Genomic DNA, 141,538 nt, shown 5'->3' with positions numbered 1-141,538 from the left:
GGTCCCAGAGGGTGGGGCTGACGGGGAAGGGGCATCCCAGGCTGTGCTTCCTTTGGGTTCTCCCAGCCCATCGTGCCTGGTTTGAGGCACCGCCTGTGCCAACCGAGAATGGAGCTCACTGCTCTATCCTGCTCATTGGGGTGCTATGTGGGACCCAGGGCAGATCCCAAGGGCTGTGCTGAGTCAGGACACCCAGGTCCCAAGTATGCCGCACACTGAGCTCTGCTTGGCTTCCCTGAGCGGGAGGGCCTTTGAGTCCAAAAGAATTCCAGCGCCACCAACAGCAGGCCCAGGTGGTACTTCAGGGATGGCGAATCCCCAGACACCAGTCCCAAGAACCTGCCGACAGCGTGGGCAGCAGACAGCCACGACGTGCAGCGTGGACAGACGGGGCCCTGCAGCCCGCCTGCCTATTCATCACGGGGGTTGCCAGGCTCCAGCTGCAGGAGGAACCCGTGTCTAAGCATGGGAGCATTGTCTCCAAGGAGCTTTCAGACCGGCTAGGGGCTTTCGGCTGCAGAGGAGGGAAGAGAAGAGCTACATACGCAGAGCGGAGCAGGAAACACAAAACAGGGCTTGGTTATTCCAGGCAGAGCTCCACCGGCCCTCTCCCTTCACTTGGCTCCTGCCTCAGGTCCTGCCTAGGCCCTGGGTTCCAGAATTAGTTGCTACAAGACCTTGATTTCTCTAAGATGTACACAGGACTCAGCCTCTGCTGGGAGGGGGAGTGGGTAGGCACCGTCATGACAGGCAAGCACAGGGGTGGGGAGGTGATGTGATGAAGTGAGGGTGGTAGACAGTAAGAGGCACACACAGAGGCACAGAGAGAGACAGGGGCAGAGACGGAAAGACAGAGAGAGAGAAAATGGATGCAGGTGGCAAAGATGGAGAAGCAGGGACTCAGAGCCAGGGGTGGAGAGAGGCAAGAAAAGGAGAGGTAAGAGAAGAGGGAGAGAGATGAAGGGAAGAAGGATGCAGGGGAGAGGGATGGATGGGAGAGAGATTGACAGGAAGGAAGGGGGAGCAGGAGGGAGGGGAAGGACAGACAGAGAGAGAGAGAGAGAGAGAGAGAATGAGATAGAGAGACCCACACAGATACAGAGACAGGAATGAAACAGACAGGGAGAGACAGACCATACAGGGAATTGCAGAGAAAGACAGAGACTGGGCCAAGGAAAGCCTGCAGGATGGGACCAAAGCCTATGGTCCTGGCTGCATGAAGGAAAGCAGCTATGTAGCAGGAAGACCCTCCAGAGAGCAAAAGACACAGAAGTCTTTAAACTAGCTGGTGATGGGGCAGGAGATGAAGTTCTGAGTGGGGAATCAGAAATCTGAGGCTTTGTCCCAACTTCACTGTTTACTTGGCCTGAGACCTTGAATCTCTCTGGGCTTCAGTCTTCCACATGGAAAGAAGCATCCGGACAAGACCGACTTGGAGGCGGCTCTGGCAATGCTTGAGGACAGTGACTTAGTTCTAGGCTTGCTCTCGCCTGGGAGCTTTCCAGGATCAATTACTACGAGACTTCGTGTGCTTGCGCCATTCCGTTAGGCTGGATGAGGACTGGGGCTGGGCTGGGGGAAAGTGGCCAAGATCCCGGAGGAGGAGGAGGGAGAGGAGGTAGGGGGCCAGGCACCTGCACACACTTACAGCTCATCGTCATACTCCTTGGGGGGACAGACGGCAACGACAAGGTCGATCCAGTCCTGTGGGGAGAAGCCATGTGACTCTGAGGCATGCCCAGCGGTCAGTGGCATGTCCGCCCCTGACACTCCATTCCCATGCCTGGGCACCATGGCCCAGGATCAGCCGGCTGGGGCCTTCTTCCCATTGGGGGTGGGGGGTGGGCCCATGTGGGGCTGGAGGTCCTCCTGGTGGGGAAGGACCTCACTGTGCAATCCCATGGTCTGGGGAAGCTTCCAGACTCTGAGGTTTCAGAACCATAGAAGCCAGGGTTGCCAGGTCCTTGAATGACACCAAGTTCCCAAATGCTGATCTGCAGAGCCTGGCCAGGCATCAACCTCAGAATCACTTGGGGAATTCCTTAAAATTCTAGATTCATGGACTTGGTGCCTGGAAATCAGAGGTTAGGTCCTGGGAAACGGCATTTTTAACGAAGTCCCTAGGTCATTCTGATGCACAGCCAATTGGGGAACTTCAGGCCTAGCTTTCTGCTCCTAACATTTGAATCCCCTCAATGGCATCACTGCCAGCCTTAGCTTATCCATCATTGTGCATCCTTGGCTTGGGTGTATCCAATAAAAATTTTGTGAAATATCACTAGGCCCCTCTACCATGCAATAGCTCCTAATATTGAACGGAAATCTCTCCTCAGGACCTCCCTCCATCCAATCCAATTCTGCCCTCAAGATCACAGAAAACTTTCGCTCCCTCTACCCTAATGTAGCACTTGAGATAGTTAAAGACAGTCATCATGTTACCCGTGAGTCTTCTCTTCTCCACATCCCTTCATGTGGGTCCCAGGCCCATCCGGTCAGCGTCCTCGGCACTGAACTTAATACCTCAGACTCGGCTGCCTGCATACAGTTGCACAGGTTGTGCATTGCACAACATGGGCAAGCACCATTCACACTGTAGTCTGTAGGAGGGCACCCCCTCGGATTGTGCAGTGCACAGCCAGGGAGACCTTATGTGGTGGCCCTGACCCAGGTGGGTGTCTAATGAGCCAGAGCAAACTACCACCAGCCCCTCCTCCATTTTGGGCCCTCTATTTCTATTAATGCTTTCAAGCACTCTCTTGATTCCTGTTTGGTGTGTACTTAGAGAAGACCTTAAGAGTTTTTCTTGGGTGGGTTGCCACATCTGGTCTTCTGGAGTCTATCTGTGCCACTTGTTTTTTGGATTCAAGGTTGGAAACTGACTTTCTGAATTCTATCTTGTCAGATTAAGACCACTGGCTGGACAGGGTATGTGAGTGTCACCCAAGAGTTACCTGGACCTTGGATATCGGCCCTGGGATGGGGCACCCTGACTGTAAGGCCTGGTTGCAGAGGCCAGGGTTTGAGGCAGGCAGGCGAGGGAGGGATAAAGGGAGGGGGATTGTTCTTACCCCCTGATTCCAGGCCTTCTGCAGGGCAGCCTCAGCCTCAGCCAGGGTGTAGTCCGTCACGATCTTGCCATTGATGGCCATGACCTCATCCCCTTTCACAATGCCACCTGCAGGAAGATAAGGCTGACTGACCAACTGGGCTGTACACGGAAAACGGGGAGTGACTGTAGGGCTGCAGAAGGGGCCTGACTTGGATTCTGAAAGCTCATATGGGCTCAGAAAGCACAAGAGGAAACAATCGACCAGGTTGCTCAAAGGGCACTTCCTTCCCACCCCATCCACACACCCTCACCCCAGCTCAGTAGAATCGGGACACCAGTGATGAATTATTGCCACCCCAGCTTTTGTATGGGCCTCTGATTGCAGAGGGAAGCAGACCTGCATTTCCAGGGAGGTTACCAGAAACACAAGCTAGTTCTATGAGCCGTCGTCCCTCTCTGTGCTCTAGCCGTGCTGGTCGGCTTTAGGTCCCTGAGCAGACTGAGCTCTTTCCTGCCTCAGCGCTTTCACATGCTGTCCCATCTGGTGCACCTGCCCTCGCTCTTTCCCTCTTCTTCCAAGTCTGAGATAAAACTCTGAGAGGTCTTCTCTGACTGCCCACTCCATCTCAAGAACTTTCCTATTATTCTATTAAAGTATCCTGTTTTTTTTCTGCACAGCATTTTTCACAATTTGTAACCATATATCTATTTATTGACTGGTGGTCCCTCCTACCAGACTGTCAGCTCCATAAGGGCAGGGATTGTCTTTTTAGTTCACCACTACATCTCCAGCACTTAACAAAATACCTAGCACAAAATAGGAATTCAATAGATATTTCTTGAATAAATGAGTGATGAGTGATGTTGAAGGTGCTCCTGGATAAGCGGACCTGTGATCTAATAAGTAGTTTGAGAAAAGCTGACGTTATAAGCTTAAACAGAGCTACTCACTGCAGGACTTGTCAGAACCTTGAATATGCTAATATGCCTTGTGGCTCTCCGAGAAGTAGATCTAACACACATCTTCAACTTCAGAACCCTTTCTTCTTCTTTTTTTTTTTTTTTGGAGCAATTTCTCCCAGTTCTGGTGTCCACAGAACGTTCTGTGCTATGCTGAAATAGTTTACTCAGGAGCCTTGCAGGCATGAAGGTCCACAGGATTATGATGTGTGTTGCTGAAGATGGTGGCTAGGGTGGCTTAAAACACATGTGCTCCTGGAGAACTTTCACCAGCTGCTTGTATGTCCAAAGTAGTGTGGAACCGAACTGTAGACAGCAGTTTCCTCTGGACAGTGGGCCTGGGGAGAGGTAGCTTCCGCATTTTCACTTTGTACAAACCCAAGATGCAGCCTCAGGGCCAATAAGGCAGTGTTGGGCTGGGGCTTTGTAAGGTGGGGAGGGCCCGGGAAGCCACCCGTCCATCCTGGTCCTCTTTCCCTGCTAGACATGGCAGACAGGTGGGGCCAGCATCAGCCCTTCCCTCAGCTGGCACAGGAAATGAGGACAGAGGTGGAGCACATTGGCCATGTGGGCAGCGGTGGGCCATGGCAGCTGCCTAGCTGAGCAGGCCCCCTTCTACGGCGGAAATGAAGGCTCAGGTGTGGCTGTGAGGGGCCGAGGTCACCAAGGCCCGGGGTGGCAGAGCTGGACTCGCCCTAGCAACCCACAGAAGCCTGGCTGCCAGTGTGCCCAGGTGACTGGCATCACTCCACCTCCTGCCTCAGGCCCACACCCACCCTCCATTCTACCGCCTTGGCTTGTGGGAGAGACTCCGGCCTAGCGCTGCAGAGAAGGGATCTGACTCTGGGATTCCCTGCTCTGGCCTGCAAAGGTGAGGGGCTCCTCCTTCAAGGGCACCTATTCCTCCACAAAGGACTCAGGAGTACTGAAAAGCTACCCAGACTTGGAAGAAGAAATCACTAGCGGTGGCGTTTCAGACAGTGTCAGGTGAATGGGTTGATCGTTTGAGGCACAAGTCTGTGCTGGGTCCACAAAGGCTTCACTCATCAGCAGGGGTGTTTTTGTTGGTAAGGGGATCAAGGCCAAGCAAGAAGATCATGCCACAGGAGACACAGGGTGGGAGGGGGCAGGGCTGCAGAAGGTCCCAAGCAGGGGTGGCACTTGTGCTGGGCAGTAAAGCGAATGACCAAACTGCTTGGGTTCAAGGCCTGCCTCCATCCCTTACTGGCTGTGGGCCCTGAACAAGTATTATACTTAACGTTTCTGTGCCTCAGTTTCCTAAGATGTGAAATGAGAGTGGTAACGGTATCTATTGTAAGAATTAAATGAGTTAATACACATGATTACTCAGACACAGGTTATGTGCAGGTACTTAGAATAACATCTGGCACGAGGTTAGTTCTTGACAGATGTTGCCTCTTATCATTATGAAAAGGACGGGTAACGTTTTGATGGTTTCTCTCTTGCCTTTACTTGTGCTGTCCTCTCTGCCTGGAAAGCCCTTTCCCTCCTTTGCAAGGCTAGCATCAACTTATCTTTAAAGGCTCAGCTCAGTATCACCCTTGTAGGGAGCCCTCCCAGCAGCCCTCTTTCCCTTGATAGGTTAGGGGCCTCAGAGTTCCCACAGCATCCCTCCACCCTCTCAGTCCTCTGCCAGCCCACAGCAGACCACACTGTTATCGTCAGCACCTGGCAATTCTGAGGATGTTTTCACCACTAGATGGGGAGCCCCCGAGGGCAAAGTGGTGTCTGGTTTGCCGTGTGCCTGCAGATCCTGGCACTGTCATATGCCTGCAGGTAACATGTGGGACTGATGCATGAGTGGGCGGATCCAGGTGGGAGGGCATTCCTGAGAATGGTCAGCCCACTCCCAGAAGGCTGCTGTTTGCCTTCTTGGAGGATCCTGTATAACCACAGCACCATCCCCAAACTGGGGCATGGCTGGTCCCCACTCACCGTGCCGCTCAGCGGCTCCGCCCTCGTAAACAGCTGAGACGACCACCTTCCCGATCGGGGAGTCCACACCGCCTTCCAGGGCCAGGTCTAAGGCTCCCTCCTGGTGAGAAGAAAACAGGCCTTTGGAGCCAAGCAGACAACAGGCTGTGGGCACCTGGGCGCCCAGGAGCCTCTTGTTGGGGCCACAGACAGGGCGGGAGAAGCCATGGGGCAATGGCAGTGCCGTCAGGGAGGAAATGGGGCATGGATGCCAAGCGGGGCCTGGGGGTGTGGTCTTACAATAGCAAGGGGTGTTCCCAAGGGGAAAGAGGAGAGTGGGAATCTGAGGGGTCCTCCAGGAGTCACCTTGAAAGTAGGAGAAACAAGGGACCAAGATGGGAGGGGCAGGGACAAAGAAGCGTGGTCCCCGCCTGACCTCCATGTGCCCGGGTACCTTCTTAATGCGCAGGAGCCGGACATCCTTTCCTACGATCTGCTCCGGGGTGAACTAGAGGGAAAAGACAGTGGGGATGAAGGATGCCTGCCTGAAGGATACAGGTGGGGGCAGGGGTGGGAGGGAAAGCCAGGCACCTGTGGGACATTGGGCCCCACAGAACACACGGTCAAGGGGACCTTGCACAGCCTCATCCCCATCAGTCTTCAGCTGGAGGTCCCAGGCCCCATGGGGCCCATGGACACGCACACACAGAGATCGTTTTTCCCTGGGATTACTGTGAGGACTGGGCGAGAGCATGCCTTGTAAGTACACAGCACAGTGTCTGGTATGTAGTTAGTGCTCAGCAAGTGTAACTGTTGCTGTAAACCACACACACACACACACACACACACACACACACACTCGAGTTCACAATGGAATGCTGTTTGAAAGGAGCCTACACAGGGAAGAGCAGCTGGGGCCTCCTTGGGGCTGTTCACACGCCCTGCCTCATCCCCAGGGCCCTCAGAACCCACAGTGCACCAGCACCAAACACACCGTAATCCCCCACCCCCCACTCCTGGGGTTACTCCCCAGGGGAGGAGAGCTATCTCTCACCATGGAGTAGGGGTCAAAGCCTTCCTCGTATTTCCGGAAATCCTGGAAGCAAAGGGAGGGTGTTAGGGCTTCAGAGCAGAGGCCCTTGAGTCACTGCAGGAAAGAAGCTTACGGCGGAGGAAGACGGTGAATGGCTAGGAGGTAGGGGAGAGAGTGGCGGGGTGAGGGGGCAGTTGTGGACTGCATGGGGGATTCGGGGGGGAGGCTGGCAGCCCTGACACCCAGAGCACCCCTGCTCGGGAGAAGCAGGAAGCTACGGGAAGCATTCGAAGGACCCTGGCCCTGGATCCTGCACTGTTCCAGAGGGGTGGGCATCTGTGGCTGGCAGGGGCACCTGCTGACATCTAGGTGGTCTGGGCAGCCTTGCTGAAGGTCTCATTGCCCACAGCTTCAGGTCTTTTAGGCCCTTTCTCAGCTCCTCCAAGTGCCCACCTGAGGCCAGGTCCAGGCTCTGGGGGTGAAGCCCAGCTTTTCTCCACCCAGTGCTCTGACCCCAAAGAAGGAAAATACTGCTCAAGAGCCTCCCTGGGGAAACCAGTCACAACATAATGGGCATGGGGAAGGGACATCAGGCACCCAGAGGCAAAGGACGGCTGTCTGTGCTTGCCCAGCACCTGCACTGTTCTTAATGTAATGCTTATCTAGAAGATAAGGGCTCCCCCCAGAACCTAGCCAGGGGAGGAGGAGGGGGATGCTCAGCTCTGGGTTCCTGGCTTGGTGGGAGCTGTGGGAACAATATCCCTAATAATATGCCCTTCTCACCAAAGCGAGGTGCTGAGAAGGGAGAAGGGGGAGCAGAGTCGGAAAAGCACTGTCTTCCCAGGAGTCACACACAGAGAGCAGGAGCCCGGGGTCCATGGATTGAGGGGCCAGGCATGCTAAGCCTGAGGGCAGCAAAGCCTCAGTTAGTCCCCACGGGAAGGTGGGAGCAAAGGGGAAGCCCTGTGACAGGTGCCCATGCAGCCTCGCTGGACTGAGTGGAGTCACCCGCCAGCATACAGTCACCTGGGCCACACCAAGTGTCCCCTGGAGCCTGTGGTTGGCATCACGGGGAGGTCACAGCCTCCTCTGTGCCCAGCATGCAGCAACCAAGCTCTGGGCTCAAGACGGGGGCCAGATATCTGCAGATGGATCCCTGGGCATCTGCCTGCCCTGCCTCCTCACTCGCCTTCATCTCCTGGGCTCAACCCCGAAAAGCCTGGGGGTCTCTAGCCTGGCCCAGCTCTGAGGCCACCCCAGGTTGGTGTGTGGGTGTCAGGGCAGCAGACAGAGGAAGGGTTGCAGCAAATCCACGGGCAAGGGGAGTCACTAGGCAGGATGTGGAGTCAATTCTCTTTCACGGAGAGAACCCTGCCTACCCCTGGCTGTGTCTTCTGGAAAAGTGAGCAGGGCTGGCTATGGGCCTCCCTCTCTCCTTCCCTCTGAGAATCTGCTCTCAGCGACAGGCCGGATGGCAAGGACTTGTGTCTTATGTGAATTTAGATTAGAGGCCTATAAGCCGCTATCGTGGGTCGGCCCTTGAAGAGGGAGTCCAGCCCTTCGTCCAACAGATGGACCCAGAGAGGTGACATTCATGCTCAAGTCACCCCGTCAGTGGGCAGTGAGGTGAAGGTCTGACTCCCAGTCTGGGCCCTTGGATTCCTCACCTTCCTGCCTCTCTCTCCTCGAGACCTATTTGTGCCTTGAATAACAAAACCCTTAAATGTCTATTTCATCCTGAGAGGCAGGATGGCATAGGACTTAGGAGCCCAACTATGGAGGCTGACCTCCTGGGTCAAATTCAAAGCCAGGGTCTGACACTAGCTGTGCCATCAAGGGCATGATTCCTAATCTCTCTGCATTGGTTTCTCATCTATAAAATGCGGGTGGTAAAGGACTTCCCTCCTAGGTTCTGGTAAAGATGAAAAGAATTAAAGCACATAAAGTATTTAGAAACAGTGCTTGTCCAGAAGGGAGTGTCATGATATACTTAAAGTGATGAAACGGAAGAACCTACAACCAAGATTACTCTACCCAGCGAGGATGTCATTCAGATTCGATGGAGAAATCAAAAGTTTTACAGACAAGCAAAAGCTAAGAGAATTTACCACCACAAACCAGCTCTACAACAAATGCTAAAGGAACTTCTCTAAGTGGGAAACACAAGAGAAGAAAAGGACCTACAAAAACAAACCCAAAACAATTAAGAAAATGGTCATAGGAACATACATATAGATAATTACCTTAAACGTGAATGGATTAAATGCTCCAACCAAAAGACATAGACTGGCTGAATGGATACAAAGACAAGACCTGTATATATGCTGTCTACAAGAGACCCACTTCAGACCTAGGGACACATACAGACTGAAAGTGAGGGGATGGAAAAAGATATTCCATGCAATTGGAAATCAAAAGAAAGCTGGAGTAGCAATACTCATATCAGATAAAATAGACTTTAAAATAAAGAATGTTATAAGAGACAAGGAAGGACACTATATAATGATCAAGGGACCAATCCAAGAAGAAGATATAACAATTATAAATATATATGCACCCAACATAGGAGCACCTCAATACATAAGGCAACTGCTAACAGCTCTAAAAGAGGAAATTGACAGTAACACAATAATAGTGGGGGACTTTAACACCTCACTTACACCAATGGACAGATCATCCAAAATGAAAATAAATAAGGAAACAGAAGCTTTAAATGACACAACAGACCAGATAGATTTAATTGATATTTATAGGACATTCCATCCAAAAACAGCAGATTACACTTTCTTCTCAAGTCCGCACGGAACATTCTCCAGGACTGATCACATCTTGAGTCACAAATCAAGCCTCAGTAAATTTAAGAAAATTGAAATCATATCAAGCATCTTTTCTGGCCACACGCTCTGGGATTAGAAATGAATTACAGGGGAAAAAAAGGTAAAAAACACAAATACATGGAGGCTAAACAGTACGTTACTAAATAACCAAGAGATCACTGAAGAAATAAAAGAGGAAATCAAAAAATATCTAGAGACAAATGACAATGAAAACACGATGATCCAACACCTATGGGATGCAGCAAAAGCAGTTCTAAGAGGGAAGTTTTTAGCTATACAAGCCTACCTCAAGAAACAAGAAAAATCTCAAATAAACAATCTAACCTTACACCTAAAGAACTAGAGAAAGAAGAACAAACAAAACCCAAAGTTAGCAGAAGGAAAGAAATAAAGATCAGAGCAGAAATAAATGAAATAGAAACAAAGAAAACAATAGCAAAGATCAATAAAACTAAAAGCTGGTTCTTTGAGAAGATAAACAAAATTGATAAACCATTAGCCAGACTCATCAAGAAAAAGAGGGAGAGGACTCAAATCAATAAAATTAGAAATGAAAAAGGAGAAGTTACAACAGACACCGCAGAAATACAAAGCATCCTAAGAGACTACTACAAGCAACTCTATGCCAACAAAATGGACAACCTGGAAGAAATGGACAAATTCTTAGAAAGGTATAACCTTCCAAGACTGAGCCAGGAAGAAATTGAAAACATGAACAGACCAATCACAAGTAATGAAATTGAAACTGTGATTAAAAATATTCCAACAAACAAAAGTCCAGGACAAGATGGCTTCACAGGTGAATTCTATCAAACATTTAGAGAAGAGCTAACACCCATCCTTCTCAAACTTCCAAAAAACTGCAGAGGAAGGAACACTCCCAAACTCATTCTATGAGGCCACCATCACCCTGACAACCACAACCAGACAAAGATATTATAAAAAAAGAAAATTACAGACCACTATCACTGATGAATATAGATGCAAAAATCCTCAACAAAAAACTAGCAAACAGAATCCAACAAAACATTAAAAGGATCATACACCGTGATCAAGTGGAGTTTATCCCAGGGATGCAAGGATTCTTCAATATACACAAATCAATCAATATGATAAAACATATTAACAAATTGAAGAATAAAAACCATATGATCATCTCAATAGATGCAGAAAAAGCTTTTGACGAAATTCAACACCCATTTATGATAAAAACTCTCCAGAAAGTGGGCATACAGGGAAACTACCTCAACATAATAAAGGCCATATATGACAAACCCACAGCAAACATCATTCTCAATGGTGAAAAACTGAAAGCATGTCCTCTAAGATCAGGAACAAGAGAAGGACGTCCACTCTCACCACTATTATTCAACATAGTTTTGGAAGTCCTAGCCATGGCAATCAGAGAAGAAAAAGAAATACAAATTGGAAAAGAAGAAGTAAAACTATCACTGTTTGCAGATGACATGATACTATACATAGAGAATCCTAAAAATGCCACCAGAAAACTACTAGAGCTAATCAATGAATTTGGTAAATTTGCAGGATACAAAATGAATGCACAGAAATCTCTTGCATTCCTATATACTAATGATGAAAAATCTGAAAGAGAAATTAAGGAAACACTCCCATTTACCATTGCAACAAAAAGAATAAAATACCTAGGAAGAAACCTACCTAGGGAGACAAAAGACCTGCATGCAGAAAACTATAAGACACTGATGAAAGTAAAGATGATACCAGCAGATGGAGAGATATACCATGTTCTTGGATTAGAAGAATCAATATTGTGAAAATGACTATACGATCCAAAGCAGTCTACAGATTCAATGCAATCCCTATCAAATTACCAATGGCATTTTTTATGGAACTAGAACAAAAAATCTTAAAATTTGTATGAAGACACAGAAGACCCAGAATAGCCAAAGCAATCTTGAGGGAAAAAAACGGAGCTGTAGGAATCAGACTCCCTGACTTCAGACTATACTACAAAGCTACAGTAATCAAGACAATATGGTACTGGCGCAAAAACAGAAACATAGATCAATGGAAAAAGATAGAAAGCCCAGAGATAAACCCACACACCTATGGTCAACTAATCTATGACACAGGAGGCAAGGATATACAATGGAGAAAAGACAGTCTCTTAATAAGTGGTGCTGGGAAAACTGGATAGCTACATGTAAAAGAATGAAATTAGAACATTCCCTAACACCATACACAAAAATAAACTCAAAATGGATTAAGGACCTAAATGTAAGACCAGACACTATAAAACTCTTAGAGGAAAACACTGGAAGAACACCCTTTGACATAAATCACAGCAAGATCTTTTTTGATCCACCTCCTAGAGTAATGGAAATAAAACCAAAAATAAACAAATGGGACCTAATGAAACTTAAAAGCTTTTGCACAGCAAAGGAAACCATAAACAAGATGAAAAGACAACCCTCAGAATGGGAGAAAATATTTGCAAGCGAATCAACAGACAAAGGATTAATCTCCAAAATATATAAACAGCTCATGCAGCTCAATATTAAAGAAACAGACAACCCAATCCAAAAATGGGCAGAACACCTAAATAGACATTTCTCCAAAGAAGATATACAGACTGCCAACAAACACATGAAAGAATGCTCAACATCACTAATTATTAGAGAAATGCAAATCAAAACGACAATGAGGTATCACCTCACACCAGTTAGAATGGGCATCATCAGAAAATCTATAAACAACAAATGCTGGAGAGGATATGGCGAAAAGGGAACCCTTTTGCACTGTTGGTGGGAATGTAAATTAATACAGCCCCTATGGAGAACAGTATGGAGGTTCCTTAAAAAACTAAAAATAGAATTACCATATGATCCAGCAATCCCACTACTGGTCATATACCCGGAGAAAACCATAATTCAAAAAGACACATGCAACCCAATGTTCACTGCAGCACTATTTACAATAGCCAGGTCATGGAAGCAATCTAAATGCCCATCGACAGAGGAATGGATAAAGAAGTTGTGGTACGTATATACAATGGAATATTACTCAGCCATAAAAAGAAACGAAATTGAGTCATTTGTTGAGATGTGGATGGATCTAGAGCCTGTCATACAGAGTGAAGTAAGTCAGAAAGAGAAAAACAAATATCGTATACTAATGCATGTATGTGGAAAAATGGTACAGATGAAGCGGTTTGCAGGGCAGAAGTTGAGACACAGATGTAGAGAACAAATGTATGGACACCACGGGGGGAAAGCCACAGGGGGGTGGGGATGGTGGTGTGCTGAATTGGGTGATTGGTATTGACATGTATACACTGATGTGTATAAAATTGATGACTAATAGGAACCTGCTGTATAAAAAAATCAATTAAATAAAATTCAAAAATTAAAAAAAAATAAGTAAATAAAATTTAAAAATTAGTTTGAAATTTTAGATTCAAAAATAAAAGAAACACTTAAAAAAAAAAAAGAAACAGTGCTTGGCATACCACAGCTAAGTGTCAGCTGTCAGCTGTCACTGCTCAGTCCTTGTTGGGGGCAGCTTCCTTTGCAGACCCTCCTATCTCACTGTACAGCTGACACCTCCCCTTTGTTCCCTGACTGCAGTCAAATCAGCCTGTAGTCAGATATTCGGTTATTGGTGAGGATGTTGGCTGCAAGATCTCCATCTTGGGGTCTCTTTCATCAGCAATGAGACAGCCAATCCAATGGCTGGCTCTGAGGATGTAAGCCCCAGGAGGTGGGAGGATAAGTGGCTGCCTGCCTGAATCCACTCATGGACCTGCAAGGACTTCTGTGGGGCCCTGTGCACCTGGGCCACCACTTCCTCCCTGATGGTGGTTTGGGGCCAAGTGGGGTTTGGTGAAGCTATGATCTGCCTTGAGGAGGCAAGACATGGGAAGGGGCAGGGAAACACCTCAGGCAGCCCCTTTTTCTCTCCTAGAGCTGCAGCAACCACCTATCTTGGCCTCTGTGACCCTCTGAGGGGTCCCTCTGCTGCTCCTCTATGAACAAACAGCAGCAAAAGAGGCCAGCCCCCAGGGACCCTGCTGCTTTCTCAGCTTGGCCATGGGGTCTCACAAGCCCAGGATCCCCACCTGATATGAGACAGACAGACACACACACACCCCAAATCCCTGGCCACAGGTAACAGGACACAGTTTTGGCCTGAGGCTCCTGGAAGATGGCGCTTGGGGCCACCCCCAAGCTGACAGGCACTCCCAGAGAGGTCAGAGTGGGAGGGGCAGAGGGTGGTGGGGAGGACCACAGACACACGACGGGTATCATTTTACTTGTCGGAACGCTGTCTGATAAACCACCATCCTCTTCAACATCTCCTGTGGCTGCCAGAAAAAAAAAAAGTTCCACGCTGGATGTTACCAATAGGTCTCTTCTGCCCCCTGGTGCCAAACCCTGGGCCTGCCAGCCTGGGGTTGCTTGGCCAACATCCCTCCCCAGACAGACACAGCCTGATTTATGTGAGGGGCCCCTCAACGCCCCCAGATGCATCAGCTACCTAGTCCTAGTCAAGAAGACACCACCCCTTGTCATCAGCCTGAAAACACATTGCGGAGGCATCAGCAGGCTGTCCCAGGAGCGTGAACTGTGCTTTTTGGAGAGCTAAAGCTCAAAAGGAGTATCTGAGCTACTCCACCCTAACATTTGGATACGGCTTCCTTGAAAGGGGAATATAAACTCTGGCATGACTCCTCCCTCTGTGGGTGGGAGGCCTGTCAGGGGCCGGTACCCTTGCAAGGGGTGCACCTGAGTCCCAGCTTGCTCAGCTGTGGGTGACTGGGGGTGGGCAGACCCTCCCCCCGCTCAGGGCCACACCCCACATTCCCAGCCTTAGTGAGGAGTGAGACAGGAAGTGGAGAAGGGAAGTGGATCTGCTTTGGCCAGTTCCCCATCTGAGGGTGACACACGACAGGCCTTAGGGGCGCAGGCCAGGGCAACTGGAATCCCTGTGGGTTTTGGCAAAATGGCAAGTACGTAGGAGTTTGGGATTTGGAGTCTGAAAGACTAGAGTAAATTGTCAGTCCTGGCTCTGCCTTGGACAACCTACTTAACCCCTCTAAGCTCTGTTTCCTCAAGTGTTAAACAGGGCTAACGATAGGAACCATATTATTACTTCTAGATGGCGCTCTAAGCTGTTTGGTCAAGTGAGAAACAGGCATTTCTCTGGCTGTGGCAACATCCGCTTATACCTATGTGAATTCACCTCTTGGCTAATGAGGAGGTGACAAGATGGCATCTGATGTGAGTTTGTATCCCACCTCGCTCTAGAGGCAGTAGCAGCTAGGGGAGACAGTCCATGTCTGCTCCTCTGGAGATGCCCTGGAGGGGACCCAAGGGGCTTACCAGGACCTCGGATTTCACAGTTGGCCTGTAGACGAAGTTGGGCTCCTGGTGGACCATGACAGGTTTGGAGATGGTGGACACGCCAGGGCCTCGTGGAGGCTGTGGGCTTGGGCAAAATGTCTATGGGGTTAGTTTAAAGAGAGACCCATGTGAGGTCATGGCCCGGGTGGCCCAGGCCAACCACAGCACTTTGACACACAGGCAAATTCACACCATGCACTGAGCTGGCCTGGTCCGTTCACCCTGCCGGATGTCCTAGGGACAGGGACAAGAAGTCCATTGGCCACAGTGTGTCCTGAGGCCACAGAAACTATTGGGTGGTTCTGAGGAATCAGGGACTTGAGCCAGAGCTTGCTATGGGGGCGCCAGCGGGCACTGTCAGTCAGAGGATACTTTCAAGGCTCTCTCTCAGTGGCCACGGCTGCCATCCAGCTTCCTCTCTCCCAAGGGAGACAGTTGCAGTTCCCGGACTGCGCATGCAGCGTCTGCTGTTCCTGGTGGGTGGGCACAGAGGTGGGGGTTTGGGAGGGAGGACCAGTAAGTGCGGCATCCAGGAGAGCTAATGCAACACGTCTGCTTTGCTCTAACCCACTTGATCATCTTGGGCAAGACAAATCGGGTCACAGCCCTGCCCCAAACCCTTCACGGGTCCCCACTGACCACTAAACTCCTTGGCTCGACCCCCATGGGCTTCTCTACTCTCCTTGGCAGCCTCATCCCCCACTCCTCGCCCTTCTCACACTGCCTAACTTGAGCCTCCAAAATGCCCGGTTTTCTTGCCTTCAGGGTTTTTTACCTGCCCAGGTGTTAGCTTGGGTATCACCACCTTTGGGGACCATTCCCTGAGCTTTTCCTCTCCACCCCCTCCCCTCAACATAGCACCTGTGCTTCCCTCATCTGCCCTGGTAGTGTGGGAGTTTCCTGCTTACTTGTCTGTCCTTCCACCAGACAGTCTCAGACAGGGACTGGGCTGCCTATTTTGTGGCGGTTCTCTGGTGCCCAGCACGGTGTCTGGCATATAGTAGGTGCTCATTAAACATGATACCTGAGTAAACGAATGACTCAGTATTATGGTGGATGTATGGGGCAGTGCCTGGGAGTACACGTGGCTCTGAAAACCTTCCCCTGGCAGGTGCCTGTGTGGCAGGCACAGGTGCCGACCTGATACACGTGTTTGTTTCCACCACCTGAGGCCTGCTGGCGGCGGGGCTGACTGTGCAGATGTGTGATGGTCCACACGTCCTACTGCAGCACTGATGACCACTCGCCAGTAGCATGCAGGGAGGAGAAGGTTGGGCAGGGTCAGCGGTGCATGGGCCAAAGTGCTGACGCGAGCAGGATGAAGCTGACCAAAACAGCTGACCCCTGGCCTCCGCATCAGGGACAACACTGGCTTTGATGTCACTTAAGAGATTTAGGGTCCAGTTCTTCAGAGGCTCCTTGTGTGGGGAGAGTCTCTTTTAACCTTCTCTCTGCTCTGATCAGGAACTAACAGTGGGAACTTTGTGATGCCTGGAGAAATCCAAGAAAGTTGGACCCTGTTTTTGAATCTTGACCCTGACTCAAAAGGTTGCAGTTTTCCTCCGATTTCACGCTTGCAGCTTCACCCAAATTGTCTTGTACCCTGATCTGTCACTGAGCGTAGGTAATGTCTATTGAGCACCTCCTACGTGCCTGCCACTCTCCCGAGTATTAACTTAGAATGAATTCATGTATTAACTCATTTGATCCATGTCATAAGTAGGTGCCGTCAGCATTCCCATTTTATGGACAAGGGTACCTAGGTTCGGATAGATGAAATAACGCATGCCCAAAGCCATCTAGCCAGTGACTAAGCCAGGATTCAAACCTGGGTAGTTCCTTCCTGTCATCGTTATGTCCCCTGCACCTGCAATGCCCTTCTCCCATCCTCCATGTATCACCATCCCTCAAGGCTCAGCTCTACAGAGGCGCCTTCAACTTCCCATTAGAATGAATCTCTCCCACAGCACCTAGCCTGTGACAATTTTATAGCTGAATGCTGCCTGGTCAGCTGCTAATCCTTCAGATAGCAAAGTCCTGGAGAGCACAGGTGGGCCAACTGCCTCTGTGTCCGCTTCAGCACAGCTCCCCAGTCCCACACACGGAAGCACAAGGAAGGTGCTCAACTGATTACTGAGTTGAATTTGTTGAGGGAAAGCTGCTGCCCCTCTGGGTGGGGGCCACTCACAAGAAGGATGTGGGCCTCTTTGCCAGGCTAACTCAGCCCCTGCAAACTGCGCTGCCTGGGCTCTGGGGCAAGACATCCTTGGAACAGACAGACTTCTCTCTGCCAGAGCTCAGGGCTCAGGATCCCACCGGGAGTCCCTCTGAGAGTGCCCTGCTGGCAGCTGCAGCCTCGTCAGCGTCCGGCACTTCCTTCATTCCCACATTCCTTCCCCCAAGCGCCCCTGAATGCCCTGAGATGCTTATTCTGCACTTCATGCAGGAACTCAAATCCATGCAGGAAAGGTTAATAAAAACAACTGATCGGGAACCACTGACTAGCCTCCCCGCAAACCCCCACTCTTAGCTGACATGCGCTGCTGTAGTTCTGACTAGAGTCTTAGCCTCACAGCTACTGGAGCAGAGAAATATTTTGTTTTTCCCTCCAAAGGATCAAAGCTCCATCTCTTCCTTGGGGATCGCCTCTTAGGCTTTGGGTTAAGAACAATTAATGAGAAACACGTCTTTTTGAGAATGATCACTGTTCTCCCTGCTGACATCCAGGAAAAAGATCCCTAATCTTTTAGTAGTAAATTTGGAGCTTTCTAGGAACTATCCATTTTCATTTTTTCTGTAGCTGGAAGCTGGCCAGAAATTTATGGGCATTGTGCTTCAAGCTAACGCAGTTGGCTAGTGCCATAGAAAATGGCACAGTGATGCCCTAATTACTGGCCAGTGTTATCACCTCATTTACAGAGCCTAATACTGCTCCCCTGCTTCCCATCCCCCCTTTCCCCTGTTAAACAGAGAATTCATTTCCCATGTTCAAGGCTTTCTGAGCTGATATCAAGAAACAACTGCCTGTCATATAAGCAGAGCTCTGGCTCTTCATTAACACAGCCTTGCAAATACTACATTGAACGTTACCAGCCCATACTAGCCAAGTGGAGCAAAGAGAGAGCAATCAACACTGATACAATGTTGCTCATCCCCACTATCACAGGCAATTCACCGCACAATACAGCACTTCAAAATCAGCAGAAACCACACACATGCAGGACATCCACGACATGCAGGCTGGGGCGCTTGTTCTTGGAAAATGGGGTGGGGGGATGCTTCTTCCCGTCTCCACTCACAGGAACAGAGGAGGACGTGGGAAACAGAAGCCCGGCCCACTCTTCCTGCTTCCCAGCATAGCATGCAGAACAGAGGTAGTACCTTTGGGGTGGGTGGGAAGCTCCGTTCAGGGACGGGAGAGCTGGCCGGCTTCCCACTGTGGTTCTTTGCCTCCCAGTCCTCTGCTGGATTGCCTGTCTCCCCAGCGCGGAAGGGGTGGTTGCCTAGTGCCTCTTCCAGTGCCGAGGGCAGTGGGCGGGTAGGAGTGAGGTCTTGCGTAGGAATGGATGGTGGGGGAGGGATGGGAATGGGGGGTGGAGTGCGTTGCACCCAGGGTGAGGATGAGGCACTCACGTGGCCTGATGAGGGAAGGACAGGGGGCGCGGGGACCTTGGGGGGTGGGTTGCAGGGTGGAGGGTGGGGCATCACAGGCAAGGCAGAAGCAGTCTTGGGGGGATAGTGGAACATATCCAAGGGGATGTCATCCAGGTCAGTGGTGTGGAGGTGCAGCCCACCTGCGAAGCGTCTCAGGGGTGGGGCCAGGGGAGACACAGAAGGCAGGGAAGGCGGGAGCCCTGTGGTCATCTGGGGGGTTGCAAGGAAGTTCTGTAACTGTTTAGTGCCCCACTTCACAATACATCGAGTATAATGCTCATCTATTTATTTCTCTTGCTGCTGAAGACCCACCACCCTCAAGCCAGAACCATGGGGGTGTCACTTCTCTGCCACCTGGGTGCCCAGCTGATCCCATACGAGGTGGCCAGTAGGGAGCGCCCAACTGCAGGGGAGCCCCAAGTTATGTGGGTGGTAAGAAGGCAACCATATAATCCATTAGATGACCAATTAGAAGACAAATAGTCATCTAAACTGGAACACACTTGACAGTGAAAAGGACATCTGAGTAGTTATGCCAGGACAACAGGCCTAACCGGGATCATCTCAGATGAGCTGGGACTTAGTGGTCACTCTGGAGATAATCCCAGAAATACAGATATGCCCCCCTCCTCAAGAGAGGAAGGGGGAGTGGGCTGGTTGGCGGCCCTGGACAGTGAAGCTTGCCAGTGGCCATCTTGCCTCCCGCTGTCCCCAGGGTGGGTCTAATGTGGAAAGAAGGGCTCTGTTACCTCTGAAATCTCAGTATCGGCAGAGGAAATCTGCTCAAGGCGCGTCTGACAGAGCCTTTCCACCCAATATTGAATCTTTTCCGATTCCTCAAGGTCTTCCCGCTCTGTCTCCGATACCTGGGACCCAAGGCCGGCGCAAAATGGAGAGGACAGAGGGCACACTTGAGTCACATGTGGGCGGCACACTCAAATCAGTAGAACAGAAGCACTTCTTAAAAAAACCCAGAGAATTGTTGGGTGTGTCAATTACCTAGAAAAAGCCCCAGGCTTGTTCCACCTGGCCCCAGAGGAGGTGGAGATAAGGGGGAGGGGGTGTTAGGGTGTTGGGCTAGCTAACGGCAGGTGTAGGCAAAATCGGAGAAGGAGCTCGTGCATTGCGTGGGATTAGCTGGCCCCTAGGATCCCCACCAACCCTGAGGCTCTTATGATTCTCCAAGTACGGTCCTTTTATAGGCTCTCAGCACCTCCCAAGAGTTCAACTGTACTCTTTTTCATCTCCCCTCCAGGCCGCCTTGTCCTCAGGAGCACAAGCTCAATTTTATCTTTAATCTTTTAGCTAATTTGCTCCTAATGAGAGATCTAACGCACTTCACATTTTTCAGGACTTCTCTGGATTTGTAATCTAATCAGTTTGGCATTCTGATTCATGGAAGCATTAAAGAGAAGCGAAACCAGTTAATATCTCCAACAGCTAGGGAGTTACCTAGGAAACAGGAATATGCTGGAAGACTACTTTTGACATGTCTTGAAGGGGACAGCCTTAGATATATTCCTGGGTTGAAGAGGTCTAGAGGTTTCAGACACATCTCATGTTGATGGGAGCAGCCTCAAACTCACAGCCTGATTAATTGGGGGATGACCTCAGACCCCCCACCTGCCTAAAGGGGTTAGCTTCAGACCCATACCCTCAGACACAAGGCAGACTGGGGAAAACGGGTCTTGGATTCATAACCTGGGTTGGGGAGGGGGTTGTCAAACTGTCAAACTGACACAGATCTAATGACAGGTGGGTAGAAGGCTAACTTCAGATCTACAGCTGAACAGAGGGTTAGCCTCCGACTCAAACCCTGAGCAGGGAGGGCAGCCTCACAGCCACACGGAGGGTGGAGCGGCCTAGCCTTGGGCTCATACTCTGGTTGGGGGTGATGGGAGTAGAGGACAGACTCAAATCTCTAACCACATGTATAGAGGCTAACCCGAGACCTACAATCTGGGCAGAGAGGCCCCTGAGCAAGCGGGCCCGTCTCGATCCCAAACGTACACTAAGCCAGAGGCTAGTCTCAGATGACTCTGGGTAGGTAGGAAGATGTCACTCTCCAGCCTGGGGAGGAGGCCAGGCTCACTCCATCCTTGGACTGCATTTGGGAAGAGCAACTCCATCTGGTTCCCTGAGAGCGTGGTGGGGACCAACCAAACTGCCCCAGGAAAGCTCACCAGGCCTGGGAGCAGGACACATACCTCCTGGGCCAGCCGGTTGATCTTCAGTTGCTTTTCCTTCTCTAGCATTTCCTCTTTCTCTTTGTAAAGCTTTTGCTCAAATTCCAGTTCCTTCTTATTCTTTCTCAACTCCTGAAGGCTATCATACTTGGCTTTCTTCTTATCCTTTCCTTTCTGAGCAGATGTGGCATTGTTTATAAGACAAGGGTTACAAGGTAGTGTTGACACTGGCACAGCACAGCAAACAGGGCATTCAGTCTTCAGACAACAGCAGGCAACCACCCCACGGTGAGCCCCTCCCCTAGCTCTGCGCCACCACACTGGGCATTGGACTTAAGGTTAAGGACAGGCAGGACGCTGCTACCCATCACAGAGTGAGACACATTTCCCTGTGCCAGCCAGAACTGGCTTACTAGTTCACTAACAAGCTGTGTGACCTTGGTTAAGTTCCTTAACCTCTCTGGGCCTGGTTTATCTCATCTCCAAAATGCGGGAAATACCTACCCCACAGGTTTGCCATTCAGAGCCAATGAAATAACATCTATGAAAGAGCTTCGTGAGCTTCAAAGCGCGGTATTTTAAAAAGCATTGTATTTATTTCTTAGTATCTGGGCATATGCCTTCTCCAACAACTGGATGTTCAGACATCACAGGTGCATCTTGGTAGATTCTAGAGAAAATCTGGGACAGATCCCCGGTCCTGAGCTAGAGGAGAAGGGTGTCAGCCTCCGACCTGGGAGCCCAGAGCCAGGGACATCAGATTTTGTCCTGATGCTTAAACTCCAGACCATTTCATCCTGGAGGGTCCAAATCCACTGTTCCCTCTGAACTAGTCTCCTGAACTGAGGCCTAGACAGAAACTACAGGACTGGGAGATGGTGGGCAGGAGAAGGTAGGGAGGATGGCCTAACTGCTCTTCACTGGCCATCAGGGTTGAAGAGGACTGGGGGAAGGAGATGCAGGGCAAACAGACTTCTTTTTCCTGTTTGAATTAGACCACAACGTCTGCCTTCCTGGTTGCTTCTCCCATGGGCTTGCAGGGAAGCCAGGCAGTAAGGAATGAAGAAAATTAAGATTTATGGACTACCTATGTGCTAAGGGATTAAAAGTTGATTATCTCATAAATACATATTACCCCCCTTCTGATGAAAGAGCCAAGGTTCAGAAAGGTGAAGTCCCTTGCTGGACGTCAAACATCTAGTAAGTGATGGCGCCAGAGTTTGGACCTGAGCTTCCCCACGGTGCTCTGATGAGCTGGGGGCAATGGAGCATGGTAGGAGGGAGCGTCAGACCCCATCACACAGCATGGAGCACAGGGGCCAGCAGAGAGAGTCAACACTCTGGGGAAGGAGGAAGCCTGCACGTTCATTGAGCTCACCCCCAAACCCACAAGGCTTCCTAGGGCCTGCTCTCAGAATTCCTGAATCATCCCAGCATCCAAGGCCAGGAAGGAGGAATTGACTTTCCCAGCAATGGACACACAACTTTGTCCACAGCTGGAGGGGCATGATGGGTCATTATGGACGTGTGACCGAGTCATTCTGCCTCCCCTCCTAAAGACTACCCCCACCTCTGTGCACAGGTTCCCCATCTAGGATATGGGGACTCACCCCCAGAGCAGTCTGTGAGCCACTTGAGAAAATGGTTTTCACTACTTCAGAGTTCTGCTTGATTCCTTCCTACCCCATTCACTAGACTCTCAGCTCAGTTGATAGATGAATCCCTACTATCATATTATCAATTCAGACAATTCCCCAAGAGGAGCCAGAAACATTCTACCCAATGGCAGCTTGCTAGACTAAGGGCATGGCCTCTCACAGGGACCATCATAATAGGCATGGCCATTCTACTAGTTTAAAAAAAAACACCAGTGTTAAGATTTTAGAGCTAGGGCTCCTGGGTGGGGCAGGCAGAGATGACAGTTTCTGTCCCATTCCCAAGAAAAAAGTACCTGCTTACTGATGCAGAAAGGCAAGCTGCCCCACAGCATTGCCTACTGATCACACACTAGCCTTCTCCGTACGTGTTACTTAGCTGTGTGTGAATCTGCCTGCCTGCCAGATGGCGGGCTCCTACAAGTAGGGCTGGTCTCCGTGATTTACTCAAGCCGTCCTGGGAAAAGGATTCAGTCAGAAACATGAATCCTTCAGGCGCTGGAATAGACTTTGTGAGGTCACAGGCCTGGGCGCCTTGAGACCCAGAGGGCTCAAGAAGACACTGAATAGTTATCTTTTCAAATAAGGGGAACTTTTTGCATTGCTGATCAAGGCCATAGAGGGCCACTTGTATTACCTGGGGGCTTCGCTCCAGCTGCTGGGAGACAAAGCATCTCACATGACTCTAGAAAAAATGTCAATGGATTTTCAGAGCCAGCATGAGGGACATGATTCTGTTGTCCTTTAGCTGTCAGTTAAATTCATGGCAGATATTCCTTCTGGTCCAGACTGAGAGGAGAGGCAGATGGGGTGGATGCGCTCTTGCTTCTACCTAGATGCAATTTTTCTCTCTTTTGGAAATGAAATGAAAAGCAAAACACCAGCTATTTCTGGAATGACTGGACTAATGAATAGAGGAAAATAAGCTTTCCTATTCACCAAGAGTGATTTTCGAGTGACATGATTTCTGATGGGAGGTGTGTGTGGAGGAGAGGCTAGTTCTTTTACATTTATCTAGTTATTAGTGCCTGGAAAAGATTTTACCTGTACATCTCCTTTTATTATTTTTTCAAATAAAATCCTCTGTGTGCGTGTCTCATAACCTGCACCCAACTTGATTTTTCACTGTCTGACCTTGGCTTCTGGTCTTGGCCTCTGGTTCTACTTGACAGAGAAACAAAGCAGAAGTTTCCTGCCATGGCTCTGTCCTGTCCCGTGCCCAGTGGGGCTGGTGCCGACCCAGCAGTGCCTGATGGTACCTGGGAAGGTCTCAGCCCATGAATACCTCCCCCACGATGCCACTGTGACAGCGCCCTGCCATCTGACATCAGTCTGACAGAGAGGCACAGACAGGGTTAGCCCCCCACCAGTGAACAGGCGGTCACACTGTTGAGAGACGACAGGAGAAGAAACAATGTTTGGAAAAGGTCAAAACCAACAGCAAACTCAGCAGCAAACAGCACCCAGTCCTGGCCTACCTTCCGGATGGTTGGGAATTTGCCATCGTAGCGATAAAACCATCCAAAGGCTATAAGAACACAGAGAACAAAGCAATGAGATGCAGTTCAGCTCAGCCAGAGCATCCGTGGGCAGCAGCCAGGAGGAGTTGGGTTCCCAAGGAACTCGCGGCTTTGTGAGATGAAGAGCAGCCTCGGCAAATTCAACAGCAGAACCGCACCCTCTATCTGACTCTCCACTTACCTGGCCTCACCTGGGTTGTAAAGCAGGCCCAAGACCACCTGAGAAAGGGCCCGATTCCCAGGCCCCGGGCCACTGTCAGCTGCCTCCCCCAGGACACTGGCTTCAGCAGTCAGTGCCAGAAAGTCAAAGAGAAAGCCCCTTGTAGAAGGATGCGCTTTTCCCCATCACAGCCACAGTCTGCAAACACAAAGCCCCATTGAACGAGGCCTCTCCTGACTGGCGTCAGGTTCCTCCATCCAAGAAACAACCCGAAACAAAAGGGAGCCTGGGTCTCTGCCTAGAACGACTGTCAGACAGAACAAAACTGTCTTGTCTCACAGAGCAGGCCACGTCCTCTGCTTTCAACCGCGAAAGAGAAGGCTCTGGCAGGGTCAGCTCAGGGAAGGACGCTCAAGCAGCAGTGGGCAGGAGATCTGCCCCCAGAAAAGCATATCCCCACCCAGGCCAGATCACCAGCCCCCTGCCTTCCCCAGGCAACAGCATGACGGATGGGCTAATACCTCAAGGCTGAAGCTCCCTGGCCAGAAGTGATGGCTTAATTACCCACCCTTGACCAGCCTGAGCTCTGGAACGGGATCTAGAAAGCCCCCGCTAGACCCAGCACTATCCTCTTAGTTGCTGGATGTTGGGGAGGTCTAGGGAGTCTTGGGGGAGAGGCCAGAGCAGCAGAGAAAGAATTTAGGCTTGGGTAGTATTAAATACTTGAACCAGCAGTTCCAGCTGACATTTCAGCCTGGCCGTGAGTCTTGTCCTTAAGGTATTGTATGCAGTGCTTGGACCAAGCCGGGGCTTGGAGGAGCTTCCCGGACTCCAGGAGTCCCTACCACATATTGGACCCTCAGAGCTGGGTGTCTGCAGGGCTGGCAGGAGGAGGCGGGCAGGGCAAACAGAGCAGCAAGGCCAGGGAGCGAAGCGGGGGCCGCAAACCTGCTCTCCCTGCTTTTCCGTGCCTCCGTCCAGGTCATCTGCTGGGTCAAACTCGGGGTCCACTCCCAGATCATCTACCCAGGAAAAGAGGAGGAAGCTGGTGAACCAAGAAGGACTTGGGAGATCAAGAGGCCAGAGGTGCTTGGGTGTGCCTGGGGGCCTGTGACCAGCTTACTCCATGGGAGAGCTGGGAGGTCAGGGGCGAGAACAGGGCTCAGGAATCCAGAGCAAAGGTTTCTTGCTCTGGGATGGTGCGTGCAGTGCTTTCAACCTCGGTAGTTCTCATTTCTCCATCTGTAAAATGGGCTCACAACAGGGGCCTCTGATCTGACAGCAGCATGAGATCCATTTTGCAGGGGGTTTGGTTGAAACAGGAGGTGCAGTACTGATGACAGGAATATCTGAGTACTATACACGTTTGATGCCAAGGGCTTGCAATGGGAAACAGATCCTCCCAGCTTCTTCTCATCACCCTTGGAGCTCTGGGTCCCCAGGGAATGTCAGAACTGTGTGTGGGGGCAGCAGACAGAAGTTTGGGATCCTGAGGAGGTGAGGAGGTCCCAAGGGGTAAAAGGGGCGCGTGTGCTTAGAAAGACATGAATTCTGACCTAATGTGGAGAATAGCAAACTGTCCTTTCCAGTGATTGCTAACCTGGACTCTGGCCTCCCTGGTGCCCTGGAAAGTAGTGTTTGAGTCTGCTATGAGCTGCTTATTAATATTTCAAACTATTAATTAGAAGAGCTGGCCTATTAACCTATGAAAAGGCTATACGTAAGTTCCTTTGCTTTTGGCTCGGTTTATATTTACTCAACAATGCAACACTGATGCTTTCTTGCTAACAAGAGGGACTGCTTAATAAAACAGTGAATACAAATGATTACTTAATAGTGTAGTAGGAAAAAACTCAACTTCCAAACCATGGGGTCTAATGGGATTGGGGGCTAATAGATGGGGTTCTTGATGAGAAGGCTGGAAAGCTCTTATTTAAACTTCTTATCTTTCAAGCCTCCTTCCAGCTCTGGGAACCTTAATTACCCCTCTGCCCCCTTTTGCTTTTGCTAAGGAAAGCTATTCTGGGGCCTCTGTGACTGTACGTCCTGGCTTTGAGGGCTCAGTGCAATGTTGAGGTTCTGCTCAACATTGAGGTCGGTCGTGGGTAGGCAGGCAGAGCCCCTGGGAAGCAGGCGGGGAGGGGAGCAGTCGGTCCCCCCTGATCATTAGGATGAGTGGCTTCGTTTTCCAGGCAAGAGATGCTTCACACTCTTTCCTGTCTGTTCAAAAATGCTGGCTCCACACAGGCACAAGACACCTGAGTCAGGTAGAACCTGTCAGCTGACTGGACCCCCAGATTGAAGAGTGGTCAGGGAGGGGCTGGCTGCAGCCTGGCCTGTCGGCCCTAAAAGGCAGAGACCATTCCAGCCTTCGAGGAATGGGGAAAAGGTGGGAACTGAGCTGGCCCAGAGGCCTTCCTGCACTTCCTGCCTAATCTCCAAAGTAAAATTAAACTGCCGATGCAGATGCAAATGGATGGCGGTGGCCTGGCTGCCTCAGCTCAGGCCGGCAGAGCCTGGTCCTCAATCACTTGCTTCCTCCCGTTCCCTTAGAAGACATTTACATCTCCAGCAAAGGGAAAGCTTTTGCTCCTTTTATTCAAGAAGCTTGATTTGGTCGAAAAGCACTGAATAAATAGCTAGAGAAAGGGCTTTTATTTTTCACAGTTCCTGAGAGGGTGTGTTTGCTTTGAGGCCAAGACCCAATTTCTAGGAAGGTACTAAATTGACTGGGATTACTTTCATGAGAAGCAATTAAAATCGATTTCTCTCTTTCGGAAGCTCCTATTTCACTCCAAAGAACAAATTAGCTACCTGTCTAAGGCACAGATTATTCGCCGGGAATCTAGCTCTGGCCACATCCTCAACTCATACCGAATGTCATGGGGGCGGCTGATGAGAAAGTGCTTTGTCCTTCGGAGAGGATCCGAGATGACATTGCCCCGGTTCCAGCAAGAAATGTGCTGGGAGATGCTTGCCCTGCACCAGGGAGGGGTGACGTGGAACCATCCAGATGCCCTGCGCCTCTTGTTGACCCAAGTGGCCTGGGTTGGCAAGTTGATGTCCCTCTAGGGCTCGAGTATGATTCAAAGTTGGGGCCAAAGCTGTCCGGACCCCATCACAGGATCCCAAATGGCTGCTGCACAGGGGAAGTGGGGGAACCTTGGTGCTTAGGTGCAGACTTGCCTCATACTGGGAGGGTCCAAGGTCGGCTGAGCACAGTCAGCTGGAGTAGAATCTGCCTTGTGTCAAGTACAAATCGAAACAGCTGTCAAGTCAGCGAGTAAAGGCCCAACCAGGCATCCTGGACCTGTGACTGCCACGGCCCCCCAAGCTGCCTGGCTCCTGGCTCCCCACCACTACCCCACTGAAGAAGCACTGAGACTGAGCCCCCAACCCTGCCCTGGTGGTGTGAGCTGCCCCTTGTAGAGACGTGACATCCTGGGAGTTGGGGTGGAGAGCAGGTGGACGGGGGAGCACGTGGTGGGGGCCTGGACTTCAAGTGGACATGGGAACACAGGACAGAGGAAGAAAGGAGATGGGAAGGGCAGAGGTTGCTGAGGCCCAAGGATGGCTGCAGTTTGGTGCCTGGGAGTGTCACACAGTTCTCTCCCCGGCTCCATCCTCGGAGTGGCATGACTGCAGTCCACACACAGGGATGCAGGCGGTAGGGGCACTTCGGTAAGCTCCTCCTGCAATTGCTCACCAGCCTTGGACCACCAGAGTCCTTCTCTCACGTGAGCCCCTTCCCCTCTTTCTTGCTGTTTTACCCCAGCCCCAATTCAGAACCGGGCAAGAGGAGGACACAACACCTGACACACTAGGATGATAATCCCATCAGCAGTTCGCTTTTGCCACAGCTCTCCAGCCCTTCTTCAGAAGTCCAAGGGCACATGCCTGAGTCTGTGTCATGGGGGAGAGCCTGGCAGCAGGCCCCCAGGACAAGGAAGGCAGGCAGATCCCAGCCATCCCAATGCCCTGGCAGACAGCTCCTGGCAACTGGCTGCCCCTCCATGAAGAGAGAGCCATGGCCTGTTCACCTGGGCAGGTGGTGGTGAGTGGCGGGAGACCTCTATCTTTGTCTAGACATCCCCAGCCCCAGAAGGAAGCCCCCTCTCCCCTGGCACATGATACATACACTTTGGCTTGCGAAGGGGTACTGGGTGCAACTCGGTGGTGATGGTTTTAGACGACAGGAGCTGTTCCTTTGAGCCCCAGTCTTCTTCCCACTGCTTCTTAAAATTCTCTTCCTCCTCCACGATCCTGAAATAAGACGCCTGTGACTGGAGTCAGAACCTTTGCAGGCCTGCCTTCTGCCTATTGGGGAACGCCAACCAGCCTGGGGAGAAGCCACGTGGTTGTAGCTGTGACGAAAACGAGTCCCTGGCACTTGTATTCTAAATCAGGTGTGAATGCCACCCTGACAGTTACAAGACTGTATTCCAGTTACCCTAATATGATGGGTTTTACTAGGATTATGGAATGACCACAAATAAAGGACGGTCCACAAGGGGACAAGAGGGCCAGGTAAACTGGGCCTGGAGGTGGCCTCTGGGGCCGCACTCCCGCGAGTACACTCACGTCCACGCACAGACATGTGTGTGCAGACACATGGGGCCAAGGCACTCACTGTTCCATCTCCTTCCGGTATCTCTCATTTTCCTCTGCTGCCTTCTGGGCAATTTCCTTTTTCCTTCTGAAACACAAATGCAAGTTGGCATGTTGGAGTCTATGTCAGAGAAGTTAACTCTTCCTTGCAGCTAACCTCTGATTTGAGAAAAGTTTTAAATATTCCTTCCAGGCTCCTTTCCAAGGATGCCTGGACCAAATTTGGATGCTGGGAAAGAGGATCCAGAAAAGTCTGGATCCTGTGCTCTTGTGTGGTTTCGTCTGGCACTGCTGAGCAGAGATTCTGCACTGCGGGAGACTGGAGGCAGTTCAGTGCAGGCCACATGCCATGCAGCCACCTCTAAACACCAGCATAAAGTGACTGACTGAGTGAGGTCCTCCCAGAGGAGGGCCCCAGACCCCAGGGGCAAAGCCGGGGCTGCTAAGCAAGGCCAGAGTAATGGGCAGAGGTACCACCCAGGGTGGTTCTTCAGGCAAATTCTGTGAAGGGAGAGGTGGAAAGATCCTGTCCACTTTCCTTTCCCAAATTCTTATTATGCTCATAGAATGTATCTGGATTGGGATTTTGACAATAGTTTTTGACTTATGAATTCTCTCAGTCATCATCCCAGCCACTCTGGGGTTGGTGGGGGGTAGTTCTGATCACCATAGATGGGGCAGCCAAACTGCCTGGGTATGAATTCCACAGCTTAGCCATGTCTGACTTTGTACACAAGTGGTGTAACCTCTCTGAGTCTCAGTCTCCTCACCTATAAAATGGGTTAATACCATCTATCTCCCAGGGCTATTATGGGAATTCAGTTGAGGAACGTAAACAAGGCCCTAATACAATGCCAGCCACATGGCTGGCACTTGACAAATGTTAGTTATTGCTAGTAGCATCCTATTTTCCATATTCCTGGGTCTTGGAAATCAAGGGCTTTCCTTGGCAAGGAGGGAGGAGCCTCATGGTCTGGAGGCAGGGAATGCTTCCACTGAGCATCACTGAACCCATCCGGTCTGAAGACAGGCCTCGAGGGAGAGAATAAAGTCAGCTCAGGATGCAGTGGGCAGGAAGAAAGGCAGGTGGGATGGTACAGTGGTCTGGGAGGGCAGGGCAGGGGCCTCCTGGCTGGCCACACTCACTGCCGCTCCATCTCCTGCTGCTCCCGGAGGATCTTGTTGGATTCCATCGCCAGCCGCTTCTGCATCAGAAGCTCCTGTCGCTGCAGCTCGCGCTGCCGGAACTCTTCCAGCCGCTCCCGGTCTGTCATGAACAGCTCCCGGCCCTCATGGGGAGAAAAGAGGTGCCTTGCTCAGTCCCCTGGGAACCTAGAAGTCCACTGCCAGAGTTTGAGGGCCAAGATTTGGGTTGCCTTCTCATCTCCGTGGCCCCCCATGTCAGGCATTGTGGCTCCTGCTCTGTCTGACCCAAGCTTCTGGCTGGGCAGAAATCCTCCCCAGCTGCTATCAGAGCTTCAGGGAAGGAGACCCCTTGGCCTTTCCCACGAGTGTGTGTCAGAGATCAGGGGTCTGAGCAGCTGGGCTGCAGGTCAGGGGTCACGGGGCCCCCACCAGCTCGTTCTGGACTTACAGCTCCGGCTACGATGGAGATGGTCAGGCTGCGGCTACTCTTCAGCACGTTCACGGCCTGTGGGGACAGGCAGATAGTCAGCTGAGACCTGACAGATCAGAGTAGTTGAGGCCTCTGGAGAGCACAGAAGGTTTCAGACATTGTGGCAAGGGGGACGTAGGTGAGAAGAGGACAGCAGAGAGGATCGCAGCCAGAAGGTGAAAAACCCACATCTCACCTCCTTGTGGTCCAGGTTGGAGAAGTCGATGCCATTGACTTCGACAATCTGGTCCCCTGGCTGGTGGAGAAACGGAGAGGGATCAGCATGTTTGTATTATCTGTACACTCAGTCTGTTGGAAGAGCTCCCCCTGGAGGTCAGCATCAGACGTTGGGTCTTCAAGTAGCTGTACCTCAACTCTTCCGAAAGAGCAGAGTTCCAATAGGGTCCTCCCAGGGCTCCTCCACCCCATATCTCTTTCATCAGTTGTCAAATATTACACCTTTATAAGTTCATTACTTTGGCTGAATTTACGACATTTGCTTTAAAAACTCAGTTTGTAGACTTACGAGCCTTTAAGCTTCTCATATAGTAGATTCTGTGTGGAATCATAATAATAATTAGTATAATAGCTAACGTTAATCGATCCCTCAGTAGGTACCAGACACAGTTCTAAGCACATGTATTAATACATTTAATCTACACAATGACCCCAGAAGGAAGGCTAGTACCCCCATTTTACAGGATAGGAAACTGAAGCAGAGAAAGAGGAAATAACTTGTCCAAAGAAGAGGTTAAGAGTTCTATCTAGCTCTGGAATCAGACCACCTAGGTTTGAATCCCAGCCCTGCCATACTACGTACATGATCTTGGAAAGATCTTTCTCTGGCTCTCAGTTTCCTCATCTGTAAAATGAGGCTAACGATAGTACCTAATTTTCAGAGTTCTTATACATTTTAAAGGGCTTAGAACAATGTCCAATCCAGTTAACGCTCAATGAATGTCAATTCTGATTATTATTACTACATCCCAAGCTCAGGACCAAAGGCTCTCAGAGCTGGAGAAGGGCTGGAGAAAGGCTCAAATGTCACCCGCTCTGTGAAGCCTTCCCTTTGGGGGTTAGTAGGAATCATCAGCCAGTGAGTGTTGAGAGAGGGCTGTGTGGGAAAGCACGTGCTCCATCCCTGTGCGATCACAGTCTGACCCTGCACCCCACAGGGGCCCCACTGGGGCAGGCCCAGGGTCACTCACCTCCAGCCCCACCTCAGCAGACAGGGAGCCAGGCTTCACGTGGCTGATGAAGATGCCAGGTTTCTGGATGGGGCCGCTGGAAATGCTGTGGGAGATTCGGGAGATGAGGTGAGCCTCTGCTCCTCAGTGCTTGCTCATTTGCAATGACCGGCCCCCATGCCTGTGTGTCCAGGTCACGCATGAGCTCAGTACCCAAGCCCTCTGTCATCTACCTGTTCAGCCTCTGTCTACCTGTCCAGCCTCATTTCCCTGTGGCAACTACCAACAGAAAGCTACGTCTAATTCCCCCTACCCAACCTCTCATCCAACCTATTGCATATGCTGTTTCTTCTCTCTTTCTAGCATTTTCCTATGCATTCCTCAACACTCAAATGTTATCTCCTCTCCAAGGTTTTAACCAATCTCCTTATTCTATCCCCTGACTAAGCTGGTTGCTCCCTTCCCCGTGCTCCTAAAACACCTACAGCAAGGATGGCACTTGTACTGTTTGTTAATCTCCCCTCCCAGATCTGTGGCAGATATCACTAATCAATCGCCACACTCTTTTCCACCTACGCCTAGATACAGCATTAAAGTTCTTTTCAAAATAGTACTCCAGGGCAGCCACCACTAACTGACTAGAGAGAGCACAGGATGGAAAACTTATTTGCCACGCCTGACCCAGAATGCAGCTCCGTGACAGAGTCCCTCAAAACTGGAACTATTTATGTGGTTGGCTTCTATATTAAGCTATAATTTCTTAGAAAGGAGGGACTTTTTTTTTTTTTAATCACTTATGCTTGTCAGAAATGTGATGGAATGGAAATAAGAAGAATAACTTAGGGAATTCTCTGGTGGTCCAGTGGTTAGGACTCTGCGCTTTCGCTGCCGAAGGCCCAGATTCAATCTCTGGTCGGGGAACTAGGATCGCACAAGCCTCGTGGTGCGGTCAAAAAAAAAAAAGACAAATAATAATAGCTAATATTTATGAACTGCTTACTACCTGCCAGGCACTAAGCTTGGTACTTCATTCTGTCATCTCACTCTTCCTCACAACAGCCTTGTGATATGGGGACTATTACTGCTGATTTATAGAGAAAGAAACTGAGGGGACTTCCCTGGTGGCACAGTGGTTAAGACTCTGTGCTCCCAATGCAGGGAGCCCGGATTTGATCCCTGGTCAGGGAACTAGATCCCACATGCATGCCGCAACTAAGAATTCGCATGCCACAACTAAGGAGTCCACGTGCCGCAACTAAGGAGCTGGCGAGCTGCAACTAAGGAGCCCACCTGCCGCAACTAAGACCTGATGCAACCAAAACAAACAAACAAACAAATAAATAAATAAAAGAAACTGAGGGTCAGGGTGGTTAAGTAACTAGTCCAAGGTTCTAGAGCTCATAGGTGGCACAGCAGGGCCTAGATCTCTAACTGCAGTACCCGTGTGCTTAACAAGAATGCCCCATGAGACTCAATGCCTGTTTGCAACTCCCTGGCTGCCTCCTAAGGAAGCCACAAGGTAATAAGTGAGAAGGGAACTGTGACAGAGATGATCAGCTTGACAGGTTCCTTTTGCATGACTTGAGGGCCCACCAAAGGAACATGGCTCTGCCTTTGGGCCTCAGTTTCCTCCTCTGTAAAATGGGCCTGTTAGAGCTGTCCCTCTGGCCCTACAGGGCTGTTGTGAAGCTCAGAGGGGAAAACAAGCACCAAGAAGTGTCATCACTAGTGGACAAAAGTCTCCTCAGAAGCAGCAGTGAGAAAGGGGAGTGGTGTGAGGGACCTATTGGGGTCTGCTGGCCATGAGTGAGCCCCAGGGCGTACCTGCCACCCACCTGCAGCCAAGGCCCCGGGAGCCCACCAGGCTGATGAAGACCTTCTTCTCCTTGTTCTCCTGACTGCTGGGGGAGCCCAGGCTGGTCTGCCCACCCTGAGGGAGGGAGACGATAAGGTCACCGGGTGTCCGCATTGTGCAAGGGGCCTCTTGTGCTCACAAGGCCTTCGGGGCGAGCGATGCTGTCCCCACGTGAGCCCGACTGCCGTTTTGTCCCTGGGAGTGTGCGTCTATACCAGCTGGGCCACCACCCACAGGGGCATTCTGGATGTGTTGGGGGCCTATATGAAGCCCCTGAGGACACATCCCTAGAGAAGGCCTTCCTTCAGGACCAGCTACCCCATCCAGCCCCCATCACCGGCGGTCCTGCCCTTACCCCAGATTCCGACACAAACTGATCCACATACTGCCATTTGAGGGGCTCATCGGGAGAGCTGATGGCAGGGGAGAGTAGAAGGCGGGTCATTAGAGAGAGATGTTTGAGGCACCAGGCCCCAAATCCAAATCTTCCCCATCTGAAGCCTGCACCATCACTGGCCCAGGGGCAGTGCTGGCCAGACCCCAGGCTGATCCAGGACCCTGAGCCCATAGGGAGGAGTCTGCCTGCAGAGGAGGGTCCTGCTCACCTCTTCACAGGGATCAGGCCGATGTCTGTGGGAGAAAGGCATGGGGGTTAGGATGGCTCCTCTGCCCTTCCTTCCTCCCCTAGGAGCTGGGTACCACCAGGTGCCCCACCCTGCCCCACCGTCAGCACCCCCGTGCTCTGGCCTCACTCACGTCTCACTTTGATGGACACAGTCTTCTTGGTGCGGATGAGGTTGATGACCTCCTCATGGGTGCAGGAGGCGATGGAATACCCATTGATCCGGACGATCTCATCCCCTACCTTAACCACAGGCAGAGAGAAGACGCACCGGGGTGAGGAAGCATCGGGCAGCTGGGCAGGCTCATGGCCAGATATTCCTGGCCTGCTCTCCAGAAGTCTTTCTGCCCATTTTACAGATGGGGGAACCAAGATGGGGGCGAGGGGCACAGAGAGCGGGTAGCAGAGCTGGGAGGAGAAGTCAGGATTCTGTACCCTCACTCTGTCCCTTCCACCCACTGGGGCACCATCAGGTTCTGGAATTCATGCGAAGGGCGACCCTCCAACAAGATTCAAGCAGCTCTTCCCTGGCCTTTGTCCTCTGAGCACCTTGGCCCTGGGGATCAGTCCTGAAGCTCCCCATTTAATAACTACGGGGCTGGAAGGATCCTCAGACATCAGTTGAAACTGAGGCCCAGGAGGTGATGTTTTGTCCACAGTCACAATCATTAGCTACAGAGCAGGGACTGGATCGTGGATGACCCGACCCTCTCCAGCCTGAGGCCAGGGCAGGTCAGCTGGCGGACTACCTCACACCACACATGCTGACCCTTTAGAGACTTGTTAGTAAGTGTAGGGGACGCAGCTTGACTCTCAGTGAGGTCTGGGGGCTGGGTGGGCACATAGCCTCTGAGGGGTCCTCCAGGCCAACACCTACCCTTTACAACAACCCCCAGAGTCACCTTCTCCCTATTGTCACCCAAACACTTCCCTTCCACACCTGGACCCAGACCCCCGTCTTCTCAGTGGTCTGGCAAGGGGCTCAAAGAGGCGCGACAGGGGCAGGGGGGGCGGTCACTAAGGACCCCTCTAGGTTTCTGGGGCCTTCTCATGGAAGGAGGATGGCTGGATGGCCTCCTTGCAGCAGTTCTTCACAACAACTCTGCGTGTCTGTTAATCAGATGAGGAAACTGAGGCTCAGAGAGGTGAGGTGACTTGCTCAAGGTCACCCAGCTAGTGAACAGTGCTGCTGAGATTTGACATCAGGGCTCCCTGACAGACAAGTGTTGTCTCTTGGGTGTCTGGAAGCAGAAGAGAAGGGACTCTGGCCAAGCTTGGCTGCGGTTCCCTGTGTCCTGTCCTCTCTGGATCCTTGCCACCTGACAGAGCCCTCAAGTCCCATAGGAAAGGCAGGGATAACTCTGTCCATTTTACAGCTGGGACAACCAAGGCACACAGAATTATTCTCTAGCCTTGGACTATACAGCAAGTTGTGCAGGGCAGAGGACGTAGGTTCAGACAGGATACACTTGGACAAAAATCTAAAATAACTCCAGTAGGGGGACAAGTGCAGAGATGGAGGAGTCCCAGGGCTGGGTCCAAGGCCCCCACTCGGGGCCCAGCCTCACAGGTCAAATCAACGGGACCTTCAGTTGAGCCAGGCTGTGTCTGAACATGCCCCTCCCCCGCCCTCAGACATGCGATCTCCCCAGAAACATGAACCCCACCCAGACAGGTGAATAGATGCAGATGTTTTCCCCAAGCTGCTCTGAGTGAAGCTCCCTGTGTTGTTCCAAAAGGGAACCTGCCCGGGACCCCAGTGGAACGATTCCCACACAACCCCCGGCTCAGCTTGCAGGATTGACTTTCCTCTCCCTCTCGCTCCCGCGTGGAGCCCTGCAAAAGGCCCTTTGTGCAAGGGCAACAGTGAAATGACGATCTGAGGGACAGCGGCACAAAGGAGAGATGAGCCCGTTAACCCGAGAAAGGGTTGATAATTCATAAGCCTGAGAAACAGGCAGGAAGGTAAAAGTCTACGTTTCATTAAAACGCCCTGAGGCCCCCAATCATGGAGGAATCGTTGAGAAGTGCTTGTCCTAGGAGGAGACCTCACCCTGGAAAAAAAAGAGGGCTCAGCTGACGCCAAGAGAAGAGCTCATTATGTTTTTTCTCTGGCTGTGTTTCTGGGCTGGAAAATGTGTGGCACAGGAGAGGAATAATGAAGGGGCTGAAATTTCAGACGCTACCAGTGAGCCGTGAGACAGGGATTTAGAACAAAGCGATGTCTGTCAGCTCCCAGTTTCCACCTCCCACTCCACGGTGTCTTGTACCATTAGCCGTCAGGGCCCCTGAAGCCCCTGGCTTGGCAGCCCAGATTGGGATGCTGGTAACAAACATGCTGGAAGCCCTGGGCGGGGGTGGGAGGGCCTCTTCTGTCTGGACATATAAAAACACAGCGCTGGGCTCTGGCAGGAGCGAGACCTGGAGGTCTGCCCATCTCTGCCCAGACACTGAGGCGTGGCGACCCCAAGGGAGGGGCCCCTGGGGTGCTGAAGAGAGATCCCTGGACTTGGCAGTCAGGAGACCCAGGTTCAAATCCTGGTTTTGCCACTTACTGGCTGTGTGACTCTAGTCAAGTCCCTGATCTTCTATCAACTCTGTAAAATGGGGATGAGAAAGCCCAGGCATACAGTGAGAACTGGCTGTCAACATGTTACCTGGCACATTATAGGTGTTTATTAAATCTCCCTCTCTGCTTGCTTAACAAACACACAGTGTTAACTGGTATATATAGAATGGATAAACAACAAGGTTCTATGGTACAGCACAGGGAACTATATTCAATATCCAGTGATAAACCATAATGGAAAAGAATATGGAAAAGAATGTATATATGTTTATGACTGAGTCACTTTGCTGTACAGCAATAATTAACACATCAATCAACTATACTTCAATAAAAAGAATTTAGAAAAAAATAGTACATTCATATGATTCAAATCAGCCAAATAATATTAAAAGACGTAGCCTTAAAAGACTCCATCTCACCTTATCCCCCATCCACTCCAGCTCCCCCTCCAACAAGTAACTGCTTTGCATTGTGTGTGTGTGTGTGTGTGTGTGTGTGTGTGTGTGTGTGTGTGTGTTTCCTTAAGCAAACACAAACAAATCATATATATTCTGGGAGCGTAAAATGCACGTTGTTTTCTGCAAACTAACACACAGCATTTATGTGCCAGATACTGATACAAGTACTTTGTAATATGAATTCATTTATTCCGGCCTAACAACCTGATGAGGTAAGTACTAGTATCATCATCCCATTTTACAGATGAGGAAACTGAGGCAGGGGGTTAAGTAATTTCATCAAAGTCACACAGCTAATGAATAGCAAAGCCAGGACATTCCAGCTCCAGAGTCTATGCTCTGAAGCACTGCACTATGCCAGTATTTCCTTTTCCCTTCCAGGGAGAAGGCTATGTGTCCAGAACTTCAGGTGTCAGGACATAATTATGCTCTTCCTTCAGACATAAGGGAGGTGGGGTGCAGTGCAGCAGGGGCAGCAACAGCTGGGAGCCAGGTTCTCAGCTCCACTCAAGAAAACAGGCAACACACTACTATACACAAAATAGATAAGGACATACTGTACAGCACAGGGAACTCTACCCAATACTCTATAATGGCCTATATGGGAAAAGAATCTAAAAAAGAGTGGATATATGTATATGTGTAACTGATTCACTTTGCTGTACACCTGAAGCTAAGACAACACTGTAAATCAACTCTACGCCAATAAAAACTGAAAGAAGAAAAAAGAAAACAGGCAAGTGCCTGCAGCCACACTTGTAGAGGCCCAAGGACACTCTGCCAGGATACGTCACCCTTTCCCTCTCCCAAAGGCTCAGAAGGGCGAGGTGACCATGTTACACCACACAGCCTAGTGAGTGAATGAGGCGGAGGCAGGAAGCCTGAGGGCTTGGTCCCCACATCCCCCGAGCTCTGCTCACTCACCTGGAGCCCGACGCTGTCTGCCTGGCCACCTTTGATGAGGTGGGAGATGAAGAGCCCGCAGCCAAACTCGAGGCCACCACGCACGCTGAGGCCGAGGCCTTCGGGGTGCAGCCGGTCCAGACGCACCTCCTTCAGCTTCCTGCCAAGGGAGGAGGGACTGGTGACGGCCCAGCTCTGGCCTGATGGCCAGCGCTGCCCCATCCACTCGTGAGCGACCCTGTCCATCCCAGGGTGACCTCTCCCCTGCCCCGCCTCCGGCCTGCGGCTCCCTCCGCACCTGGAGCGCCGGGGGGTTAGCTGGTCGTACTCCACCTGGTGCTTCAGCGGGATCAGAGGCCGGATGGCGTCAAACAGGGGCAGGCGGCTGGGCTCGTTGATGACCAGCTTCAGGTCTCCCACAAGCACGGCCACGTCCATGGTTCTGCAGAGACACAGGGACCCTGAAGCCTCCCCCTTAGCCATGACCTCTGAGACCCCAGGATTCCCAGAGGAAGCAGTCCTGGGCTGGGTCCCCACCCACTGGGCCCTGGCCTTGGATTGAGGAGAACTCTCCTGAAATGCCCAGAGCCCCTATCGATGGGTCGGATGCCTCAGAAGAGTCCGTTCTCCCATGTAAGTATCTCAAGGAAACCATCGAAGTAGGGGTTGTTCACTCATCCTGCGGATGAAATCAAGCCAGGATTCAAAGTCAGCTCTGCTACTTCTGAAGCCCAGCATCCTTCCAGACAGGAAACCTCTGTGAGATGGCGGTGAGCCCTCTCATCCCCTTGTTTCCTGCTCTGAGCTGCAGCCTCATACTATCTCTCACAAGCTTCCACCTCAGACCGTTCAGACCCTCAACGTCTGGGGCCAGCACCTCTCCAGCTGCCAGCTGACTGGCTCACTCTCAGCCCATCTTTTTTTAAAATGTAAATTGCTCCCCTTCTCAAAACCCTTCGATGGCTCCCCACTGCCCAGAGGACACAGTCCATCCTTCTTGGTAGGCTCAGGGCCTCCATGACCTGTTTCTGTGGAACTGCCCAGGCTGGTGGCTGTTATGGTCTCTGTCACAACCTGTGCTTTCACATCTCTGAACCGTTGCTTATGTTGATCTCTCACCCTGGAATGTCCTTCCCTGATATTTCCACCCAGCAAAATCCTTCTTACCCTTCAAAAACCTAGCTCAAGCCTTCTTGATCCTCCCTCCACAGTTAGAACTGAGAACTCCTTTCTGTACATTCCTGCTTTCCTGCTTTCCTCTACTCAGCAGTTATTTCACTGGAACTTGTATTACAGTTCCTTGTGTTGCTAGTGTCTGTCCATCTCCCCCAATTAAGCCACAAGTTAGTTGAGGAAAGGAAGTAGATATTCATTTCCACATTCTGCATGGTGCCCGGCCAGTGGCAGGAGCTTATAAATGTTGCTGAATGAATCAAAAAGCGGGTGAGCGATAACAGGCATCTGATGCCGGCACTGGGACTAGCTGGCATTTCCTGTCCTATCCTAGCAATCACACTCTGTTGAACCTATCTGGCTACCTGACAGCCTCCCCCATCAGACTGTAAGCAACTAGGTGGCAGCAACCAGTCTGTCTTGCTTATACGTGTACCCCTATCCGCTAGCACAGAGCCATACACAGTGTATTTGTGTAAATATTTGCTGAGACAAGTGAGTGGCGTGTCTATTTGATTCCCAGGAACACCGAGCATCAGCCTCCCTGAGCCCCCCAGGATAAGAGGGGGAGGTCCTCCTGTCTCAGAACAATCCATCCCAGGTTTCCCTGAAGACAGAGGTCCCCGGGGTGGCCCACAGGAGCTGGACCCAGTACACTTACTGGTGGTACATCCGCAACACATCGTAGAGATAGTCCTTTTCTGCATCATTTTCAATCAGAAAATCCACCTGGAAAACCCAAAGGCAGAATTACAACTCCAGGCCCAGCACCCCGATAGCAGATCCCAGGGAAGGGGAGGCCCCTGCTGGGGGACCTCCTCCACATCTCCTCAGGGTTGTGAGAAGAGGAAGGAAGCCAGAGCCAGGGTGGCCCCCTGACTCCAACACATCAGACTGTGCAGACCACCCCGACGTGGCCCCAGGAGTACCTCTAAGCATCCGATGTGGTCAGGCTGAGCCTCGTCCCCAGGTGGAGTGATGCGTGTGCACACAGGGATGCACACGCATATCATACACGTGAACCCCCATGTGACAGCAATGCACCCCCATGGCAGCCATGCTGCCGATCACCTCCATGGCTATGTCACCTGTGTCCAGTGTGGCAACACCAATGTCAGCTCCCCACTCTGGAAGAAGCCCACTGTCTTACCTGATGGTGGCTGTAGTGCCAGATAGCTGCTATCAGAAAGGATTTAGGCCACTCGCTCATAGAGCACATCCCACCGGCCGGGAGCGCCCTACCACTGGATTCTTCCTTGTCCAGTCCTGGCCTAAGCTGGGTCGGCCCTGACTTCTGGTCAGTCCTTCCCCTTCCCATGCCCCTGTATGCCTCCCCCGCCACCCCAAGGGGAGAATCGGGTTACATTATTTCAACTTCACTGACGTCAACGGCTGGGAGTCCAAGGTCAGGGTCAAGAGCTGTTTCATTAGCACCTCAGTCCCAGGGGAGCTGGTGGGCCAGGAGCCCCAGATTCCACTCCCTGGGACAGCTCAGTGTGAATCTCTGTGCACTATATCCTTAGCTCTCTCTTCAGCCCAGGACTGAGTAAGAGGGCAGGGTGGAGGCTCGAGGGGTCCTTGGGTCCCTCCCTCCTCCAGCCTCCAGGCCCAACAGCATGGTCCAGGGCCTCAGCCCACAGAGGGAGAAGCTGCTGCTGGAAGCTGGAAGCTCCCACCTGATTGGTCCTCAGAGGAGGGCCAGGGCATCTTTGCCTTTTTCTACGGGCATCTTAAGGACTCTGGAAGGTTGGGGGAAATCTGTCTGTCCCAACACAGAGAGGACGTACTGGACCCAGCCTTTGGGATTTCTGGACTGAACAGGAGGGGTACAGAATACAGATTTCTTGTCTCCACCTAGCTGTACCCCCGTCCCTCTGGAATTAGGCTGAGCATTTCATTAAAGATGAGAATAACCTAGGAGGCTTGCCCTGCACTCACTGACTCACAGTTGGGCTTCAGCAGCTACAGAAGTTTATATCCCCCCTGCTCCAAGAAGGGTACTGCTGCTTTCTCCTACTTCACTGCCCCTCTCCTCCAGGCCAGGGGCTCCCAGCCAGCCAGAGATGGGGGACAGAAGCATCAGCTACAGTGGGTGGTACCGAACCTTAGGTGGTAGCCCGGGCTTTTACACACACCACAGAAGTGGGTACCTCCAAAAGCTCATCTCTACGAGGGGCCAGCCTGGACTCTCTCTCCCTGCTCTGCCTGGGCCTGCAAGAGAGGGGTGGGGAACAGCGTCAAGATGGGCCTGGGCTGCCCACATGCGGCTGTGGAAGAGGAGTCTGAGCAGAGGAAAATTCTGAATTTCCCTAGGATCAGGGGCCAGAAATATTTAAATAAGTTGGATCATAACACTTGAGTACTTAATAGCTTCTCATTGTACTCAAAACAAAATTCAGATCCAAATTCTTTACCTTAACTTATCAAAGCCCAACTTCAGCTCCTGACTGGTTGCATGGGCCTCCTTTCAGTGCTTCCCACGGGCCACACTCGCTCTAGCCTCAGGGCCATCGCATGTGCTGCTTTCTCTGCCTGGACTGCTTCCCCTCTTCCCTGCATGGCTGGCCTCCTCCCCAGGGAGGTCTCCCTGCTCACCTACCTAAACAGAACGCACCCCCACACCCCAGAGATGCTTCAATTCCTTCACTGTAACAGTCACAATTTGTAATGAAAGACTTGCTTTTTTGTGAATTGCTCTGTTTCCTTCATCAGACAGAAAACCCCATGAGAGAAAGATGAGGTCTGTGTGTTCCAAATCTCTTGTGACTAACGCATAGTAAGTGGTCAATAAATAAGCATCAAATGGATTTGTCCATCCCCCTGCCTCCTGGTACGTCCACAATCAGATGGGAGAAAGGGAATCGCTGGAACAGAAGGGGAAGGGAAATAATATTTGCATCATGGGGTGGCACCAGGAGCTTTTCTGGGCTTTATTCCATTTGTTTATCTCACCAGCCCTACAAGGCCGATGTTCTCACACCATTTTGCAGATGAGGAAACTGAAGACCAGAGAGGTTAAGCCATCTCACTCAAGGTCCCACAGCTAATAAGAGACAGAGCTAAGATTTGAACCTTGGTCTATCTGATTCCAAAGCCTATGCTCTTCCTGCTGGCACCACTGCGTGGGTGAGTCAGGCCTTCCAGAGGAAAAAATTCCAGGGCCTCCTTAGGCCAAAATTTCAAATGCTTTGCTCTCAGGAGGATCTCCCTTATCTCTAATCCCCACCACTCTCCTCTGTACTATTAAGAAAACCCTTTGGGTTTGGTTCATAACAAGAAAGAAAACACAACATCTTTTGGGTGACTCTTGGAACCGCAGATGTTCTGTTTTCTAAGGAAGCATAAAAATCCCATCTGCTTTGATTGCAGTGAGGAGAGCCCAACCAAAGGGCTTCTAGCTCAATTCCAGCCATGGGTGGTGACATAAGACAAAGTAGAGGAGAGAGAAATCTCTTATTCACTGAGGCCTTAAGACTGAAGCTCTCTCCCACCCCTCCTTGCAGAAATGCCTCCTGCTGCATCATTAAATGTAGGAAGTGAGGCACTGTTCCTGGTAGACAGCATTTAGGCACTGGGTGGAGAGCGGGAATGGAAGACAAAGGCAATTTCCAATGTTAAAGTCTAGGGTTCTGATTTTCTGCCCTCCTGGGCCAAGCATAGAACGCCTGGAGATGCTCTTTGTGGAAAAAGTCTATTCCTGGGGGTCCCAGGTTCCTGGTCCTTGTGGGCAGCCCTCCAATGCTGACCACTGCATCCAGAGGCCCCACTGAGAAACCACGTCCTACCAGTCTCCTTCTGAGGCAGCCCACAAAGTTCAGCTCCTTAGCCTGATGTCCATCCACTCTCACCGCTTAGGTCACTCCCATCCTGGCCTTCAGTTCTGCCCTTACCTGCTCCTCCAGGGTCATCTCCTTGGGGATCTCCATCATTCCCCAAGTGGGACTCAGGCTGCAGCTGAACAGACCCTTCCCCCAACATATCGGAACCTTCCCATCCTCACTCAGAATGTTTCATCGACCCCCAGAAATTCAACTCATCCATTTAAAAAATTATCCACACACCATTATATCTGGGAAAACATACCCGGTTTCTGTAGAATGCTCTTTAAGTACAAATGTAAGTGATAAATCAAAATGGTGGTACTCTGGTGACCCTGACCATTCTCCACCGGGGAATGTCTCCAGAGAGACTCAGGGATAACAGCACTGCTTTGTTCTCTGACCACACCCGAGTGAAAACACACAGTCACACCTCAGCCTCTGGGCTTTAAAAGGAACCGAGAAAGACAACTGAGAAGCATGGAACTTTCTCTAGAAGCCCAAACATGCAGTAACCTCACCACTGTAATTCAAATTTCACTTTTTAAATATTTTAAAAATGTATATGGTATCCCCTCCTCCTGGAATCTGGGTTCAAGCAAACTCCCCAGGGGGGTCTGCCCAGCACCAGTCCAAGGATCAGCTTCAGTGAACCCTGCCCTTGGGCCCTTTGTACCATTCTCCTGAAACCTTGAGCTCAGGTACCTGTAACCCACCTGGCACCAAGTAGGTCTTCAACAGCACCGTGCCATGCACACGGGTGCACAGTGCTCAGCGTGTCTGCTGAATGACGAGTGAACTCCTTTAGCCTTAGACTAGAGCCTTCCTTCCTTCCTCTCCGCCCAGTCCAGTCACCTTCCCATGGCTTCTTAGTACACAGCCTCCTGGATCTGGCTCCTCTCAGCTCAGTTCCCGCTGCTCACAAAGAGTAGGTCCCAGACCCAAGCAAGAGGGATTGCCCTCCCTCCTCCCACCTGACCCCTGCCTTCATTTAAGGGGAGTCCAAGCCCCCTCTTCTAGAGTCTTTCCTGACCGTGCCCAGCCCAGAGCCTCCTCACGGGCCTCCCAGCCCAAGGCCCTTCTTGCCCGGCTCCCTCATTCAGTACAGACTCTGCTTACAGACTGGCCATTATGTCTGAAGAACTTTACTTGCATTATCTTTAACCTCCCAACAACCCTCTAAGTGGATGGATATTATTATCCCCATTAGACAGATGAGGAAATCGAGGCTCAGAGAAGTGGGAGAGATGAGATGCCTGCTGGCTCCAAAACCCCTGCTTGTTTTCTAACTCCCACATGATATCCACTTACCAGACAGAACTTTCTTGTTTGCATTTGTCCAATACACATTTACTGAGCACCTACTGTGTGCAAGACCATGTCTTCTTTCTATAGCTAGATTTAGAAAGCTTTTCCTTTTCTTGGATCCCCCTTGATGCTGGGCACAGAAGTCCCAATGAGGCCACTATCTACAAAAAACTGTATGGGGGTCTCCTTATCACATCAATCCCCCATTCCCACCCAACTTGTGTCTGGTCCCCTCCATCCAGCATGGGCATTCTCTGACAGATGCTCAGCTGGCTCAGTGTTATTGGCCTGCATGGTGTGGTGCGGAGGTGCATCTCCCCCCTCATAAGGTTCAGGCCCCGTGTCTGGGGCAGTGGAGGCAAATTCTGGCTTTGGCCTTGAGCCCTCTCCAGCCTCATCTCCCTGCCTTCCTGCATATGGACTGGCCTTTCAGAACAGCCACACAGCGGAAGCACACAACCTTCAGCTTATGCAAATTCAACTCCATGCATGCACCCGGCCAAAGATGGAGAAAGAGAGCAAGAAGCGAGTTAAATAATGCATGTTGTTCCACTGGGTGACATTTGCCCTCCTGGGGCTGTGGTGGGGATTACATGAATGAATGTATATAAAGTACTTAGGACAGTGCCCAGGACTCCAAAATTTCAAGGGCTCTAAAATGTGTGCTGGATCTCTTCCTTTTTGCCTCCAGACCCACAACCCAGTCTCCTCCACCCAGTTTTATGTCCCAGGAAGCTTTGCACGGGCCCCCTGCCCTCTGCTTCCTGCTGTGTTCAGCCAGGGGGTGGTGAGAGGGCCTGGGGAGAAAGGGAGTGGGGTTCTGATTCCCCGGCTCCCTCCACGCTGGACCACCACGAGGCAGGTGCCTCCAGCTGAGGCTGCAGCGTCTGACTGGGCGCCTCTCTCGCAGCCATGCTCTCCCTTGCTCTGGAACCCCCTTCCGTTGCCCCTTCAGGAGCCCCTGGCCTCCAGCTGCTGCTCCTGCCAGGCTGTGTTACCACGCCTTGTCAGCTCAGCCATCCCTGCCCTTCCCCTTATGCAGTCCCTTCATAAAACGCTTCAGTTTCCCATTCGGATGAGCCACCTGCTTCCTACTGCGACCATGGCTGGTGTGAAACCTTAGCTATTAGTACTGGTGGTACCAGCAGTTCTTCTCTGGAGCTCTTCCTCCACCTGCAAGTCTCCTCAAATACCAGCTCTCCTCGGTCAAGCCTTTCCTCAGGCTCCGCCACAAAGCCTGTCCTGTCATTCTCTGTGCACAGGATGGCACTTTGTCCCCACCTCTGCCACGGGACTCACCAAGCTGTGTCGGACTTCCTTTCTTCACCTGACTGTCTCTCACTAATCTGTATCTGGTCCCGACACAGGCCTAGGGGAAGGTGGGGAGTGAGGCCACAAGTCCCTTCCCCATCTGAGTCTGCACATCTCTGTGCTTCAGTTTCCTCATCTGTAAAATGGGGATAAAAGTATCTCATAAGACTTCATCATTCTATGAGAGATTAAAAATTGTTTTTTTTAATTATTCATTGAGTTAATAGTTGTTGAATACTTAGAACAGTGCCTGGAAAGTAGCAAGTTCTAAGTGTTTGTTAATTAAACTAAGTAAGAATAAATGAACACAAATTCCATGTTCTCAGCAGCTGGCAGAGAGTGGACCCTCCATAAATGTTGCTGGGGTGAATGGATCTAGCTCTGCTTCTGCCCAGGCCTTCACATTGTGCATCCCAGATAGTACTGGATTTATCTGACCCATGTTTTATTGTCCTTCATCTTTTCAAGAGACTCGTTTCATGCTACCTAGTTGGTAGCATCTGACCCAGTGCTGGGCACAGCCAATCACTCCCTCCTTCTGCTGGTTCTCCTGCCTTCCTTGCTGTTTCTTCTCCTCTTCCTCTCCTTTACAGATTGGGGTGCTCCGGGCTCTGTTCTGGGTCTTCTTTCCATCTACACTGTGTCCCTAAGTGACCTCATCAGTCTCTGGGGTTTAAGTACCATCTATTCTCCGGGGATTCACTGAGGCTTAGCCTAGCACAGACCTCTCCCCTGATTTTCACACTCCTACAGCTACTGGCCTTCTTTTTTTAAAAATATATATATATAGATATATTTTTTTAAACATCTTTATTGGAGTATAATTGCTTTACAATGGTGTGTTAGTTTCTGCTTTATAACAAAGTGAATCAGCTATACATATACATATATCCCAATATCTCCTCCCTCTTGCATCTCCCTCCCACCCTCCCTATCCCACTTCTCTAGGTGGTCACAAAGCACCGAGCTGATCTCCCTGTGCTATGTGGCTGCTTCCCACTAGCTATCTATTTTACGTTTGGCAGTGTATATATGTCCATGCCACTCTCTCACTTCGTCCCAGCTTACCCTTCCCCCTCCCTGTGTCCTCAAGTCCATTCTCTACATCTGTGTCTTTATTCATGTCCTGCCCCTAGGTTCTTCAGAACCATCTTTTTTTTTTTTTTTTTTTTAGATTCCATATATATGTGTTAGCATACGGTATTTGTTTTTCTCTTTCTGACTTACTTCACTCTGTATGACAGACTCTAGATCCATCCACCTCACTACAAATAACTCAATTTCGTTTCTTTTTATGGCTGAGTAATATTCCATTGTGTATATGTGCCACTCATCTTTATCCATTCATCTGTCGATGGACACTTAGGTTGCTTCCATGTCCTGGCTATTGTAAATAGTGCTGCAATGAACATTGTGGTACATGACTCTTTTTGAATTATGGTTTTCTCAGGGTATATGCCCAGGAGTGGGACTGCTGGGTCATATGGTAGTTCTGTTTTTAGTTTTTAAAGGAACCTCCATACTGTTCTCCATAGTGGCTGTATCAATTTACATTCCCACCAACAGTGCAAGAGGGCATTCTTAGTCACCTCTGTACTTGGAGATCTAAAAGGCATCTCAAACATAAAACATTCAAAATGGAGCTCTTGGTTTCCACCACCTCCCGCTCTGACCCCACCAACCTGCTCCTCCTCCCAGCTCATAGTCTCACCCTTGATACCTTTTTCTCGACACCCACAGCCAATCCCATCAGCAAAGCCTGTCATGTCTACCTTGAACATGTATCCTCGGTCTGGCTACTCCACCTGGTCCAACGCCCCCCTCCCCTCCCTGTGCCCTGGGCTACTTCAGAAGCCTCCTAAGTGAGGGTCCCTTTTCTACCCTTGGCCCTCTCAGTCTGTTCTCTACCAGCAGTCAGAGCAATTCTTTTAAAATGTAATTCAGTCATGTCACTCCCCAGCTGGCTTCTCTCACTTAGAACAAAACCCCAAATCCTGAGTATGGCCTATCAGGACTCCACCACCCCTCTGATCCACCCCCTAGCACTCTTCATTCCATAATTCTTCTCGGAAACACCATCCTACTTGCTGTTCCTAAAGAAGGCAAGCAAATGCTTGCCTCAGGGCCTTTGTACTTGCTGTTCCCTCTTCCTGGAATGCTCTTCTACATATATCCCCATGGCTCCTTCCCTCATTTCTTTTATGTCTTTCCTCAAATATCACTTCTTCAGAGAGGTTTCCCTGACTATCCTATAAAAAGTACTATCTCGTCACTCTTTATCCCCTCACCCCAGCTTATTTTTTTCATAGCATTCATTACTACTTGGCATTATATGATACTTTCATATATGATACTTTGGTTTACTTGTTAACTGTCTGTCTTCCCCACTAGAAAGTGCTCTCTAAGAGGGCAGAGACTTTGTTTTCTTATTCAGTGGTTAGAGTACTGCCCAGCATATATTAGTAGCTCAGTCAATATTTATTGCATGCATGAATGAATGACTGATTAGCAAATCCCTAGAATGTAGAGGCTCTTTCTGACCTTCTTATTTATTCCCCCAACCTCTTCGGCCAGATTCCTAGCTTTGGGCAGGGTACAGTGTAGATGCCCATAAATGTATGATTGCTGAACAGTCAATAAATACTTTTTGAGCAAATGAGTTACCAAGTTCTTGCAACATGCGGATGCAGTGAGCACAGGGGCAGCCCTCTTTTGAAAAGCTGGTTCTCTCGGGTAGAAGTCTTAGTCTCTGTTGCTCCCTCCCCTCACCTTGGTATCCTGACTCCAAGGCTGTGACCAGGAAGGACATGCAAGTACTGCTGGTCTGCTGGTGGCCTTGGGGAAACTGCACAAGCCCAACAGTCCCTGCTCAGTGGCATGGAGACTGTTGGCTCATCCAACAGGATGCTCTGCAGGTATCAGCTGGGAACAGTGTGGTCATTTACCAAATGGTTACCAAATGACCAGAGAAGCCAGTGTTTGAATTCCTATTTAATCCTAACTGTCCTGTGGGGTAAGCACTATGAACCTCAACGCAAAGTTAAGGAAACTAAAGCTCAGCGAGACTGCTTGCCCAAGGTCTCACTGGCAGTGAGTGACAGGATTGAGATTTGACCCCAGTTCTACCTAACTTCAGACAACAGACAACAGTGGACATTTGTTGAGGCTTCACTAAGTAAAAGGGTCTATTTAAGCTTCCTACACATGTGTAGATCTCATCTGGTACTAACAATAAACACACTAGTTAAATATTATTGTTATCCCTATTTAACAAATTGGAGAACTGAGGCACAGAGAGGTTAATAACTTGCTCCAGGTCACACAGCACTTTCCATGACAACACACTACCTTTAAAATGTTACCTCCAATGACTAAGAATTTATTTAGGTTACAAACCATTCCCAAGGGGTGAATTTGCTCTGAAACGCTAAGGAAGGGACATCTTAGAAAGCAGTAAACAGGCAAGGTCTCTCCTCTGCTGCTTCATCTTCTCGCCACAGTTCCTAGATGATCTCCACCCTGGGAGGGGAAGGTTGCTGCTGCCTCCAAAGCAACAGGGCACAAAGTCCAGCCCCGGCCTTGCCCAGCATGCCCTGCCTGCTCACACAGGGGCATTAATAGGTAATGACTTTCGTGATGCGGAAGAGCAGGGCAGTGGAAACACAGAGGCCTGAGGCCCTTTGGAGCCCATGGGGCCTGTGGAAGAGGAATAGGGGCTAACCCAGGGGCTGAGTCAGACACCAGGGACTCCAGATATAATTCTCTCAAAGAGGCAGAGAAAAGTACCCCATGAGGAGAAGACAAAAGAGGACCCGACATTATTTTCAGCCCAGGGGCAGGAAACTGAAATTCAAGCCTGAGTCATCTTGGGGTGGGGGACGGGCAGTTGTGCTCTTTCAACAGTGGGTTGCCTGAAATCTACACTCACCAAACGGCCTCAGCGGCTGAAATTTCTCCCCTCAAGTCCCTTTGCAACAGGATGCACTGGTGAACACTGTCTCACACTCCCCTTGCTATCTGCCAGCCCCCAAACTCCTGCTTGAACTTCCCGTTATCTCTCACCCTTGGGATCCCAAGGCCTCATTTTCAGAAGATTCCACCAGTATGAGCTGCTCTCTCTGTCCCCCCACCAAACCTTGATTCCAACACTCAGCACCCAGTTGTGGGTAGTTATTAGTGTAGGGTCTGCCTCCCACCCACATGACCAGCAATTTGAGGGCACAGGCAGGGTCTGGCACGGAGTGGGTGCTCAAAACATGTTTCTTAAATGGACAACTGACTGTCGGCCCCTAGCCCCAAGCCCCTGGCTTTTAGCCCCTGTGGCCTCCACACAGGCGGGCTCCTTGGGCTCCCCTGGGCCTCTGTGTGGCGAGAGAGGGGCTAAGCAACCTGACCTTGCCTGCCTGACCTCTGCCCCCTCAGGCCTGGGAAGGGGGTTGGCTTGGGCTAAAGACACTGCCCCTCTGGGCAGGCCTCAAGGTACTGTCACCCGTCCCTCAGGCAGGGCCTGTGGGTAGCTCCAGACACCCCTGCCTTTATCCTTGGGCTCTGAGGCATCCTCAGGCCTGGTGGGGTGGTCCACTGGGTCCCTTCAAATGGTCCTCTTTGACCTCAGGGCTTCAGTGACTCCTGCACAGCTCTGGAAACAGTTCTGGAAAGCCTGGGTGAAATCCAGTAGCTTTCCGTGATGGTCTCTGAGGATCCCGGGCCACCAAAGAGGCCCCTCACTGGGACACACCAGGGGAGAGCCCGAAGGCTCTGGCCGACTGCCTGAGCCTCCTCCCTTCCTCCCACTGCCCCCTGGCCAGCCCCAGGTCCTCAGCTACTTCTCAGGCCGCCAGAAATGCCCTTAAGTGGGGAGGGGGCTGCCTGGAGTGCTTCGAACTGGAATTGTGAGGTCAAAAGACAGAAGGAAGCATCCACTTCCCCTCTCTACCAGTCCTCACCTCTCAGACACTACCCCAACCCCTCTCCACACGTTCCAACAGCCCAGAGCTGGAAGCGCCGGGAGGGAGGGGGTTTGCCCACTATGGGCTATCTCAGAGAAGTATCCTGTCTCAGGCCAAGACTGGAAGGAATCCTAACCCCAGAGAAATCCCAAACCTGGAGCGCAGAAAGAGAAAGGACACTTTAAGGAGATCAGTTTAGTGGTTCCTATACCTGAAGTCCCAGTGCATCTCCCTCATTTTACTGGGGATCCCTGCTGGCAACCAAATGACCCTCGGGGTCCCAGCCCACCCAAAGCTCCAGGCCCTGCTGGGAAAGCAAGGGGTGGTGCCGAGGGTGTCCACTTCCCACCCACTCCGCCCCGGACTCCGGGGTCCGGGGCGCTTGAGGGGCCCCTAGCAGCTCTGACCTTGTGACGGAATTCTCGGGCCACCTTCCGGTCCATGGCTGAGCCAGATAGAACCGCTTGCTACACAACTAGCTCCTTCGGGCGCCGGTGCTTGGTTGCCCCGGGCCGGCAGAGGCGGAGACCCTGATAGGCGGGGCCTGGGAGGGAGGGGGCGGGACTTGGGACGGGCGGGGCGGGGCGGGGCCGCGGGGAGGCGGGAGGCCCACGTCCTGAATCGCGTCGTCTCTCAGTGACGCCCTGGAGCAAACGGGCTGGAGTGTGTGTCAGTAATGGTGGCACCAATGGTTGGACCTGAGGCTGGCGCTGCTCTTGGAATGGCTCCCAAACACACGCAGTTGAGGGAAAGGATCTCAGGAAACTGTCTGTCACCCTCTTTCAGGCATCTCACCTTCAGTGTGCATTCCTCTGTGGGTTTTTCCCACTTGGAAGACATCTTCTCTTTGTGAATTCCTTGGTGAACCAGTGGGAGGGAGTGCCCCTTCTTAACTGACTTCCCCTCCCACGTTCCCTAGCTCCCCTCCAATCACACACGCGCACACACACACACACACACACACACACACACACACACACACTGAAGCATAGAAGGGCCTGGCAATGACATCCTGATTTACAGCTGACCTTTACCCAGGGCCCAGGCCCCATCTGGTTCATTTGATTCAATTCAACCAAAGTTTGCTCGACTCCTAGGTCTAGGGCTGGGGTGCAAAGATAATGATGAACCAACCCTGGGACAGACTGAGAGGAAAGAGGGGGCCAGGAGAGGGGTGATAAAAACAGACGTGAATGGAAAGAGTGGGCACTTTTAATTATGGGGCTTGTTCTTGGATTTAACTCAGGGTCAGGGCCTGCCCTGTTTGCACCATGTCAAGGGACAGGGGACAGGAGGTGGACAGCAGCCCAAATCAGTGAACAACTGTAACTTCAGAGGCACCTAAAGACCCCCTCCTTTGCAGCCCACCACCAATAGCTGAAGTTTTGTCAGCAGACTATTTTTATTTGGGCTAAATTATTGCCTAGTTTAAGATATAAATCCTTCCTGGAGAAGAACCTTAAAATATCATCCATGTTCTCCCCTTCATATTAACTAGTTAAGGTCAGAGATAAAAGAATTGTGAGATTTTCAGAGGCCCAGGAAAGGCACACAAAATATATTCCCCTCCAACTTGCCTTGTTGATTTTCTGCATTTCGTAACTATGTCATATGGCTGTTTATTTCGTATATAGAATCCAGGCCGAGCAGCAAATGCCCTTATGAGGGGAATGCCATCCAATGGCACCCCAATCCTTCTTTTACATGACCACTGCCCCCTGCAGACTCTCTCCTTTAAATGCTTCCCTCTTGGTTTTAGGGATAAAACTGAATCCTGGTTCTCCTCTCCCATTGTTACTGAGTCCAAGTTCGAACTGCTCACTGCACAACAGACCAATAAATTGCGAGACGAGTTGTTGGGGCAAGGAACAGCAACTTTTTTATTTTATTTTTTAAACGTCTTTATCAGAGTATAATTGCTTTACAGTGTTGTGTTAGTTTCTGCTGTATAACAAAGTGAATAAGCTATATGCATACACATATCCCCATATTCCCTCCCTCTTGCACCTGCCTCCCACCCTCCCTATCCCACCCCTCTAGGTGGACACAAAGCACCAACCTGATCTCCCTGGGCTATGCAGCTGCTTCCCACTAGCTATCTGTTTTACATTTGTTAGTGTATATATGTCCATGCCACTTTCTCACTTCGTCCCAGCTTACCCTTCCCCCTCCCCAGCAACTTTATTTTTAAAGCCAGCAGACCAAGAACATGGTGGACTAGTATCCCAAAGAACCATCTTCCCCAAGTTAGAATTCAGGCTTCTTTTATACTGAAAGGGGTAGGGGTGAGGTTGCAAATTTCTTGGTGCCGGAATTCTTTGTTCTTATAGCCCTCCAGGTAGGTCTGGGTCACAATGTTCCTATAAAGGTCCAACAAGACAAATGTTATTCTCTGTTCTGAAACTTTTTATTTCTATATGAATGGGAAAGTGTTATACCTTTAAAGGTCAGAGGCTTGAGAATGGGCTATCCTGTATATTTCAGGCAATTGGCAACATTCTTAACTTGTAGCAAAAGCAATAGAATACAAAGGTTAAAGTAAAAAAAACAGCTTCAATATGGAGTCAGATTTGTCCTTCCCTATTACATCATGAATGTTCCTTTTCAAGCTTCCTCTAAGGCAGCCCTGCCTTCACCCATTCCTTAACCAGTGTTCTTTAAGGCTCCATCCTTTGCTCTTTCTTCTTCATCTTCCCATCTAACCCTACAGCTTCAAATACCCTGTGTGGGGATTGTAGAGCCCTACATCAAGGACATAGGATAAAAACTTGAAATTAACCGAGCCCCCATAGCAATTGTTGACATGGGCTCTCCTAATCTAAACCGGACAGCCCCCCTCACCGCCCCCCCCAACTCCATATTAGGTAAAATATTCACCAGGTAGCAACCTTGTAGCACCCTGGCCAACCACCTAATGCCATCCTGTGAGCAGGAATTTTCTTTGTCTTCAGGCTATAAAAGTTGACTACTAGCGCACAAAGGGGGTTGCCTCTCCCTGGTCTATCAGGAAGTTGACCTGCTGTATTTGCAGCGCCCTTCACTAACTCTGCTCTTTGCTCTCCATAAACTCACTGTTTTCTAAAATACTTTGTGTCTGGAAATTCTTCTTCCAACCTGCGCACGGACCACAATAGGGATAGCTATGTGTGCTTCATTTACCACTTTATTCCCAGAACAATGTGTGGCGAGGAGTAGATGCTCAACAAATTGGTTGAATGGATGAATGAATGAATGTATCCCAAATGTATACCGCTGCCCAGGGGCCTATGAAGGCCAACACTATCGTCATTATCATCATCATCATCATCTATACGGCCTGGCATCTAGTTGGTGTTCTAGCACTTAGTTGGCCAAGTGAATGATACAAAGTTTCCCAAGGCTCTCAGGCCTACATTTCTACCATTTTAAAATTCCCCCTGGACAGAGAGGGTATCTTGTTCACAAAATTAAAGTTGTTTTGTCAAAGTATGGCCTTGATGGGAGCAATAATATGGGAATGTGAGGCACTTCTGTCACTCAGTCAACATTCCCCAAGCTGGGGCCTGAGCTAGTGCTGGACATACAGAAGATTAAGCCATGATCCATTCTCTAGAGGTGTTCAAAACTGGGGGTAGGGTGGGGACTTGGGGACTCAGGAGGCTGTAGTGGGGAGAGGTGGGAGCACAGGCTAGGACTGCACAGGCCTGAGCCCTGGTCTGCCACTGACCACGGAGTAGCATGTCCCGGGACCTTTGTAAAAGGAGTGCATAGGACCAGACTCATACCGGCATCTTGGGTCTCTGGTGTTAGGGGCTTCGGAAACCCAGGTTCCAGAGCCAGGGATCTCTGAGGAGCAAGGGATGTTGGAAGTTGCACAGACTGCCTCCTTGCTCCCCCAAGGGACTTAGGGCTGAGTGATCTGAATCCAGCCTCCCCTGGGGAGGTGCAGCCTAACGCCAAGAAGGGCAAAGGCGGGGCCACGGCCAGGCGCCTAAATTATGGTAATGAGCTGGGCAGTCCTGTCACTCTAGCTCAGGGCGGAGCCAAGAGCCTGGGAGGCGGGGCGAAGGGAAGCCCAGGGCAAGAGAGCGAGAGGGACGGCGGCCTCCTACGAGTAGGTGTTACCCTGCCTTCGCGGGAGAGGCACTCGGGACCCTGGCCGTTCGCTCAGGCTTCCTAGTCCCCGCGTGCCCTTATGGGGGCCCCGGCGCCCGCGTTCTGCCTGCTAGTCGCTTGCGTCTGGCTGCCCCGGAGTGAGCCGGCAGGGGAGTCTCTGCCGCTACAGTCTCTCGGTGAGACGGGTGTGGACTAGGGGACCCCAGGGGGCTGAGGGAACGTTTAGGGGGACGGGCCTGAGCAAGTTGGAGAGAGGCAGGAAAGAAAGAAGGTTTGAGGGAGGGCAGGGGGACAGCCAGGGAGTGGGTCGGGGGAGAGGGACCGCAGAAGGAAAGAAAGGTCAGCCACAACCAGGGGAATGGCTCTCAAGCTGGGCAGGGTGGAAGAGACCCAAGTGGGGGGAACCAGAGAGAACTGGGGCACAGAGAGTGGGAAGGAGGAGGGACACCTTGTTGGAGAAGAGTTGCCAGGGAGGGGGAGAAAGGATTTGAGAAGGCTGCAGGGAGAGAGAATGGGGTGTGAGAGAGGCTTCCTAGCAGGTGGGGAGCGGGTGGTGGGAGGCATCGCTTGAGTGGAGAGTAATCCCGCTCCCCAGCCGCAGCACCCACACCCTGGGGCAATGCAGAGCTGCAGCCTGAGCCAGCCCAGGATCCCAGGTGAGTAGGCAAGAGCTTGTGCTGCCCCACTCACTGGTTCCATCTTTATTCCTGGCGTGGGTGACCCCAGGGGTTAGCACAGAGGGTGGGATGGGCCTGGGGGTGGTGGGGAGGCATGGCCCACTCCTATCCCCTCACCCATGCCAGGCTTGTTTCTCATCTAGCCACAGCCGTCAGGAGGCGATCCTTGCCATAGGGGATGCTACAACAGTGATGGGAGGCCAGGTAAGGGGAGGCCTGGGGAAGGGAGGCTTCACTGGGCAGGGGCTTATTTCTCTCTGGGTTTGAGGCTGGCAGGGAGCTCTGTAGGTTGCAGGAAGGGTGTCTTTGCAGTTATTCAGAGGGAACAAACAAGATTCCTAGAATGTGTTTGAAGTATGCAAATTTATAGGATGCCTCTACTCCCACTTTCCTAATCTCTTGGGGCCCTGTAGCCAGTTTATCTATTTATTGATTTAAAAATTGTTTTTTAGAGGAGGAGGGCACAAAGGTGCTATCAGGAGACAGCTGAGCTCTTTCCTTCCCTTGGTGAAAGTAGGAAGGTGAGAGCTTGGGAGAGTGTAGTCTCTTTTCCCTGCCTGGTCTAAACCCTGTCAGAGGCCCTTCTTCATCCCTGAGCAGTGCCCCAGGAGTGCTGCCTTGAGAGGAGAGAGAAAAACCGGGCCACCTGGTGGGGTTTGCAAGGAAGGGTTGGTTGAGAAACAGATCCCTGACTACCATCCTCTGAGTCTTGACCATTCACTGTTGCCTACCCTCCCCAGCTCCTCCGTGCATTAGGGAGAGGTGGTGCTTTGTTCTCTCTCTTTGCCAAACTTCTTCGGTCTCTGGATCAGGTGACTCAATTTTTCTTTCTAATCCTGGCCTGCATTCGTCTCCTTTCTACAACCACGGACACGTTACAAATTCAGCCCACCCGAAGCCAGGTCCCCCAGAGAATCTCGAGCCTCAGTTCACGCACCCTGGCTCTGGGGATCAGCTGTGGGGAGCTCCTTGTGCCAGTAGGATGGGAGCATCATTTATAAAAGAAAACAGTGTCCCAAATACCTGCCCTTTGGAAATAGATATGAAGACCCCAAGGTAGGAGGGGGCATACTTCTTTTCTTTTCTTTTCTTTTTTAATTGAAGTATAGTTGATTTACAATGTTGTGTTAATTTCTGCTGTACAGCAAAGAGACTCAGTTATACATATGTATACATTCTTTTTTATATTCTTTTCCATTATGGTTTATCTCAGGATGTTGAGTATAGTTCCCTGTCCTACACAGTAGGACCTTGTTATCTATTCTGTATCTAATGGTTTGCATCTACTAAGGGCATGCTTATTTTCTAATGTCTGGATTGTATGGGTTTTTTTTTCTCTTTTGCCCATTTCCTCAGACCCCAAGTTTTAGAATCACAGTCAGGTACAGTTTGAATTGAAAGATAATGTCATCACTCTTTTTATTTATTTTTATTTTATTTAAAAAAATTTTTATCATTCTTTTTATAGATGGGGAAATTGAGGTAGGTGAATGATTTGCCGGGGCCCTCAGGGCACAGCAGAGCAAGGTCTCCGGATGGAGCCAGCCTGTTCCCCCGTATCATGAATGCCCGTCCAGACCCCAGGAATCCCTGTATTTTAGTGGGGTAACGATCCTTCCCCAAGCATCTCATTCCCCTAGTGGGCTTCTTTCCTTGCTGGATTCCAGGGTAGGCCTCCCCTTCTTTTCCTTGGGGAAGCATCTAGACCAACCTACTGGCAACCCCAGTAGGTTTCTCACGTTACTCCTTAGAGCAAACAAGGGGTTAGAATGGCCCTCCTTTAACGCTGCTGGAGTGGGGGGAGGGTGGGGAGGAATGAGGCTACTAGTTAGTAAGTGAACCTGGGGATCCTTTGAGGGCTTCTGCCTGGAGTGCCCTCTTCACTGAGGGAGGGGGGTCTCAGACCGGTAGACCACCACCCTTCATTTCAGTGCTGCCTCACTCTATAGAGCTCAGCCATTCTCCAGGGAATTGATGGTGTAGACCAGGAGTCCATGAACTTGGATGGGGGAAAAATGCATTTGTTCCTCAATGGAACTGAAATTTAGCCTTCCCTTTAATTATTACTAGAGGCTACAGACCACAGCATAATAGCAGTGTCTGTGACTGTCACCGGTAGAAATCACAGATATTTTCCTATCGTCTTGCAATCATTGTTGCTATCTCCAGATCTCTTTTATGGCTCACTGCCCCCAGATTCTGGCAGTGATACGGCCTGCTGCTTGGTCTTGTGATTTAACGTATTAATAAAGAAGCACAAATATTACTGTCACCCAGTTTTATAAAATATTTGATAATGCATTGCAGTATGTTTGATTTCCTTTGTAATCTCATGTCTTATATTATGTATTTAGAAACATTTATTCCAAGAAGGGGCCCGTAAGCCTCACTAGATTGTCAGAGGGCCCGTAAGCCTCACTAGATTGTCATTGCATAAAAATGATTAAGAACTCCTGATCTATGCTGAAGATGAATCATTTGGACAGGATTTAAAATTCTTCTCCAGAAAATGGCCTCGACTTTTTGCAGCACAGGCTGTCTTACCCTCACAAGGCCGATCTCAGGGGCCACATCTGGGGGAGAGGGGGGCGAGGAGGGGAGAGGCACAGGGACCAAGTTGAATTAAGCTCTGCAGGCCTGGGGGATGTTGGTGATGAGCCTTTCCCCGGCTGCTCTCTTCCATTGCCAGTGGTCTTTGAGGCCCTGTGAGACCGACTACTACCAGGGTGGGAAGCCTGACTCCTTGGGCTCAGCCTGGATCTACAGAGTAAGGAGAGCTGGGAGGACCCAGGAACCAGGGAGTGAGAACACTGATACCTAGTCGAGGAGGGCCAGTGACCTCCGATGGGGTCAGCAGGACAGTGAAGGGGGAGGGGGTGGGTGCCTGCAGGAGGTGCAAAGAGCTGGGGTTGGGCTCCAGGGATCAGGTGCTCTGCATACTTCCTGTGCTCCAAGTCCTTTGCTAGAGGCTGGGGATTCAGCCTGGGGATGCAGAGGTGACAGTGAGGGAGAAAACATGTGAGACAAGCACCCTCAGTGTGGTTTGTGCCTCGCTGGCCCTGTGAGCAAGAACACGTGCTCCCGTTCACCATCCCTGGGCCGGACCGGGCACCCAGTCCGGGAAGTTGTACAAATGAGGGGGCTGAGGTCCTGAGAGGGAGGAGCCTGCTGTGCCCAGGGTCCCAGTCCCAGGTGACGTCACGTTAGACACCTCGGGCTGGAGTCCTGAGAGGGTGGCTAGCCGTGTGGTGACTGAACACACGTGATGTTCGGGCAGTCCTGATTTCAGATGCTTTGTATCTCTGGAGACCGTGCATTGGGGCTTCTGGTCTGGGATATAGGGTCTCACGGGGCTTTGCCTGTGTCCTCGGATGTGTGCTATCAGGGAGAGTTCTGACTCAGAGCTGAGTTCTGAGGACAGCCGGTGGTGATGTGTGAGGCACTGTGTTTGCTGTTAGAAGAGTCCAAAATGTTAGGTGGGGGGACGGGGGGATGCCCCCCTGCCCCGGGGTGAGGGGCTGCCTTTGTTTCTTAGCTCTGCCCCATGTGGTTTCTGTGGTGAGGAGGTGTCGTGTTTGTTCTCCAGACAAGGGGGTTTTGTTCCAGGCTGTGGAGGACACAGAGGTTTACTAGGGAGGGAAGGTGCTGGGGGGGGGTGCGGGGAACGACACACTGGAGCATGGAGGGCAGCGGGTGTGTTCAGGCTACAGGCCTCCCCAGCCTGCCACCACGACGCCACTTGGGAGGGTGTAAACCAGGCCTCCTTCCTCCGGACCTAGGGCAGGCCTGAAAATCCTGCCTTGCAGACCTCTCAGAGGGGGGTCTGGGGAAGTGGGGTGACTGAGGTACCTAGCGGCAAAGGGCCTGCCTCCCTCCAGCTGAGGGGCAGGAAGGGCTGTGACCGCCGGGAAGGCTGCGCTCCCTGAGGTCAGCCCTTGACTGCGTTCTCTTCGTCTCCTGTCTTTAAAAGGAGGCTGAAGCCCTGGACTCCTTGGCCATGTCTTCCTGGGAAAGGCGACTCCATCGTGCCAAATGTGCACCGTCTTGTAAGTGCCCCCTCCCTGTGGCCCGTGGGAGGCCCTGGCCTGCGGAAAGCCCTGTGAGCGCAGGCCCAGGCTCCTCTCGGGGCCTCCTGGGACCTCTTTTCCCTGCATGGGGTCTCTTTTCACCGTCCCCAGCCCCAGCCTCCAGCTCCACTCTGCTTTCTCCTTCCTGGCTGAGGAAGTATCCTGTCCTGATGACCGTGGCTCTGCGTCTGTCTGCCTCACACTATCTGACTCCAGAGAGACCGAGCTTCTTGTTTAGTGGTTGTTTTTCCCTCTCTACGTCACCCTGTGTCTGTAGCCTCTTTCTACTTTCTGTGGCCTCTCCCCTTGCCCTGTCCTATGCCCATGGCCTCTCCCTTCGCCTGTCCTGTGTCCATGGCCTCTCCCCTCATCTGGCCTCTGTCTGTGGCCCCTCTTCTCACATCATGGCTCCTTCCTTCACTACACTCTGCTTTGTCCTCTCATCCTCTGTGGCCTTCCTTTCCACTACATTCCACATGTGCGGCCCCTCCCCTTCCCTTGGTTTACGCCCTGGACTCTTTCCTGGAGCTTATGGGACAGCGAGGAAGAGCAGTACATGAAGATCTCTGGGCAGTCTCCCTGCTCACCCCACATGCTGCATATTCGTAGTTCTGCCTGCCTTGCCTGGTGGCCAAGAACTTCTAGCTTAGGAAGCTGAAGGCCTAGGTGGGGCTGGCCTGGGGGCCACTTGGTACAAATGGAAGGCAGGTACTCTGAGACCCCACCCCACAGCCTGCTAGGGATGGGGCGGGGCAGCCGTCTGAGGTGCCCTACTCCTGCCGCCATTAAAGCTAGCTACTGAGGAAAGCTGGGGCTACCTGTGATGGGGATTTGAGTTCCATGTAGATCTGGGAGGGCTGGGGCCTGGGGTCCCAGCCTGAGGGAGGTGCTGCCTCGATGGGTTCTGCCAATCTTGGCTTGACGGGAAGGTGCCTTCTGTCTCCCTTGCAGACTTGTTCTCCTGCTTCAACGGGGGTGAGTGTGTGCACCCGGCCTTCTGCGACTGCAGACGCTTCAATGCCACTGGGCCGCGCTGCCAGATGGGTGGGTCTGGGCTCCATCCCACCTCCGAGAGGGGCCATGGGTACAGGGAAATCTGCGGGCCTGAGACGTGGGGCTCTGGGCTGGAGGGGAGTGGGGGTGGCCCCGCCAGGGCTGGAACCCACTGGCCTCTGGCTCGGTGCCGACTGCTGCTACACAGACAGCTTCTTTTTTCTCTGGCTCAGTGTACAATGTCGGCCCTGAGCGGGACAGCATCTGCCGGGCGTGGGGACAGCATCACGTGGAGACATTTGACGGCCTCTACTACTACCTGTCCGGGAAGGGCAGCTACACCCTGGTGGGGCGCCATGAACCCGAGGGGCAGACCTTCTCAGTCCAGGTGAGGCGTTCCCTGCCCTGCCTGTCTAGGAAGGTTCCACTAGGCCCTGAAGGCTGGGCTGGCTTGGGATCTACTTGTCATGGTTAGAGAGGCTGGCACCTTCTTTTCCCCTCCCAGCTCCCGCCCAGGGCATCTGCACCTGGAGTGAGCTGAGGGCTCCATGGTTCTCACTCACCCACCCATTACTGGTTGCCCCTGGCCATTCATTCACTTAGTCTCTCACTCACCAAGTATTTATTAAGTGCGTAGTTATACTCTTCTCCTGCCACAAGGCCTGTTGCTGGCTCTGTGAACAAAGACACAGATGTGGCCTCTGTCCTTATGGAACTTATAGTGTAATGGGGAAAACAGACATCAAGTCAAATGAATCATTTCAAGTGCAACTGAGTGCAATAGAGAAGTTCCAAATGCTAGAAGAGCATGTGATGGAAAACCTAACCTTGCTTATTGGGAAGGATGGTGATCAGGGAGGGCTTCCTGGAGGAAGTGATGTTTAAGTTGGGATTTGAAGAATGAATTAGAGCTAGCCAAGTGAAGGGGTTGGGGTGGGGGCAGATGTGAGAACATTCTAGGCCAACGGAACACTGGGTGCTACGGACCTTAGATAAGAAAGAGCATGGTGCCACAGAGGAAATGGTAGAGGTCCTGGATGACTCACTTTAGGGTGATCTCCTCTAAGAAGCCTTTCTGCATGCTCTGACCTCCTGAGTGGGCTCAGGGGCTCCTTTCTGTGGAACCAAAGTTCTGCATCATTACCCTGTCATTGTGTTTCTCTTACAAAGGTCTGTTTCTGGTCCTACTCTCCAGATATAAGCTTTCTAAGCAGGAAGTGTGTTTTTCAACTGCTGTTCCCAGTACCTAGATTAATGCTCAGTAAAAGTTGTCTGGTATATGAACACGTGTGAGACTCACTGTCGGGCAGACCTGATTTTCACGTTCACCCTGTGTGTCAGGTGGGCAGTCACCTGCAGGCACAGCTCTCTACCTGGAGGAGAGTCTACGTGGGGAGCCAGCTCTGCTGGAGGGCACCTTGGCCAGTGCGGAGTTAAGGCCAAGGGGTTGGGAGATAGGGGAGATCCCGGTGCTCAGTGTCATTCCTCTGCCAGCTGGGTGTGCCCCTTCTGTCTCAGGCATAGACCTGCCAAGAGGCTGCCTGGGGGCTATGCCCTGGATGCACTGGGAGCCCTGACCAACTCTCCCGCTTTGCCTCGGGCTATCATGGATATCACACATCATGACTGTGGCATTTCGTGCTGGATATGTCACAATTACTTAGACCAATGGGATGCCACACATTCATGGGTTATGAAATGAACTTAATGAGTCATAACCAGCCTAAAAAGAAAAAAGAAAGAAAGAAAAAAGAGACTGTAAATAGAAAATATCATAAGGATGCATTACACATTAATAGTGGTAATATTATTTTGTAAAACTTTTGTTTTATTTATATGTGTATATATTTCTCACTATGGGTCATGGTCACAAAAGTTTGAAAAATATTTAGACTATGGAATGGCTTTCACAGGTCCCACTTTTAGTTGAAATGACTCCAGGCTGCTTAACCACATTTAATGATAATCTAGTGGAAGGTTTGTTTGTTTGTTTGTTTGTTTATTTATGGCTGCATTGGGTCTTCGTTGCTGTGCGCAGGCTTTCTCTACTTGCAGCGAGCGGGGGCTACTCTTCATTGCGGTGCGCGGGCTTCTCATTGCAGTGGCTTCTCTTGTTGCGGAGCACAGGCTCTAGGTGCGCGGGCTTCAGTAGTTGTGGTAGGCAGGCTCAGTAGTTGTGGCTTGCGAACTCTAGAGCACAGGTCCAGTAGCTGTGGGGCATGGGCTTAGTTGCTCCACGGCATGTGGGATCTTCCCAGACCAGGGCTCGAACCCTTGTCCCCTGCACTGACAGGTGGATTCCAAACCACTGCACCACCAGGGAAGCCCCTAGTGGAAGGTTTGCTCACTCATGGGACGGGTCTCCACATTTGACAGATTGACATTTTCAGAGTTTTCCCTAAACTCTGGGAACCCCATCCCTCCCCTCCTTGGGTCCTATGACCTTGGATGTATAGGTTCTGTCTGAGCAGGGAGCAGAGGCGACATGTATGTGACAGGCAGCACAGGAGTGACATGTGTGCCTGTGTGTGCAGGGGAGGGCTAGGCTGTATCTGCCAGGGTTGTGGTAGGAGTGTGTGTTTATAGTGTGTGCTTTGAGAGTGCCCTGTGATACACATACGAGATGTGTGTGTGTGTGTGTGGTTTGTGAGTGTGAGATGGTGTGAGCGTGTAACTGGGCTTTCAATCCAATGGGATAACCTGGGATGGATAAATAGAAAAGTCTGGAAATAGGAAGACAGCACACTTGAATTAGAATCCTGGCTGTGTGTGTCCCTTCACCTCTCTGAGCACCAGTTGCCTCCTCTCTGAAATGCAGATGATGAGAGCTCTGACCTTCCTGTGGTATTGTGGGGACTGAGAGAGATCACAGAGGAAACGAGCTTGGCACGCAGCAGTCAGGCTGTTGGCATTAGTGGAAGCTCAACAGGGTGCCCCTGGGCCCATAACCGAAGCTCGGGGCCAGGTGTATGGCAGGAACCTGCACACTGGCCTCCGAACCGCCCCTTCTCCCCCACCAGGTGCACAACGACCCGCAGTGTGGCTCTTTCCCCTACACCTGCTCCAGGTCTGTCAGCCTCTTCTTAGCGGGTGAGCAGGAGATCCATCTGGCCAAGGAGGTCACCCATGGAGGCATAAGGTAACTGTAACATCTTCTGCCCTGAGCTCCCCTACTCCCTGGCATGGGTGGTGGTGGATGGGTAAGCATCTTCCCTTCTCAAGCCTCAAGGAAATTATTTTCAGGGGGCAAACAGCAGCACACCAGGGCAGAAGCGTACTGGCAGGCCAGCTGGGTTTCTAGTCAGCTGGGTTTGCAGAAAGAGTCCCTCACAATTTTCTGGAACTGTCAGGATTTCTAGACAGTGGGTTTTCAGGCAAATAGCAGAGTTTCCAGATAGCTGAGAATTTACCACTATAAGCATGCTTAATTTTCTTTTCTTTCACAAGTTGAAGGAAATCTTCCTGAGTGTATCATACATAGTTGAAGCATCCTCAGAGCAGATTCTGAGCACACTTTCACCCTTTTCTGATGGCCTGGGCTCATTTTGAATGTCACTTACCTTGTTGGGACATCAGGGATGCCTGAGGGACCACTCGAGGGGTGAAGTCCCAGCTTCCTACACCAAAAGGCCCCAGACTGTGGTCCTTCCTGAAATCTTTCTTTTTCTTTTTTTTTTGTGTGGTACATGGGCCTTTCACTGTTGTAGCCTCTCCTGTTACGGAGCACAGGCTCCGGACGCGCAGACTCAGCGGCCATGGCTCACGGGCCCAGCCGCTCCGCAGCATGTGGGATCCTCCCGGACCGGGGCACGAACCCGTGTCCCCTGCATCGGCAGGCGGACTCTCAACCACTGCGCCACCAGGGAAGCCCCCTGAAATCTTTCTTGCATTTCTTCTTCACTGGCCTTTCCTTCCCTTGCTGTCCGCTGCCACTTCATGTTGTCAGGGGGACCTTCCTGCACTGACCCTTCTCCCCTTTTTTATTTCCTGCTTCAGACCTGGACGCTGGGTAACCAAGCTTTCTGGGGCTGAGTGTAGAAGTGAAGGCCCAGGGGTTTCTCCTGTGAAAGAAGCATTGGTACATGGATCTTTTGGTACCAGCTTTGGCTGGTTAGACCCTTCATTTGTCTTCCTCCTAATTTCCAGTCGGGTGAAAGTTGCCAAATTCCAGATTGGCTAGGCGAGCCTGTGCCGGTAAAATGGGGAAGGTGTCAAGATTGCTGTAGCCCTGCATCTTTTCTTTCATTCCCTGTTTGTCTTCTCTCTTGCCTTTTTCTTTTTCTCTTCCTACTCCTTTCTTGCTCCCCACCAAAAATATAAGCAAAATAGATATCTGTTTATACCACCTCTCCTGTCTAGGAGAAAGGAACTGGCAAATTCAGTCACTCTAAGATTTATCCCTGCCAGGGAAATTGCAATTTTATTTTATTTTTTTTTTCACTTTACTAACTGCACTTTGTTTATTGAAGCACCGTCAATAAAAGATACATCAATAATTTTGGTATAAAAAGCCACCACTATTAGTGCTCAGAATCTCATGATTGCCCTCATTGTGATTCCAGATAGCAAGGGAAATTGCAATTTTGTTTTATTAAAAAAAAAATATATATATATATTTATTTATTTATTTATTTTGGCTGCACTGGATCTTAGTTGCAGCATGTAGGATCTTTAGTTGCGGTACGTGGGCTCTTAGTTGTGGCATACGAACTCTTAGTTGCAGCATGCATGTGGGATCTAGTTCCCTGACCAGGGATCGAACCTGGGCCCCCTGCATTGGGAGCATGGAGTCTTACCCACTGGACCACCAGGGAAGTCCCAGAAGATTGCAATTTTAAAAAGCAATTTTAAAACTCTGAAAACAAAAGAACCCCTTTCTGATGGTGGACTTCCAGGCACCCAAGAAGTCAGGGGCAGGGAAAATAAGGACCTCACACCCTGTGGTACCAGTGGCCGTGGGGTGAGGCAGGTCCTGTGTACGTGGTGGGTCCTTCAGGTAGGGGATGGTGGGTCCTCTGGTGAAGGGACTGGGCTCGTGGAGGTGGTGTGGACGCCCTGAAGCTCTGGCTTTGCCCTGCAGGGTCCAGCTGCCCCATGTGATGGGGAGCATGCGCCTGCAGCGGCTTGCTGGCTATATCCTCGTGCGGCATCAGTCGGCCTTCACGCTGGCCTGGGATGGCACCTCGGCTGTCTACATTAAGATGAGCCCAGAGCTCCTGGGCTGGACCCATGGGCTGTGTGGGAACAACAACGCCGACCCCCAGGATGACCTGGTGACCAGCTATGGTGAGGTGCAGGGCAGGTGGCCTCCAAGGGATTTTGGTGGGGATGGAGGATAGGTCAGGCTGGAAGGGGTGGAAAGGGACTTGAGACCGAACCCTGGGGTCATGGCACTAAAGATCCATTGGGAGGCCAGGGGCCCCTTCCAAGTGTGTGGCCTCAGGCATCTTCTAACCTCTCTGGACCTCAGTTTCCTCATCTGTAAAACAGCCATGATGAGAATGTCTGCTAGGGTTGTGTGAGGCTCTAATGGGCACTTTGCTAGGTGGCACTGACCCTGCAAGGTGAGTGGGGGATGGAGGGGGCTGGGGTGGCAGCAGGGCACAGGGGACTAGAGGGAGCCCAGAAGAGAAAGGCTCCAGCAGGAGTGGCAAGAAGTTAAAGTGGGGCTTCCCTGGTGGCGCAGTGGTTGAGAGTCCGCCTGCCGATGCAGGGGACACGGGTTCGTGCCCCGGTCCGGGAGGATCCCACATGCCGCGGAGCGGCTGGGCCCGTGAGCCATGGCCGCTGAGCCTGTGCGTCCGGAGCCTGTGCTCCGCTACGGGAGAGGCCACAACAGTGAGAGGCCCGCGTACCGAAAAAAAAAAAAGAAGTTAAAGCGAAGGGTTCAGGCCACATCATGGTGACTCTGGCCAGGAGGGAAGTGACACCTTTGAGCCGCCACGACACACTGAACACTTTACCCACATGGTCTCATATAGTCCTTGCAGTCAGTTCACAAGGGGACCCTTTGCCCTGTTTCACATGTGGGGAAACTCGGGCTCAGAGCGGTACGGAGCTTGTTCAGGCTCACGCGTTCATTCTCCTTCGATTGCGTGGTGTTGCTTTCCAGAGTTTAGAGCAGCAGGGATCTACTCCAGGGAACTCACAGGGTCTTGAGCATTCTTGACTATTCTTACCACACGGATTTTTCAGGAGAACGGCTCCGTAGGGAAATGCAGGTTGGGATGGGAGCTCGAGGCTGGGTTCTACAACTCCTTGCCTTCCTCTTGGCATCTCTTGGGCTCCATCTGCCTCCCCTCGGGCTCCCCGCCTGTGGTCATGCTAGTTCTCCCCTACAGGGAAGCTGACGGAAGATGTGGCTGAATTTGTGCACAGCTGGCAGGAGCGGGCCCCCAACCAGCCCCCAGGGCCCACGACCTCCTCCCTGCCTCGCCCTCCGTGCCTGCAGCAGAGCCAGGGAACCATGCAGGTCTGGATCCTGGGGAGAGCCCCCCACTCCAGCCTCTACCCCCACCCTAGTGTCTGGCTTAGGTTGGTTTCCTTCTGCTTCTTGGGAAGTCATTGGCTGCAGGGGCCCAGGGTTGTTGGTGCCCATGCCCCTTCTGTCTGCTCTCTACCCGGCCCTTTCTCTCCCTCGGGCTCAAGTTGGGGTGCTGTATGGGACTGGCAAAGTCAGAGGGCTTTACCTGGCCCTGCCAGCCCCCAGCTCTGGCTCCTGGCCCTTGCCCCAGGGTGTGTATGACCGCTGTGAGGCACTGCTGCGGCCCCCCTTTGATGCCTGCCATGCCTATGTCAGCCCTCTGCCCTTCACGGCCAGCTGTACCAGCGATCTCTGCCAGTGAGTGGGGAGCCGGGGGGGCGGGGGGTATTGGGTTGAAGGGAGACCTCTCCCAGTCTGGGGTGGGAGTTCATCAGGTGGGCCACTGAGCTTGATGATCCCAGACCCTAACAGATATGCTTTCCAAAGCTCTGATACTCTTATCTGCATAGGACAGACCTTCCCCATTCAGCTGAGGCCCAGAAATGGGGCCTGACCCGCTCAGGGTCACGTAAGTCAGGGGCAATGTTGAGACTAGAGCCCAGGTTTCCTGCCTCCAGCTTAGGGGTCTGTATACCTAGCTGCCTTCCCTGGCTCCCTTTCCCAGCTGCATGGCGAGGAAGGGTGCCCTGAGCCCTGGCGGTCTCTATCGGGTGCTGGCGGGCTGGCTACAGGGTGGATCTCACTCCAGTGTGACCCTCGGTTTCCCTGCACAGATCAGCGGGTGATGAAGCCACCTGGTGCCGGGCGCTGGCAGAGTATGCCCGGGCATGTGCCCAGGCAGGTCAGCCCTTGCAGGGGTGGAGGAACCAGCTCCGGCCATGCGGTAGGTGCAGCCTGGTGGTGGGCAGGGAGGGATTCCAACAAGTTCTGTCCTGGGGCTGTGGGTGGCATTCCCAGGCCTCAGCTCAATGTCCTGTCCTGCTGAGAACCACAGTTATCAGAGCATTAAGCCCTAAGGTTGCATCTGCATGTGATAGATGGGAAAACTGAGACTCAGAGACGGAGGGACTGGCCTGGGGCCACCGAGTGAGATGAGGGTGGCTCTCGGCATCTCCCAGGCTCTCACTAATTTCCTGGTCACCTGGTGCTCCCACTGGAACTAGGGGAATCAGGAAAATCAAAGCCCTCCCACCCCCCCTCCCCAGGGCTTGGGGTGGGTCCTGGGTGGGTCCTGGCAGAGCTGGGGCCAGAAGGGAGCTGTCAGGCCATACTGCTCCCTTCCTTGCAAGCGGTGCACTGCAAGGAGAAGGCCTTTATCTACAACGAGTGCATCGCCTGCTGCCCCGCCTCCTGCCAGCCCCGGGCATCCTGCGTGGACAGCGAGATAACCTGTGTGGATGGCTGCTACTGCCCCGACGGTATGCGAGGGGTGGTGTGGGTGCCTGGCAGCCTCTTCCTGGCCTGACACGGATGGGCATGGAGCAAGGGCTCAGAGGATGCTTGTTTGCAGAATGAATGAAGGAACGAGCAATAAGTGAATAAATGAATGAATGGATGGCTTAAGGGAGGTGAGGGTAGGGGCAGAACTATGGCTCTTGAGAGGTTCATCAGGGTGTTTAATTTCATTGGGACTGAGCTTTTTAAGGTGTGTAGATGAGGACAAGTCATTCAGTCATTCATTTATTCATTTATCACACATGCATTTGTTTAAACATTCATCCACATACTGTTTTCATGGTGTACACATTTGCAGCACATCTATAGTGTGCAGCTCACGTGGCTAGGCTGGGGGTTAGGATAAAAAATATAAAGATACAGTCATTGACTTTAGGGATCAAAATCAGGTTGCTGTGATAAGACACTTACACACATGACTCTAGTCTGAGGCATAATCTGGTGAGGACCAGCTCAGCGGTTCAGACAAGAAGAGATATAGGGATTCATTTCAAGAAGAGAGAATGTCAGGGAAGGCTTCCTGGAGGAGGTGGCACCTAAGCTGGTTCTAGATGCAGTGACAGGCTTTCGAGAGGTGGGGAGGAGAAGCTAGTCAGTATGCATTTTGTTTGGGGTGGGTTGTTCTCTGAGAAAGGTCTGGAAGTGGGGTTATTTGCTCAGAGGGGATTAATCATTTATGCAGGAGAAAGTTTGAAAGTGAGCTGGATGGTGAAAGAGTGTGGATGAGGTGCTGTTTTTCACAGGCCCTGGAGAGCCACGAAAGGGTTGTGAACAAGAATGGAGGCAAGTTAAGTGGACCTTTGCTGTCACCCTAGGGCTGATCTTCGAGGATGGGGGCTGCGTGGCACCAGCTGAGTGTCCCTGTGAGTTCCACGGGACCCTGTACCCAACTGGTTCTGTGGTGAAAGAAGACTGCAACACCTGGTCTGTGTCCACTGTTGGGGAGAGGGGAAGGGGGAGGCGGTGACTTCTGGGGCTTTCTCTCAGGGCTGCCCCTCCAGGATCTGGGAGCCTGACCACATGGGAACGCTCACTCAGCATCTCTGAGTCAGGAGATCTCATTATATCCACTCTATGGGTGGAATCTCCATCACCCATTTTAGAGCTGGGAAAACTGAGGGCGGGGAGGAGCTCTGCGGACCCTGCAACCCTCCGACGTCTATCCTAGTCCTGGAGGGGTGAGCCCCTGCCCCCCTGGTCTCTGTGTTTCAGCACATGCACTGCGGGCAAGTGGCTGTGCAGCACATCTGTCTGCCCAGGTATGTCTGGCCCCATCTTGGACCCTACCCCCTACCAGTCCCACAGCTTTTAGGGCAAGGAAGTGCTGGGGGCCAGGCCTGCTGCTGGCGTGGGGTGGTCACTCAGTTCCGTTGGCTCAGCACGCCCCTCTTCATTTCCTCAGAGCTGCTTTGCCTGATTAAGGGGTTTTGCTCCACCCCTGTTAGGGAGGGTTTTTCATGGGCTCCTTCCTGAGCGTGGGGGGCCTGGACCGAGACTGGTCTCCATGCTCGGGGCCTGGTCTCCTGTCAGAGGGAGATGCTCGGGGCAGGGCTGCATCTCCCTTCAGACAGGCCTGGGCGGGGGGCGGGCAGGGCTCCAGACACTGCCCTCATACCCGAGGACAGGGTGCCGTCTTCTCTTCATGCTCAGAGCTGCAGGGCAAGGCACTCCCTGTGGGGCAGCTCCCCTGGGTTAGCTGCCTTTCTCTGCCCCTCAGCCGAGTGTTCAGTGACTGGTGACATCCACTTCACGACCTTTGATGGCCGCCGCTACACGTTCCCTGCCACGTGTCAGTACATCCTCGCCAAGAGCCGCTCCTCGGGCACCTTCACAGTGACACTGCAGAATGCCCCATGTGGCCTGGTAAGGGCTGGGACCCCAGACCTGAACCAGCCAGCCACCCCTGGCTGCCGCCCCCTAGAGAGGCTGGGGATTTAGGGCAGGGCCTCAGGTCCTTCCACAGCCCACTCATCCTGCTGTCCATTCTTTCTGGGCAGAACCAGGGGGCAGCAGACTGGGTTCTGGCTCCAGAACATCTGCTAGCTGAGAGTCACTTCCCTGTCCTGGGCCTCATTGTTTTTTATTTTTTTAATTTTATTGGAATATAGCTGATTTACAATGTTGTGTCATTTTCAGGTGTACAGCATAGTGATTCAGGTATACATATACATATATTCATTCTTTTTCAGATTATTTTCCCATATAGGTTATTATAAAATGTTGAGTAGAGTTCCCTGTGCTGTACAGTAGGTACTTGTTGGTTATCTATTTTATATATAATAGTGTGTGTAGGTTAATCCCAAGCTCCTAATTTATCCCTCCCCGCCCCCCGCCACATTTCCCCTTTGGTAACCATAAGTTTTCAAAATCTGTGAGTCAGTTGCTGTTTTGTAAATAAGTTCATTTATATCATTTAAAAAAGTTAGATTCTACATATGAGTGATAGCATATGATATTTGTCTTTCTCTGTCTGACTTACTTCACCTAGTATGATAATCTCTAGGTCCATCCAGTGTTGCTGCAAATGGCATTATTTCGTTCTTCTTTATGGCTGAGTAATATTCCATTGTATATATGTACCACATCTTCTTTATCCATTCCTCTGTTGATGGACACTTAGGTTGCTTCCATGTCTTGGCTGTTGTGAATAGTGCTGCAGTGAACATTGGGGTGCATGTATCTTTTCAAATTATGGTTTTCTCCAGGGATATGCCCAGGAGTAGGATTCCTGGATCATATGGTAGTTCTATTTTTAGTTTTTTTAAGGAACCTCCATACTGTTCTCCATAGTGGTTGTACCAATTTACATTCCCACCAACAGTGTAGGAGGGTTCCCTTTTCTCCACATCCACTCCAGCATTTACTGTTTGTGGACTTTTTGATGAAGGCCATTTTGACTGGTGTGAGGTGATACCTCATTGTAGTTTTGATTTGCATTTGTCTGATAATTAGTGATATTGAGCACCTTTTCATGTGTTTTTTGTCCATCTGTATGTCTTCTTTGGAGAAATGTCTATTTAGATCTTCTGCCCAATTTTTTTTATTTTTATTTTTTGCGATACGCGGGCCTCTCACTGCTGTGGCCTCTCCCGTTGCGGAGCACAGGCTCCGGACGCGCAGGCTCAGCGGCCATGGCTCACGGGCCTAGCCGCTCCGCGGCATGTGGGATCTTCCCAGACGGGGGCATGAACCCGTGTCCCCTGCATCGGCAGGCGGACTCCCAACCACTGCGCAACCAGGGAAGCCCTGCCCATTTTTTGATTGGGTTTTTTTTTTTGACAGAGAGCTGCATGAGCTGTTTATATATTTTCGAGATTAATCCTTTGTCCGTCGATTCGTTTGCAAATATTTTCTCCCATTCTGTGGGTTGTCTTTTCATTTTGTCTATGGTTTCCTTTGCTGTGCAAAAGCTTTTAAGTTTAATTAAGTCCCATTTGTTTATTTTTGTTTTTATTTTCATTACTCCAGAAGGTGGGTCAAAAAATATATTGCTGAAATTTATGTCGAAGAGTGTTCTGCCTACGTTTTCCTCTAAGAGTTTTATAGTGTCCACCGTACCATACTGTTTTGATTACTGGAACTTTGTAGTATAGTCTGAAGTCAGGGAGCCTGATTCCTCCAGCTCTGTTTTTCTTTTTTTAAATTAATTAATTTTTGGCTGTATTGGGTCTTCATTGATGCACACGGGCTTTCTCTAGTTGTAGCGAGTGGGGGCTACTCTTTGTTGTGGTGCGCGGGCTTCTCATTGCAGTGGCTTCTCTTGTTGTGAAGCATGGGCTCTGGGCACGCGGGCTTCAGTAGTTGTGGCACACAGGCTCAGCAGTTGTGGCACATGGGCTTAGTTGCTCCGCGGTATGTGGGATCTTCCTGGAGCAGGGCTCGAAACTGTGTCCCCTGCATTGGCAGGAGGATTCTTAACCACTGCACCACGAGGGAAATCCCTAGCTCCATTTTTCTTTCTCAGGATTGCTTTAGCTATTTGGGTTCTTTTGCATTTCCATACAAATTTAAAATTTTTTGTTCTAACTCTGTGAAAAATGCCATTGGTAATTTGATAGGGATTGCATTGAATCTGTAGATTGCCTTGGGTAGTATAGTCATTTTGACAGTATTGATTCTTCCAATCCAAGAACATGGTATATCTTTCCATCTGTTTGTGTCATCTTTGATTTCTTTCATCAGCATCTTATAGCTTTTAGAATACAGGTCTTTTGTCTCCTTAGGTAGGTTTATTCCTAGGTATTTTATTCTTTCTGATGTGATGGTAAAAAAAAAATCTCTAAAATTTAATTCAACTTAAGTTTAATTCAACTTAATCTCTGCTTCCTTGGATTGTACCTTCAGCATCTCTATTCATTTATTCATTCGTTCATTCAGCATATACTGAACATCTATGTCTTCCAGAAGCTGTGTTGAGTCTTTGGGACTGGGATGAATTAGACCTGGCTCTGCCCTCCTGGACCTTACAGTTTGGTGCGTGAGGCAGACAAGTGACCCCCATAACCTACTATGTTACAGGAGCTGTGACAACATGGACAGTACAGAGTAGATCTGCATGGAGGAACTTTTCCCTGTTATTGTTTCACCCAGATGTCAGGTGGGAGGAGGAGGTGGATCAGGAAAGGCTTCCTAGAGGAGGTGAGCCCTGAGCTGTGTCAACCACTTGTGAACATAACTGAGCAAAAGGCCAACCTGCAGGTCTGGGGTAGATGCGAGCTTGTTTGTCTCTCAGTAGTGACTGCACTGTCCCTGAGCTGACCATGCTAGCCAACCTCACCAGTCCTGGTCTGGTGGCACTGAAGCCCCTCCTAGCATAGAGGAGCAGGGGCTCACACCCCTAGCCGGCGGGGCCACCCCCAGTCCCTCCTCCCTGCTGGCTTCTGCAGCCCCAGCACTGAGGGCCCTGAGTGTGAGCAGACATCAGCTGGACATGCCCCTCGCTGGCCCTGGGGACCCATGCTGGGCTGTGGACTAGGTGGAGGGCTGGGCTTTCTCCCTCTTTAGGCCTCAGTGACCCCCACCCCTTTCTCTGCCAGAGGATGGCCTGGCCCTGACCTTGGCTGCTATCTGAGTCAAGAGAATACTTGTCCTCAAAAGTTGGGTCACTCTCATCACATCCCGAGTGTGGCAAAAGGCAAGGCAGACAGACACAGCCCAGCTGGGCTCCTTCCCACTTATGGAGGTCTGGCGTCTTAGAATACCTGAGGGCTGTGGGACCTCGGGGGGTCCCTTACTCAGCCCTCTCTCTAACGTGTCCCTGACTGGCTGGCCAGCCTCAGCCTGAGGTAACCTGCTTCAGTGCTGGATGGCGCCTCTTGATAGCACGTTCTTTTTACCATGAGCCGGGTCTCCCCCTTGTGACGTCATCCATGCTGATGAACTGATGGAGGGCCAGCTTTGGGCCAGTCCTGGGCTGGGCACGGTGAGGGTTACACAGATGAATCTGACCTGGTCTTACCTGCCAGGAGCTCACAGCCTGATGTGGGAGGTCCGTCACGTCCTCAGGTCGGTTGCTTCAGTACGAGATACAACACCATCAGTGCTGTAAGAGGGGAGTTCTGTGAAGGAAGAAATACCCCTGTGGGGTAGATGAAAGGAAGAGGGAAAGCCTCATGGCAGAGGTGGCATTTGAGCTGAGTGACCTAAAAAGGGGGCCTGGAAAGAGAAACAGAAATAAAATATGTATATTTGAGGATGGGGAGGAAGGGCAATCCAGGAGGATTAGAGTACATGAGAAAGGCAGTGAGGTTGGAATGTTCTAGAATGCATTAACACAGAAGCAGAAGGACTTGGCAACTGGCTGACTGTGGCTGGTAAAGTTAGGGGGGATGTGGGAGAGAAGCAGGAAAAGTCAAAGAGGAAGCTGTGACTTCAGTCTGGGTGAACAGAATGGGGTGGGGTGAGGGCAGTGACGGAGAGGATGATGAAAACTACTGGCACAGTGCTAGGAACGTCCATCACTTCTGCATACAGCATCTAGTTTAAGGCTCAAAATACCCCCACTTGGTAGTTATTAGTATTCTCCCTATTTTCAATATGATGAGACAAGCTTACAGAGGCTTGGGGCATTTCTGACAACCCACAGCCAGCAGGAGGAAGAGCTGAGCCCGATCCAAGGCTGGGTGTTGTCCAGAAAGCCTGTCACAACCTATTTTTTTTTCTTTTTTTTTTTTTTTGTGGTACGCGGGCCTCTCACTGTTGTGGCCTCTCCTGTTGCGGAGCACAGGCTCCGGACGCGCAGGCTCAGCGGCCATGGCTCACGGGCCCAGCCACTCTGCGGCTTGTGGGATCTTCCCAGACCTGGGCACGAACCTGTGTCCCCTGCATCGGCAGGCGGACTCTCAACCACTGCGCCACCAGGGAAGTCCACAACCTATTATTAACATCTTACGTTAATTACAGATAATGAGCCAGTATGGATACATCAGTAACTAAAGCCGTAGCTTTTTCAGATTTCCTTAGTTTTTCACCTAATGTCATTTTTCTGTTCTCGGATACTACATTACATTTAGTCATCACATCTCCTTAGGCTCTTCTTGGCTGTTATAGTCTCTCACACTTCATTTTTGATGACCTTGAAAGTTTTGAGGAATACTGGTCACTTACTTTGTAGAATGCCCCTCTTTTGGAATTTGTATGATGTTTTTCTCATGGTTAGAGTGGGGTTGTGGGTTTTGAGGAGGAAGATCGGAGGTAAGGTGTCCTTTTCATCACATCTTACCAAGGGTACACACTATCAACGTGGTTTATTATTGTTGATATGGACCTTGATCATCTAGCTGAGGTAGTGTTTGCCACCGAGAAGTTACTCTTTTTTCCCCCTTTCCATACTATTCTTCTCTTTGGAAGAAAAGTCGTTATGTTCAGCCCACACTTGAAGAATGGGGAGTTATGCTCCCCTCCTTGAAGCCACAGAATTTACGCAAGTTTTTCTGCAGATTCATTTTTTTCTCCCTGATATATTTATTCAGTCATTTATATCAGCATGCGCTCGTGGATATTTATTTTATTTTATTTTATTTATTTATTTATTTGCGGTACGCGGGCCTCTCACTGTTGTGGCCTCTCCCGCTGCGGAGCACAGGCTCCGGATGCGCAGGCCCAGCGGCCATGGCTCACGGGCCCAGCCGCTCCGCGGCATGTGGGATCTTCCCGGACCGGGGCACGAACCCGCGTCCCCTGCATCGGCAGGCGGACTCTCAGCCACTGCGCCACCAGGGAAGCCCTCATGGATACTTATTTTATAATTTGGTTTATAATCCAATACTTTTTAATTTTGTTACTCAGATTGTTCAGCTTTGGCCATTGGGCAGTCTTTCACGTGGCTCCTGTGTCCCTTTGACACACCTCCATCACTATGTGTGTGTGTATGTACTTCCTTAACCTTTCGGCCCTACAACATGTACCAGGCTCATCTTGTATATTTCCTGTCCCAGTCCTAGAATCAGCCATTTCTGCAAAAATATTACCAGGCTTTCTTGGTTCCTTTTATTAGAGAATGGTGTCAGAAACCAAGACCTGGGCACGCACTAGGTATGCTCATTGCTACTGGGGTATCATTTCTTTTAGGCCATTTCAGCTGACAGAGAAAGGAAATATATGAATAACCCATGCATATCCTTGTCTAACCAACATATATACACATATCAATAAATATTTCTGTAAATAACCATATGATGTGTGCTAATCAGGAGTTCATACTCATGTTCCAACTCCAAGGTACTGCCATATGGATCATTCTAGCCTCCTCCCCTTGCTTATCTCTAAACACCCACTCCAACAGTCAGAAACCTGGCTTCCATTATTCACCTATTCATTTACCTAACTGTTCAATTCCAGTATACATGTAGGAGTATCAGAATTATTATCCTTATCTCCATGGGAAATAACTTTATCAAGTAGAGTACAGTGCTTCGGCACAATTCCTTTTGCTCTTAGTCTTACAAACTCCATTTATTTCCAAAGTAACTTAGGTCAACAGCTTTCCCCAAAACCCCTTTAGTGAGGTTGCTTCATATATTTGTAATATATTAGATGCTTCTGTCACAGTCTGCATTCCATTCTGGGATCCCCTGACCTCCTACATGATTTTTTTAGATTGCACACATTAGCGTTCACTCTTTGTGCTGTAAAGTTCTGTGGCTTTGATAAATGCAACCCCAAAGTATTTCATGCACTTTTCTTATATGTATCCAATAGGGTGAACCAACCACATGTTGTATCTCTATTTTGCAGAGGAGAGAACAGAGGTTTGTAGAAGTTAAGTGTGTTCTTTAGGGTCTTATGGTTTTCAGTGACATCAGGATTTGAACCTAAGACTGACTAAAGGTGCAGGCTTTCTTCCTGCACCAGTGACATGTCCAGGGGGGACCAGAGGATAAGTGGGTTTGACAAAGAAGGTGATGTTTTAGGCACGATGATTTTGAGCTGTTTCAGGGATTGTCCCCTTGGGCAGAAACTTAAAAGAAAGGTCATAACTGGTTGTACAATGTCTTTCTGAAAAATTTCAAGCTCTGATCAGTTCATTTCAGTGCTCGATTGTATTACTTTCCTGTTACACTTTCTCTGGCTGTCTTTGAACTTAGGATAAAGTTCAGAAATATTACAAAGCTCTGCCTAAGCTGGCCCCTGCCTACCTCGTTTTTTTTTTTTTTTTTAATGAATATGTTGAAGTCCTAACTCTTAATTAATTTATTTATTTTTGCTGTGTTGCGTCTTCGTTTCTGTGCGAGGGCTTTCTCTAGTTGTGGCAAGCGGGGGCCACTCTTCATCGCGGTGCGTGGACCTCTCACTATCACGGCCTCTCTTGTTGCGGAGCACAGGCTCCAGACGCGCAGGCTCAGTAGTTGTGGCTCACGGGCCTAGCTGCTCCGCGGCACGCGGGATCCTCCCAGACCAGGGCTCGAACCTGTGTTCCCTGCATTAGCAGGCAGATTCTCAACCACTGCGCCACCAGGGAAGCCCTCTGCCTACCTCTTGAACCTTAAACCACTTTGCCCAGTGGGCTCTGACCCCTCTGGTCTTCTTTTACATCCTTGAATACAGTAAAAGCCTTCCTGTCAGGGATTTTGTACAGGTTGTTCCTTCTGCCTAGATGTCTTCCCCATTGCCTTCTTCCGTTACCCAGCCAGCTTCCATGCATCCTTCTGATCTCAGCTCAAATGGCTCTTGAGCTTTTTTCCCATGCCTCAGTTTTCTGATCTGCATAATGGAGTAGTTAGTAGTACTTACTGAATAAGATTGCTATGATGATTAGGTGCGTAAATATGTTTAAAAATATATCCGAATGGTACTTGAACATAACTCTAAAGTTAGCTGTTATTATTATGTTATAATAATATTGTAGTATAACTGTTATATTATTGTTATGATTATTGTTACATTACTACATATTGTTACATTATTGTTATTGATTATTGTTACATTACTATTATCATTCCCTAGGATGACCTTTCCTATCTCTGCAGGCTAAGTCTCGTTCCCTCACTAAATGCTTTCCTAGCACCCTACACCTCTTTTCAGCACTGATCAAAATAATAATTAACCAACTTTGTAATTACTTATTTAATGTCTGTATCCCACACGAATATCTATTCTTCTTGAGGGCAGGGACTATATCATTTTCATCATGTATGACTGTGTGACCATCTTCTGTGGAAGGGAGGTATGAATGGGCCCAATGTGTACTACCCATTTCAGAGATGAGAACCTGAGGCCTAGAGAATATTAGCTCATTTCCTGCCTGCTTATGAGTGGAGCTTGATACTCTGCAAGATGTGACACATAGAAAGAGCTACATAAACACCCATACAAGGATGAAATTAAAGTCCTGGATTGCAGTCAAGTGGGGAGGCCAGTGTTTCTGGGGCTGGACTCTGGGTCATCTGGGGTCCATCTCTGCTCTGTGTCATAGCCTGAGGGTTGACTATCATTTTTATTTGTATTTTCCCAGTTCTGCCACTAACCTTCTCCAGTCTGTGCCTCTGCCTTACCATTCCCCAGATGAAAGCATTTGGTTAGAGGACCCCTAATGTCCTTTGGGCCTCTGTCACTGTGGGGAGGCTTCCCCTAGCCTCAGACTGTGCTGAAATCCCTGCCTTTGGAGGGCTCTGTTGGGACCAGCAGGCAAGACAGACTAACTCTGCCCCTTTGGCCTTCCTTTCTCTCTAGAACCAGGATGGAGTCTGTGTCCAGTCAGTGTCAGTGATTCTGCATCAGGACCCTCGGAGGCAGGTGACCCTGACCCAAGCAGGGGATGTCCTTCTGTTTGACCAGTACAAGGTCACCCCACCCTACACAGACGGTACGGCCCTGGTGGATGAGAGCTAGCTGAAAGGTGGCGGCCCAGGCTCTTCTGGCCAAAGGCACTGCCACACGGGCAACAGCTCACATTCTAATACTGGGTGAATCAGGCCAGGGGGACACCTTGGTCCCAGGAACATGGACTCTGGACTTATAAAATTGTCTTTGTCCCCATCCCGACATGACAGTGGGCTTCATGGCAGTATGATGGCTTCTCCTAACATTAGGATATTAATGGAGCTGTCTTCCATCCCTACTCTCACTATCTATTAATTATTATCCTTTCTGATTTCACAAGGTATTTGTGATAGCTCGTAGGAAGCACATCTAACAAAAATGGCAAAACTATTAAGAAATAAAATGGCACCAGAAAAAAATTAAAAAAGAAAAAAGGATAAGAGCTCAAGATTGAGAAGAGGGGAGATGCAAGAGTGTAAAGAGCCCTGCCCCCCGAAAAAAAGGCAAGCCACAAAATGTGTAAAATTCACTACAACTGAATCTAAAACTTAAAATTGCTACAATTGAATCAGAAATCATATTGTGAGCTTCCTGGTAGTCACTGTGGGAAAAAAAAAGGGTAGTTAACAGAATTCTCCTTTGCTAGAAAAGGAAACACACGACTTAGGGAGGCAAAGCTTTAATTGGCACTCGATGCTAGAAGAAATTTCTCAGCGGGAGCTGCCATGGTAGGTTATTCCTGGGTCCTGACTTAATCATTGAATAGGATTTTCTCAAGGCTCCCCAAACCAACCCCCAGGCAGAGCCTCACTGTGTGTGAAGACTGGGCTGGGTATGAGGGTCAGCGTGGGCCATGCAGGTGGTGGCGGTGGATGGGGTGATACTGTCTGAACCTCCTACATCCCCGCTCCGGTTCTGTGCCCAGACGCCTTTGAAATCCGGAGGCTCTCGTCCGTGTTCCTGCGCGTGAGGACCAACGTGGGTGTGCGGGTGCTCTATGACCGCGAAGGACCGCGGCTATACCTGCAGGTGGACCAGCGATGGGTAGAAGACACTGTGGGCCTCTGCGGCACCTTCAACGGCAACACGCAGGACGACTTCCTGTACGTGCCCTGACCCGGAACTGGAAGGAGAGGGGGAGGCAGGCCCCTTAAGAGTGTGTGCGGGCGGGCTGGCGCTGCCTAGGAACGTTTCTCCCGGGCTGCCGTGGGCTCTCAGTGTTCCCAACGTGCACCATTGATTATTTAGTCCTCTACATTTAAATTTAAGTATGTTTCTTTAAAGCAGTGGTTCACAGTCTTTCTTGCGCCAAAGAATCATCCCGGGAGCTCGTTAAAATGCTGATTCCTGGGCCCCACTCCTCAAGAATCTGATTTAGGGTACTGCCCGGGAATCTAATTTTTAATAAGCACCTCTGTGATTCTAGTCTGTGAGGGCTAGAGAGATACCTTGAGAAATACTGTTTTACAGTGAGGTCTTAATATGGGTGGACCTCAGGCTGAGTTTGATCTGGCTCACGGTTTTGTCTGTTTTAACTGGTTGTGAACACTTTTAGATGAGTGTGAGCCCCCAGTAAACCAATGATGCCCAAACCCTTGCTTTCTATCCCACCAGGCCATTTTAACTCACGTACCTTCCCTGCCTGGTGCTTGTGGTTTGCATCCTGTGAGCCTCCCCGTGTTCTGGGGAGGGGTATTTCCCATGGACCGACAGAGAGTTGAGAGAAAAGTCTATCTAGGCATGGACACAGTTGAGGAATTTGAGAGAGGACGAGAGTCTGACCTTCCAGAAGGGAGAACAAAGGGTTGATCTTGACGGCTGAAGGTTCTGGCCAGTCCTTCAAGTTACATGCGTTGGGTGATGCAGAAGGAAACATGAGAGGCTTTCTTCAGACAGAAATGAGAATTTGTTTGGAAAAGCAAGAACAGGAAAAACCTGGGAGCTTTTCCATGCATGTACGTTTTAAAATGTAGCACCCTACTCTGCCTTGCCTGTTGGAGCTGATGTCAGCGCAGCTGGTTAGAATGGTGAGGGCAGACCTTGTTTAGTGTGGGCTGCTTGCCATGCTGCTAACCGTGAACTCTGGGTGGCAATACTGCTCTGTGTAACTTGAGTGTTCCCACTGCTCTGGAGCAATAACGTGCCTGTGGTGGGCGCCAGGCAGAGCCTGCCCCTCGTGGGCACTATGATCTCTCTCCATTTTACCGTCTACACCCAGTTCGGTGACCTTTGGAGACTGGTGTTGTCTAGGAAACATGCTTCTCCCCTTCCCCCCGTTATTGCCCCTCATGTGACTATTTCCCACCTGGAAAGAGAGGGAGGGCAAAGGAGTTTGGGGGAACTGCCCTTGGGGAAGGGAAGAGGAAGTCTTAATGTGGTGAAGTTCGGTTGATGGTGTCCCTGTTTATCTCTTTCTGACATGAAGAACTGGGGTGGGTGGTGAGGGGGACAGTGTGTGGCCTCAAGCCCGTCAGGAGCCTGTTGAACGTGATGGGTGTGTGTGTGCACGCACATTTGTAATTGTATGTGCTTGAATGTGTCTGTGTAGATCCCCTTGGCTGTTTGCGTGTCTGGCATATATTTGTGTTCCGTGGGTGTGTGTGCATGTGTGTACATGGGCAGGTGGATGCTTACCTGGGTGTATGCTGTACGTTCACTTGGGTGCACGTGGGCCAGTGTGTGAATGTGGCTCTGCCGTGGCTGCAGGTCCCCAGTGGGTGTGCCTGAGAGCACCCCACAACTCTTTGGCAATTCTTGGAAAACACTGTCCGCCTGCTTCCCGCTGGTCTCTGGCTCCCCGGTGGACCCCTGTGATGTGCACCTGCAAGCCGGTGAGGTGATCGGGGAGGGGAGGGAGGATGGGTGTGACTGGTTTGAGAGAGATGAGATGGGAAGCTGGGCATGAGGATGTTGACCACATCGGGTAGGAGTGATCAGAAAGGAGAAGGTACGGGGAGGGGACTGGGCTTCCCTTCTGGTGAGGGGCAGGCAGAAGGGAACCTCACGTCCTATCCCTGTCACCTACACACACATTTGTACAAGCTCCCCCATCCCAGGGCAAAAGTCCGAGGTCTCACAGTGGCCCCACCAGGCTCTACGCTCTCCTCCCATCCCCCTTATCTCACCTCCTCCCCCATCCACCTCCCACCCTCCCCCTTCCTCCAGCTGCACTGGCCTCCTTGCTCTCTTCCTACACAGCCTGGTCCTTCTCTCCAGGTCTTTGCACTTGCTGTTCCCTTCACCTGGAATGTTTTTCCCTCATAAACACATGCCTCACTCTCTCACCTCTTTCGAGTTTTTGGTCAAACATCTTTCCACTGAGGGCTTCGGACCACTGGGTTTAAAATCACAGTTCCCCTCCCGCCCCAACTTGCAATCCGCATTCTCCTTCCTAGCTTTCTCTCTCTCCTTAGATTCTTCCCCTTTAATTTACTATGTAAGTCGTCTAGTGATGGTCTTCTCCAACCAGAATGTCTGCTGTATGAGGGCAGGGACTTTTGTCTGTTTCGTTCCCTCCCTCGACTCCTTCTGGCATATGGATTCATGCCTGGCATGAGGAATGCATTGCACGAGTGCCTGTGCATGCGCACACACATACACACACACTCCCGTGTACAGAGTCCCCTGAGCTGTGGGGAAGGAGGGAGGGAGAGACTGGGGCCTGGGGCACCAGGCAAACTAGACCTCTGACCCTCGGCCCGTTTGTCTGTCTCCAGCCTCCTATGCCCTGCAGTCCTGCAGCGTGCTCACTGGGGAGCTGTTTGCGCCCTGCTCCACGTACCTGAGCCCTGTGCCCTACTTTGAGCAGTGCCGCCGGGACACTTGCCGCTGTGGGCAGCCCTGCCTGTGTGCCACGCTAGCCCACTATGCCCGCCTGTGCCAGCGCCATGGGCTCCCCGTCGACTTCCGTGCCCACCTGCCAGCCTGTGGTGAGCGCCCCATGCTTGTGTGCCCATGTGAGGACGGCTGGAGGAGCCAGAGCTCCAGATCTGAGTGTCCACCTGCCCCCCGACCTCTCCCCTGGGACGTCCTACAGTCTCCTCCAGCCTAACACCCCTTCCTCCCAAACTGCTTCTCCTCCTGTGCTCTCCACCTCTGCCGAGGGCCCCCATCCATGGATTACCCAGGCCTGACACCTGGGCACGTGTCACCTCCAGTCCACCTCCAAGTCCTGTAAGTCTGGTCAACTGCAAGTTCAGCCAGTTCTCACCACTGCCATTGCCACCACCCTAGTCACAGCTACCTAACATGTGTCCCTATAGCCTCTTCTCACTGCAGCCAGAGTGAACTTTCTAAAGATCACTGGCTGTGTGGCCCTCAGGTTTGAGTGCACAAGTGGCTCAATGGGCCTGGGCTGGCCCGTACCCACCCCCACTCCCACCCCAGGCCACATACCTCTCCATGTCTTGGTCATCTCTGTGCCCCCAGCCCCAGCACAGGGCCTCACTCTCAGTAAGCTTTTAGCAAATGTTTGTTGAATAAATGGAAAAGGCACAGTACAGTAAGTCTCCTATGTATGAATGAGTTCCGTTCCTAGAGCATGTTCGTAAGTTCAGTTTGTTCGTAAGTCAAACAAAGTTAGCCTAAGGTACCCAACTAACACAATCGGCTGTATAGTACTGTACTATAATAGGTTTATAATACGTTCACATCTTTGAAAGTTCATAACTCGAAGGTTCGTATGTAGGGGGCTTACTGTACTAGGAGTCAGGAGACCTGAGTTTTATTCTAGCCCTGCAGGTAACTTTCTGTGTGTGTGTGACAAGGCCCTGCCCGTCTCTGAGTCAAAGTTTCTCCAGAGCTGGTTGGATAGGACCACATTAGAATCATCATGGGAACTTTTAAAAAATGCACCTGTCTGAGCCATATCCAGTATCAATTAAAACAATGTATCTGGCAGTGAGGGGCAGGGGTCAGCATTTTTAAAAGCTCCCAGGTGGCTTTGATGTGCAGCCAGGGTGAGAACAACTGGGCTTGGCAGTCTAGGTGGCTCTACTGGCCCTGACAGACTGTGGGAGACCCCAGGGCAGTGGGATGGTGTCCAGATGAGGAGAGGGCAACGCTGAGTCTTGGACAAAGGGCCCCGAGAGGCTGCTGGAGGGAGCACAATTGATCTTCATAACCCATGGAAGCGAGAGAGGCAGAAGTGTGTGTGTATTTACAAACCTGTGCTTGTGTGTCTGTGGGTGAGTGCAGGGCTGTCAGGGGGCAGTGATTTCCACTCCTTCCCCAGTATCACTACCTAAGAGGAACGCCCTGCAGAGAAAAGGAAATACCAATGGCAGGGTCCAGGCTGAACTTGGGAGGTGGGACCCACCTCTGTGGCTCTGCCATTCTGGTGTAGTGGGAGGCAGGCTGGGTTCAGATCTCAGCTGTGACCTTGACCTGCTGTGTGACCTTGGACAAATGTCTTAACTTCTCTGGTTCTCAGTTCTCCTCTTTATGATGATGACTCCACCCCACACAGTTGTGAGTAAGAGAGAAACAAAGCACAGTTACATTCCTCACTACAGCACTGTCCTGTGAGGCTACCAAGGAGTACAGCCCCTGTGTGGCTCCGTGTGGACAAACCTGCCAGGACCTAGCCGGCCCTGAGGCCTGTGGAGTTGATGGTGACGGCGACCTCAGCGGGGACGAGTGTGTGGAGGGCTGTGCCTGCCCACCAGACACCTATCTGGACACCCAGGCTGACCTCTGTGTTCCCAGGTGAGCAGGCTGGCTTGAGCTCTGTGTCAGGTGGTGATGAGGCTGGGGGTCTCCAGAGCATATGAAACTGGGGTGCCTGACTGGGCCTCTCATGTCCCTACTTCATCTCACAATCTCGGGGCAGAGCTTGGAGGGTAAGCTGGGTCAGTGGTCGGGTGGGCTTCCTCTTCTAGACACCCCTCCCCCTTCCCTGGCCTCTCTTCTCAGCTCTGGCTCTTTGCTCCAGCCCAGAACAACCCCGCAGAGCCAACAGGGTCTCTGCCCTCATCTCTCCTCTCCTTCCACAAATCTTTACTGACCATGTATGTTCCAGACATTTCTAGGCCCCGGGAGTTCAGCAACGAACAAAACAGAGTCCTGCCCCACAGAGCTCACATTCTGGGTGGTGAGACAGATAATAAGCAAATAAACAGATCCTTCATGGGTCTGGTGGTGACAAGAGCTGTAAAGCCAAATACAGCAGAGTGAGAACAGAGGGTCCTGGGACAGGGAGGGGTTACTGTTATGTCGTATGAAGTGAGCATGGGAGGAAGGCCTTTCTGATGAGGTGACATTTGAGCAGAGATTTGAGTGAAGAGTGCTGTAGGCGGAGGGGCACAAGGGGAAGGCCCTGAGACCTGCCTGTGGGCATTCTCCGTCTGGCTAGAGGGCAGAGTTGCGGGGGAGGTGGGAGGTGGTGACCTCACCTCACAGGATCCTGGGGCTGACTGCCAAGGTCCTTGTTCCCCTCCAGGCCTATTTCTCCATCTGTAAAATGGTATCACATTCAACTGAATAATGGGGGAGCTGGAGAAAAGCCCCTTTAGGGAGCATATTTGATTCACTCACTCAGGGACCTTTTGTAGCTACAGTCCTTCCTTGAGATCCAGATGTGTGCCCTGCCCCGACCCCTTGAGTTTGAGCATTGCCAGAGAAGGGAGCCTCTGAGGGTTATATGGGGTGGAGGAGGATTTAGAGGGAGAAGGTGGTGAGAAGCACTGGGGTTGGATGAGTTCAGACATCCCTTCCAGCCCTCGACTGCTCTGCTTCAAGGCCTGCACTTGGCCGTAACCGGCAGGTGCCATGGGAGGTATGTGAGAAGGCAACACGGCCTTTGGCCTCAGATGACCTACGAGAGGAGGCTGCAGAGACGGTAGCATAAGGTTCTCCGCCGTATGCTAGAAAGATGACGTATTTGGAGGGCCTAGCCTGGTGTTCACAGTATTTTAACAACCTGTGTGGTATAGGCACTGAGCCATCAGAACGGATGCTGGGTCTGAATGCCCCTGGCTGGCTGAGGGGTGGGGCCCCTGTCCTTGGCTGTTCCTGCCCCAGCTCCTGAGCTGGCCCACCTTTCTCTGTTCCCGGCTTGTACAGGAACCAGTGCTCCTGCCACTTCCAAGGAATGGATTATCCCCCTGGAGACAGTGACATCCCATCTCTAGGCCACTGGTGAGCTCCCTAGACAGCAGCACTATTATCTTCTCTTTATTATTGTTATTTTTTAATTTTATTTAAAAAATTTTTTTGCGGTACGCGGGCCTCTCACTGCTGGGGCCTCTCCCGTTGCGGAGCACAGGCTCCGGACGCACAGACTCAGCGGCCATGGCTCACGGGCCCAGCCACTCCGTGGCATGTGGGATCTTCCCGGACCGGGGCATGAACCCGTGTTCCCTGCATCGGCAGGCGGACTCTCAACCACTGCGCCACCAGGGAAGCCCTATTATTATTATTTTTAATCTTAGTCTGGCTGCGCCGCAGGGCATGTGGGAACTTCCCAGACCAGGGATCGAACCCGCGCCACCTGCAGTGGAAGCATGGAGTCTTAACCACTGGACCACCAGGGAAGTCCTATTATCCTCTCTTTAAATGGAAGTTGCTGACTAAAGAAAATTCAGCAGTGCAAAACTTTCCATGAAGCGACACCCACCCTCCCCCTCTGCACAGGGAGCCAGGGACAGAAGTGGGCATGTCCTTCTGAATCCTGCAGTAACCTGAGTGCAGTAACTCGAGGTCTCCAGGCCCTGCAGTGACTGGGTGGGCTGATCCCAGTGCCTCTCTCTCTCTCTGCAGCCACTGCAAAGATGGGGTCATGAGCTGTGGTAGCAGAGCCCCAGGTAAGGGTGACAGGGAGGGTGGGGCCTCCTTCATGGTAGTGGGGTTGTGGAGAGCTCGAGGACAGACCAGGACAGGGACACCCCACCCCAGGTCTTGTGCCACACCGAGCCTTCTGTGTTCTTTGCCCTCTCGGGAAAGGTTCCAACTTGGAGGGTGGCATTGTGAAATCCTGTCCCAACCTCAGCCCCACTCAAGTGGCTGTCCCTCCTGCTTCTCGAGAAGATACTGAGACTCCATCTCCCTCAGGGGTAACCAGCTGGGGTATCTGGACAGGCCCTTGACCTCCCCTGGGTCCTGGATTTTCTCTGTCTGAACCATCACGTGTCTACTGAGGCTGACTCTGTGTCCAGTGCGGGATGTGGGATCACAGCAGTGGGGAGGAGAGGCTGAGCCTTTGAGACGCTCACAGGCAGTAGAGATGGGGGCATCAGGGTGGCACCCTGGTGGATCAGCCTGTGAGGGCCTTGGAGGTGGTAGGGCAAGGAGGCTGGAGCCTTCAGGGAGGACCTCCTGGGGTGGATGATGCCGCTAAGTATGGAGGTTGGCACAGAGGAGATCAGAGAATAGTCATATGGCAGGTGGCAAGAGCAGGGCCTCCAAACTCAGGTAGCCCTGGGTTCAAATCCTGCCCAGCACTCACTACCTGTGCAGCCCTGGGTAACTCACTTCACCTCTCTGAACCTTCACTTCCTCTTTTGTATATAACCTAGATTCCTATGTTCTCCCCACGTTTCGTGTATGTCCCTGAGAGTGTTTTTCTTTTTGTTGTTTCTGGCTTCAGGTTTCTGCCCTTTAGGACTTTTATTTCATCTCCTGTAGCTATCCCTTTCTCTCTGTTCCGTCCCAGGGTGGGCATAGAACTCAGACCCCCTTTATTGATTTTCCTAAAAAAGATCGCTCACATGGTATAAGTGTATACGGCCGACACGACTGAAGGCTCTGGGAGAGAGAGTGGGTTTATGTCACAGAAATACAGGTAAATGGGAAGTTGACTTCCATGTTGTTAAAAGTCCCCTGGCCACCTGCCACACTGCATGGCTATCCTCTTTCTGGCTCCTCTTCTGGTCCCTCTGGGGCACTTCCTCTCACCTTATCATGCCTTTGAGCGCAGAAGTGACTTCTCTCCATTATATGGGAAAATAGGGGATAGTAATACCTCACAGAGTTGTTGCAGGATTGAATAAGAAAATGCACATGAGGGCCCTGGAACAGTACCTGGTGGAAAGGACACGTCCAGTAATTGGTACTGGTGGTGGTTGTCCTATTGTGGGACAGCACATACCCCTCCCACCCACTGTGATGTGCACTTGGGAACTCAAGGAATGCCTCAGGGGCAGCAAGGGCATGAGAAAGCATCAGAGCCCCGTCTCTGCCTGCATCCTCCAGATGCTGGTCCCCAGGTCTCCCTGGCCCCCGCTGCCGCCCAGGAACCCACCCCAGGCCCAGGTGTTCCAAGCATCCTGCTGAGTGTCCAGGCTCTTGCCAGCACCACCCTCTCTTCCAGCTGCTGCCTGTCCAGCAGGCCAGGTCTTCGTGAACTGCAGTGACCTGCACACCGACCCTGAGCTGAGCAGAGAGAGGACGTGTGAGCAGCAGCTGCTGAACCTGAGCCTGAGCGTGCCAGCCCGTGGCCCCTGCCTCTCAGGATGCGCCTGTCCCCAAGGGTATGTATCTGTGTTGCAATGGGTTACCACTCCCGAAGGCTGGCAGAACCAGGGACCATAGCGTGGAGTGAGGGGCAGGGAAAACCTCACACAGCCTTGCAGGGAGGCATCAGCCCACAGCTGGCCAGTGACAGTATAATGACTAGCGAGAATCTGAGAAAGAGCAGGAGGGTGGGGAGCCAAGCCGGAGCGGGGTCCACCTGCCTCTGCTTCTCACCAGCATGTGGCCTTGGACAAGGAAGGGGCCTAGCTCCTTTGAGGCTCAGTTTTTCATCTGTAAAATGGGAATAATAATACTTTCTACCACCTCAAGAGATTGTTGGAGGATTAAGTGAGGTGCCAACCACTGGGTGGGTGCCGGGCATACCCTAGAGGCCTCATGGGCTGAAGACTATGAGAGAGGAAACCCGTGTTTAGCTCTCAACCTTCATCCCTGCAAAATTCTGACCAGGTGGAGGGCTCAGGCCCCTGTAATACTTGAAAAAGAAAGGCCCCACCCTGTGGAAGTAGTCTCCCTCCTGGGTGCCCGAGATGCTGCCATCACAGCTGGGTGACCTGCATGAGCTGAGTTTTGTAGGTTGCCTCATTGATGCTCTACATGCCGAGGTGGCTGCAGGGGCCCAGCACCCCGCTCTGCCAGTTCTCGTTCCTGATGCTGGTCTTGCTTCAGGTCTAGGCTGAGAAGACAGTTGGGCACCTCATCCCATGACTTGGCAGCACTGGGCTGTGTCCTCAGCCTGTGCGGAGAACAGGGCTAAACTGGGAGTCCCAGCCCAGGCCTGGCAGCCAAAGGACGTGAGAAGGGGGTCAGAGCTTCTAGGGTGGGAAAGGGAGGGAATAGTCAGTTGGAGTTTTGCTGTTTATAAAACACCTTGTTGTAATGATCTCCTTCAATCTCAGAGCATCCTCGGGAGAAAGGAGGGGAGGATCATTATTCCCATTTTGCAGATGAAGACACTGAGGTCAAGGGTGGGGTGCAGGGAAGTGGTCTGCCCAGAGATCCATGACTCAAACCCAACTCTGCTTACTGCAAACCCTGCCCTTTGGCCAGAGCGTGCTGGCTCTGTGAGGCCTGGAGTCTGGTCCCCTACACAGAGGTCATGATGTGGTTTATGAGCCTGCCCTTTCCCAGGCAAGGACATCCACAAGGGAGCCCTGTGAGGTTTGGAGAACTCGCACAGGACCTTAGGCCCAAGACTCTGCATTTCTAACAAGCTCCCAGGGGTTGCTGATGCTGCTGGTCTAGGAGCCACACTTTGAGTAGCAACGTTCTAAAGCAATGTCCAACATCAGGCATTAGTTTAACTCAGAAGATCCCGAAGCCAGACTGGGGCTCCCTTTTCAGTCCCCAGGCTCCAAAGGGTAGGATAGGATGTGAAGATTTCTAAGGGCTCGGTGACTTTTGACAAGTTACATGACCTCTTGGGCCACAGTTTTCTTGTCTGTGAGGCCCGGCTGGCTGTTTGCAGGACCAGTCTGAGCAGGACAGTACCTGAATCCTCTTCCTCTGCTTCTGGCCTCCCAAAGTTCAATCCAGGTCCTGGCGCTGTGCCAAGAGCATCCACGGTCCAGAGGACTTAATGTTTGTCACTAGCTGTGTGATGTCGGACAGGTCACTTAATGTTTATGAGCCTGAGTTTGCTCACCTGTGAATTGAGGACAGTAACACCTACGGTGCAGGATTCTTGTGAGATTTAAAGAAGACAGCGGCTGCAAGGAGCTGGGCACAGTAAGTGCTCCAGAGAAACTCGTCCTCTTCCCCTTCTTAGTGTTGAACCCCCATCACCTCTTGGGGTATTTGCCCTAGTGGCTCACGTGTTGTATCAAATGCCCTATGAGGAGCTTATACACACTCCACAGGGGCTTGTCAAAGGGAAATTGTTATAGTCTCAACTTTTAAAGGAAGGGCAGGCACTTCCTGCCATAGTGGAACATTCTCCTGGGAGCCGGAATAGGGCTCCCAGTGATACCTAACAACCCCTGCCTGGGGCCCTCTGGGCCTCTGGCCCCTGTGCCCCTCCCCGTGGTGTTTCTTAGACTCTCTGGGTGTGTGTCATCCTCCTGGGCCACTGCAGGGATCTGGGGCTGTCTGTGCTGCTCCAGGTTCCTTTGCATGTTGGTGCTGAGCCAAGGGCTCTGGGGTCACTAAGTAGTGTAGCCCAGTGGTTAGGAGCATGACCTCTGGAGTCAGGCCTGAGTTCTGATTACACCACTTACTGGGTGAGTCAGTTAACTTCCCTGAGGCTCAGTTTCCTCACCTGTAAAATGGCACAGAATAAGCACTCTATGTGAGTGATGGCATTGTCTTCCTTCACCTGGATCCCATGCATGTGCAAATGTTCCCTGAGGGGGGTCTGGAACAAGAGGGTCCCTTAACAGTTAAGGAGAGGGTGCTCCACAAATTGAGGGCACCTTGAAGACAGAGGCCAGAGCTTCTCTCTGCATGCTCCTGTCTGTGGTGGGCACACAGAAGGTGCTAGGAATGCAGGCAGGTCTGCAAAAGGCCAGGAGGGAGCAGTGGATGGTAGGCGGCAGGAAGGGTCCCCTCCCCGGGTGGATGGTGGGGGCCAGGGAAGGGCCTGGAGGTGAAGATGGAAGGCAGTGAGCCAGCCCATCACTGGTGTCTGATGCAATTATGGAGAAAGGAAGGGTAAGAAACCAATATTTATTGTGTATCTACTAAGTGCTAGGCAGTGCGCCCAGGTCTATAATTAAATTCTCGTAATGACCTTGGGAAGAAGGCGTCGTTATCCCCGTTTCACACATGAAAAACTGGAGGCTTAGAAACGTTAAGCGGCTTCAGGTAGAGCACTGTGGATTAAGCACATGCTTTTTTATTATTTTCCTGCTTCCTCTGACAATCGCGATGAAATGTTGGTAATGGAGTAAAAAGTATAAATCACCAGGGACAAAGGGAGCAGGGATGGGATGACAGTGGCATGAGATGGGTCAATGGTTTTTGAAGAAGGAACGAGGGTGGCTATGTAGAAACTGACCTTGCAGAGCAGAGGATGACAGCTGATGCTTGTAGAGAAGGAAGGCCAAGGAGAAACAGCCTACATGGTGTTGACGGCTTGAGGAACAGGAGGCTCCAGGCATCTCAGAAAGAGGGGTGGTGGGAGCAAGACAGGAGGATGAGGTGCAAGTCTGGGTAAGGAGCAGTTAAACTCCCGGATTCCCTGACCCCATCCGGCAGAGAAAGGTGGTAAGAGTTTCTAGAAATGTCAAGTCAGAGGCTTTGATCTCAGGGACACAGGCAGGGATGAGATGTAGAGTGAAAATAGGGAGATGACTTAAAGCCTGCTGGGACCCAGCCTTCCTCCCCAGCTTGGTTCCCAGGATGGTGGCATCAAAGTTTTTGCCTCCCAGGCCAGAAATGAAAGATGATTCTTCTCCTGCAAATTGGCTGGGCCAAGAGAAAAAAAACTCTAGAAACTGACATTTTGGGAGTTCCACAACAAAAATGATGCCCCCCCCTTAAATATGGAGCTTCCAATCAATGTTTCGTGTCTCACTCTATTTCCTTTTAATTTTTTAAAAGTGAGGCATAATTTATATACAGTAAAACACACAGGTTATAAGTATACAGTTTGTTAAGCTTTGATAAATTTATACCGTCTTGTAACCCACACCTCCATCAAGATAGAGAACACTTCTTTCCCCTCAAAAAATTCCTTCGAGCCCTATGCTTTTTCCTAGTTAGTGCCTCCCCCATCCCTCCACCATAGTTCTTTATTTTGGCATAGATAGTCTCTGCGTGTTCTAGAACTTCATGAAAGTAGAATCATGCAGTATCTACCCTTTGATGTCTGGCTTCTTCTCCTTAGCTTATGTCTTTGAGGTTGATCCATGTTGTTGCGTTTTCCAGTAGTTTGTTTCTTTTTATTGCTCAGTAGTATTCCATTGTATGAATATACAATAGTTAATTTATCCACTCAAATGTTGATGCATATTTGGGTTATCTACAGTTTGGGCTATTTTAAATAAGGCTGCTTTCTCTTGGATGAACACTTCAGCATGGAATTGAGTCCTAGGGTAGATGTATGTTTAACTATGTAAGAAATTGCCAGATTACTTTCTAAAACATTTGTACGACTTCACCTTCTCATTGCGTGAGAGTTCTGCCTGCACCACATCCTCACTACCACTTGATGTTTTCAGTCTTTCTCATTTTTGTTATTTTAGTGAGAACATAGCCGAATAGCATTATGGTTTTAATTTGTATTTCCCTAATGACTAATGATGAGTACTTTTTCATGTGTTGTTTGGCCATTTGTATATCTTCCTTTGTAAAGTGTCCATTTGAGTCTTATGCCTACTTTTTATTTAGCTGATTTTTTAAAAAATTGAGTTGTAGGGACTTCCCTGGAGATCCAGTGGTTAAGACTCCACACTTCCAATGCAGGGGGCCCAGGTTTGATCCCTGGTTGGGGAACTAGATCCCGCATGTATGCCGCAGCTAAGAAGTCCGCATGCTGCAACTAAAGATCCCACGTGCCACAACTAAGACCCGGTGCAGCCTAAATGAATAAGTAAATAACTTTGCTTGTGAAAAGAAATTGAGTTGCAGAAGTTATAGATTCTGGATGCAAGTCCCTTGTCAGACATCTGTATTGCAAATATTTTCTCCCAGTCTGTGGTTTGCCTATCCATTTACTTACAGTGTCATAATATGTCTAAAAACTTCTGATGAGCCGAAGGTTAAAATATTGGTGATGTTTACCTTATCACTTTTTTCTTTATGATTAGTGCTCTCTGTGTCCTAAGAAATCTTTGCCACAGTTCCAAAGATATTCCTCTATGTTTTCCTCTAGGAGCTTTATAAATTTTGCTTTTACATTTGGATCTATAATCTATCTAAAATTATTGTATTTTGTATATGCTGTAAAATGGAGTTGTTTCATTTTATTTTTTCTGATGGATACCCAGTGGTTCTAGACGCATTTAAAAAAAGACTTTACTTTCCCTATTGAATTGTTTTGGCACCTTAAAAAAAAATCAATTGACTGTATAAATGTCAGTCTATTTCAGGACTCTTTATTCTTTTTTTTTTTTAACATCTTTATTGGAGTATAATTGCTTTACAATGGTTTGTTAGTTTCTGCTTTATAACAAAGTGAATCAGTTATACATATATTCCTATATCTCCTCCCTCTTGTGTCTCCCTCCCACCCTCCCTATCCCACCCCTCTAGGTGGTCATGAAGCACCCAGCTGATCTCCCTCTGCTATGCGGCTGCTTCCCACTAGCTATCTATTTTACATTTGGTCGTGTATATATGTCCACGCCACTCTCTCACTTCGTCCCCCCTTACCCTTCCCCCTCCCCATGTCCTCAAGTCCATTCTCTACCTCTGTGTCTTTATTCCTAGGACTCTTTATTCTGTTCCATTGATCTATTTGTCTATCTTTAGGCCAATATCACACTGTCTTGATTTTTGAAGGTTTATAGTAAGTCCTGAAATCAGAAATTGATAGTGTTCCGACTTTGTTCCTTTTCAAAGTTTTTTTTGGCACTTTTAGGTCTTTGAATTTCCATGTAAATTTAGGACCAGCTTGTCAATTTCTACAAAACAGCCTCTGGGATTTTGATTGGGATTGTGCTGAATCTATAGGTCACTTTGGGAGAACTGACATCTTCATACTAGTGAGTCCTCTGATCTGCAAATATGTCATTATTGCTCCATTTACTGGGCCTTCTTTAATTTCTCTCAGCAGTGTTGCATAGTTTTCACCTAAAGTTTTGCACATTTGTCATTGAATTTATTTAAAGATATTTGGTGTTTTTGTCTTTCATTCCATCTAAGTTGTCAAATTTATAGGCCCATCTATGATGATTTTTCGCCTAGTCTATCAGTAATGGAGAAGAACGTTGAAATCTCCAACTATAATTGTGCTTTTGTCTCTTTTCTCCTTTTAGTTCTATGAGTTTTTGCTTCTGTTTTTGAAGCTCTCATACTTGGTGCATGCCCATTTAGGATTCTTATGTTCTCTTGATAAATTGACTCTTTTGTTATTATGAAATAGCCCTCGTTATTGCTGTTAATACTACTTATCTTGAAGTCTACTTTGTCTAATGTTAATATGGCCACTCTGTCTTGTGACTAGTGTTTGCATGATATCTTTCCCCATCATTTTACTTTTAGCTTATCTGTGCCTTTATATTTCAACTGTGGCTTTTGTAAACAAAATATAGTTGGGTCTTGCTTTTTTCACCAGTGTTACAGTCTCTCCCTTGTAATTAGAGGATTTATGCATTTGCCTTTAATGTAATTGGACTGAGTTTAATACTACCATCTTGTTATTTGTTATCTGTTTGTCCTGTCTTTCTTTGTTTTTTCTTCTTTTGGGTTAAGTATTTTTTAGTATTCTATTTTTTTCTCCTTTATTTCATTTCAAGTATATATCCTGGTATTTTTTATTTTTGTGGTTCTCTAGAGATTACAGTATGTATCTTTCATTTATCACAGTCTACCATGAATTAATGTTTCACCACTTTAGGTAGAATACTTGTAACAGTCTGCTTTCATTTACTTCCTTCTTGTCCTTTGTACTATTATTGTCATACATTTTACTTCTACGTGTGTTATAAACCCCACGATTCATTGACATTAATCTTGTTCTAAATGCTCAGTTATCTCTTAAAGAAATTAAAAATAATTAAAAAAATATTTACCAACATATTTTCTACTTTTGGACCTCTTCATTCCATGTGAATCTGAGTTTCCATCTTCCTGAAAAATTCCCTTTAACATTTCTTTTCAGTGCAATCTACTAGTTACTCTGTGAGCCACCTGGGTAGGGAGGGTCAATGCCCATGTCCATGGTCTGTTCATTAGTATACATCTAGTGCCTACGGGACAACTGGCATCCAGCCTGGCTGGCGGGTGGGGGGCAGCATGTGGCTGGTAGAGCTGAACCTTGCTTCCTGATGTGTGGCAGAGACTTCTGAGCTGGGCCAAGTCTGTCTCTGGTTTTTCCAGTTACCGAGGTACCTCTGAACCCCACTGGGCAGCGGCAGGATGCTGGTGGGTACATGGTCCTCTCTTCCAGGGTAAATGCTGAGAGCCACTCCGGGGCATCCGTGTGGATACAGGGTCCTCCACAGGTGACAGAGATGGGAAGGGTGCTCTCCTGACCACCTGCTTGCTGTGTCCTTTTAGCCTGCTCAGACACGGGGATGCCTGTTTCCTGCCAGAGGAGTGCCCATGCACTTGGAAGGGGAAGGAGTACTTCCCTGGGGACCAGGTCATGTCTCCCTGCCATTCCTGGTAAGTGAGGGCCCCATCCAGGCTCTGCTTTTTGCTGGGGGTGAGGATGGATATGGGACGCATGATCGTGAGTACAGTCTAGCATCCCCCCTCAACCATGTTCATATTCACGTTGTGTGTTTCTGTGCTATGGAGGGGTTTGTGTATATATACAAGTGTACACATAGAAAGAATTTTGGGGAGTGTTTTTGTGAGTATTTACACGAATGTGAGTTTGATCAAACATGTATATGAATGTGTGTAGATGTGTATTTGTAATCATGAGGATGTGTTTGCATATGTATGTGCAAGTGTGGGCACGTGTCCAAAATGCATAGACTGCATATGTGAGTGTATATGCACGTGCATATATGAAAAGCTGGGCATTCATAATCCTGAATGTGTTAGTGAACACATACAGTTATGAATTTGTGTATGTGTACAGCTATATTTATATACATTTGTGTGCCTCTCCATCCATTTAGTATGTGGGGACACGTATGTGCAAAGTGTGTGAACATGTGCACGCACTGGGTGTGCGTATTTGTATTTACATGTAAGTGAACAATATGTAAAATGTGCATTTGTGATTTCCTGTGAATATGTACGTGCTTATATGTGAGAGTAAGTTTACATGTGAATATATTTGCACACTGTGTATCTGTTAATATAGGTATGCATACGTGAGAGTGTGTGTACCTGGACTGAATTCTTTGAAAATGGGCTTGAGGCCAGTTCTGTAGAGCCTGCCCTGGGCCAAGCAGCGGGGAATGGAAGTGGGTAGAGACTCAACTTCCTAAATATCCTCCCAGGCTCCCGCTGCTGCTGTGCCTAAGTCATGTTAATTCACTTTCCAAAGGCTTGGCTCCTGGAAGTGTCTATGGTGATTCTTTTTTTAATTAACTTGTTTTCCCACTCTCCACCTGTCCTCTGCTTCTGGGAGAGCTGAGCATCTCTCCCACCTTGTAACCACCTAAATCTTGAGGTTCCCCAATGACCCCCCCCCCAGCCCCTCCACAAAGGCCTTATAACTACCCGAACAGCTAATGAGGCCTTTCAACCCATGCCTTCCAGGCTGGGCGGCCTCTGTTGCAGCCTCCTTTGCCAGATGTCCTCGTGTTCCTGGCACACAGAGGCATGTGGAGCCTCCCTGACATTCCCCCTGTGCCCTTGTGCCCCTGCAGAGGGCCCGACCTGGGCTTTCCAGGGCTCTGAGAGTCCAAGTGCCGCTCCAGCCCTGATGTGTCTGCAGGATCAAGGTGGCCCTGCCACTGCCCCAGGGTGTCAGGGGACACATCAGGGACCCCTGAGCCCTGGCTCCTACAGCTCTCTGGAAAATGGCCAAAGCACATCAGCTAGACTAGTGGGGCTAGGATGAAGAGGGGAAGGAAACAGGACGAGGACCCCTCAAAGAGGTCTGGCCAGCTCATACCAGTGGGGGTCCCCACCCATTGGAACCTATTCCTTCTTAGCCCCACATCAAATTCCAGTGACTGTCCAAGGGGTTGGGCTGGGCACAAGACCCTGTGTAAAGTAACTTCAGGTCAGGCTTGGTGTATTGATTCCTGGTCTGGTGTTTCGGAGATGGGTGTGTTCTGTATGAGCCCTTTCCAGCCACTCAGCTCCCCTGAACCCTACGTCTCTTGTAGGCTGAGGAAGGTCTCCTAGACTTCGGGATTCATCTTGCATTAATGAGTGTGTGCTCCATCTCTCTGCTCCCTTTTTATTGCAGAACTTCTCAAAACAGTTGTCTATATTTGCTGCTTTCAATTCCTCTTCTCCCATTCTCCCTTCTACTCCACGAAAACTATCCCTACCAAGGTCACTGATAATCTCCATGGTGTTATATCCAGTGTTTATCACTTGGTCCACATCTTCCTAGACCCATTAGCAGCATTTGACACAGTCAGTCATTTGTTATCATTCTCTACCGTCATACCTTTCTTCATGTGACTCTGGGATTCCCCACCCTCTTGATTTTTCCTCCTGCCTCTCTTTTTTTCTTTTGCGGTACGCGGGCGTCTCACTGTTGTGGCCTCTCCTGTTGTGGAGCACAGGCTCCGGACGCGCAGGCTCAGCGGCCGTGGCTCACGGGGCCCAGCCGCTCCGCGGCATGTGGGATCCTCCCGGACCGGGGCACGAACCCATGTCCCCTGCATCGACAGGCGGACTCTCAACACTGCGCCACCAGGAAAGCCCCCCCAATCCCCTTTATCTTGCTTCTTCCCCCCCATAGCACTCACCACCTTCTTACCCACTCTGTTACCTACTCATGCTTACTTATTTAGTGTATAGCTTCCTCCTCTAGAATATAAGCTTCACAAGGGCAGAGGTTTTTTGCTGTTTTGTTCACTGATGTATCTGAAACTCCTAGAATAATGCCTGGGATATGGTAGATGCTTATGACTTGTTGAGTGAATGAGTGAATGAATGAACAATTGGAGTGGTAAAGAGAGTGTGGACGTTGGAGTCAAATAGATCTGGATTCAGTCTTGGCTCTGTTATTTGTTGGCTTAACCTCTCTGAGCCCCAGTGTGTCCTACATAAAATGGGGACCCACCCTGCCACCCTTTGGGCATCTGTTGGAGGTCAATGATGTTTGTTGACCTCTGGCCCAGGGGCACACAGTGGGCGCTCGATGGGCAGTGGTTCCATCTTGGACATTCAGGGTGGGGGCAGGGCATGCCCTGTCAGGGGTCTGGGCACGTGTGTTTCAGTGTGTGCCAGCACGGCTCGTTCCAGTGCGCCCTCCACCCCTGTGCCTCCACCTGCACCGCCTATGGCGACCGGCATTACCGCACGTTTGATGGGCTCCCATTTGACTTCGTGGGAGCGTGCAAAGTGCACCTGGTCAAGGTTAGTGCCTGGGTGTGTACCAGCTGGCTCTACAGGGACCCAGAGCAGCTGGTACATAATTAGGTGGGTGGGAGGATCTAAGCCCTGGTGTGTGGCAATTTAGAGACACAAGATTGGGGCTGGACAGAGCCCACCAGTCTGCCTGTCCTCCTGCTTGTCACCATTATAACCTTGCCCCCTTGGGTGCCAGTGGTTTTTCTGTCTGTAATAGTAAAAGCAAATGCTTTCTGGGCTTTTATTATATCCCTGGTGGTCTACCAAGCCATTTTAAAGCATTGTTTCACTTAACTCTTACAGCAAGACAGAGTTTATTGAGCCCATGTTATAGCTGGAGTAACTTGGGCTTAAGGAAGTTGGTATCTCACCCGAGACCACACAACTAGTCAGGGACAGAATTGGGGTCAGGTTGAAACCAAGAAATCTGACTGGAGAGTTGGTGTGCAGGCAGGATCCCCTCCAGAAGGAGAAAAGGGTACCAACAGGGTGGGTGGGAGAGTGCCTCAGACACATTCAGGGACCTTGGTTTTGCTAAGGGCCTGTCCATCTCATTATATGATAGTAAAAGTAACAGTAATAATAATAATAATAATGACAAACCTTCTATGGAATAAGTCCTATCTATGGGGCAGGCACTGTGCTGGGGTCTTTCACATAATTTCAATAACTCCACAAGACAAAGATTATAGACCTTGTTTTATTTTTTAAATTTCAAAGGTTTTGCATGCTCTTCACTAACATTTAAAACAATATAGAAGCATATATTAAAAACAAATATTCCTCTTCACATCTCTTCTGTTCCTATTCCCTGCTGAATAAGCACTCATAACAGCTAGGTGTGAATCCTGCAAGATCATTTTCCATAAGACAGACACACACACACACACACACACACACACACACACACACACACACACGTTTTGTTTAATTTCTATGAATAGAATCCCGCAATTTGGTTTTATCACTTAATAGTATATTTCGGACATTATCTCATAGAGTCAGTAAATTTTTCTTCTTCTTTTTGTAGAATTCCACAGAAAAGGTGTACTCTAGTTTGTTTTGTAATTCGCCATTGATGGACATTTCTGTTGTTGTCAATATTTAAATGCTCAATGAATACTTGTGGATGTGTCTCTAGACGCTTCGAAGTAGAATTGCTATAAAAGTTATACATTTAGAAATGTTGTCCAGTGCCTGCAAATTGCCCTCCAAAAAGGCTTACATTACCATCATCAGTGTGTGTAAGACGGTGCCCCTTCCCCTACACCCCTGTCAACAACAGTCATCCCTATTATATATTCATTCATTCATTCATCAGACACTTTTTGGAAAATCCCTACATGCTAAACACTGCACCAGGCATCCAAAACAAAACTGAGCTTCAGACAACTGAAGTAAATTGCCCAGAGTCACAGCTCATATGAAGTAGAAGTGGGTTGAAAACTATTTCAGAGTCTGTGTCCCCCTACCCCATGCCTCTCATCAGAATCTCTTCTCTCCCTGGTTTATTGCACTAACTTATTTCTCCTCAGAGCACATCAGATATCAGCTTCTCTGTGATTGTAGAAAACGTAAACTGCTACAGCTCTGGCATCATCTGCAGGAAATTTATTTCCATCAACGTTGGGAACTCACTCATCATCTTCGATGACGACTCAGGAAATCCCGTAAGGCCTGGTGCAGGTGAAGCTTGTATGGACAATTTGCTGGTTAATAGAGGGCAGAAGAGGGCTAAGGACTGGTCTCCTTACCACAGCACTTTCTCTTGGAGCCACTGAGTCCGCAGCCCAGATTGAATTCCTTGGCCACGGCCAGGAGCCCAGAGGTCAATGTCAGGGCATGAGGGAGGCAGAGGAATTGGTGAACTCCTGGGGCTGGGCAGTGACTTGTAGCCAGGCCCAGCTGACCCAGGTGTTGGGGGACACTCTGGCCTCAGGAATGGCCACCTCTGTCCCCCTAGAGTCCGGAGAGCTTCCTGGATGAGAAGCAGGAGGTCCACACGTGGCGAGCAGGGTTTTTCACGCTGGTGCATTTCCCACGGGAACACATCACCCTCTTATGGGACCAGAGAACCACGGTGCACATTCAGGCGGGGCCACAGTGGCAGGTAGTCATGTGATCAGTGACCCTCACGGGCCCTGTGCTCCTTCCTAGAGCCAAGCCAGCCCACTGGGTGTCCTTGCATGAGCTGTACCCTCGCCAAAGAGCCAGGAGCCTCATGCCTGCTGTCCTATCTGCCCCGCCCGACTCTGGGCCCCTTCTCCTCTGACTCTTCTCTCTCTGAACACTGTGACCCCAGTAGTTGCTTCTGGGCCTACGAAAGACTCCTAGGCTCAGAGCGACCCCTCTGCCTGTGGCTCACCCTCGGAATGCCTGAGACTGACCATTCTCTCTTCTTTCAGGGCCAGCTGACAGGACTCTGTGGGAACTTTGACTTAAAGACCATCAATGAGATGAGGACCCCAGAGAAGTTAGAGTTAACTAACCCCCAGGAGTTTGGTGGCAGTTGGGCTACAGTTGAGGTAAAACCTCTCCAAGCTGGCTCACTCCTCTCACCCAAATGGACCCTGGTCACAGGTCAGGGGAGAGGGACATTGGTGCAAGGCTGCTCCTGCAACCTCTCTCTCAGCTTCTGACCCAGCATCCTCAGCCCTGGACTCTGTCCTGTGGCCTGAGGACATGCACCATCCCATCTCACACATCAGACCCCAGACCAAGCCCTGGTAGGAGGGCTGAGGCTGGGAAGGAGACAAAGTCTCTGTCCTAGGAGAGATGACCACCTAGTAGGGAAGATGAGTCTTGTTGAAGCATTACCATCTTACCCATCTCTGTGCCCCGGTGCCTGGCGATAGGTCTGGCACACAGGAGAGACCAAGAGAGACCCGCATGGGTTGGGGCAATTAGAGAAGGCTTCCTGAAGGTGGTGGCACTAGTGTGGTACTTAAAAGATAGACCATATTTGGATGGAGGAATGTATCAGAGAGAGGGAGGACAATATTAGCAGAGGCAGAAATGATAGGGGATGTCTCTGAAGTTTGGGAGATGTCTGAGGCTGCCAAGCTGTGAGTGATGGGGGGAAACATCACTGAGCTGACAGCAGGAGATCTGGGTTCTTGTCTTATTCTTTTACTTAAAAAGTTATTTTATTTTGTTTTTCTTTTGTTTGTTTTATTATTTGGGGTTCTTGTGTTAGATCATCCAGTGACTTGCTGGGTGACCTTGAGTAAGTCCCATCTTCTCTGTGGTCCTCTGTGAAGTGAAGGGGCTGGGAGAGGGATAATGGATAGATTTCACTTCATGTGACAAATCTGATCAGTCAGATGAGGCTGCCTGGGCAGCTATGTTGAGAAATACCAACACTTGTGTCAGGCTCAGCTGGAAGAACTGTGAGTGATTAGTTATGTCTGCCATGGGTGCTGCATTAGAGAGTGGTGATATGAGTGTTAGATATTTGCCTTTGCTGGACCGAGTGATCTTAGGTTCCTAGTTCTCTGTTGGGGAGTAGGTGGAGATAAGCCTATGTAGACTGGTGTCAGGGGAGCAGTTAGTCATGGCCTGGAGCTAAATGTAATCCTGAGGTGGGGCAAGGCTGTTCTCACAGCCTCAGAAAAGTATGCTCTAACCCGTTCCATTTTAGAGAAGCTGAGTGGGTGACTCACCTTTATTGCTTCCCTCCTCTCACCCTTCACTGTCATTTCTCTCTCAATAATCCGCTTAGGCATACCCTGGGGGGCTCTAGTGACAATGTAGGCCGGGGGAGGAGGTTCAGCAGACATCAGGGAAATCTGTATTTGTTTTCTATGGCTGTGTAACATCATAACTGCAGACTTAGCAGTATCCAACCACACACATGTATTATCTCACAGTTTCTGTGGGTCAGGAGTCAGGGCACAGCTTGATTCGGTTCTCTGCATACAGTATCACAGGTTGCAGCCAAGGTGTCAGCCAGGGCTGGGCTCTCATCTGAAGGTTCGACTGGAGAGGGATCTGTTTCGCTGACCACTCATGTGGTGTTGACAGCCATTCCTTGTAGTCACAGAACTGAGAGCTTTAGTTTTTTGTGAGCTGTTGGCCCAGGACGACCCTCAGCTCCTAGAGGCCACCCACCATTCCTGCCACGTGCCATTCACAGCCAGCAAGGGAAAGACTCCAGCCAGATGGGCTCTGCACTCTTATGTAACATGACAATGCAGTCACTGGCACATAACCACATCCATGTGTCACCTTTGCTGTCTTCTGTCGACTTGTCAGTTTGGTCCCTCCCACATTCAAGGGCAGAGGATTATACAAGGATGTGAACACAGGAGGCCGGGATCAAGGGAGCCACTCTAAGAGTCTCCACCACATCAGGCAACAGGCATTTGAGGGGTAGGGAGATCAACAGCGCTGCCTTTGCCCCCTCAGTGCCCAGACACCCTCGATCCCCGAGACACATGTGTCCTGAATCCTCTCCGAGAACCCTTTGCCAAAAAGGAGTGCAGCATCCTGCTCAGCGAGGTGTTTGAGACCTGCCACCCTGTGGTGAGTGGACTCCAGGCTTGGCTACTCCTGGGCCCCCTTCCCACCTCCCTGGAATCCCTTCTGCTCTCAGACCCTCCATGCCTTGGAGAGACACCTCAGGTCTAGAGGAAAGATTCACCTCTGCCATTCCCTTGCCTCTGGTCTGCTCGGATGAGTCTGCCCTGTTTCCCTGGGACAGACACAGTCAAACAGCTTCTGTGCCCTTTTCAAGCCTATCTCAATCTGGCTCTTCCTCCCAATCAGGAAGTTCTTCTGACTGGTGAACACAGACCCCTCATGCTGTGGCATCAGCCCTCAGTGGAGACAGAGGAGAGCTGGTGCTCAGCTCTGCATGGCCCCCTCCAGGGCCTCGAAGGCTGCCGTCAGATGGGCTTTGGCTGTCTCTGGCCCTGGCTGGGGGTTCACGCCCCACGTCTGTTTCTCAGCCACACCCTAAGCCCTTGGATCCAATAGCCTAGGCCTGAGGAAGGAGAAAGCTTAGTTCTCAAAAGCAGGGTCTACCTGGGTCACGGAGTTAACGTTTCCCTCTCAGCTGCCTGCCTTTCTGTCCTCACCCCACATGGGCAGCTCGCCCCATCCTGTGGTCCCTTCATGTTCATGCTGCTCCCTGAGGCTGAGTGGCATCAGCCCAGAAGCTGAAGGGCTGACATTCAGGGTCTGTCCTCTGACATCTGACTTCTGACCTCCTCTAGGTCGATGTCACTTGGTTTTACTCAAACTGCCTGACAGACACATGTGGGTGCAGCCGGGGCGGTGACTGTGAGTGCTTCTGTGCCAGCGTGTCTGCCTATGCCCACCAGTGCTGCCAGCATGGGGTGGCCGTCGATTGGAGGACCCCGCACCTTTGCCGTGAGTGTCCAGACCAGTCATCTGAGGGGGAGAGTGGGCCCCTTCTGTGGGCAGGCCTGTGGGGTCCCATCACTCTGGCTTGTGCTCATCGTTCATTGAATTCTTATAACTACCCTGTGAAGTAGGACTGTTTATTCTTGTTTTACAGTTGGAGAAATGGGCTAGAAAGAGAGAGATTAAGTAACATGCTCAGGGTCACACAGGTTGGTGGAGGAGCCAGGGCTCATCTCCATTGCATGTGGTCTGGCTGCAAACCCATGCTCTTAACCACTTTACCAGAGGAGTCAGGAGCCCTGGGTTCCAGACCCAGAGCTGCCATTTGCAAGCTGTGTGACCTCAAACAAGTCCCCCAACCTCTCTGGGGCTCCATTTTCTCATCTGAAAAATAGGAATAGATGTGTCCCACCAGGTTTATTGTGAGGGTCAAACGAGATAGTGAATGTGAAAGCCCTTTGTCAGGAGAGACTCATGGGGTCCATCAGAGGCACCACAAGATAGCAGTTTTTCTGGAGCACTGGTGGTCTGCAAATGCTTTTGGTTGTACACTCCTATCAAGTGAAAACATTTTGAGCACACACAACATGTGTGTGTATATATATATATACACACACACACACATACACATAGATGCATGTACGTATATATGTACTATTAGTAGTGTAAATGTATGTCACAAAACAGATACAAAAATAAATATTAAAAAGATGAAATAACATGCATAGAAATTTAAATGATTAATTAATTGATTATTATTTGTTTCTGCATACCAAACATCTTCCTGGTGCAAGACGCCTCACTTTGTGGTGCAGTGGTTATTATACAGGTGCTGGGGCCACACTGTCTGGGTTCAGACTCCAGTTCCACCAAGCAGGGTGACCTGGGGCATGTTCCTTAGACTCTGACTAGTAATTGAGGGTTAAGAGAACTGTACCTTCCTTGCAGGGAGCTGTGAGATAGATTTACATGAGAAAATGCAGGTAAAGCACTTGGCACAGTGCTTGTGCCAGAGCCGAGGTTGCTGTCATTTTTCGTGGGGACGTGGGTGCTGGCACGAGAGCTCCAGGCAGGATGACCTCAGGAAGAAGATGGAGCAGAATCTGCCTTTGGCTTCTTTTTTCTTTGCCCATTTTACCGTGAGCCTCTTCTGCCACAGAAGCCTTGGGTCCTCATGCAGTCTGCTTCTCCTACTTCTCTGATAAAAATCGTTCAGGAAGGAGAAGGGAACACACGTTTACTGAGAATCTACTGTGTGCCAGGCCCTGTGCCTTCTGTGCATTAACTCACTTAATATTCAGGCCTAGGGTGAAGCAAGTGAGGCCAGTTCCTGGAGCACAAGATTTAAGGGGGTACCAAAAAAGGCAATTTTTTTTTTTTTTTTTTTTTTTTTTGCGGTACGTGGGCCTCTCACTGTTGTGGCCTCTCCCATTGTGGAGCACAGGCTCCGGACGCGCAGGCTCAGCGGCCATGGCTCACGGGCCCAGCCGCTCCACGGCACATGGGATCCTCCCGGACTGGGGCACGAACCTGTGTCCCCTGCATCGGCAGGCGGACTCTCAACCACTGTGCCACCAGGGAAGCCCCAAGGCAATATTTTAAGGCAATATTAAAAAAAAAAAAAATCAAAACTAATGCAGAAACATCTCTGATGAACAAAATATCACAATTTTAAGTAATGACAGCCTCAATATTATTGATTTTTCCTTTTGCCTCAGGCTCCAGTATGGCTCAGCAAGGTGCTGTCACTGATCTTGTCTATTTTAAAATTTTGATATTTTGTCCATCATGGATATTTTGCATTAATTTTGCAATTAAAAAGTTGTATTAAAATATTACATATCCTGATTACTGAGATTTTTGAGGTCCCCCTAAATTTTGCACCTGAGGTGAGCACTTGCCTTACCCCAGTCCAGGCCTCACAAGTCTGTGGGGCAGATGGTAGTGGTAGTCCCCATCCTACAGAGGAGGGCACTAAATTTCAGAGAGCTTGAGAAACTTGTCTCAGTATGCACAGCTGATGAGTGAGAGAGATGGGATTTCAGTCCAGGTCTGCGGGTCTCTAGAGAGCTGGCTTTTGACGACTTCTCTGGGCGACCTCCCATTAACCTGGTACACACTTGAAACCAGGTACTTGGAGATCTTTTAATTTTCGAGTTCAATCTTCTGAGTCCACAAGTGAGGAAAAGCACATACTTACCCATAGCCACGTGGTGGGTCAGTCTACTGATTCCTGGTGCTGTTTCCAGAGGGCAATGACAAATGCAAAGGAATAGTGTTCATCATGGGGCTTTGGGGTGTGGGGTGGAGTTGGTGGCTGTCTTCAGACCATGCCTGTGAGTGAGGGAGACCCCTCCTCAGCCTTTGTCCCAGATCTGCTCGGTCAACTGGCTTCTCATGGTCTTGCTTCTGGCTTCAGGTGCCCCCTGCAAAATCCCCAGCTTATCCCAGCGGACTCAGGAATCCGTGGCCTACGTGCCAGGGGAACAAGCTGTGGTGCTGTGCTGCGCCACTAGGGGGCGTATGGAGCACATACTTGGAGGAGCTTATCAAAACCTGATGGAGACTGCACCCAGGGGCCTGAAAAAGGCTTGGATTCTGGAGGCCCTGGGTCCCTTCCTACTCAAAGCTGTTGAAAGACCGACTTCTATCTTGTGCTTGCATTCCTCCAGGACCTTCCACAACATTTCCGATTGGAGCTTCCGTTCCTTGGTTCAATTCTTGCCCTTTGAGGTCACACAAAACATACTCTTCTGTCCCAGCATTCATTCATTCATTCATTCATTTGGTACATGCCGAATGCCTACTCTGGGCCAGGCTTTGAGCTTTGTGTTAGGGGCACAGAGAGGGAGCCATTGTATTTCCTGCACCTTAAGATATCTGGATCTAATGATCATGTCTGAATCTTGGCGTTTGGGAGACAGGCCAGGTCCAGCCCTTGGGGAAGGAGAGAGAGCTGGGATGGGGCTTTGGCCCTGCGCATCTGTTCCAGGCTTCTCAAGAAGTCTCTGTTCTCTCTCTTTCAGCATATGACTGTGACTTCTTTAACAAAGGTAAGCTCATCCTCCCCAGGTGGAGCCTTGAAAGCTGGGGCACTGCCATCCCTGCCCTGGGGCCACAACAGTAGCAGCCATCCTGAGGCCCTGCTGGCCCTGGAGGAGCAGTCATGGAGACAGAGCCCTGATAGTGCAGGGCCCAGGGATGCCCCGGAACTCTGCCTCCAGCAGCTCCTGCAGCCTCTGTCCAGAGCCCAGGCCAGGCTAGCTTCCCGGGGATGTGCTCATGCAGGGCAGCTTCACCAGGAAGTGAAAACCCCATTTGCACCAACGTGCTGCCCCATAGCTTTCATAATCTAGCTCATCAGGCCCACAGGACATTGTCTTGGGTTTCCTGAAGTTTTGAGTTGGCAAAGGCAAATGCAAACTGCTCTTCCTTTGCTGGGGCGAAACTTACAGTCTGGCACAGCCTGTCAGATTCATCTTTAAGTTTAGCCAGTGTTGCAGAGCACCAGATTATGCTCCAACTTCTGCATTAACCAGGTCATGACTAAAGACCCCAGGGAGGTTAATGACCAGTGTTAGAATCCATGAGTCAGTTTAATCACTGGGGTTGGGTGGGATTGGAGGGCTGCCCAGGAGTAGTTTTCAGCACTGATCTTTGTGCGGTGGGGCCAGGTTGGCAGAATTAGATACTCATCAAGTCCCTGGTGCCATTCACCTTTGACTTCTGAGGTCCCCTCTGCCCCCACTTCCAGGCACCATCCTGCCAGGAGCAGGCCTGTACAGGTAAAGGCCCAAGGCTCCGTCCTCACATAACTGCATTATCAGATTTGGTTTGAGAAACGTCCTCTGGCGAGAGTATAGTGGGTGAAATAGTGGGGGGACTGACTAGAGAGACAAGGATGCCACTTAGGGGATCCGTGAGATGAGGGCTGGACCAGGGTACAACATGGTCATTCACAGTGCCTGCAGTCCCACCAACATGCTAGCCTCAAGGGGCTCCTGCTGGCCCAAACCTTTAACCCCTGACGGCAGGAATCTGCAATGGGAGGATTGCAGTCCCTGCACAGGCGGGGTCTGTCTGACACCAGGCAAGACATTTCAGCAAGACAGCTCTGAGCAGAGTTTTCTCCCTTCTGTGGCATTTTGAGTGGCAGTAACTGGCAAAGGACAAGCTGTTTCTAGCATCCTGCACCCGCCCACCCACCCTCCTACCCATTCTTACTCTGCTCTTCTACCAACATTTTCTTTGGTCCAGGCCTTTGCCGGGCGCTGGGGATTCACCAGTTAATGAGACCTGTCCCAGTGGTGCTCTGGAGCCGGCCCACCCTGGCTTTCTAGAACCCACTGCGTGTTCTTCTCTCCACATTCAGTCGGTAGTTTGAAGTTGACCACTGGTGGGAGTATTTATTCACGGAAATCAGCAAACATTACCAAATGGGGTTCCGTTTGCTTGTTCATTTTGTGAGAGCTGATTGTTAAGCCAGCACAGCACTGCCTTTGTCCTGTCTGGTAGGGAAGACAGACGTGGACCCCCGATCGAGACCCTCCTCATAAGAGCTGTGATCGGCATTAGCCATGCTCCGAGACCGCTGGAGCACAGGGGAGGGAGGACGCTTGCATGCGGTGGGAGAGGGTGCCGGGAGAGCTTCACCACGAAGGTGACATTTGAGCTGGGCCCCAGAGATTGAGGAGGCGTTGGCCCCGGGCACAGAACGGGGTGTGTGGGGGGGACTGCGCTGAGTGGGTGGGACAGCGCGAGTGAGACAGGAGGTGGGACACAGCACAGCTCTTACAAGGAAGAGCGAGAGAAATTCAGTGTGGCGGTGGCTGGGGTTGGGGCGTGAAAGGCCCCTGAATCAAGCTGGGCTCTTGGAGTCTATCCTGAGGACAAAGGGAGAGCCACTGAGGAGTCGCCGAAGGGAGTGTGGCTAGGAGGGTGACTGGAGGGCGGACCACACCAGAGGCTGAGAGGTCAGTTATGAGGCTGTTGCAGTGGTCTAGGAAACCCATGCCCCTGTCCAGCTTACTGACAACCGACCACCGCAGGAACCCAAGAGACACAGAGGTGACACATGTTTGAAATAAATAGATAAACACGAATGCTGAGCCCAAGGCTTCCTGGCCTTTACCCTTCAGACCTCAGGTGGGGAGAGACCAGGTCTGGCATCTTCTCCCAGAGGTGACTCTGAATAGCGCAGCAGCTGGAATGGTAGAGTCTGAGGCAGGGGGAAAGGCCCATGGAGAGACGTTTGGGGGGCCCAGATGCCCCCCAGGGGTGGCCTTGTTTCCAGGCTTCCTGTGAAGTGATCTAGGTGCTGTGCAGAGGGTCAGTTCCCATCAGGGGCTGGCAGCCTGGGGCTCCCGTCCCTTCCCTTTCATGGGAATCAAGGTCCCCGGGGCCGGGGGTGAGGGACGTGACCAAGAGGAGCTCTTTAGCATCCTCTCTCCTCCCGCTTCTGGCAGGGCTGGGTAGGTAGTGATGGGGGGTGGGCACAGTCCCAGGGTGGCAGGGCTTATGACCGGGCCCCCTCTCTCCAGCACTAGGTAAGGGCCCCTACCAGCTGGCCAGCTTGGCAGCCAGAGGTGCCCTGGTGGCCATGAAGGTGGCAGGCAGTGCCATAGTCCTAGTGAGAGCAGAGGATGTGGCGCCGGGGGACATTGTGGACTTCCTGCTGACGGCTGCCCTCTACAAAGCCAAGGCCCACGGTAAGGCCCACCCTCTGGCCCCACTCCAGCACTTGGTGGAGGGAAGCAGGTGCTGGAGGAGGGGAGGATGCTACGACCCTAAGCCAGCTATAGTAGCTGGAGAAATGTGGGGCTCCAACAGGCACCCCTTTCCCAGTTGAGACAGGGTTCTGGGTCAGCCTCTTAGCCTCTTTCAAGAAACACCTTCTGTCTTCTTCTTGAAAAAACCAGAGAGGCCAAGGTCCAGATGTCCCTTTGGACCTTGCTTCACACAGCAGCTGTATTCCAGAAAAGCTAGGTGGCAATAACGATGACTTCCCATCCCTCCCCCTAAATTTCCTTCTTATTCTCCCTCTTCCTACCCCCCTCCCCACTTCTCCTCTCTATTTTTAAGACTAGATAGACTGTAAATACCAGAGGGGAGCTGGCTGATATATTAACTCCAGTGGGACCTTCTCTTGTGAATGGAGGAGTGGGCTCTTGATTTGCTCAGGTTATGGTCCTGAGTCCTGATCTGGTGGGTTACACAGACTGAGGCACACCTGGAACCAGCCAGCCTCCTGGGTCTGACTGCCAGCAGACCTAAAGGGCTTAGCTGTAGTGGGCACCATCTTCTCTTCAGAGTTCAGTAGTGCCTGAGGGGTGGCAGGACCTTGCCCGGTGGGGAGTGACCGCCGGTGGTGTTTGTGTTGGGCGCTGGGCCAGCCAAGGCCTCAGTTCACCAGTGCTAGGAAGCCTCCTCTTCTGTGGCCATTTGTGTGTGTCCCAGTGTGTGGTCACTGTGATCACTGATCAGGGTTTCTCCCCGCAAATCCTGTTGGTCCCATCTAGTCAGTATCTCCCTAATCACAGGGATGGTCCGTGAAGCCAATCCCAGCATCGACCGGAATCTTGAACCAACACACATCTCAGTTCATTCCAGCCTGAGAATTTAAGTTCTCAGATTCTCAGGTCTGTGGTTTATCTAGTTACGAGGATCGTCCTGTCTTTCTCTCTCTTCCTCCCCTCCTCCTCCCCTTCTTCTCTCCTTGCCCCCCTCCCTTTCATTGAGCCCTGTTCCCATGCCAGGCACCAAGCTGGGCACTGGGGAATCAGTGGCATCAGAGACACGACCCCTGCCCACCAGAAGTCCGCAGTCCCATCCAGGGGACAGACACGTCAAAGGCAGTTACAGTGCCTGTGGGAAGGAGGAGCCCCTAACTCAGTCCTGGGGAGTCAGCAGAGGCTTCTTAGAATAAGCGTTGTCCCTTGAAGGGTTGAAAGGAGCCAGGAAGGGACTTGTAAGCCAAGCTCAGGAAGTGGATCTTTATCCTGAGGGCAGTGGGGAGCCAGGGAAGGGCTTTAAGGAGGGGAGGGACACCCCAGGCACAGCTAAGGGGATGTCCATGGTGGGATGAGCCGGGGGTACAGTAGGGGGTGCCAGGAGGAATCACGTCACTGCACGAGGTAACCTGGGAGTGAGGAGCCAGGGACTAGGCCACAGGAGGGCCAGGAGCATCCCCACTGCCCCAAAAGGGAACACTTCCTCCCTAGACATTCCTGACCCCCAGATCTGTGTGGTCCTGCTTGAAGAAGGAAGGATGTCTTATAGCCTTCTAGTTGTAATGGACCATCTGCTTAGTGGGAATTTTCTGTTCTCCATTCAGTATTTTAGCCCAGTAAGTAAGGTCTAGTCTAGAGGGGGTGTTGATTTTCCAGTGGTTTTATGGCATGTTAAGCAAACCCTAGAGAAGCCTGGGCCTGGAGAATGTCACTGTGGATGGGATGCCCAGAGGCTGTGAAGGCCAGCCTCCATCTCAGACCTGGGTCTCCTGGGCAGCTGGGGGCAGGGCCCAGTGAGGACCCAGGCTCCCACTCCCACCCCATCCTGTGTTCCTTCCCTGTGCTGTGCCCAGAGTACTGGACAGCAGAAGAGAACATACCTTCCAGGTAAGATTTGGGGTGGCTACGTGGGGGAGGTGTCCCTTGAATTTGGCCTTGAAGGATGCGTAAGATTGTGATGGGAAGAAATGGAGAGCAGAAGATGTCACAGAGAGGAAGTTTCAGCAGTCATTTAGGCCTGAGCCTCTCACTCTCATGGTCTTGATGTCCTATAGGATGTACTAAAGGGACACAAGCCACAACCTGGTGCATCTCCCTGGAGTATCAATTTTACTTAAAGATTTTTGGAGGAGGTTACTGATTTATTATAAATAATATCTCACTCTTCTGTACACCTGCTGTGTGCTAGGCACTGTTCTAAGTGCTTCATACATAATAAGTCATTTAACCCTCACAACAATCTTAGGAGGTAGGTGCTATTATTTTCCCAATTTACAGATGTGAGAACTGAGGCCCCGAGAGGTTAGGTAACTTACCCAAGGGGACATCACTAGCAAGTGACAGCAACCAGGCTGTCACTTTTGGCAGGCTCCTCCCAGACAGAGATATTAAAAGAGAAATAAAATTTAGAAAATGGAAGGTGAAAAATCATTTGATTATTTAAGGTAAAACACAAGACTTTGTACAGTCAGTCCTCTGTATCCACGGTTCCACATCTACGAATTCGGCCAGTCGCGGGTGGAATTTCAGATGGAAACCTCGAACACGGTTGGATGACTGTACTGGGCCATTTCACGTAAAGGACTTGAGCATCCTTGGATTTTGGTACCAGGGCGGGTGTACCGAGGAACAGCTGTACCTCTAGGTCTGGCATTCAGCCTCTCCCCCATTAGGAGGACTTCAGGACAAATGGTTGAGAACCTTGATTTAGGCCAACTCCAGTCTTCACAAACAAGAAAGCCGAGACCCAGAGAGGGGAAGTGAGTTGGCTGAGGTCACCCAGCGAGGGACTCAGCACTCTCCCCGCCTGGGCTGCCCCATGGCCACTCCTGGATCCCATCCCTGGGGCTGACTGCACAGTGGTTAAGAGCCTGGGCTCCAATCCTGCCTCCTTTTTCCACCATCAATGTGACGCTAGGCCTCACCGCCCTCATCTGTAAAATGGGGATGACAATGTCATCACCTTCTAACGTGTTATAGAATTTGCTTGTTCATTATGTTTACTCCCCACCCACCACTCGCTACTTGAATGTCAGCTCCGTGAGGACAGGGGTTTTGTCCTTTTGTCCCCTATTGTGTCCCCAGTGCCTGGAACAGTGCCTGGCCCCTGGTGGGGGCCTCAGTAGTGTTAGCTGCTGAATGAATGAATTCGCCACCTCACAGGGCTCTCTTGGAATTTACTACAAGCAGCGGGTAGAGAGCTTGCTCATCACTGTGCCCGGCACAGAGTTAAGTCCTGATCAATAGCAGTTGTTGTTGACGTGAAGAATTCATTCTTCCCCCAGTTACCTCATTTCTTCTCACAGCTGCCCAGGGAGGTCTAACAGGAACTCTGTGCAGTATCTCCTGGGGCCACGAGGTGGAGGGGTGATGGGGGGAGGGGGAGACACACCAGGCCCTGTGCTGGGCCTTTCACACACCGTTTGTCCCTCACAGCCTGGAGGCGTGAATTCACTTGCCCACAGCACAGCCAGCCATGGCGGGCCGGGACTCCGGACACCTGCTTGTGCATTTGGACCCTGACCCTGCAGGGCCCTGTGGTGGGGGGCAGGGGAGATCCACCCAGCAGTGTGGAGACAGGAGAGAGGACAGTGGAGCCCAGCTCTTAGGCCTCTGGGCAGGCCCCTTCCCACCTCTGGGGCAGTTTCCCTGCCGTGGGTTGGGCTCAGCCTCGGGTCCCCCAGCTCTGACCCTCTGGGATTCTGTGAGGAGTGGGATCAAGAAAACTGACAAATCAGCAAACCCCAGCTTGTCTAGTATGTCCCATAGAACAGAACTCCACCAGGACAGCCGTTTCTGTCTGTCCTACTCACTGCTGTATCCCTAGCATCTAGACTAGCACATGGTACACGGAGGGGCCTCAGAGATGTTTGCAGGAGGGAGGGAAGGTGGAGAGAGAGAAAGAAGGAGGAAGAAAGGAAGGAGGGAATGGAAGGAAGGAGAGAGGGAGGGAGGGAGGAGGGGATAGTTCAGTCACCTCCCCAAGGCTCTGCAGTTGGGGCTTTAACCCCCAACCTTCCCTCCCTCGGGTAGAGGTGGTATGTGCCGAGGGGCAGCCAGCAGGCAGAGGTGGGTGGGCTGAGGGGAGGCGGGCAGGCTGGGAGGAGCAGGACCCAGTCCTGAGTCGCTGAGACTGCAGACGGTGCCTGGGAGTCTGCCCCCTCCCCGCATCCAGACCTCTCTCTGCTGACCTCACCCTCGTGGCTCTTGGCAGACCCAGATGTGATATCCTTGGAGGCAGCGGACAGACCCAACTTCTTCCTCCACGTCATGGCCAACGGGTCTCTGGAGCTGGCCAAGTGGCAGGCCAGCGATGCCTTCCACCACCATGCCTCTTTCTCGCTGCACTCGTGGCGTGCGGGCCTGGTGGCCCTCGAGTCCCTGGCGGAGCCTGGGGCCTTCCTTTACGTGTTGGGCCCAGTGCTGGCCCTCCGGCTGTACGAGCACACGGAGGCCTTCCGCCGGGGCACGCTGTTCCGCCTTCTGGGTAGGTGTCCACCCTGCATCGCCCTCAGCTCCTCCGCCCCTGACTCAGCTCCCCTCCCACCTCATCCTTCCAGTTGCCTCCAAGAGACAAGATCCTCACTCTCCTGACACAGGGAAGCCACATGGTTGCCACTCCTGAGATGGGAGGGGGCCCGGCCTCCTTGTTGGTGGCCTAGGGAGCCTTGGGCATTGTGACTTGGGGCCCAGCCAGCTTCCTGGGTCCTGCCTACTCCCACAGGCCATTTACAAGGTCTAAAAATAGGGCGGCCTTTGTGGAAGCGAGAAGACTGATCATTGTGGCCGCAGCTTGACAGCCCGCAGGCTCAGGTTTCTTGCTGATCGGGGCGCATGCCTGCCCTGTGAGCTCAAAGACTGCCCCCTGGGGCACAGCCTGAGGAGGCCACAGCCCCCCTGGCTCCCACGAGAGGCCCAAGAACCTGGGCGGTGATGGGGCAGCTTCGTGCCCTTTCCAGCTGAGACCAGTGGGCTCCAGGGCTTTGCCATCTCCCTGCCAGGTGGGTGAGCCCCAAAAGTAGTCCTCTGCCTAAACCCTGGAGACAGTGATCACAGTTTCCTTACTGCTCCAGGCTGGCCTCTCTGTCCTGCACGTGCACATGTATGTTTGTGCCTGTGAGGGCACCCGTGCTGTATGAATGGATCCATTTACAGGTACACACGTGTAAATATGTCCCCAGTCAGCCTTTCATTTATCATCTCCCACTGCTCCCAGCCCAGGGCTGGGCCAGCTCACTCTCACATTCAGTGGTCACCTATCAAGTCCACCAGTGAACCCCACCCAGGACAGATTCATCACTGGCTATGATGGCAGGACTTGTGTCCCTTGCTGGAAGACACCCAGGCTCTGAAGGCAGAGAGTCCTGATCCCGGTCCTTGGCACTTGGAGGAGCCCCAGCCCCCCTCTCCTTGACCCTGTTTCTTCATCTGTGCAATGGGGATATTTGCCTCAGAAGGTTGTTGTGAGGATTGACTGTATCTCCCGGGCTTTGCTCTGGGCCTGGCTCATAGCAGGTGCTCCCCAGATGTAAGTTCCTAGTTCTGGTCTCAAGGATCTTATAAAAGCAGGCTTCTTCACAGTCAGCAGCAGTTTGGGGACTGGGGATGGGGCTTCGTTAGGATGGGGCTGCCCGGGTGGGATTGCTCCCTCCAGCCTGCTGCTCCCTCCTCCCAGCTCAGGCCATGGTTTCAGAGACTGATCACTCGTGCCAGCATGGTCTGGGGTCTTCTCTGCCTCGAAGCCCCCCACAGGCTCCAGACTTTCCCTGAGGATCCTTCACTTGTCAAGGCACTGGCCACAAGGCCTTTTTTGAGGAAATCTCCTTTGGGAAAGTTTAATATTCCCGGCATCTTCTGTGCTCAGTTTCCTCTTCTGTAAAATGGGGATAATAATAGTGCTACTTCATAGAATTATTGTGAGGATTAATGAGTAAATACTTGTGAAATGTTGAGTGTAGTGCTTGGTGTTAAGAGTTGGCTGTTGTTGTTATTATTATTGTTAGCTACCAACAAGGGGGCAAGCCTGGCCACCAAGGTCCCAGAAGGTCAGGGTGACAAGGCAGCCTTATGGAAAGATCAGGGGTCCCAGCCTCTTCTTTGGCCGCCTCTGAAAGCCCAACTCCAACTGCCCATTCCATAGTCCCACCCCACCCCCGGTCCTCAGCCCCTCCACCAAGTTCCCAGAGTCCCGACCCAAAGATCCCCCAGCCACCGACCTCAACTCTCAGGAATATGGTTTCCCCTCAGGTTGGATTTGATCTGATTTGATTTTGTTTTGTTTCATTTCATCTCATTTCAGTCTTCACTTTTCTTGCACGAGTCCATTTATCTCTTCCACGGAGCAGGGTGGGCATGGGCTGAGGTGGGATTACCTCTGTGCCCTGGCACCTGATCAGGAGCTGGGGCTCAGTCTCACTGTCTTGGGTTGGGGCACCTTTCCAGATGCCAAGCGCTCAGGGGCTCCCTACCCCACCTGTGAGTGGCACTACGATGCCTGTGCCAGCCCCTGCTTCCAAACCTGCCAGGACCCACGGGCAGCCAGCTGCCAGGATGTGCCCAGGTGAGGTGGCATGGATTCAAGGTGTGTACCTCAGTGTATACCTGAGTGAATGGGTTTATATGCAGTCTGTGGGTTTAGGCATGAGCATGTACTGTGGTGTGTGTGTATTCACGTGTACTTGTGTAGGTATGTTTTGTATACTGGGTATGGGGATGTGTGTGAACCAGAGTGAACCTGCGTGCTGTGGGCATATGTGAATGTCAATTTGTGCACACGTGTGTATAGCTGAGCCTTGTGGGTGTACAAAGGGTAGCTGTGGGTGCACAGCTGTACACAGCTGTGTGTGTGTGCACGCGTATGAGCTGCATGTACGGGTGTTGGTGCAGCTGGGTGTGTGTGCACGCGTATGAGCTGCATGCATCTGGGTGTTGGTGCAGCTGGGCGTGTGTGCAGAAGGTACGCTGATGTTTTGGCGGACCGTGTGGACGTATGTGTATCCACGTGGATGGCTTTGAGTCCTGCAGGTGTGGAGGAGGAACGTGAGAATGCGCCTAAATGGAGACACGTGTGCCTGTTGTGAGTGTGGGCACAAGTGCGCACATAACCAGACTTTGTTCGTGTTTTGCTCTCAGTCTGAGGGCAGGAGTGTGCGGCATGCGTGTTTGGGTATGTGTGCTCCTGTACATGCTGTCTCCATGTCTCCATGTACATGAGATGCACACACACACACGTGTGTCATGAGAAAGGATGAGGTCTGTGCTCCGTCCAGGTGAAAGGCGGTGGCCCTCCTGGTGCTCCAGACCGCTGACTGGCCCCCTGCTCTGTCCTCAGGGTGGAAGGCTGTGTGCCTGTGTGCCCCACCCCCAGGGTCCTGGATCAAGTCACACAGAGATGCGTCTACTTGGAGGACTGTGAGTGGCCTGGACCTCTCATCCCTCTTTGGACCTGTAAACCCCCCGGGTCCCTGGTGAAACAGGGTCAGCACAGGGGCCTCTGGAAGGAGAGCACTCTAGAGCAGGCAGGGACCTCATCTGGTCCATTCCCCCCAGTTCACAGAAAAAATGAGGCCCATGTGGGGAAGGGACTGGCTTGGGTCACGTGTTGAGAATGCGGCCAGACTTAGACCTGAGGTCTCTGGGCTCTGGGCTCAGGGTTTGAGGTGTGGGACAGGGTCCAGACCTGCTGACTTCTCTGGGCCATCTAACACCACGTGACAGAGTCCCTGACCAGCTGTCAGAAGCTGCCTACCCCCCTCACCAAGGGTGCCAGCCCAGGAGCCCCACATCACAGCCCTGCCCAGTGATGACCCCTGCGGCAGCAGTCGCCCCACTGGCTGAGCCTCTTCTCTGGTCTGCCCCAGGTGTGGAGCCTATGGTTTTGGTTCCCACGGAGGCCTTTGGCAACGAGACCCTGCCTCCCGGTCAAGAGCTGCCCACCCCCAGTGACGAGGAGCTGCAGTTTCCACAGGAAGCTCCCGGGGCCCCATCCCACAGGCCAGCACCCACACCAGCTATCCCGCTCACCACGGCCCTGAACCCACCCGTGGCAGCCACTGAGGGGCCAGCTCTGTCTCCAGGCCCCACCCAGACCACTCAGAAGCAGCCACCGGGGGTCACTGCATCCAACGTCCCTGAGCACCCCACAGAGGCCCCAGCCAGCACGGGAGTGACCGCCAGCCACCTGGCCACCCCTCGTGTCCCAGAGCCCTCATCCCTTCCCCTTTCACAGCAGATGCCCACATCAGGCATGGGGGCGGGTGCCATGGAGACGACCAGGGTGACTGTGATCTTTGCGGGAAGCGTCAACATCACAGTCTCCTCCCTGTCACCCCCTGCACCTCGCTTCCCTCTCGTGACCAAAGCCGTGACGGTCCTAGGCCTTGGCTCCTTGCCTGTTAAGACGACACCCCTCCAGCCCTCCCCGAGCCTGGAGTTGCCCGCAAGTCCCTCCTCCAGGCCTGTGGCTTCCCCTGCAGTGACCTCCAGGCCTCCCACTTCCTCAGGATCCCACGAGGCTTTGCCGACACCATCAATAACGGAGGTCGTGACGGGGACAGGGATCCCCCGTCCCGTACAGTCCCAGAGCATTTCCAGTCCCAGCAGCCCCCCAGCTGAGTCTAGAACAGCCGCAGAACAGATTCCTGCCAGTCCCCTGGTGACTGAGATGGTGGAGACAGCGCCATCCACAGAGAAGGTTCAACCTGGGCCCAGCCAGGCCACGGGCCCACCAGCATCCCCACTGCCAAGCCCATTCCCCACGGCCCTGCCCCACCCCGCTTTGGATGCCACCGCAGCCGCCAGGCCTCCCGCTCTGCCCTCGGGGCCTGCAACTGCCGCCAGCCTGTCCACAGTCGCTCGTGGGCTGGGGGCCACACCCTTTGCATCTCTGGAGTCAACTCGGCAGCCCCAGCTCCTCTCTGGTCTGCCTCCCGACACCAGCCTGCCCCTGGCCAAGGTGGGCACGTCCGCCCCAGTGGCCACGCCCGGCCCCAGCGTCTCTGCCATCCCCCCTCCACTGCAGCAACAGGCCGCATCTCCCGCCGTGGCCACGACTCTGCCTGCTCGGACACTCAGCCCCGCACTGCCTCTCACCCAGACTGTCCTGGCCCAGGTGCACCCGCCCAGTCATGTGGTCCCTCAGGCACCAGGCACAGCTCCAGACCTGCTTCTGGGGGCCACGCTGCCAGCCTCTGGGGTCGTGGCTGTGGCTCTGGCTGGCGGGGCGGCCTCCACAGTATCTGCTGGTCCACGGAAGAGCACCACGGAGAAGATGGCCATCCTGTCCGAGCAAGTGTCTCAGCCCACCTGGATATATGGCTCTGCCCAGGGGGGCCCCACAGAGCTCACGCCTGCTGTGGCCCACACTGCTGCTACCTTGGTGACGGAGGCTGAGGGCCCCTGGGCTGGCACAGTACCACTGGTGCCCACGTCCTACCCGCTGAGCAGAGTCTCAGCCAGGACGGCCTCCCGAGAGAGCTCGCTGGTTCTGCTCCCCCAGCTGGCTGAGGTGCATGGCACCTCGGCAGGACCTCAGCCCCAAGCAGAGCCGGAGGGAGAGGCCACCACCGAGCAGTCTGGGCGCTCGGCTCCAGCCCAGAGCATCTCGGCAGGTCCGGCCGTGTCCTTGGCCACCACCACTGAAGCCAGGACACCTGAAATCTGTGTCGTGAGTGACTTGTCTGGGTTCTGCCCCTGTATGTGAACCCTCCATGCCTTCCCTCCTCCTGTGCCCCGGGGCTTGGACACCATCGTGCTCTCACATCCCCAAGGTCGGCGGCGGCGTCTCCTTAGCCAGCTTCCAGGCTGCCAGATGGCCGTTTAGTCACCATCCTGACCCCTGCCCCAAGCTCCTGGAGCCTGCAAATTCTCCAAGCTCCTCTGGGCCTCTGATGCCATAGCAGATCCCTCCATGCCCCACCTGGGACCCAGGGGCCCATTGGACGGCTTGGTGTGACAGCATGGTGTGCTGTTGTGTGCATTGCATGTATGTGTGTACCCATATGGGACTGTGTGTGAACTCGTTTGTGTTTACGTGTATGGGACTCCATGTGAATGCTTATCTGTCTGTGTGTGTGTTCTTGTGCATGTGATGTGTGGTGTCGCAAGGTGGTATATGTCTGTGCGTTTGTAAGAAAAGAGATAAACTGTGTGTGCATGCGTGTGCTTGGGTTTCTACGAGTCTGAGCTAGCGGACCTGCTATGTACCTAGAACTCTCTGCAGGGCCAGGTGGATGTGCAGACTCTCTGGGACTCAGTCCCCTGACCCTAGTCTCGCTTTTAGCCCAGCCCTAGGCCCCCAGTGGTGTGTTGGGTGGGTGGAGGGAGGATGAAGGCACCATTCCCTTGTCGTTGTACCTCAGGGTCCCCTACCTGCCAGAACCTATGGGGTAAGGATCTGTGCCTTCATGGCTTGGGGGTAGGTGGGGCAGGGGAATGAGTGACCGTGGTCCCAAGGGGATCGCTCAGGCTGTTCCTCCACCCTGTGCCCCAGCCAATCGCCGAGGAGGACTGCGTCCGCCACATCTGCCTGGAGGGTCAACTGATCCGAGTGAACCAGTCCCAGCACTGTCCCCAGGGCACTGCGCCTCCTAGCTGTGGGGTCCTGGGCCTCGCAGTGAGGGTGGGCGGTGACCGCTGCTGCCCCTTCTGGGAGTGTGCCTGTGAGTCGTGGGGTCCGCGGGCGCCTCCCATGTCTTTCTCGTACCCTGAACCCGGCACAATCTCTGCCCCTCTCCTGTGTGCTTTCCAGCCTCAGGGTAACCCTGACATGAACCCCCTGTGGGACCTCTGACCTGGCAGATTTCCTACCCTCGTGACCTCTGATCTCTGTGTGACCGTCCAGCCCCCCAAGGCCTCTGGATCACCCAGGAGAAGGCCTCATGTTCCTGGGTGGCCTTGGCCCCAGGGGCATCTGTTTATTCTTCTCGTCCCTGCCCTCCCCAGGCCGGTGCTCAATCTTCCCTGATCTGAGCTTTGTCACCTTCGACGGGAGCTATGTAGCCCTGTTCAAGGAGGCCATCTACATCCTCAGCCAGAGCCCCGATGAAATGGTCACTGTTCACGTCCTCGACTGCAAAAGTGCCAACCTGGTGACTGTCCCCGGCTTCCCTTCCTGCTGGGGCCTTGGGACCTGACTAGGTTTGGAGGGGAGATTGAGCAGTGAGTTGGGTTTTGAGGGTTATCAGAGGCGAGGACAGATGAAGAGGCCCCTGCAGCAGCTCCGTCTGTCTCAGTCATGGGGCTCTTCTGGAACCAGCGCCTGGGGAAAGAGTGAGTGGAGCGCCACCTCCTGGCCCTTCCTGGGGCCTGCACCGTTCCCAGCTGCCTAGGCCCCTGTGAGAGGCACTGAAATGCAGAGGAGCTGGGGTGCCACCCCTAGGATATGACCTGTGGTCAAGGGTGCTGGCTGCGGGGAACCGCCTACTAGGATGCTCCCATGAGCCAGGTGAAAGGAGGCAGCTTTCTGGGGGGCTTGCAGGAGGTCAGGTGGAAGCAGAATGTTCCGTGGGACTCTGTGCACCATCTGCACAACCCCAGTGGGTGCCCCTAGCATATTGAGGCAAGGTTGGGTTGGGGGGGAAGAGTTGCTCCCCAGGAGGAGGCGGCAGCAGGGCTCCAGGTAGATGAGGGCTGGGTTCTCTCTGCAGGGGCACCTGAACTGGCCGCCGTTCTGCCTGGTGATGCTGAATGTGACTCACCTGACCCATCAGGTCACCGTTGACCGCTTCAACCGGAAGGTGAGTGCATCAAAGAGCAAGCCCCCAGGGAAGGGCAGCAGTCAGGCGAGGGGCGGGGCATCGGGGGAGGAGAGGCTTTGAGGCTTATTCACAACTGGGAGTAAGGGAAGGGAGGGATCCTCTAAAAGAAAAATAATGCAAAATGAGGTATATTTGGAGGTGATTTTAATTAGAATATTTGTGGCCACTCTTAATGTCAGGGGAGGAAGTGTACCAGGAGGAATATTGCGACCGAAAAGAAGTTAAATGGCAAGAGACAGTAGCCTTAAATGATTGTGGTTAAAATATCTCACTTCTGCAATTTTTACAAAAATATAAGGCCATGTGAACACACTAAGCTGCATCGGCTTCACATCAGGCCCACCTCTGTCAAGGAGGCTGGTGCCCAGCCACAGCCCACCCTCTGTGGGGTACCCACCCCGAAGGCTCTGCCTCAGCTCTTCCCAGGGGGAGGGTGAGTAGGGCTGACTCATCTCTTCCTCAGGTCCCAAAGTGTCGGCGCTCCCCACCTATTCCTGAGCTCAGACCTGCAGCCCTGTTACTAGAATCTGCTCTTGAACATTGAACACAAGGGCCACACCTTGTGAGACTCCCAGGAACAAGGCTTAGGGCAGTGGCTTTTCCATGAGATGGAGGCTTAAGCATAAAACTCCCTGGGTTTCATCCCAGGTGCTCCAGCATTGTGGAGCCCATGGCCCTGTCTGTACAGCTCAGAAGGCTAGATTGAGAGAGCCAGGGACTTGCCCAAGGTCAAAGTTTTCCGACTACTGGGCTAGGGCTTCCTCTATTCAACACAGTAGTTTATGCACTGGGTAATTTGCAAAGTGATTAATAAAACAGTGATTCTTGGATGGGAGGGTAGAAAGTCATTATAAATATTTAAAAATCCTAATATTTTCATCTCCCATTTCCACATAGTAAAACTAATAATACATACACATTTAACCTTGTCTGTAAGTAGCAGGGGTTGTAGCTTTGAGTTTAAAGTGTTGCATATTTAACAAACGTTGCTTGAGCCCCCAATTCATGTCAGGCCCAAAGGCAGGTGCTGGGGATTCAAAGGTGAGTGAGACACAGTTTCTGCCCTTAAGAGACTCACAGCCCATGGAGGGCCTTGATGAGGGAACAAATCTGTCTTAAAGGACAGCACAGAGCTGGGGAGACCCCAGAGAAAGGGGTACCCAACCCAGCGGCTGGGGTTTTAGGGTCAGTCTCCCAGAAGAAATGATCTGAGCAGAATCAGAAAAAAAGAGAGTGATTAGAAGGGCTCAGGATTATTTGGGCACGTAGATGTCACCTGCCTCCAGCTGTTGCATTTCTTGTTTCATTGTTTTGTGCTCATAACATGTTTCTAGAACTTTTCCATGCCACCTTGGACTGTGTCTTGGGTGCGTGTGCCTGAAACAGAGCCTGCCATGTAGCAGATGCTTAATAACTGCTAGTTGGATAAATGGATGGATGGAGGGAGGGAGGGACGGATGGACAGGCAGACAAGCTGTGCTCACATTGAACACCCTCCCCCACAAGGTGTTTGTGGACTTGCAGCCTGTGTGGCCCCCTGTGAGCAGGTACGGGTTCACAATTGAGGACACAGGCCACATGTATGTGATCCGGACACCATCACACATCCAGATCCAGTGGCTCCACAGCTCAGGACTCATGATCCTGGAGGCCAGCAAAGCCAGCAAACCCCAGGGCCGTGGACTCTGTGGTGAGGTGGGACCCAGCTGGGGGGGAGGGGGATGCTTCCTGGATCCACCTCTGCCCCCAGACACAGGTTCCCCTGGAACAGGGAAAGCTGGGACAGAGTGCTGGGCCAGAGGTGGGACCAGCAGAGCTGCCAGGGCAGAGACCTAATGTCTTGTGTTCTAGGGCTGAAGCTGCCAGCAGGGAGATGGCGCAGGGCTCTGGCTTTGGCCAGTTGTCACTTCAGCCGAGATTGTCAGCTTCCCTGATCGCTTCCTAACACCAGATAATCTTCCCTGTCTGCATATGCCTGGGCACTTCACAAAACACTTCTACACTCTGATCTCACTTATTCCAGATCATCCACACAATAGCCCTGAGGGATGGCCATCGAACTAAAGAAGAAAGGAGGCTCAGAGAGGTTAAGTGGCTTGCCTAAGATCACACAGCAGAGCTGCCACAACACAGAACTAGTGCTCTTCAGACCGCAGCATGGTTGCAGAGAGCATGCCTTAAGGGCCTGGATGTATTTTGATAAGAACAAGGGGTACAGGAGGAGTCTAAGTGTGGACTGCTGCTCCTTGCAGGTGCAGAAGGATGTGGGCCCCCATAAGGTGCTCCATGACAAACTGTTGTGATTATGATGATGGATGACATAGGAATACTTACACACACATACTTGCATGCCCTCCGTCCGTAAATCTGCACCCATTTTATTCATTCACACTCATGCCTCTGTGTTCAAAATGCCTCTACACATGAGCTAACACGTGTGAGCCTGCTCCCTGCTCATTCTTTCATTTGTGCAACACATAAACACGTATTTACTATGTCCCAGTCACTAGGGACAGAACAGTAGGCAAAAAAGACAAAATGTCTTATGAAACTTCCATTCCTACTGGCACAAACATCTCTCCTTACACACACACACACACACAACCACCACCATCCCCACCTCCTCTGCTATCCCTTTCTCACCATTTTTTCCTTCTGTTTGTGCCTGATGCAGAGTGCTGTGGTCAGCCTCTGGTGGCCAGCTCCTCCCTAGGATGCCTTTGTGACACCCTTCAGTGACTCAATGCCAAGACCAAAAATCTGACCATTGGGACTGTTGATAAAAATCTGAGGATTTTGTAGTAACTCATGCTTTATATTCACGAAATTGGTGCCTGGAGGTGTCAGAGCAGAAGTCAGCGAATTTACTTCTATTTTATCCAGACTAACATTGGTATCTTGGGCACCTGCTAGGCAACTTGGGGGAATATTGAGAGAGTGAGACTATAAGGGAAAATGAATCTTTGCACTCAGAGAGCAACCCAGACCTGCAAACTGAACCTGTTACACAGAATTGGGACAGTCATGGACAGTGCATCTGAGGGGCCCGTGAAGGAAGGACTTCTGAGAAAGTGTTTCAGACAGAAGGAGCAGCACAAGCAAAGTCAAGGGCAGGGAAGTGTGTGTTTGGAGCCTAGAGTGTGAGAGATGAAGCTGGAGGTTAAGGTCATGTTAGAAGCTGTGACAGGTAAACTTCAGCCCTGCCCCCGTCTCAGTGCCTTAACACAATAGAAGTTTATTCCTTGCACACGTTAAGTTCCCAAATGGAGATTCCTTCCATCCTGTGGCTCTGCCATTTTCAACACAAGCTTCCAACTGCCCAGAAGGGGAAAGAGCTGGGCAGGTTTTACGGATCCAACCTGGAAGTGGTGCCCATCACCTTCACTCACGTTCCATTGGTGGGGACTTACCACATGGTCTCACCAACCACAGGAGAGCCTGGGAGAAATAGGCTAGTGGACCGCCCAGGGAGAAGAGGAAACAGGTGTTATAATTAGCTAGCAATCTCTGCTAAAGCAGATTTTTTGGAGTAACTTTTAATTTTGATATAACGTTAAACTTAAAAGTTGCAAAAATAGTATAAGGAACTCCTGTGTACTTTTGACCCAGATTTACCGAGTGTTCACGGTTTGCCTGTTTGCTTCTCTTTCTCTCTCTCTCCATGTATATATATATGTATATATTATATATATACATATGCATGTATATATGCATTTATATACGTATATATGCCTTTTTATATATTCACTTTTCTATGCATATGCCTTTTACATAAATGCATTTTTTCTGAACCATTTGAAAGTATGTTTGAGACATTGTGTTCCTTTATCCTTAGATACTTTGGTGTGTATTTCCTAAACAAAGACAGTTTCTTACACAGTGCATTTCTTAGCTTCTCTGTACCTTATTTCTCTCATCTATAAAATGGGGATAACAGTGATACCAGTCTCAAAGAATTATTGTGAGGAATATTCAGTGTGACAGCTGGGGACCTGGGAGTGGTGATTATTATGGCCACTGGGGTAATTCTGCCCCTTTCAGGTATCTGTGATGGGGACGCAGCCAATGACCTCACCCTGGAGGATGGCTCTGTGATGGGTGAGGCCGAGGACCCTGCTCCCTTTCTGGACAGCTGGCAGGTGCCCAGCTCCCTGACCTCGGTGGGCCAGACCCGCTTCCGCCCAGACAGCTGTGCCACGGCCGACTGCTCTCCCTGCCTTCGCATGGTGTCCAACCACACATTCAGCGTCTGCCACAGCTTTGTAGGTGTCACCTGGGTCCAGCATGGGGGGACCTCCTGGGCTGAGAATGGCAGCATCTACCTGCAGGGGGCAAGCTCCCTAGAGGTGTTGATCTTGGGACAGATTGGGAGCCTGCCAAAGTCCGTGTTGTCCCTGGGCCGGGCTGGGAGGAGCTGAGCCCTGAGATATGGGGGATGTGGGTAGGCAGCACCATCTGATGCACGGCCCAGGTCACCCCGGAGTCATTCTGTGAGCTGTGGATCCGGGACACCAAGTACTTGCAGCAGCCCTGTGTGGCACTGACCGTGTACGTGGCCATGTGCCACAAGTTCCACGTGTGCATCAAGTGGCGACGCTCCGACTATTGCCGTGAGTTGCAGGGGTGGAAAGGGGGAGGGGGAGGAGAAGGGAGGGGGAGGAGAGGGGAGGGGAGGGGGAGGGGGAGGAGAGGGGAAGGGGAGGAGAGGGGAAGGGGGAGGAGAAGGGAGGGGGAGGGGGAGGAGAGGGGAAGGGGGGGTCTCCTCCATGGCTGCTGTAACTGTCACCCCTCACCCCTGTTAGATTGGGAGAAGGGCTCACAGACCTGAGTCCAGGTCTAGGCTTTCCCAGATTTAATTAGTCATTCACTCACTAATGGATATTAATTAATAAATTTATAAATATTTTCTAAATAAATCTATAAACATACTAACAAATTAAAAATTTTCACTTTTATTATACTTTATATAAATACATCAAATACATGTTTTATGTTGATTATTTAGTTTCTTTGAATCTCCTCTGTAAAATGGGGGCGGTCATAGCACTTTTTTGAGGGTCGTTTTGAAGATGACATGAGATAATGTGTACAGAGTGCCGCACAGAGGCCCATCACACATTACTATCCAGTAAATATTAGTTCCTTTCTCTTAACTTTTAGTTATGTTTCTCTTTTCGTCTCTCCTCTCCTCTGTTGAGGATGGACGTGAGAGTCATTCCTCCCCACCCCCATTAGGTTTGCACTAGTCGGGTAGGCAGGGGTGGACCAGCCTAGAGTATTTTGATTTATAAATGTGAACACATCCAGAAAGGCTGGAAACAGCTCAAAGGAAGGCCACACCTATAATAAGACAGATAGAAGATGAAAAGACAAAATCATCTAGAGTAGTGTTTTTCAAACTGTAAATCCCAACTCAGTGGGTATGAAATCAGCATACCCACTGATCTGGGTGTCAGCATCAGCATTTTTAAAATGCAATAGAATAAAAAATACTCGTATGTTCTGCACCTAGAATGATTAAGTGTTGTCTTGTGAAAAGGTTTTTTGTTTCAATATATCAGTGATTCTCAATCCCAGCTACCCTTTGAAATCACCCAGGGAACTTCAAAAAGTACTCATGCTTGGACCCCACAATCAGAAATGCTAATTCAGTTGGTCCGAGGTGGGATCCCAGCCATGGTGTTGCAAAAGCTCTCAGTGATTCTTTTATAGTGGCTTGAGGAGCGCTGTTTACATGCACGTGTATATTGGACCACAACGTGAGATCCAGTTTTTACAATCAAGAAAGTTTGGAGGGCTTCCCTGGTGGCGCAGTGGTTGAGAGTCCACCTGCTGATGCAGGGGACACGGGTTCGTGCCCCGGTCCAGGAAGATCCCACATGCCGCGGAGCGGCTAGGCCCATGAGCCATGGCCACTGAGCCTGCGCGTCCGGAGCCTGTGCTCCGCAGTGGGAGAGGCCACACCAGTGAGAGGCCCGCATACCGCAAAAAAAAAAAAAAAAAAAAAAAAAGTTTGGAAACACTGATCTATATCAAGGGGTTGGCAAATGTTTTCTGTAAAGGACCAGATAGTAAATATTTGAGGCTTTTGGGACCATATGGTCTCTGTCACAATTACTCAGCTCTGCTCTTGTAGTACAAAAGCAGCCAGATACAAGAGGTAAATGAATGGGTGTGGCTGTGTTTCAATAAAACTTTATTTGCAGAAACAGGCAGCAGGCTGGATTTGGGCTGTGGGCTGTGCTTTGCTGGGTCCTGATCTAGAGGAAGGAGGCAATGACACTAAAACCCTTTGCACTCTCTGCTGAGGCACAGATGATGCTCTGAGCCCCCTCCTCACTCTGCCTGGGGTCTGAGCTCAGGCTGGTGCCTGCTGCTGTGCCCCTGCAGCCTTCCTGTGCCCCAGCGACTCCACATACCAGGCATGTGTGGCAGCCTGTGAGCCCCCTGAGACGTGCCAGGATGGGTTGCTGGGCCCGCTGGACCCAGAGCAGTGCCAGGTGCTGGGCGAGGCCTGTGTCTGCTCTGAGGGCACTATCTTGCACCGGCGCCGCTCGGGGTTCTGCATCCCCGAGGAGAAGTGCGGTAGGTTCCTGCCCTCCCTGGGCAGGGCCCTCTCCTCAACCTAGGGTCTCCTTCACCCTCCTGCTACCCATGGCTGAGGCCCCCTGCATCCCTCCAGGTCTACTCTGGGGGTGATCAGTTTCCCAGGGAGGGTCTGGCCTGGGACAGTCTGGGTCTCCCCACCTTCCTCAGTCCCCTGCACCCCGCCATGCCCACCGCAGCCTGCACGGACAGCACGGGGGTGCCGCGGGCCCTGGGGGAGACCTGGAACAGCTCCCTCAGTGGCTGCTCTCAGCACCAGTGCCAAGCTCCGGACACCATCGTCCCAGTGGGACCAGGCTGCCCAGAGCCCCGCCCTGAAATCTGCCCGCGCTTCGGGGAGGTGGCTCTGCTCCTGCCCACCGAGGATCCCTGCTGCCTGGGGACTGTTTGCGGTGAGTCCCACCCTGCACTTCCCTAGACCTCAACTGTAAGATGGTTAAAAGGCTCCAGCTCTGCCTCTTAACCTTGATGGATAGGATAAGACCTGGAGAAATGAAAATGTCTTATGGGGGTGTGTTGGGGGGAGTGGAGGACCTGCGGTGGGGTAGGGGAGCTGTGCCCTATGAGTCAGCGTGGGGCACGGCTTAAAGGCACGGGCTCTGGAGCCAGGCAGCCTGGTGGATGCTCCCGCCACCACCTTGCAGCCTTGTGACCTCAGGAGATCATTTAACATCCTCCGTGCCTCGGTCAATTCTGTAACATGAGGCTGATAATTGTACCCACCTTCTGGGTCGTTATGAGAATGACAGAAGTTGATACTGGTCTAGTAGAACAGCAGTGGGCATATGGCCCAGCTCAATGAATGTTAACTCTGATTGCTCTTCTGTCTCAGTCCTGGACCCTGTGTGACCCTCAGAGGCCCCCTCCAAGAACATGGGTCCTGGAGGCTAGGGGAAGTACTGGGGGCCAGGTGTCCAGGGGCTGGGCATTGCTGGAGGCTGAGGGAGTCCCAGCCTCCAGGTGACAGTCCCTGTGGCCCCTGGGCCAGTGTGTAACCAGACTCTGTGTGAGGGCCTCGCCCCCACCTGCAGCCCAGGCCACCGACTCCTCACCCACTTCCAGGAGGACTCCTGCTGCCCCAGCTACAGCTGTGGTGAGAGGTCCCAGCGTGGGGGATAGGGGAGGATACCTACCACCCAGGGGCAGGGAAGCCCTGCAGCCGGGCGAGGGGAGCAAGGACAGCTCTGGGGACTGGGTTCTGGCTGGAGATTAAAGCAGAGCTAGGGTGGGGGTCCAGGTGTGGCCATGCAGGGTCTGCTCCCAGTGCCAAAATTCTGTCTTTTCCCCAGAGTGTGACCCAGACCTGTGTGAGGCAGAGCCGGTCCCCAGCTGTCGCCAGGACCAGACCCTGATTGCGGGCCGCCTGGGGGATTCGTGCTGCATCTTCTACTTCTGTGGTGGGTCGCTATGCCATCAGACGTTAACATGCATGCCTGGATCACAGCCACCTCCTTCCTCACCCCTGCTTCCCTGGGTGGCTGGGAGGAAAGGGTGGGGATCTTCTGGTGAAGTGGGCATGGGGAGAAGGGTGAGACCTCTGTCCAAAAGGAAGTGTAGGAAGAAGAGGAAACGACCACCGCTTCACCCCATACATTACTGAGCACAAGAAAATTGGTGCTTGTTCAGTGTAAGAGTTTAGGTGGTTGTGAGAGAGAACTTCCAGGTTCTGCCTCCAGGACAGGTCACACAGGACTGTGGAACATTGCTAGTGTTACCGAACCAAACTTGCGTCCTCTCATCTGCATGCAGTACAGCCAATCTACTGACACTGGGATGGGATGAAGGAAAGTGCAGCGTTTATTGCAGGTGCCAAGCAAGGAGAACAGGTGGCTAATGCTCAAAAGACCCAAATTCCTTGCTCGGCGCCTGCAATAAGCGCTGCCCTTTCCTTCATCCCATGCCAGTGTCAGGAGATTGGCGGTACTGCACACAGGTGAGCAGACCCAAGTTTGGTTCGGTAATGCTATGAGTCTGGCTCCTGTCACACCTGGGGTTTAGGTGCCTCCCCCAGCAACCTGCTCTGTACCATGTTCCCCAGGAGAGGTACTTCCTTTGACAGCGGTGCCCTTCTCTCCCCTCAGTCTGTGGCGACTGTCCAGATCCCATCCCTGAGTGTCAGGAAGGGGAGGCGCTCACTGTGGACAGGAACACCACGGAGCTCTGCTGCCCTCTGTACCAGTGTGGTGAGTCCTGCTGGATGTGGGGGCCAGGGCCGGAAGGGGCTCCAGGGACCTTCACAGAGTCCTCACCCTAGGACCAATGGGAGTTCAACAGGGGGCAACAGGGAGCCCCCAGGTGGCGAGCTCTGGGGAAGCAATGGAAGGAGGCCCCACCCAAGGAAGCTGGGCCAGGCCCTGGGAGCTGGATGGCAGGGGTACAGGCTGTCACATAGGTGGCTCTGAGGCTTCCTAAGGAAAGTCCCTGCTCCCTCCATGGAGGCTCCCAGGGGCCAGGGGGAGGCCTGGGTTGAGGGACAAATGCTTAGTCTACTCTCATTCTCCCGGCCTGGATCCACAGTCCTCATTCACTGACTGACCCAAGGCTCCTGCCTCGGGGTCCCTTTCGCCACTGTTACCATAGTACCTGCACGCGGCTGTATTTTAAAGCCTCTGAAGCTCTTTTATTTTGCAATGATGAATAAAAGTGAGCCCTTTCTGATAGTTTTACAGGACATGACACCTGTGTGTAGGATGTACCTTAACATAGTACTGTATACTGTGCACAGTGTACTGTACCTTAACTGTGCCTAATAAGCATAGTACAGCCAGCATCACGGACTTTAAGCAAACCTAATGGATGAAAATTAACAAAATGTTTAAGTTTCAATATGACTTAATTTACAAAAATTCCTTTCCCTACCGACTGTAGGAAAGATGTCAGGTAGACTGCACTGGCACAGAGCAGTGTAGGGCGGGGCCTCCTCCAGGATACCCCAAGGGCAACCCCGACTGGTTCAATGTCAAGAACCAACTTTGAAACAATGTAGGCTCCCACTGAGAGTTCCCCAAAGGGCTTGGCCATACCCGACCAAGTAGCTCCACCTGGGGGCTCAGAGGCCGCTTGTCATAAAGTGTTTACAAAGCTCATCTGAGGGGAGGATCAGTGTCCTTCCTCTCCAGCCTCTCTCCTCATCTCTCCTCCTCAGCCTCCCTCTTCCTGTTTCTCATAAAGTACTCCGGCAACGTGGAGTGAGTACAGGCATATGGAGTCAGTCAGCGTTTTGAGCCCCAGCCATTTACTAGCTGTGTGGCCTGGGGCAGTGTACAACCTCTCTGAGCCAAGGTTCCTCATTTGTGTAATGGTGATAATAGTATGTACCTCGAGGGGCTGTTGTGAAGCTTAGAGATAATATATGTAAAGTGTGTGCTGTGTACATAGTACCTTAATATAACAGTGCTTGGCATACAGTAGGTGCTCAATAAACAGAGGCCATCGATATTATTACCTTGTCCCAGTCTTCATTATACTTTTCTTACAAAAGCACTACCAAAGCCTTGTAGAAAGTACAGAATCCAAGTAAATACAAGAAAATGAAAACACTATTTTCCTACCTCCCAGCCATTTCATTGTCAGTATCCTCCAATTCAGTACAGATCCTTCTAGATATTCTCCCCCTTTAGGTAAGTCTGTTTTACCAAAATGAGGTCATACTGTACATGCTCTTTTTTAGCCAGGTATTTTCAGTTAATGATGTTTACCTTTCATGTTGATACATTTTCAAGTCATAGCATGCCAGTCCATGGTTTTTCTGGTCTGTTCAATCCAGGATTCCATCCAGATCCACACATTAACATTATGTCTCTTAAATGTCTTTTAATCTAGCACATGTTCTTTCTTCTGTATGATACTAAATTATAGAGTTTGGGCTATGGTCCTGCAGAAGGTCTCATGTTCTGGATTTATCTCGTTTCTTCCTCTTGGAACCATTTACCTTGCTCTTCTGTCCACTGTGCTTCCTGTAAACTGGAAATTAGATCCAAGACTTGGTGGCTTCAAATTAAAAATCTTTGGCTACACTGTCCTCGAGCTTCATAGGACATCACACCAGGAGACGCGTGCTCTGTGGTTGAGCCACTCTAACCGAGGTTCACGTTGGCCCTGGATTAGGGTGGTAGCTGTCTGATCTGTCCATCTTACATTTACAAATTTCCTCTTTCAACCAGAAAGTAACCGGTTATTTGGACATTATACAAATGTCCTTCTCCCTCTACCTCTTATGTTTTTGAAACACTGATTAATACTCCTTACCTGTGCCAGTAATTTTTTTTTGTAAATCAAATAAGTTTTACAATCTTTCACCTTCAGCGTTGACCCTGGCACCTCCCCTCTCCACCAAAAAGGTGTGTCCAGGGATTCCTTGCTCCTTGCCTTGGTCTCTCAATAAATGAGAATGGCCGAGGAATCCTAAACTAAGAGGGGACTGGCTGGAGAGCAGGAAGAAGGGAAGTGTGAGCCCTACAGTGTAGCATCTGCTGTAGCAGAGCAGGCTCCAGGTGGGCTACAAGAGGGTGACGTCTCCACAGCGCAGGAGAAGCCGTGTTCTTCTTAGAGAGAAACTGTCCCATCAGCGGAGCTTCACCTGGTCACTGGCTCCCCTCTGACCACTTCTCTCAGGGCGACACAGCATCCAAGGGAGGGAGGCCCAGCTGAGTGAATTTAAGGTTCTGACACTGTCAGGTCGCTAGTGCCTCCCAGGGCAGAACGAGGGCCTCCCGATATAGTTCTACGGGGAGACTTCAGTAGCCCAGTCTTCTCCTCTGGACCTCAGAGGGTGTCTGAGGACATTGGGGGGACCTCGGAGGAGCTAGGAGGTACCCCTCCTTAGCCAGAGTGTTTCTGAGGATTCCAGCTCCAAGGTGTCTGTGGCTGACGTGTCCCCTGCCTCCCTGCCCATGCAGTGTGTGAGAGCTTCCGCTGTCCCCACATACAGTGTGTCATGGGCACTGTCCTGGTGGAGGTGTGGAGCCCAGACCGCTGCTGCCCCTACAAGTCCTGTGGTAAGTCCCCGCACAGGGACACCCCTCCAGGCCCCTGGGGGGAGGGGGAGCCGGGCCACCACTGTCCACTCGGCTCAGATTCGACCCCTCCAGAGTCACCAGAGGGAAGCCGCCAAAATGGCCCTCCCGCTGCACCCGCTCCCTGAGTGCTGAACATTCTTTGCCTCCCCAGGACAAAAGAAGGAAAAAAACAACTTCCTGTTCCAAAAAGGAACTTCTCCACCTTAAAAAGTCTTTATTGCAACCATCTGATAGTAAATATGATTTTGTTCAAATTCGCCTCAAATCCTTTTGAGAAGCAGGCAGGGAGTGGCAGTGATCAGTAATGAACACCTGCGAGCTTTGTATAAAAATGTTTTTCAGGGACCTCCCTGGCAGTCCAATGGTTAGGAGGACTTCGCCTTCCAATGCAGGTGGTGCAGGTTCAGTCCCTGGTCGGGGAGCTAAGATCCCACATGCCTCGGGGCCAAAAAACCAAAACATAAAACAGAAGCAATATTGTAACAAATTCAATAAAGACTTTAAAAATGGTCCACATCAAAAAAATCTTTTTAAAAAGATGTTTTTCGAAAAGAAGTTGAGAAACTCTGTTTCCCAGCTTGCTTTTTCAGGGCCTCACTAGAATGTAAACTTCACGAGGGCAGGAATTTTAGCTGTTTTATCCATGGCTTTGTCCCCAGAACAGAGAAAAATCTCGGCATATAGGCACCTAAAACTATTTGCTGCATGAATAGGTGACTCCCAAGTGTGTTTCACAGCCACTGTGACCTTGACTTCTCCTCCTCCTGAAGCTAGAACTGCTGGAGCCCTTACTTTAGTCAGCGGTGCCTCGGCAATCAGCTCCCTCGCAGCTTAGAACTGGACCTGCTCACGGGCGAAGCCTTGGAGTAGAGCTCAGCTGGCTGAGCATATATATATTTAGGAAATGCAGATGGTCACAAATTCCACCCTTGCCTTGTTCCTTCCTGGAGAGGCCCCATTCTGCTCTAGTATGTGCTCCGGAGCACGGGGAAGGATGAAGCCCAGGTGACGGAAGGGAACCTGGTATTGATCCATCTACCTGTTTATCCTCCCTGCACATTCTATGTGGAGCTCGGCATTTGGACCCATCACGCCCCACCTGCCCAACCAGGGGAGCTGCAGCCCCTATGCGGGATGGAGGGCAGCTAGAGGAGGAGCTGCACCTGCAGTGAGGGGTCTGGGAGGCTCAGGGGGGCTCCCACCTGGACACCTCTGGTGAGGTGGGTCCTGTCCCCTCCTGTTTTTCAGAGTGTGACTGCGACACAATCCCAGTGCCCCGGTGCCATCTGGTATGAAGACCCTGCTCCTCCCCACCCCCCCTGGTCTGCCTCCCCCTTTTTCTTTCCTTCTCTTTCCCTTCTCTTGGAGACCCTATTCCTTTAATCTAGTGCAATGAGCCTTGAATTGCAAGTCAGCATTCTCATCCCGAGCTCTGCTGTCTGGGCACAGTGCCCTCGCTTGTAAAGTGGGCCTGATCATGCTTCAGAGTTGTGGTGAGGATTAAGTACTATGATGACGCTGATGCTGATGCTGGTGGTGATGCTGGTGATGATGCTGGTGGGGATGCTGGTGGGGATGCTGGTGGGGATGCTGGTGATGATGCTGATGATGATGCTGGTGGGGGTGGTGCGGCTGGTGGGGATGGTGGGAATGATGATGCTGGTGATGATGTAATGGTGATGGTGGGGATGGTGGTGGTGGTGGTGAAGAAGATGCTGCTGCTGCTGGGGATGGCAGGGATGATGGTGATGGTGATACTCATGACGGTAGCTAATGTTTACCTAGAGCTAACTATATGCCAGGAACTTTCCTAGGCCTTTTATGTCTATTATCATATTAATTCTCACGACAGCCCAATGAGATTGCGTCTATGATTATCTCAATTATACAAACAAGAAAACTAAGGTTAAGGTCATGTAGCTAGTAAATCACAGAGCCAGGGTTGCAACCAGGATATCTGACTCCAGAGAACGTGCCCTTAACCACCAGGCTGCATGGCCACTGAGAGAAGTGAAAATACTTCAAGAAATGGAAAGTTATGCTTAAAGTTATGTTTTCTACATGATTTTTTGGATTATAAGTCTTCCCTCTTTCCCACCTAGCCCACATTTTCTCTCATTTTGTCCCCCATCCCATCCTCTTCTCCTTTTAACTGGTGAGAAGGAAGGGAAGCGTATGAGCCGGGCAGGGCCGGCAGCCATGCAGGGGGCCCTCGCTGATGTGGCCAGTGGGTGCTCAGAATGACAGGGGAGTCCTGAGGCCCGGGAGAGGACACGCGGGGAGGCTCGGGAGCCACATGGACATCCTCGAGGGAGGGTGACTGAGCTCACAGGGTGCCAAGGGCCCCCCTGGCTAACAGGCCTGCCAGCCCCTCCCCGCCGCCGACTCCCGCCCACTGCAAGGAGACCACTGACAAGAGAGGGCCCCAGGTGGCAGGCTGCTCCCGCCGGTGGGGCTGGGTCTCCTCACCTGGGGTGCTAACGGCCTCTGCCCACCCAGTGGGAGATGTCCCAGCTGGACGAGGCGTTCATGCAGAGCGCGGAGAACGTGTGTGGCTGCACCAAATACGAGTGCGGTGAGTGGGGAGGGGGAGCCGGGGAGGCGGGGCAAGCTGAGTGAGCCAGGGGGGCGCCAGCCGGCCTGGGGCCAGTGTGGGCGCTGGGCTCTCGGTGACTGTCGCCGCCTGCTTGCCCATCCAGTGAATGCCCCCGTGTGTCTGAGCCGCGAGCTGGGGGTGATGCAGCTGGGCCAGACGGTGGTGGAGGTCTCGGCAGAAGGCGTGTGCCACACATCCCGCTGCACCACCGTGCTCGACCCTCTTACCGGCTTCTACCAGATCAATACCACCTCCGTGCTGTGTGACGTCCACTGCGAGGCGGTAGGGGGCAGCGGCGCAGGACGGGCTGTGGGGGGCCATGGGGAGCTGGCCTGCAGACCCTTGGTGCTCTGGGAATCAGAGGGGCCCTTCAAGCTCCACCAAGCTCTTCGGATGAGTCTAGAGAGTGGGCGTTGGGGAGACCTCTGAGACCTCTGTGGAAAGTGCTGAGGCCAGGAGGGGAACAGCAAGAGTGAAGGCCTGGCAAGGGTGAGCATTTGACAGAGAAAGCTCACATTTATTGAGCACCTACTTATGCCTGGTGCGGTCCCTATCCTCTTGATTTGTACTGCTACCGTTTGCTGAGTGCTTCCATTGATACGTGCCCAGTACTTACGGCAGTGACTGGCTTCTATTAAGGGCTAAATAAGTATGAGTTGAATAAAAGGGATTGGAATTATTCCCATTTTTCAGATGAGAAAACTGAGGTTTAGGGAAGTCCAGCCATTTGTCAAAATTGCCACAGGAACTGGCACTCAAACTAAAGTCTATCTGGAATCAAAACTGCCATCCTTAATTACCAGCAAGGCCATCTCTTTGTCCACTGGGGCTGGGTTTAGGACCTGCTGTCTACCCTTATATCTACCCTGAGGCTCAGGGTAGATATAAGGATGACCTTCCTGCCTGAGATGCAAGGAGGCTGGGAATTTCCTTTCTGAGCATCTACAGGGGGCCTTTCTCTGGGTTCTGGGCTTAGGGACAAGCAGACAGTGGGAGAGGCAGGAGGGTGGAGGTGGGTATGTGGCTGAGGCCCGTCACGACTCTCCCTGTCCTGCAGAACCAAGAGTATGAGCACCCGAGGGACCTGGCGACCTGCTGCGGCTCCTGCAGGAACGTGTCCTGCCTCTTCACTTTCCCCAATGACACCACCTCCCTGTTCTTGGTATGCAGCCCCTTAACTGCGCATCCCGGGAGGGGACACCTAGGACCAGGGCCCAGGGCTGGGAACAGATGGGGTCCTGGGCAGTGCCAGGTCCTGGGCTGCACCTGTCTTCGGAGCTGTGCCCTATCAGTTCACTAGGGCCATCGGCCACAGGTCCCCATTGGCTACCTCTGTGCCCTCTAGCCCGGGGCATCCTGGATCGCAGACTGCACCCGCCACCACTGCAGCAGCACGCCCCTGGGCGCCGTGCTCGTCCGCTCGCCCATCACCTGCCCACCACTCAACGAGACCGAGTGTGCCAAGGTCAGTGCTGGCCGCCTCCCGTGCAGCATGGCCTAAAGCCAGGCGCAGCAGCTGTCTTAGTGGTGGTGGTGGGTAGGGGCAGGGGTGTCTTGTGGTGTGGGGGGCTGTGGAAGGAGGGCTCCCTTGGAGCCTGGACCTGCCCTGCCACCCCAACTCCACATCTTTCCGTGTATCTTTGCTCTGACCACATCGCACCACATCCTCACGCATCACACCACATCCTCACACCTCACAGGGCCATGCCCAGATGCACGCAGACATACACTGTCGCATGTTCTAGGCACACTCACATACACACCAACACGGGCAGTCAGCTGCTCACAGGCACCACACACTCCACAGGGACGTTAACACCTCGGCAAGCCAGTACACATACCACGCACTGTCACACGCCAAGGCACGCTTGCACGCACACACCACGCAGACGCACAGTTCAGTCCTGCGATGGGCTAACAGGGGTCCAGCACTAGCATGGACAGCTGTCACTATGGGCACGCCTCAAGGAAAATGATTTCCTGGAGGGTTTGGGGTTATTGTTGAATTATTAGAGTTCTTGACGTTAATATTGGGCATTTAAAGATTTCTGGTCTCACTTAGAAAACAATTACACACATCCAAGCATTCTCTCCACACAGACACACACATGCAAAATCACACATGTACACACATGTATGTGCTCACAAAACCACACACATATACTTAGACCCATGCTCACACACACATACAAACACACACACTTATTTACAAAGAACTGTCACATCCATCATTTTATCAATTTCACAGTAGAGGAGGAGGGCTATCAGAAATCATTGCCCCACTTTAGAGATGGGAAAACTAAGTCCAGAGCAAAGGGGTAGCTTATCCAGGGCTGAGATAGAGCCCAGGCCACTGACCCAAGTGGGTCAGTCCCTAACCCCTTCCCTCCCTGACCCTCTGTGCAGGAAACACTAAGGCGGACGACAGTACTGGGTGGGGGGGTGGTGCATAAGGAGAGCTGCCACTGGAAAAACAGGAGGCCCTGGCGCCCTGCACCATCTTTACCCAGCCTCCAGCCTCAGTGCCAGTGTCCCAACCAATTGCGTTAGCCCCTGTGGCTCTCAGTGGCCAGCTCAGGGGCCCCTTCCCCCTCTGGCCAGGGCCTGATGGACAATGGGGCCTGGAACTCCTGCCCTGGAGCATCATGGGAGGAAAGGAGTCTAGACTCTAGCAGTCTTTTTGCCTCTTGCTGGGATTCTTGGCTCCTGGCCTAGTATGTGGTCTCCTACCCACCTCTCCTCCTCTCCCTCTAGGCTGGGGGCTCGGTGGTACCTTCCTTGGAAGGATGCTGCAGGACATGTGAGTGAGCATGGCGGAGGCCAAGGGTGAGGGGCTCTGGTGGGGGGGACAAGGTGTCATGTTGGGGCTCAGAGGGCCAGGTTCCTGGCCTGGCGCCTCCAGTGGTGGCTCTTCAGGGGTGAGTAGTTGAAGGGATAACACCCCCGCCATGGGGCTCACGGCACAGACACAGATCTGCAGGTGGGCAGGGGCCATGCTCACATCCCTATCCCGACAAAAGGCCTCTGCTCCTGTTGGAGACGGGACATTGGGATGTTGGGTCCAGGAGGTCAGTAACTGACCAGCTGCTCTGCCACCTCCTGCCGTGGCCTGCCATGACCTCCAGCCGCGATGCCCCCACATGAATTCTCCCTGTGGTCAGGAGCCGTGTCATGGAGGTGGCTTCAGACCCATGGGCTCCCAGACTGAGTCTGAGTGAGAGCTCGGTGCGTCTGTCCTCACCCCTGGCCCCTGGAACCCGCAGCCCCAACTGCATGTGCGTCATGTTCCAATCAGCCTTAGGACCTTTGCCCGCATGCCTCCCATCCCCCAGGGCCCTCAGCCTTTCCTTGGAGAATTTTGGACCCTGTTATGTTCACTTCACATGTTCCAAGGAAACTGGGCTCAGTGCCTCATTGGCTGATCTCTGACCCACACCTCAATGTTCCCTGAATGTCCCGTGTGCTCCCTGTGACCCGTGTCCCTCTCCCCAGGTTCCCCGGGGACCCTGTTTCCTGTGGTCCCCGTTAGCCCCGCCTCTCCTCCACGGGTTAGTGTCCACTGCCACCCAGGTACTCCTCTCGGAAGCCCGCGGGACTGGAGGCGTGTAGCCGCGTTGCTATTTCTGCCAATGTCCCTTCTGCTAGGTGGCCCTGAGCTCTGGGGGTGGGGGAGGGGAGTGTGGTGCCCCTGCTCCTTGCCTCTGGCAAAGGCTGTAGGGCCAGCAGTGCATGCTGGGTAGCACGCTGCACCCCTGGGCTTGCATGGGAATGCTTCAGCAGTGCCCGCTCTCTTGGTGCCCAGTGCCCAATGCAACCACTGCTTTGCTACTGCTGGTTACTCAGCTGGTCTCAGTCCAGGACCCTGAGGCCATGGCCAGGACATTTCTCAGTTCTCCTGTCTCCTGGGAGCAGAGAGGGAGGAAAAAGTGAACTTAGCTCTGGCCAGGAGACCTCCAGCCGGTGTGGTCAGAAACCTACTTGGTGAAACCCAGAGGCCAGAAGAGGGGATTCCACCCCATTTCCCACAGGCACCCCGGTGTCACAGAGGGAGTCTATGCATCTGGCAAATATTTATTTAGCACCAATACGTCAGGCCCTGTTCTAGGCACTGTAGACCCAGCATAAATGACACAGCCCCATAGAGCTGACGTTCTAATAGGAGAGACAGAAGAGCGAGTGAAATTACAGTAAGATGGATGCATCTGGTTTTATGGGCGCTGAAATTTATGCAATTGGTGGTGGGGGGGGCTTCATTAAGAAAAAGAACACAAACTTACAAATCCATACCGAGGTAGGAAAGTGAAGATTTATTTAGAACAAGAGAACTCACAACAAATTGTGGAAGGAGGCTGTGCAAAGGAAGACCCTAAAGCTTACATGTCAAGAGCATCATTGCAAGGGTGTCTCTCAGGAAGGTGACAGTGCCCTGGATAGAAATAAGGAAGGGAGGGGTCAGGGAGGGAGGCTGGGTGGAGGCAGGATGTTGTAGTTTCAAGAAGAAGATCAGGAGAGGCCTTGGTGAGGCAGTAGTTGAGCAGGGGAGGGTGTAAGTGAGCCATGTGATTGGCTGTCTTTGGGAGGCATGGTCCAGGCAGAAGAAACTGTGTGCTTATCAGGTTCCATCTCTGTAACAGCCGTGTGAGGTGGGTGACTCCCGGCCCTGTCCTGTTTGATAGCTGTGGAAACCGAGTGATCCTGCTATGTGCGAGCACCGTGCTAGGGACTGGGGTTTCCATTCACTCAGGCAATTGCGGGATCTTAATGCTTGAGCTGAAGCTCAGAGCGGGGAGAGGAGACATCCAGGGTCGCCAGTGGATTAGAGACAGGCTTTGGGGCTGGGGTGGGCAGGCAGCTTGCCTCGTCCCCAAATCCTCGTCTTCCCTAGCCCAGAGTCCCCAGGCCGTCCCTGGCATCCTTCCCTGTCTCACCCATCTCCCCTGCCTTGTCACCTCCACCTCCTTCCAGGGCACTGAGCTAAAAGGGAGGGGCTCTAATGCATGGGCACTAACTCTGGTAGAGGGACCCTCCAGCATGACACTAACTGCCCCAGTCTGGCCCAGCCTGCTGCCCCGGGAGCACTTCTCGGCCGCAGCTGCCTCACCCACCCTGTCCCCCCAGGTAAAGAGGACGGACGCTCCTGCAAGAAGGTGACGATTCGCATGACCATCCGCAAGAATGACTGCAGGAGCAGCACCCCTGTGCGTGGCCCCCGCAAGGCGGGGGGGGGGGGCGGGGTGCAGCCGAAGATGGGGATGGGGGGCTCTGGGGGATGGAAGCCACACAGGTTGCCTCACTGGCCTGCCCGTCTCCAGGTGAACCTAGTGTCCTGCGATGGGAGGTGTCCGTCCGCCAGCATCTACAACTACAACATCAACATCTTCGCCCGCTTCTGCAAGTGCTGCCGCGAGGTGGGCCTGCAGCGGCGTTCTGTGCAGCTCTTCTGTGCCGCCAACGCCACCTGGGTGCCCTACGTAGTGCAGGAGCCCACGGACTGTGCCTGCCAGTGGTCCTGAGGCCTGCGGGCTGGGGCGGGCTGGACCACTTTTTGCTTCCAGCTGACCCAGTGTAGGGTGGACAGGGGGCACTAAAGGTGTGGAGAGCTGGTACATGCTGAGCATGGAATGGCGGGCAGAGACACAGAGAGTGACTGGACGGGCCACACCGGCCCATCCTGGCTCCCTCTCTGGGCTCCCCCTCCTCCACATATGGGAGAGTGCCACAGCCTGGGGCTCAGGGAACTCAGCTCTGTCCCTGGCTTGAGGTCTGGGAAGGGCCCTCGGTCAGGGGCATCAGCCCCTGCACATCTGGGACTCTGGCTGCAGTGCTTTGGTAGAGGGGGTAAGAGTTTTCCTGAGAAGCCGGGACCAGGGCTGGACCCAAGACCCAGTGGAGGGGCCAGATGTGGTGGCCCATTCTCTTTCTCGGCCCTTTTGACCACGGAAGAACCACAGACTCAGTAAAAGGAAAGGGGACTTAAATTGAAACATCCAGGTCTGTGTATCGCTGCCCAGGAGGACTTCCCAGAAGCAAAGAGGGTGGGTTCCCAGGCGACGTGCTCTCACCAATGTCTGTGAGGTCAGTTCCGGAGACTGGGGAGTAGACTCAGTGAGCTTCAAGCCCCCT

General features: G+C 51.6%; 2 protein-coding genes across 7 annotated transcripts in view; one reads left to right on the top strand and one right to left on the bottom strand.

Annotated features, from left to right (window-relative positions):
* USH1C (USH1 protein network component harmonin) overlaps positions 1–51,256 on the bottom strand; it is a gene marked incomplete at its 3' end in the record, with an annotated part of 52,435 nt that extends 1,179 nt beyond the window's left edge. Inside the window, exons 1-26 of one of the 6 annotated variants that reach the window (XM_079928073.1) lie at positions 51,154–51,256; positions 40,022–40,089; positions 38,486–38,629; positions 38,205–38,347; positions 34,392–34,496; positions 34,241–34,265; positions 33,991–34,048; positions 33,616–33,710; positions 31,802–31,886; positions 30,790–30,849; positions 30,573–30,629; positions 30,125–30,267; positions 29,001–29,066; positions 28,509–28,633; positions 24,169–24,218; positions 21,057–21,209; positions 19,599–19,715; positions 18,577–19,059; positions 15,175–15,294; positions 14,106–14,156; positions 6,999–7,040; positions 6,399–6,452; positions 5,966–6,065; positions 3,069–3,175; positions 1,649–1,704; positions 501–537 (exon numbers count right to left, since the gene is read on the bottom strand). In XM_079928073.1, the coding sequence (XP_079784199.1) occupies positions 501–537; positions 1,649–1,704; positions 3,069–3,175; positions 5,966–6,065; positions 6,399–6,452; positions 6,999–7,040; positions 14,106–14,156; positions 15,175–15,294; positions 18,577–19,059; positions 19,599–19,715; positions 21,057–21,209; positions 24,169–24,218; positions 28,509–28,633; positions 29,001–29,066; positions 30,125–30,267; positions 30,573–30,629; positions 30,790–30,849; positions 31,802–31,886; positions 33,616–33,710; positions 33,991–34,048; positions 34,241–34,265; positions 34,392–34,496; positions 38,205–38,347; positions 38,486–38,629; positions 40,022–40,089; positions 51,154–51,189 (2,580 nt within the window). In that variant the 5' untranslated portion in view covers positions 51,190–51,256. Of the gene's footprint in view, positions 1–500; positions 538–1,644; positions 1,705–2,439; positions 2,536–3,068; positions 3,176–5,965; positions 6,066–6,398; positions 6,453–6,998; positions 7,041–14,105; positions 14,157–15,174; positions 15,295–18,576; positions 19,060–19,598; positions 19,716–21,056; positions 21,210–24,168; positions 24,219–25,318; positions 25,393–28,508; positions 28,648–29,000; positions 29,067–30,124; positions 30,268–30,572; positions 30,630–30,789; positions 30,850–31,801; positions 31,887–33,615; positions 33,711–33,990; positions 34,049–34,240; positions 34,266–34,391; positions 34,501–38,204; positions 38,348–38,485; positions 38,630–40,021; positions 40,090–51,153 lie in introns of those variants that run through there. The other 5 variants (XM_079928074.1, XM_079928072.1, XM_079928075.1 and 2 more) reach the window with 5 other exon arrangements.
* A 3,545-nt stretch (positions 51,257–54,801) lies between these two features.
* On the top strand, positions 54,802–140,928 carry OTOG (otogelin; the record flags this gene model as incomplete). The annotated part of the gene is made up of 56 exons (XM_079928169.1): positions 54,802–55,017; positions 55,437–55,497; positions 55,662–55,722; positions 59,489–59,564; positions 60,537–60,629; positions 60,812–60,966; positions 63,599–63,717; positions 65,659–65,864; positions 66,920–67,050; positions 67,313–67,419; positions 67,836–67,945; positions 68,352–68,480; positions 69,333–69,441; positions 69,730–69,776; positions 70,235–70,380; positions 78,688–78,820; positions 79,703–79,880; positions 81,484–81,608; positions 82,494–82,706; positions 84,291–84,483; positions 85,840–85,914; positions 86,536–86,579; positions 88,085–88,244; positions 95,407–95,514; positions 98,211–98,349; positions 99,879–100,013; positions 100,307–100,453; positions 100,749–100,868; positions 102,751–102,867; positions 103,560–103,716; positions 106,737–106,763; positions 109,251–109,418; positions 113,653–113,925; positions 115,881–115,998; positions 116,770–116,849; positions 117,299–119,103; positions 119,929–120,097; positions 120,381–120,526; positions 121,085–121,174; positions 122,702–122,885; positions 125,237–125,457; positions 125,667–125,805; positions 127,586–127,780; positions 127,981–128,193; positions 128,790–128,894; positions 129,091–129,198; positions 129,883–129,984; positions 132,700–132,798; positions 134,068–134,108; positions 135,319–135,394; positions 135,519–135,697; positions 136,473–136,577; positions 136,761–136,880; positions 138,170–138,215; positions 140,534–140,613; positions 140,728–140,928. Exons 1-56 carry the CDS (start codon positions 54,921–54,923, stop codon positions 140,926–140,928), a joined length of 8,781 nt encoding a protein of 2,926 aa, XP_079784295.1. The 5' UTR covers positions 54,802–54,920.
* Positions 140,929–141,538: the final 610 nt, after the last annotated feature.

The sequence above is a fragment of the Stenella coeruleoalba genome (assembly GCF_951394435.1).
Source record: "Stenella coeruleoalba genome assembly, chromosome: 8".
NCBI lineage: Eukaryota > Metazoa > Chordata > Mammalia > Artiodactyla > Delphinidae > Stenella > Stenella coeruleoalba.
The sequence above is the reverse complement of the archived record's forward strand: the minus strand, read 5'-3'. Positions and strand labels throughout refer to the sequence as shown.